We start from the raw sequence: 144,179 nt of genomic DNA, 5'->3' as shown, positions 1-144,179 counted from the left end.
AGCCCCCTGGAAGGGTGTGACACCAGGGTGTGGGAATGTCTGTGCACACACGTCTCACATCTGCTCGGCCATGTGAACAGGACTGTGCCAACGGCCCTGGACGTCAGTTGGCTGCAGAAATCATGCTTCTGAGATTTAGTTCCTGAGCAACTGTAACAGAGATTCCAGAGGGACAAATTCAAGAATGACTTAGAAATTATAGACCAGATCATACAACTGTCATAAAGCTATCATCAGTTAATAAAAAAAAGTTTTCTTAAAAAAAAAAAAAAAAGTTGGCTTTTTTTCCCTCTTTAAAAAATATTGGTGTTGGAGGCCTTTAGAACATTATCCGATCCTCTTTCTGCTTTTTCATTTCCTGTTTCTTTCCTTTTTTTTTTTTTTTTTTTTTTTGCAAATAGTGGAGATATCTAAAACAAGCTCCCAATGTGTTAAAAACAAATGTACATTCCTGAAAAATAGCTGAGCTTCAGCGTCCTCACTCTTAGAGCCCTGCTTCTGTGAACAAAATGCAGTGGCCCTTCTCTTCCCTTCCTCCCTCTGCTCCCACAGAAACTAGGCCATGGAGATATTTGTAGGAAGAAGAATTAACATGAGAATATTCTGAGTGAAAAGCAAATCTATAGTAAGGATAAATACAATAGTGTCTGTAAAATATTTCATCTTAATCGATGAGCTTGGTTTACATGCAAATCCATATATATATCTCCATGGTGGGAAATGAGGGCACAGATAAGCCAGAATAAAAAATCTGTCTCTGTCTGCCTGTTCTCTCTCTCTCTCACACACACACACAGCAGCTTTTCTGGGCAACATGTTACTTAGTAATAAGATGGCACTCTAGGGCCTTTGGTGAGGCCCTGAGAAGGTGCTATCAAGCAGCCAGACCCTACACTAACCACCATCAGCACCATCAGCACTTACAGACATCGAACAGGCATACAACACAGGGCTTTGCGCATGGCAGGTGAGGAAGGAGAGGTACAGGTGCTGCTGTGAGATCCCAGAACAAGAAGATCATAACTTGTCAGGATCAGGGCAGCCTCCCAAGGAATGTAGATTTTTAACCCAGACCTGGAATGTGCTAGCACAGAGCCAGATGGGGAGAGGGCCTGAGGAAGAGCATTCTAGACCCAGGACCAGTGTATTTGAGGACTCCAGGCCTGGTTTATGGAAGGCAGGGAGGACTGTCCAGGGTGTCAGGGAGAAGGGTATAACAGCAGCTGCAGAGGCTGGCAGGGATGATGTCATGGAAAGGCCCCCGAGACCATGAGAGACATCTGAACATGATCCCAAGGGCAATAGGAAGCAGTTAGGTACATGACACAAGCAGGTTTGCACACAGGGCCTGAGAGTATGTTGAAGTAGTAGTTTAGTTTTGTTTTTTCTTCCTAGCATTTTCTTCTTTATCTCTCCCCAAACAGGGAGCTGACTGTGCTTCCCATTGTTTCAGGGGACTTGTGTTACTTGTAGGGCAGTAAGAAGGCATACTCTGAAAGAGTCTCTAGCTTTTATTTACAAAAGCTTAAGCACTTAGGAGAGCTGGGAGATTTGCATAGGAAGTAGAAAGGGGCTGTAGGGAGAAGGAGGATAGAGATATTGGCTTCCCTCCATGTTAGGAAAATAGGTACCTTTGGAGATGGGGGAGAGAAGAAGTGTTAGCAGGTCCTGGGTGGTGGGTATATGGGGAGAAACTTTCAGCAGCAGTGAGGCCTTAGAGCTCCTAGAAGAGAAATACAGATATGGGTGATCGTCATCCCAGAGAACATCTGTTCTCCAAAACCTTGACCACACAAGACCCTGGAAAGCTTGGCAATTCCAGGGAGTCATAAAAACCTCAGGAATACTTGAGGATAAAGTTTCTATCAGCCTGGAAGGAGAGACCTTCGAAAGTCAGGAGAAAGTTGATCCATAAGAAATAAAGTGCTGATACTTCTTACACTGCTGATGTTGTGGCCCATGATTCATACTGTGGATCCATATTGAGAGGCTTAGTCTGGCTCCTGTGTGGAAAACAGATGGAGAATGGCCAGTGAAAGATAACAGTGGCCTGTACCAGAGTGATAGGATTGAGAATAAAAAGAAGTGAATGGATCTGCAAAATATTTAGAAAATAGAAGAGCAAGTACTTGGTGATCAGTCAGATGTGACAGTGAGTGAGATGGAGGACTCTGGGAAGACACCCCTGGTTTCGGGCCTGAGCCGCTGGGTGGGTGGTGGTATAATGTGTGAGTCCATTTCCTGCAGTGTCTAACTGCACAGTGGCATTGAAGAAGCTCACGTAGACATTTTACTGGGAGGCTGGACAGCAATCATATATGGAGCTGGAATATTTTACCAATAGTATATGAACAAAGAGGTAGTAAATGCTAACAAAGGCAGATACTGTAGTTATTAATGATGATAATCTCAGATGTCAACACATTGCTCAAGATTATCACCAATCAAAGTCTATTCTGTCTACTATCTCAAACTCAGAAATGAAATATCAGTGTGGAAAGAGGCCGCAGGAGTCCCATGGCTGGAAGGTTTCCCTAAAGCAGCAATCTTCTCTCACATCTCTCACAGGTGTGTGGCAGCAGCCCCTGCTTTTGCATGCCAGCCACCCCAGCACATGTGATCTTTAAAATGAAATTGCATGTGGGATTCGTTCTTAATTATCAGAAAGTTCTCCCTACCCTACATAGAAAACTGCCTCGCACTCACTGCTCCCTGTTTTTGCCCTCTGGAAAAGAGGCATGCAAAAGAAGTCCAAAAGCTCTTTCACATTACACTTGAGAGCTATTACCATGTTTTCTCTAAGCCTTTTTTACTCCAGGCTAAAACTCTTCATTCCCTTCATCTATTCTTTTCAACAGACGAGTAGGAACAGAAACAGCAACTTATGCGTATTGGGTGTTGTGAGCTTTGTAAGAAGAGGGGGATGTCCCCCCTGCCATAGTAGCATGTCTTTGCCCTCTGCCTGCTGAATGAAGAGGGCTCTGAAGACCAAGAGGTTGGTGGAGACAAAAAAGGCACTTGTAGCCTGGGCCCCTGTACAGGGACAGCCACCCCACTATGACACTTGTATCAGATTGTAATGTGAGCAAAAAATAACTTTCTTCTGTTAAGTCATTGAGAATTTGAAGTTTATGGCTTACAGCAACCCGTGTTGCCTTACCGATTACGGAAATTGGTAGTGGAAGTCAGATGAGGCCACAGCAGAAATCTAAAAGATGAGGCCACAGCAGAAATCTAAAATGTATGGCAATGGTTTAGCAGCCAGTCCTAGGAGTTTGAAAAGTGGCAGTTGTCAGAACAGGACTGCAGCTGGACTGCCCGCCCGGACTTGTTGTGTATGCAAATGAACCACACACAAATTAACACAGACCTAGCCCCTCCCATAGGAAATAAAAGTGGATTTTGCTCTTTCCCAGAAGAAATGTTGATGGACCTAGCATGATATATTGACTGGCCTGGTGAAGGGAAAGCAGGGAGATGTAAATAAACTGCTGAATGTGTTGATGGGTAAACTCACCTTAACCAAAATGTATGTTCAGAAAGGTGCGGTGACAATGCCTGCAGCCACACAGGCAAGCGATTTCTACTGGCCTGCATGGGTGACCTGGAATCTCCACTCCCCCTTTCTTCCCTCTTCCCCCTTCCTCATCCTCCCTTTCTCCTTACCCCTTCCTTTGCTCCTACGGGCCCTTGAGTTGGTCTGGGAGTTCTCTGTTACCTTCAACCCCCTTCCCCCTCTTCCCTCAATAAATCTGTTGTAAAATCCTAGACTGTTTTCCAGGTGGTTTCTCAGAGCAACGCTACCTTATAGTAGGAGGGGTCAGAGTGATGGTGGTACATGGTGGCTAGTAGCTGGCTTGAGCAAGATATTACAAGAAGGAAATGAGCTCAGGAAAGAACTGGCCAATTTGCAAGCAAGGTTGGAGGGAACAGAGAAAGTCAAGGGATGAAAGATATTATAAGGTTGGAAAGGTTATTTGCCTCTTGACCCCAAAGAGTAAGAGATGAAATTGAATGCTTTCGTGATAATGGTCCAATAAAACTTACCAGTTGACAAAAAGATTGAGTCCTGGGGAAAAAAACAAATTATCTTGACCTGAAAAAAGCTGCCATTTAATTGCAAGAGAGGGATGGAGACGAGAAAGCAAAGAAATATGAAGGTTTGAGAATAATATCTAAGAAAGAGTGTGGTTACAAGCACAAGTACCTAAATGAAACAAAGAGTTTAGACACCTCCTAAATTTCTGAGAACATTCTATTGCCAGAGAAACCTTGAGTCTGGACTAAGAAACAAAAATATGTTTGACTATTTAAACTTTTAAACGTCCTTCAGGCCCCCGAACTTATACCATCAGGAAGTGAAAGGGAGTACAATGGAGACTCCTCAATGCCTAATTTAGGTGAGTTAATTGAGGATAATGGACAAGGTACATTTCTCAGAGGGTGGGTCCAGAAACAATGGACAGAGGGTTTCTCATGGAGAGCAGACCGTGAGGAGCCTCTTCTAGACCTGGTAGAAAGGCTTATATATCACCCAGAGATCCTGGACGTTGAGCCAGATGCAGTAACTGGATAGGACTTGGAGTTATCTCCTTGGGAAAGAGGTGAGTGTGAAGGAAGAAGGAAGTGGGTAAACTGGCGATCAGAATGTGGACAATGGCAGAGACTGCTGCATGTTCACCAAATCTTGTCTCCTTTCCTCCTGTGTATACAGAGTATATCTCCCAGAATCCCTTGCATTTAGGTACAGCCATAGGATTGAATTCTTGACAACGGATTGTGAGTGGAAATGATTCATGCCATTTCCTTACTAAAGAGGTTAAGAAGAAAGTAGTCTCCCTCCTCATCTGTGGAGACAGCCAGAAGATAAAAGGATCTTGGGTCCCTGAATGACCTTACGGAAGGCCATCTGATGGCAGTACCTACAGGCAAGATATAAATTTTAATTGCATCAGATCCCTGAGACATTAGGAGGTCTTACCTCAGTAAACCTACTTGAATAGCAAATAGGCCTTACCTTAACAAACACAATGCATTACCTCACATAATATCCATTTTATAGATAAAAAAAATTAGAGAAGCTAAATAACTTGTTCAGGATGACTCATTAAGAGGGACTTCTCGTGCTAGAACCTAGGTCTACCTTGTTCCAAAGCCTGTGCTTTTAATCAGTATGCTATTCTGTTTCCTAGAAGAGTGGGTTTCTAGATGCTGCACTTCCTGGCTCATCCTCCTCAATATGTTCTTAGTTTGTCCACATGTTGTTCAGAACTGAACAAAATAATTTATGCAGTAATTCAGTGGGTGATGTGACCTAAATTACTTCTCTCTCTGAAATCATCATCTATGAAAACAGTCCAGTTACAATAGTGGCCAAGCTTCATCCAGGACCATCAGCTTCAATCAACCAGCACTTCCAGACCTTCTCAACATGGCAAAGCCCCTACCACCAATTGACACTTGAATTATTTTTAGTCTAAGGGCAGATTTTGCAATCAGTCCTGTTTAATTTCTTCTTGACAATTTCAGCCTAGTGTTCTAGCCTGTCCATTTTTCTTGAGCCCTCCAATGACTATCCCATCTGGGACTACCCCACACTGCGATGGGATCAGCTTTTTGGGAGAAGCACTATCATTGGATTCTTACTGTGACCTGTCACTGTGCGAAGAACTTCATGTACTCTCTTCAATTCAGCTTTTTCTCAGGCTCCCTTTACAGATGAGTAGAGTGAGTTTTAGGCAGGCTAAGGTTGCACAGTCAGTCAGTGAAGCCTATCATCAACCCTAATCACTAAGGGATCGGAATGGGTAGTTAATATAACGTGACCACTTTTTTCCTTAAAGTAGAGGAGAACTAATATTTACTAAGCCCATACTTTGTGCAAGGTACTTCACTCAACCCATTTCACTTTATGCTCACAGTCATCCCTTGGCATGGTGAAACTTGGAGAAAATAATTTTGAGATTTTAAACATGAAATAGTATTATTTTGGGAGGGTCTCTATGTAGTAAATAGTGGAAGCAGAAAGAAGTTATCAACAAGATACCTTGAGCCCAAACTAGCTAGACTGGGAGTCTATAAAAGCAAAGCGCTTTTCCCCTATGGACTCCACCTGGGACAGAGTAAGTACTCAATACTTCTTGTTAAACTGGGTAAATGAACATAAAACTCCACATGAGACAAAAGCTTTACTCATACAGATATTTATCAGGTGGCTACTAGATATGAGACACTTTCGGGGGGAGGGGCATGGCTTAGGGAAAGGATAATCCAAATAAACACATATACACATACCAGTAACATATGGGTTTTCTGTCCCATTAATTTCTTTGGGTGTTGTGTAGTTGAGATATACCCAGGCGAGCAGCATCATGGAATAGATATGCAGACTACAGTTCTAGAAGCCCTGCATTTAAACCCAATACAAATATCCAGACTTCGCACAGAGTTGGGTGTTGATCCTCTTAAATCAACATTGGCATTGTTCCTCCGGATTGGAATGATTTCAGCATAACCATACTAGGGGGTGGACAGAAAGATCATTCATCCAGCCTTTCTCAATTCCACAGAATTTGTGGGCTTTCCAATGTTCCCTGATAGGCACCAGGTAATGGATGCCACAGACACCAGGTGTAGGTAATGGATGCCATGTACCCTGTTTGACTTTCTTAGGGGGCAGCTCTTGTTCATAGGGGTTTTCCTCATTTCCGTTCCTACCTAAGTCCCTTTCTGTTCCTCTCCAGTCACCTCCTTCCCCTCTTTCCTACTTTCACTCTATTTTCTTCTTTCTAAGTCTCTGTTTCTCCTTCCTTCCTCCCTCCTTTCCCCCTTTCTTCTGTATATCTTCTTTTTTTAGTCTCTATTCTGTCCTGCTATTCTTTATTAGTCTCTCTCTAGAAGACAGGGGAATTTAGAGCCTGCAAAGAGGAGTTAAGTACCTCCTAGTCTTTACTTTGGAGGCTGAGATTAAAGCTGGCAGGGGACAATTAGAATGCAATTTTAGGAGCAGCCATTCATAGCCTACATCATACTTCCTGCTCACAAATCTACCAGCTGAGCTATTCACATGCTGTCATTTCAGGCAAAATTGTTTATACATCACATAATACTCGTCTATGTTGTGTCTGTTAGAGCCTGGCGAGGGCTCCATCCTGGATTGGACAGTTGGGCCCCGGCACATGGTCAACACAAAACACGAGAGACCCATATTTGGGCATGAGTATGCCTTACACGCTAATGGGGTTTGGCACAACTGTGGCTCTGGAAATCCAGCCCACAGATCAAGTCACACATCAGGGAAAATCAAAACAGAATTAAGTTGGCCACTTTTTCTTTGCATAGACACAGGAGGCATTCTGAGTTAGGTCTGTGAAACCTTGTTTTTCATGTTCACATCAGCATTTGGGCTTGGCCAAATGTTATCAGTGCTCTATTTTATACAACTTTTTCCCATGCTCAGATGGAGGCCCACATACAAACCCGAAGCATGGAGCACATGATCAAATGGTCCTTTTTTTTTTTCCTTAAGAACTTTGAGATCACTGGATAAACACCCATCTGCCTAGGACAGCTTGCATATGTTCCTGCTCAGTGGATGGGGAATAAACGGGGTCGGGCCCACGCTCCTCAGAAGCAGAAGGACAAAGCACTAATTCTCAGGAGAGAGCACGGATTACTGGCTCTCCGTTATCCTTGACCGGGACCCCCAAACTTGAACCTTCTCAGATGCACCCTCCATATTTCTTTTTATGAATTCAACATCTCAATATTTTTGGTTAACTCTTTGTTTGCCTAATTCTCTTTCCTTCTGGTCTTAGCTAGTGTGATCCTTTCTCTTTCACTGTCAACATTTTCAAATTGTACTCAGCCTTCAACTTCTAGGTTGCATGTTACTTCCAATGGAATCACTCAATCTTTGTAGCACTTTATGCCTCTTTAAAGATGCTTGTCATCGTTCCTGTGTGTCCACCTGTAACCTAAGAGAATTCTGGTGTCACTAGAGGGAGTGCTAGACAAAAAGAATGGAAAGTTTCAGGACCTGCTGGTGACTGATTCCGGAGATAAGAGTTTGTGTTTCTTGGTGCTCCTGATGCTACTGCCCCACTCCAGCACCCCCTCTTTCTAAAACATACACTTTTTGGGAAAAGGTAGAGGGCAAAGATACTGATCTGAACTGGAAAGGAAAGAGAAAAAAAGGAGCAGTCAGGATTGCAGTTACATGAGTTTTCTCCCTGCTATCTATCTGCTCAGCACCAGGGCTTGCCTAGTGGCCAACTTAGGAAATTCAATGACCAAGGCCACCCAAGGTGAGGGGGAGAGTAGATATCTCAGATGAGACTGAGATTGAGTCTTTGCATTCCAGGCAGCCTAGAAGATTGGGGGCATGGCTACCAACCACAAGCTGCAGTAAACACATCAGACGTCTTGAATGAGGACCCTAGACGGGAAGACCCCTCACCCTCTTCCCTCCCCAGAGATGGAGAATAATGCTGATGGACACAAACTTTGAGATCTCTGGCTTCTCATGTAACTCAAAGACTTGATATCTATCTATGCCTACACATATGCTCTGTCAGTTAAACCTGTTTCTTTTTCCAGCGCTAAAAGTACACTTTGGAGGTGAGGGCCTGGTGAAGGGAAGAAATGGTACGTAGGCAGAACCAGGGTAATAAGAAATTTGGCTTGCCTTTGTCTCTGGTTCCTGGGAGGGAGGCTCCAAATCCTTGGAGTTTCCCAAATGACAGGAGTATCTTTGTTGTTCATGGTGGGGTACCCCAGAACACACCCAAGTTTATGTCAATGAGGTGACTCAGGACGGGGCTGGGTGATACCAGAAATACCAACCATGTGGTTAAAGGGCTGGGGCTTTGAGCCACATGATATCAGCCCCATTGATGAGGACAGGGACTAGAAATTGAGCCATGAGGATAATTATTTATGTATTCGGTCATCCCTGCATAATGGAACACCAGTAAAAACTCTGGACTTGAAAGCTGGGGCAAGCTTCCCTGGTCATCATACCTCCATGTTCTGGAGAGTGATGCTCACTGAGAACACAGAAGCTTTGCATTTGGGAACCTCCCAGACCTCACCCTGGGTATCTTTTCTTTTGGTTGGTTCTGGTTTGTATCCTTGTACTACATAAAACGGTAATTCTTAGTAAAGCACTTTTCCTGAGTTCTGTGAGTCATTCTAGCAAATGATCAAATCTGAGGGAGTAGTGGGAACCCCTCCTAATTTGTAGCCAGTTGAGCAGACGTGCAGGTGGTTTGGGGCTCCCTGCGTTTGCAGCGTCTAAAGTGAGGGTGATCTCACGGAGGACTGTGCCCTCAGCTGTGAAGTCTAACTCCAGGGCGTTGGTGTCAGAATTCACTGTAGCAGGACAGTAGATATCCACAGGCTAAGATTTGGAACAGAATGATACTATTCCTAAATCTAGTGACCTGCGTTTCCCATAAAAGAATCAGGACCCAAATAACAACTCCATGTTTACATAAGCCAGAGGCAGGGCTGTGTCCGAAAGAGCATTATGGATCCCTATATAACCAGTATACAATCTTAAACTGCGTTTGTTTAATGAAGTCATATTACTGTCACAATTTTAATGTAATCAACATTTTATAAAAAGTAATATGCCTTCTATGCCCAACTTGAAAAGAGAGAATGAAAATATATGCATCAAAATATTAACTACTTATTTCTGAGAAGAGTTGGAATTTTCCAAAATATATATTACTTTTTGCTTGCTGGTTTATATTGTTTTCCTTTAATAACCTACCAAATAAGATGAGCTGTGGCTGGGTGTGGGGGGTGCTAGTGGCAAATGTCAGGGATTAGAAGAATGCTTTCCAAAGGCTAAATAAGTCATTGGGCTCTTCTAACACCTCTTATGTGTAACTTATGTAACAACAACTGTCTCCTGTTGGTGTCATTTTGGCTCTGTGATCTTGGACAAGTCATTTCACCTCAGTTTCACCATATGTTACATTGGAGCTTAACCAAGATGACTGCTAATATTTCCTTCCACTCTAAAATACTAAGTGCATATGTAAAGACTTGGGTTTATGTGCCCATATCTCCCAAACATCCACAGATGTTAGAGGTGATGCAGAGGAGTTCTTGAATAGGTGAGTCCCTCTAGGGGAATATTTGCATAAAGTTGATTTAGCAAGTGAAAAATAGACTGTGACAGATTAATGCTGGGATACTTGATCTGCTCAGTATCTGGCCCACACAGCCTGGTCTGATCAGATCTTCAAAGTCATATGGTCCCTATTTGGTTTTCCAATAAATAACTCAGACTTACGAGCTAGACATCAATTAATGAAATCATCTAGCCCAGAGGAGAGCAAGCCTCTGGGCAGTCATTTTGGAAGCACAGACCATCCACTAGGTTTGCCAAGCCTGGGGGTTGTAGTCCTGCCAGTGATAGAAATGGTAGGATTCCTCCCAGTTCCAGATAACCTTTGCTCCGAAATATACCAATATAGTTGCCATGGAGGTCAGGGAGGGATTGGCTCCCACAGACTTTACTGATGGCCACAGGCAATTCTAATACCAGTCCGAGGCTGGACTCAGTACTGGGATGTACTGTATGGGGTCCATCGGTAAAGGACAAGAAGCTGCTGATAAAACTATGCTTCCTTAAGTTGTTGGTTAGATCTAGCTTGGAAGGATATAGGAAGGACTCCAGGTAGAATTGTTTTGGAAACAATTAAAGCAGCATCTTGAAGCATCATGCTTCTGGTTGAGAAAGAAAATATTGACGTGTTCAGATATATTGAGAAGCAAACCCACCACGGGTCCTCAATAAATATCAAGCAATCAATCAATTCTCCAGCCACAGAGAAGCTTCCTGTTCCAAACATGTAGTCATGGAAGGAAGCTTGGCGCAAGACCCATCCCTCTTTTCCAAATGATGTGGCTCCAAACTCCAGGAAAAGTTCTGGGTGTTTTTTTCTCCATCCCACAATAACCGACGGCACAATCCTTGGCAGCGCTGGCAGCAGTGATTTCCAGATCAAGGCAGCACAGCAACGAGTTCTGCCATGCACTGGTCAAACTTTACAACTAATGCAAAGAGGGTCTTAAATTATCACCAGAAGCTGATTGGAAGTGGCTGGACCTGTTTTCAGAAATGCTCTCAGTAAAAATTGCTCTGATTTTGAAAATGGAAATCTATTTCTTTAGCAATGAAAGCATTTGCTAGAAGAAAGTCATAAACTGCATTTATCTGAGTCAATTTTACATCATTCAGTATGCTTCAAGGGCGACATTCTGCTTCTTTTTTTTTTTATTTAGTGATACATACATTATAAATTTTCACCTCTAAGTGTTGGGAAAGAGAACATTGAAAATCCACTGTAATGGTTGACAAGCTACCAACAATTTTTAAACATGACTATTGCAAAACGATTACCACTGAAATGTGAACATTTGGAGTTACCCACTCTTCAACTTATAATACTGAGGTTTCACCAAATGATGCATATTTTAATGGTACCTTGGGCACATGATTCGCAAGACTGTTTCAGTTGTAACTTTATAGACCTTTTGATGGACCATTTATCTTTGGCTTTGGAAATGGGAACTAAAGTTATGCGATCATATATGTTTTCTATTTAATAGTCATGTATCAAATCTCTATACACTTCTTAGCGTGGTGGGTAATAATTTGATATATTAACTGAGTTGCTTTTTTTTTTTTTTCTTTACATTTTTAGCCCTGCGATCCTGTGACCATCTCCCATTAGGACCATTAGCCATATGGCCTCCACTGGAGGGCAATTTTAGAGGAGACGGGTGAACAAAGGGGCAACTTATGAGTTTAAATTCAAAAGCTGCTTATGCTTGAGTGTGACCGAAGAAGTGATGGCAATCAAACTGAATGAATCTCTCTTGGGTTCTATCCCTCACCTCACCCAAGCATAGTGCTCCTTAGAGCTGGTGAGAGGAAAGAGCTAAGAGGTTCATGAGTAGCCCTAAGGTGGGGCTGGCTACTTTGCCAGACTGGAGGATGAGTAGTCAGGTATAGAGAATTGGGCCTGCTTTCCAATGTAGGTACTGAGAGGTGGCCAAACCCCACAGAATCCCTTTTGTCACCATGCCTCTGGAAAGCAAGCTCGATGGGAAGTAGCAGTCAGAGGGTTTGAGAGAGGGAGGAGAAAATTGTTTAGGAAGCCTTGAGACCAGGGCAAGCAGCCACTGCAGCAAGAACTATTTCCTGGGCCCTGGTCAGGTGGCTTAGCTGGTTGAAGCGTCAACCTGATGAGCCAAGGTTGTGGGTTTGATCCCCAGTCCGGGCCCATGCAAGAATCAACAAATGAATGCACGAATAAGTGAAACAACAAATCAATGCCTCTTTCTCTCTCAAATCAACTTTTTAAAAAAGTTATGTCCTGGGGTCTCCAGACAGAGGCCCTGATGACCCATCATTTATTGTAGCAGATGCCAACTTGAAGAGGTAAAGACAAGCTAACACCCAAAATACATGGCATATCTTAGCAGAAGCCAGAAAATATAATTAAAAGGGGCCCAAGCACCTCGAACCTCTTCAATGTTTCATCCTCTAAACCCATTGCAGATGCCATGCTAAGGAAGACTCTCTCAAATCAACCCAAATGCATTACTGCTAAGAAAACCCCCCTCAAACTACCCCAGACACTTTGTTGCTAAAAAGGGCCCCCTGATTCCAGAAGCCTCACAGATGTGGGTAGTAAGTATCCTCAAATTTGTAGTCAGTTGGTCAGGAGTGTAGGTGACCCGAGGACCCAAGTTTGCAGCTGGTCTGACCTTAAAATTACTGATCAAATGTTAGAATTGACTAGATTGTGTTTCGCCTGTCATATAAAGAGAAATAAAATCTAAGGAATGGAGCCAAGATTCTTACAGATTTGTAACCCGATTAACATACCTCCTCTACCACTGTAGTGTGAAACAAATATTTTCCTTATTGTCTGCACAAATATAAACAACATACCTAGCAGAAAACAGAGACAAAGTAAACCTTGACTTACTTAAGGTCGAAAATTAAAGGTTTTCCTGGTGAACATAAACGCCACTTGAAGGCTGGGGCTCCAGTCTCAGCCCTGTCATTCATTGGCCATGTAAACTTCAGTGAGTTGCCTGGGCTTTCTGAGACTTTGTTTTCTCATCTGTAAAGTGGGGATAATGCTACTGTACTTCACAATGACTTGCACAGAGTCAGGGTGAAGGTCAAATAAGAAAAAGTATGTGAATGTTCCTCTTGGCTCTTGGATGTTTTCTTTTTCTTTTTTTTTTTTTTTCAGCCACAGAAATATAGAGACATCAGTTCCAAGAGCCAACAAGAATACTGGGTGGCATGTACTTAGGTTATTCAAATGGTCTGTCCTTAAGATCTAAGAAGAAAAATAGATTTCAACTAATTCTTCTCAACTGACATATTAGGAGAATGACTGTTTTCAACATTATGATTTAAATCACATCTAAATCCAGTAAGTGTGGAAGACATAATATCTTCCTACCCCATCTTCCTCCAAAATGCCGGGAAAGCCCCTCAAAATTGGTGTTAATCTATTAGTAATTTCATGCAAACATGTGGTCATTTTTATTTTACAAGGCTGATTCCTGAGTCTTTTTCTCCTTTTTTCAAACTAGTCCTTCATATCAGAAGAATATATTTTTAAAAATGATGACTACTCTGAACAAAAGATGTCAATCCTCTTATATTTCATCTCACGGTGAGTAAATTAGAGGCCAAGAAGCAACAAGACACTGCAAAGAAAGAGGAGCATAAAAACTAGGACTGGTGATGGATCAACAAACTAGGGTAGTGGCAGTAGGCAAATACAGAATCATTCAGGACTGGCCCCAAAGCCTTTGTGGCCCACGCAGAGGTACGCCTGCAAGGGGAGGCCACATATACTCAGATGGAGTCTTTTTATACACTTAAGAGATACTACAAAATCGTTTCTTGCATATGTAATCTTCATAATATATTGTGTTTTTGATACATACATATTACTGTACTTTATATGCATGAGATGATTAGATTACACAGTTTCTGTCTTAAGTAATGCCTTTGAATCAAATCTCCAAATAAAATGGAATTTTATTATATATATTGTCAATTCTTGCTAAGTTGAACAAAATTTAAATATGAAAGAATCATGCAGCTCTCTAAGGCAGAATCATCTTATCCATACCTAGCTACTTTTGGAGAGGTATATGATTCCAAATTTATTTGGAAGTGATTATCCATACTAGATTTACAGACCTTTTGATATTTGTACCCCCTTTGCTAACCTGTTTATTTTCACTTACGGCTAACCCTATTCCAGGGCTAACACTGCACTTGCAAAGTCCACAGGAACTGGGCTTCCAGACGTGCAGGCTTCACAAATGGAACAGAAGATAAGGCCTGACTTGGGACAGAGGTATCTGAGCTGAAACCAATCCATTTAAATCGCATCCCAAATTAGGAAGTTAGACATGCCCACCAGCCTCAGGAAGAAATAATACATGCAGGAAGTCGAAATACAGTCTTAAATGTCCTCTTTGTCTTTGCTAACAGTCTCTGGAGACCCAAATGAAATTGTGGTGAGAACAATTCTGCAAGCACAATGAAGAAATTATTATTAACATTTTTAATATGCAAAATTGGGATGAGATTCAATTTTCTGATATCTTTAAGACTGCTACATTCTAAACAGCAACTTCTGGAGTACAGAGTGGCTGTAACAGGTATTCCCAGCCCAGGAGAGACTTGAGAAAATGGTATTGCCACATTTTTCATTCCACTGGGGTGTTGGTGCAGAGTAACTTTCCTATTAGAAGGGAGGCAAGTGGACAATGACAACTGGTGGCATTAATTTTGTTCCTAAAGTCATCATTCATGGCAAAACCAACCCCAGAGCCCCATCTCCAAAAATGCTTAGACTATAATCGTCACCAGCTATGTCCCTTGGGAACAGGTTTGTTGAGGATACCTGGTCCAATGCATCCACACTCCTTAGGTTTTAGAAATAGTTACTTAAGCCCTGACCGGCATGGCTCAGTTGTTTGGGTGTCCTCCTATAGAGGGAAGAGTCACCGGTTCAATTCCCAGTCAGGGCACATGAGAGAGGCAACCGATAGATGTGTTTCTCTTACACATGGATGCTTCTCTCCCTCTCTTCCTGCTCTCTAAAATTAAATAAGTAAAATCTCTTTAAAACATAGTTACATGTTTCAAGGCTTGCAGAGGAGGCCAGTGGATTCCTCTCTACAAAAACATTTCCACTTTTATCTGTTTTATACAGTGTTATTTTTGTTAAAGATTTCATGTTTTAAAAGTTCCACCATTTTAAGAAGTTTGAACATTACTGATCTAAACAGCAGTCCTGTTAATTTTTTTCACTTGGACCTAAATAATACCCCAGGCGATGAGTTTCAGAGGTTGATGATGCCTAGACTCCTTGAATCAATTTTCAATGGAAGCCTGTTCACTTAATTGAATACTGTCTGGGCCTTGAATTATGTGAGAACAAACCAGAAACACCTGTGTGACCAGGCATTCCTTCAATGTCTGTCATTTCTCCTCTGCCACATCTCCTTCTCTCCAAACACTATAAGCTGATGACTTCCAATTGGTCTTCTGCATCCTTTTCATATCTTTATGTTTGAGTTTCCTTCTAATAAGATAAGTCCTGATAAAATAAGAAGTTAGCCTCCTTCTGCTTTTTAGTCCAAGAACTTCCTAGCCTTCCCTCCTTGCTGGTTAGCCTTTCTGATTGGCAACCTTTTTCAGCCTATTTTGGACGGTGAATTAGAGATATGAGAGCTATCTTCACAAGTTTTCTAGCCCAGAGTAAAGCTCAAATGTCCCTCTAATTCAGAATAAAGCTCCCTGGTTTTGTATTTTCCCTGCAGCAGGGCACGATAAAGATCTTCTGTGCATGAACTCAACAGTCAGATAGTCAAGTGGTACAGCCCATCTATTGCTGGCCAGTGTTTACACCTTTTGGCTGTCAGCTTCAAATGCATAGCTCTGGGCACAAGAGGAGTCATGTTCAGTGTTGAGACTTACTGTTCTCCTGAGTGAGCCCTTGAGAGGCAGAAAACATGATACTGGTTTTAAGAGAAGAGCTTAATTCAGAGTAGACTCTTCACTAAGGAGATGCTCTCATGCTTTAGTGAGGGCCATCTGTATTGACCCTGGAGCTAGGTCACTTGTAGGATCCATCCACCATTGTCATTCAAGAATGTCCCATTCCAACTACTGATTACCTGGGAATAGAGGTCAGCATGCGTAACTTTCACTGCAGGTCATTCTGAAGAGGAAACTGTGGTCAGGCAGAGAAGGAGTGCCCTGTTATCACAAAGGCTCCTTTGAGGGAATCAAGCACACTTGACTGGCTGATGAACCCCAGGGCCACCCTCAGCACAGACAGGCACCAGTTCCTGCTCTCTGTGGAGCAGCTGTCTGAGAGCCGCACAGAGCCGAACTTACAGTGAACGTCCCAACAGAACATTCCTCAAGGACCCTGCCAGCTACAGCACTTCTGAGGGCCCCTGGCTCTGCAAGGGCCACAGAAGATGAGCCTCTACTATAGCAAAGCCCACGAGACACAGGCTCCTGACCTGGCAGAGATGGAGCTGACCGTGCTGTTTCCACCCACCATGCCAAACCCAGAAAAAGTGTTTGGCTGGGCATAGTATTGAGTTTTTCTGCTGGCCTCTCAGGTTGACCCACTGACCAAACACGATACCTCACCACTGCTTGGGATTTTGCAAGTTTATAATCCATACAGAAGAAACATTGTTATATAAACTTTGCCAAGACTATAGGCCTTTTAAATTCCCAACTAAGAAGCTGAAGAAATTTATGGCTGTGTTGCTAGATGGGGAGGCCAAGTAAACTCACAATGTTGATCTTAGGTCTGTTTAAGTTTCTCTTGCCTTCTGGCACTTTAAGCAGTAGTGGAAAGAAATCATTTACTCATAGGTGCATTAAGCATTTGGAAACACAAGGGTACCGGGGAAGATCATTAGAAACATGATTGATGGGACACGTGTGGTCCTGGCCTGTGGAGGGCAGGATTTCACGCCAACACTGCAGCCATTCCTGTCACGGGTGGCACGAAAACCTAACAGTACCTTCGTGCAATAAATACAGTGAATTATATGAAAGCTCAGTTTTCCTACCAGGGAAGTCTTGGTAATTAACAAGCCCATCCCCTTCGCCCCCATAAAAGGACACACAGCTTGGAAAAGGAGCTTGTCGTCATACAAGGAAGATCCAGTTTGCCCCAAAGTACAAGCATGTGGCTTTTTAATGCAGGTTTTCTCTGCTCCTTTGAAATTAGTTCTGGGTCTCCTGCTTTTTGTGTCTGTAATGATTGCAGGATTAGCAACAGGAGTCACTCAAGTTCAGATCCTTTTAGGACTGCAGTTGTTCAGAGATCAGTATTTAGCATATGATTCAGCCTTCATTTGCTCATTGCATGCTTTTGTGAGAGAATCTGAGATTCAATCAACAGAGAATACGTTCTGTGAAAGGTTGCAATTCTCTGGGCTTCCTGGAGATGTGTGAGGCAAAATGCTGTGGGAATCTACACTCTTGCCCAGACTTGGAAGTGAAATGAAGAAGCCTATTTTTACATGCCAGATTACCTTGATTTAATACAAGATGAAATGCAATCTGATATGAGAACTGGTAATGGACTAACAAATGACTCAAGTAAAAAGCCATTTTAATGTAAAGTCCTGGACATGATGTATAACCTTCCTGGGAAGGCTGCTAATTTTGTGCCCCTGAGGTTCATGGCTATAGGAATTTTCTGGATGTGACGCCTAGCCCTTATCTACCCTCCTCCAGCCGTCTCTACTTTAGTGCTCACTTGTGTGTAATCTGAGTATTTTATATAAGAAAAACTTGATAGAGTTGAGACTGGAGGAAAACATGCCTTCATAGAATTTATAATTTAACAACTGAATACTTCAGACTAGAATTTATTGGAATAACATCTCCTAAGAATCTTCCATATACCAACTACCACAGTGACTGAGATCTCTAAAAGAAAATGATGCCTTAGAAAAATTTTCAAGCTGAGAAAAGCTGAACTTACTTAAAGTGTATAGGGTTTTTATACATAAAGAATAGTGGAAAGAAGGAAGGAAAGAAGGATGGAAGAAGGAAGGGAGGGAGGGAAGGAAGGAAAGAAAGAAGGAAGGAAGGAAGGAAGGAAGGAAGGAAGGAAGGAAGGAAGGAAGGAAGGAAGGAAGGAAAGAAAGAAAGAGAAAGGCCTTGGTTTCTAATTTCCCTGTAGCAGGAATGACTTCCTTCTGCTTTCCATTCCTTTAGTCTCTACCCCACTCCCATTACATTTCTTGAATTTATGTATCTTTAGATGCAGACACTTTCTTCACTCAGGAAGTTATTCTCCTAACGCCTTGTGAGGTCTTGGAACAAAAATTAGTTGAGAAAGAAAAAACTGCTGCTTCTCTGTCCAGAAAAAAAAGATCACATTGCATCATGTAGCTCAAAAAAGTTTGTTTTGGAGGGGTGGGGGTGGCGATAGTGGAGGGGGCAGTTGTGGGGAGGAAGGCCTAGGGGAGGAGAATCTCATTTCCTACATGTATAATTTTTCTCCTTCGGGAAGTACACGAGCCAACAGTCACTGTCTGCAAACGGGGTTTGTAGGGAACAAGATGAACACAAACAGCATTTGACTGGGTGCAACTTCATAAATCAGAATGGTGTTTGTGCCCGTGAGGATTCTGAGTCTTGATTTTTTTGTTTAATTTCTTCATGTTATCTCTCATTCTTAGTCCCATTAGCCCCCATCCCCACCCCCAAGTACTAACTAAGGCTTTTCTCAATAGTCTACACACAAAACATTTTTATGAAAAGTAGCTTTTACACTGAGCAAGTTCATCACTCGCTCCACTGAAGGCAGGGAAACATGGTTTGGCAAGGCTCTGTTTATTGGTCTATAAATCATGGTCACTGTGCCTGACCCAGCCACCGGGGAGCCTAGGGTCAAGGGATCCTTTCCGAGCTTAAAGGCTCTGAAGCTTCCCTCTTTGCTAGGCTCTTAATCAACCCTCCAAAGGCAGAAAGAACACCAAAAACTAAGATGTCAGGGAAGGATTGGTGGCTTAAATGACACAGTCTCTGCTTGAGAGAAAGAATTTCTTGGACATTCTGCCCTATAGTAAGTGATTTTTCTAATTACTTGGAGGTAGATGAGGGACCAACAAGGGAGAAAGAAGAGATCATTCCAAATAATACAAATGATTTAAAACCAAGAGCAAAGATATAACTATAAGCCCTTCTGAGTTCTCTCCTCTTAAAAATAAAGATAATAACTGCTTCCTAGTGTCCCTGAGGACTCAGGGGAAGCAGCCCAGCATGCTGTGGGGTGTCTCATCTCCCAGCCAGTCTGCTCAGGTCAGATCCTGGCTCTTTGTGCTTCAATACTGCTCATCTGTAAAATGATCATTACAAAGGAAGGGCATGCAATGTGTTTGCAATAGCCACATAAGTGCTCAGTAAACGTTACCTATTATCACAACACATGTCAAATGGCTAGTATGATATCTAGGCACTCAATGAAGGCCCGTTTCCCTACCCATAGTTCTCAATTATCTAAAACAAATCAGTATGAAATAATTACAAGAACAGAACTTTTGACATTAGTCAGATCTAGGTTCAAACTCTAGCTTCTCGACTCGCTGATTTTGGACAAATTATTTTCTATATGTCTTGGTTTTCTTATCTCTAAACTATGCCTATCTCACAAGGTAATTTTGAGGACAAAATTAGCAACTCCATAGGAAAATATTTCATTAAATGGTGATGTCTGGCTTAGAAGCTGTCAGAAACCAAAGATACAGGCTCAGTGTCCACTGGTCTTATGAAATAAGCATGTACTGAACTCCCACTGTAGTCAGGTACTCCAGTGTTACAAACTGAATATACAAGGGTGAATGCCACACAGTACTGCCTCAAGTAACTTCAGGTCTAGGAAAGGAAACACATAGGAAATGTCATTTTAATTCTCTGTGGTTCTTGGTATTGTCAAAGCATATTTAGAAGACCAGGTAAGAGTTCAAAACATACTGTTCCCTTGCCTGATACATCTTTCTCCAAGTCTTCACCAAAGCAACTCCTCCTGTCCTTCAGCTTTTAGACTGGACTTCGCTTGGCCAAGGAAGGTTCTCTGAACTCTAAGCTCTTACACACTATGAAGGCACCACATGTTTCCCACTTCCTAACACTCATTAATATTAACTGGCCTAAAGAAGTGTATATATACATATATATATATATGTGTGTGTGTGTGTGTGTGTGTGTGTGTTTAATGTCCTGTTCATTATACTCCCTCCTATTTCAGCCCACTAGCATTTCAGGGATGTGTTAATGCATTCACTTAGGAAATACAGTGTAAATCTTTTATACTGGAAGAACTATCATGCCCTCAAAAGCTGCTCATGGGTAAATGATAGGACATCTTGGGGGCCTCAGTGTCTAGCCTCTGGTCTGTAGTGGCAGGAGGCAATTCTGTGATCACCAACACGATTTAATGAGTCAAGAATTACTTTGAGAGCCCAGAAATAAACCTTCCCATAGAAGATAAAATGATTTTCAGCAAAGGAACCATGACCATCAATGGCAAAGGAGCAGTCTTTTCAACAAATGGTGCTGGGAAAACTAGATATCCACATGCAAAAGAGTAAACTTGAACCCTTATAGCCATATATAAACATTAATTCAAAATGGATCAAAGACCTAAACATAGAAACTAAAACTATAAAACTCTTAGAAGAAAACATAAGAGAAAGCTTCATGACATTGAATTTGGCAATGATTTCTTGGATATGACACCAAAGGCACAGGCAACAAAAGGAAAAAAATAAATTAGAATGCATTAAAATTTTTTATTTTGTACATCAAAGGATACTATCAACAGAATGACAAGGCAACCCAAAGAATGGGAGAAAATATTTGCAAATCATATATCTGATAAATAGTTAATATTGAGAATGTATCAAACTCTTATAACTCAACAACAAAAAAACTAACCTTATTTTAAAATGGCTAAAGGACTTAAACAGACATGTCTCCAAAGAAGATATAACAAATGGCCAATAAGCACATGCAAAGGTGCTCAACAGCACTGATCATTAGGGAAATAAATGCAAATCAGAATCACAATAAGACTTCTGACCAAGACGGAGGCCTACACAGACACGCTGCATCTCCCTCCACGACTAAGAAGGAATACAACTACCTCAAAACTAGAGACAACCAGAAGTTCCAGAAAATCGAGCTACATGGAAGTGCAACAAACAAAGACATAAAGAAGAAATACTCATCCAGACAGGTAGGAGGGGTGGATCCAGGACAGAGAGGACGTGGTGTGGTGGAAGCAGAAGCGGTGGCAGCAGCAGAATGGCATAAAGAGCAGTCACACATTTTTAAAAGTTGGAAGAGACACCTGGGGAGTGTTCCCAGCTCCTGACCAGACCACACAGCTCACAGTCCCAGCGCTGGGGAAAATCAAGCCTCATTGCTTCTGACTATGAAAATGAGTAGGAGTTGGAGCAGAGGCAGAAACCGCTGGTCTCTCACAGAGTCTGCTTGTTTAAAGGGTCCCCCACGGTCCTAGAACATCCGCAGATCCACCCACTCTGGGAATGATGGCCAGGGCAACAGCTAGAGAGGTGCCAGTCCCATACAAAGTGGGAGAGGTGCCTGGAAAAGGGGCAAATGCTGAGCAGGCAGCATTGTTTCCTCTCAGACCCCACCCCCACATATAGCGCCACAATGTGGTGAAAAGGATCGCCCTGTATTGACAAATACCTAAGGCTCTGCCCCTTACAATGTAACAGGTGTGACAGCTCTACTTAAGACACAGAGGCAAACAAACACAGGAGCCTGTCAAGTTGAGGAGACAGAGAGATATGGCCCAAAAGGGGAACGGATCAAGGTTCCAGTGGGAGAACTAAGCGATGAGGAGATAACCAACCTAACAAACGAGGAGATAGCCAACCTAACAGACACAGAGTTCAAAACACTAGTGATAAAGATGCTCACAGACTTGACAGATATCCTTAAGTACAGCAAACACATAAGGGAAGAAGTGAAAGCCATACTAAATGAAACAAAGGAAAATCCACACAAAACCAATGGTGAAAGGAAGGAAACTGGGGCTCAAATCAATGATTTGGAACATAAGAAAGGAAAAAACAGTCAACAATTACCGAATGAGGAAACAAGAATTGTAAAAAATGAGGAGAGGCTTAGGAACCTCTGGGACAACTTTAAACATGCCAACATCCAAACCATAGGGGTGCCAGAAGGAGAAAAGGAAGAGCAAGAAATGGATAACTTATGTGAGAAAATAATGAAGGAAACCCCCCAAATTTGGTGAAGGAAATAGACATACAAGTCCAGGAAGCACAGAGAATCCCAAACAAGCTAGACCCAAAAAGGACCACACCAAGACACATCATAATTTAAATGCCGAGGTTAGAGATTAAGAGAGAATCTTAAAAGCAGCACGAGAAAAGCAGAGAGTTGCCAGCAAAGGGGTGCCTATAAGACTATCAGCTGATTTCTCAAAAGAAACTTTGCAGGTAAGAAGGGACTGGCAAGAAGTATTCAAGGTGATGAAAAGCAAGGACTTACAACCAAGATTACTCTATCCAGCAAAGCTATCATTTACAATGGAAGGGCAGATGAAGTGATTCCCAGACAAGGTAAAGCTTAAGGAACTCATCACCACCAAACTATTATTATATGAAATGTTAAAGGGACTTACTTAAGAAAAGAAGATCAAAATTATGAACATGAAAATGATAACAAACTCACAACTATCAACAACTGAATCTAAAAAATAAAAACAAAATCCAACTATGCAAATCAGAATAGGAACAGAATCATAGGTATGGGAATTATTTGGAGGGTTATCAGCTGGGAGGGGGAAGAGGGATAAATGGGGAAATGATGCAGGGATTTAGAAGCTTAATGGTTGGTACAAAATAGACGTAGAGAAGTTCAGAATAATATAGGAAAGGGTGAAGCCAAAGAACTTATATGCACAACGTATGGACATGAACTAAGGGGGGTGGGATTCCTGGAGGGAAGTGAGGTACTGGGCAGAAGGGACCAAAGGGGAAAAAATTGTGATACTGTAACAACATTATCAATAAAATATACTTTAAAAAAAGAATCACAATAAGATCTCACCTCACACCATTAAGATGGCTATTATTAAAATAAAATAAAATAAAATAAAACAAAAAATAATCAGTTTCAGAAAAAATGTGAAAATTTGTAACCCTTATGCACTGCTGGTGAGAGTCCAAAAGGATGCAGCCACTATGGAAAACAGCATGATAATTTTCCTCAAAAAATTAAAAATAGAATTGTTGTATGATCTGGCCATTCCACTTGTAGGTCTATAACCACAAGAATTCAAAGCAGGATCTCAAAGAGATGTCTGTATACCTATATTCATATCAGCATTTTTCACAATAGTCAAAAGACAGAAGCAACCCAAGTGTCCAACAGTATATCAATGGGTAAAGAAAATGTAATATGTACATACAATGGAATATTATTCAGCCTTAAAGAGGAAAGGAATTCTGACACATGCTACAACATGAATGAAACTGGAAGATATTACGATAAATGAAATAAACCAGTCACAAAAGGACAGATACTGTATGATTCCACTTATTTAAGGTACCTAGAGTTGTCAAATTCTTAAAGATGGAAAGTAGAGAAGTCATTGCCAGGGAGTAGGAGGATAGGGGAATGAGGAACTATTGGTTAATGGGTACAGAGTTGCAGTTTGAGAAGATAAAAAAAGAGTTCTAGGGACAGATGGTGGTGATGATTGCACAAAAATGTGAATTTCCTTAATGCTTAACTGGACACTCAAAACTGATTAAAATGGTAAATATTATATTGTGTATATTTTACCACAATTTAACAAATAAAATTAAAGATTTACTCTGAACTAAAAGCATTTTGGTAATGAAAAAAGTCTGAGAATCCCACCCAGGTTCAAAGTGTGAGATTATCCCATATGGGTTAAGTCAGGCTTCTTTGAAAGGCTGAATGTCAGTGTGAGTTCAAGTAGGCAGGTGAGGGGAGAAGGCAGGATACAGCTTGACAGTGTTGGGAACAAGGCTGGAGTTTGGAAAACCCAAAGACACTGGTCTGCAGGAGTTTCGCTTCCTGCTTCTTTAGATACTCTTGTCTTTTTCAGGGAAATACACTCCATCTGGTCTGAGTCAATAGCACTTTTTGAAATACTGCTTTGAAGCCCTTGCCGATGTGCAAGAAAACTTTAGCCTATTCTTATCTCCTTTGTTTTTAATGAAGGAGGCTTTTCGATTGGCCAGGAAATTGCAAAGCCATTAAGACTCAAATTCACATCCAAAGCTCAGGCCTGTGGAGTTTGAGCACTTTAAGTTCTTGGTCCAAAGGTAAAGAGCTGTAAAGAAATGCTGCTGAATGAAAGTTGCAGAATTCTGGGTACCAGAAAAGTGAGCTGCGATGAGCTCTAACTCCTTAAGGCTGCTCCTTTCAAAGGCAGGGGGAGTCAGGAGGCCAGGACCCAGGCTTTGCCTCTTGGTTGCCTGGCTCATGTTCACAGAGACAGAGCCTGTGGAGGAGTAACGTGCCCCACCAGGCTAGTGCCCAGTGTGCACATGAAGATGACTCAGTTCAGGAAAGCATCTTAAAAGGAAAACAAGCTACAAAGTGGGAGAAAGACCAGGATGCTGGGCAGATGCCCTTAACTGTGGGAAACGGTTTTTCACTCACAGACACAGTATGGTGATTACCAGAGGGAAGGGAGGTCGGGGTGGGGCAGTAAAGGGTAGAAAGAGCCAAATATACAGAGATTGAAGATGACTTCACTGTGGGCGGAGGGCACACGATGCTTTATACAGGCCACGTATCATAGTAATGTACACTTGAAACCTGTATAATCTCATTAACCACTGTCACTCCAATACATTTAATTTTTTAAAAAGGGGAACAAACTACAATGTGGGATGAAGATCAGGGTGCCGGAGGCATGCTCTTAACTGTGAGAAATGGTCTTTTAAAAGAGAGTAAACCAAACTCTTCATGATTCTTTGCACCTCAATTGGTGAGACTCACTGAATCCACACTGAATCCGGTTTATTTGCCCCCTTGAGGGACTAGTGGACTTTGGTTTTTTGGACCAAAGCAAACTCATCAAAGTTGCCCCCAGTAAACGGCAATAGAAGATACCAAATATACTTGTCCATAGACAATGTCAACTTTTAGAAAGCAAACTAGTTCTAAATGTAAAAAAACAGAATTCCCCCAGCTGTAGATTTTGGCCTGGTTTCATATGGATTCAGCTAAGAATAATTTCTTTTACAGAAGTGGCTTTCTGGCCTGTTTTATGTGGGTGCTGCCCTCATATTTGGGACTCAGGTCCCTTTCTGCTCCTAAAAAGGGAGCACTCAGCCAAGGGGCACTTTAATACTCAGAGCCAGGGAAACTCTTCACATAGGAGGTGCCTACTGAGGGGTGGGAGTCTGTGAGAGGGCACAACACAGAACATAGTGTGAAGAAGGAATTTTTCTCCATAGTTATGTCCAAAAGTCACCTGGAAAAGCAGTAGGGCCAAGAAGCAGCAGTTCATATCCCAAGCCTAAGGAGAGGCAAAGTTCAGGCGCTGCTGAGTCCATCTGAGGCTGTCCATGAAGGGAGCTATTTAAAGGCCTGTGGCTGCAGGACTAGCGAGTTCTCCAAGCCCTGCGTGAGAGGGGGTGAGTATTGCTGACAATGACGCAAGAAACTTTACAGGATTCTCTTCACTCTTTCAAAGTTGTAGCTGATTTTCAAGTTCTCTTTGTTCTGGCCCTGGGCTATTGCTATTTTGAAAGGCCCAGAATAAATCTCTGTCGATTACTCAAAAGTTAAAACATTTGACCTTTAAGAAAAAACAAAACAAAACAATAAAAACCTGGGACTGAATCATCTAGATATGCACAATGCAGAGGAATGTTTCTACAGATCTTTGGTAGTTACTGGAATTCTATCAAGTGGTCTCTGGTGGTTTAAAACCATGGCCGGCCCCAAAATTCTTTGACATTCCTTCCATCGAGAAGTCAATGGTCCATGTCCTCTCCCTTGGATCTGGGCAGGTTTGTACCAACTTCAATCTACAGAATATGGTGGAAGTGATGCTATGTAACTTCCAAGGCTGGTCCTTTCGGAACGCTCACTCTGGGGGAAGCCAGCCACCATGTGACATGTCATACTCCCCTAAGGCTGCCATGCTAGAGAGACCACGTCCAGGCTCTCTGGTCAACAGCACCAGCTGAGCTCACAGGTGACAGCCAGCACCCACTGCCTGCTAGCAGCCCAAGAGCCATCTTGAGCGTGCAGTCCAGTCACGCCTCAGAGTGCTGGCTGCAATTTCTTGAGAGATTGCAAACGAGAAGCACCTAGCTGAGCCCTTCCCAAATCCCTTACCCATAAAATTGTGAGCAAAGTAAAAAGGTCATTTTAAGCCACTAAGTTTTGGGGTAATTGGTTATGGAGAAGCAGTAGCCTGACAGTGATCCTTGGTAATTTGGTGATTTCAGCAGAAAAGGTAAGGAGACCACTCTGTTTATATACATGTCACAAATTTGCAATGTTAGGTTGATGATTATGGTTTAAAAAAAAATTCAATTCAGTTCTTAATAACCATTATACTCTTAAAAGTTACAAATGCACAATTAAAATTACATATAGTCAGTTAACGGGGTACAGTTCTTTATATTTACATGTTAATATTTACAGTAAATTTGTATTTCATCTTTGTTATACATATATTTTTGTTTGTTAGATGGCAAATATTTACAAAGCACTTGTCATATGCCAGATACTGTTTCAAATGAATACGTTTCATCTTCAGATTGATCCCAGGAGGTAAGTGTTATTATCTCTACCCCCATTTTATAAATGAGAAAACTGAGTTACAGAGAGATTAAGTATCTAGCTCATGGTCACATAATTCGTAAGTGTTGGATTTGAAATTTGAACCCAGGTAATCTGGCTTGAATCCATGAACTTTCCAACCTTCTGCTGTCTCTCAAATATGCATCATTTTATTCCCAGTTGATGTGCGTGCACACACACACTCCAATGTAGTATACTGAAGTATAAAAGAAGTAATAAAAATATACATTTTTGAGATAATGTCATAAATGTAAATGATCACCAGAACTCAAGTGCAAGTACAAAATATTATTATATGGTCTGGGATGAGTAAGAATCTGAGTCTGATATCTGAAAATTAGATTTTATAAGACCATCCATCCATTTATCCCTTGTCTCTAGTTATGAAACATTATGTTATAAAACTTTATCATATAGGGTTATGAAACAAGTCGAGACTTCCCTTTACTTTTAAACACAGCATAACAACTTTTCTGGAAAGCCAACAAATTTTTCTAGAACAACTGCAAAATAATACTTTCCATTAAGAAATTTCCAACCGTGCTGCTAAGGCATAGGAGAGACCAAGAGGACAGAGGCATCATTTAAAGTGCCACCCTCTACAGTAAAACAAGTCGCACTATTGCCAATAAACTTGTCAGTTTGTCTGTATTTACTGATCGATATCATGTTTGGCAAGAAAGCAGAACAAGCTATCGGAGAAGCTCCCTTTCAAATGGCACGATGGGTGTTACATCATAACAATGACACAAAGTGTGGAGAAACAATTACTATCACGTGTGGTGATTAAGAACATGGCCTCCAGACCTAGAAGGCTTGCATCTACATCCCAGCTTTGCTACTTGCTAGCAGTGTGATGTTGGGAATGGTACTGAGCCTCCCTGTGTCTCAGTTTCCTCATGTGTAACACAGTGACAATAGTACTGCAGCAGAGCTGCTAAAAGGATTAAGTAAATCAATAATGTAAAGGTCTTAGGACCGTGCCTGGCACAGAGCACCTGCTATATAAGTGTTTGTCAAATAAGTAAATAAACATATGCTAACAGATACTTCACCCTGAAGTTGGCTAACACCACTGATGTACAACATAATACATGCATGCACACATATGAGGGAGACATGTGTGACTTTTGTTCTAATTAACACTGAAAGCTAATACTACAGGAGAACAGACATTTTTTGTTAATAATTTTTTGAAAAACAATGGCATGAAGAGAAAAGGGAAGTTGCTTGAGGATTGATAGGGTGCTAAACTATGTGTACGTCAAGAATACGAGAGTAAAATAATTGTCAGTTATTAAATAAGTGTCAACCCATACCCAGCTTCATTCACCAAGAACAGCGAGTGGCCAAAAACATACCTCCAAATCGTAATTAAATGTTGAAGGAAATCACGAAAGTTGTAAATACTTGTATAATCGCCTCATAGCCACTGAATGTCTTTTCAGTGTGCTGTATGAAAAAGTAGTGAAATAGAAGCATTTCAGTTCTACACTGATCTATTGACACTGTTATTCCACATAACAAAGAATCACAAACATCTTTGTGGATGCAACAATACTTGTACTGCTCGCACTTAGCTTGGCAGCACTGTTAGAAGCTGGCAGGGCTCACACACATGCCTTGGGATTGGCTGGATATCAGTGAAAGCTACTGGGGCAATCTGGCTCAGTTTCAAGTGTCTCTCGCCCTCCCCAGGCCCATTCTCATGGCAATGAAAGAGGAACAAGAGAGCAAGCAGAAACACACAAAACCTCTGGAAGGCTGGGCTCAGAACTGGCACACAGTCACTTTACACACTCAGTTGACCAGCAAGCTCAATGCCGACCGATATTTTAGGTGTGGAGAAACAGACTCCACCTCTTGTGGCCAAAACTACAAGCTTCCGTGGCAGAGAGGATGAAAACAAAGAGAAGCAAAGTAAAAGACTATTCAATCATTCGAAATGTTTTCCCCAATATTTATTCTCTGAGGAATGCATTTTTGAAATGTACCTAAAACTGGTGGGCTGTATTTTTAATAACTGCTCGTAATGCACCCTGATTCTACAATATGTCCTATAGTATCATGAATCTTAAGTTAAAACCATAATTTCTTAATAAGACAAAACTGGAATGCACATGTTTAACTGCCAAGAGCTTTTCTGATATTGAATATTTTTGTCATTTGTTGGAGAAAAAAAATCAATGATGTAATAGCAGACAAATTTTAAAACCATAAACAAATACTATAGCAGAACAGGAAAAAATACCTTTCACAGCCATAGGCAATCAGAGTGGATTAGGAAACCAGCCTTTAACTCTCAAGTTGAAATTTCAAATTTCCAATTTTAAAACAGTTTATGTTCTTTAGGTTAGGTTCTGACACAATGCCAAAAGAAATTTTCAATGAAAAAATTCATAATTGCTGGATTTTGGTCTAACCTGCATGCCGAACAGACTCTGACAAAGCCATCAGCTACCTGCTGCCATTGCCAATAACTTATAATTGGAAATTAAGTGTTCCTAAATTAAAAGAAATAAAGAAAAAGAAAAGAAATTGATGAGATGTGGAAACAGACCTGTGACTTGAGCTATTCATTGTGGAGCCAAATGACAGGATTACCTTTCAGGAGAATAATTTGGGGAAAGATTAGAGACAGCATCATTCCTACAGTTTACATAAAAATAATTATGGTGAATTTTTAAATGTTCTATTTATTATTTAAAACTTATGACAACCCTTTTAAATATATACCTAAAATTGGCAGGCTACACATATACTCCTTGCCATTATATTGTCTGCATACAATGAAAGTTTGAAAAACAAGTAATAGTTAGCAAATGTCTGAAAAGGAGTCTGCCAACCCTGCGAGTTAGTAGATTACAGATTCTGTACAGGTCCAGGCATTTAACTGACTCAAGAACAGTTGTTAGGAATATAGTCATTTTGCATTGTAAAAGCCACATAAAAAGTCTTATTGACCAATGAGAGTAAGAGGAAATGAAATGATCTCAGTGGAGAGAATTCCCGCAAAGTAAATTTCATTGTCCACTCACTGTTTGCAAGAAGCTGGGTCATAAGCTATATGGTGTGTTAGTTTCCTACAGTTGCTGTAACAAATTACCACAAACTTGGTGGTTTAAAACAATAGAAATTTATTATCTCACAGATCCGGAGGCTCCAGCATTCTGAAATCAAGGTGTCAGCAGGGCCATGCTCCCTCCAAGGGCTCTAGGGGAGAATCTTTCTCTGCTTTTAGTTGCTGGTGGCTGCAGGCATTCCTTGGCTTGTGGCTACAGCCCTCAAATCCCTGCCTCTGTCTTCAGATGGCCATCCTCCCTTGTGTGTGTTATCCTCTTCTGTCTCTTATAAAAACACATCATTGGATTTAGGAGTTAACTAGATAATCCAGGATAACCTCGAGATCCTTAATTATATCCACAAAGATCCTTTTCCGAAATAAGGTCACATTCACAGGTTCTGAGTGAACATATGTTTTGGGGGAGGTACCATTCAACCCCTATAAAGGGGAAAGATGATGGTAAAAACTCAGAAGAGAATACAAACAGAAGCTTGAAATTTTTAAATTAAGGTTATAAAAGATAAAACAGATTATCCTGTATAAAATGTGTATGTGCTTATGTGTGCGTGTGTGGGTACTAATTACCTGAAGGCAGATAAAACTGAAGGAAAAGCCTTGGAAGAGCACTCCTCCCTCTACTATATGGTGAGTTTGTGACTAAAAATTGTTTTACTTGCTCTGATAGATACTAAATAATTAATTTTGGTTGTGACTGGGATTCCAAATAATTAGCATTCCCTTACATTTGCATGTATGTCATTCATAAATTCTATACACGTGTATCTGGTTTTAATTTGGGGATGGGAAAAGGAATAATTTGGAATAACAGGTAGAAGAACTTTCTGCCTGGCTGTGTTACCCTTTTAAATGATAACAAAATCACCTCTCTAACTTATTGATTTGGCCTGGCTTTCTTTCTAGGTCTCTGTGAGCCTCATACTGAGTCATAAACAGGAAGAGAAGCACCTATTACCCACTATGTCCCATTCATTTTTGTATATAAGCATCTTATCACTTAGACTTTTAAAAGTATTCGCTAAGTGGGAGAAACAAGATGGCGGAAGAGTAAGTGGAAGCTACACTAACCTCCTCCCAGAACTAGTCTGGATTTACAACTTAATTTTGGAAAAATCATCTGGAATAACCAACTGAACACTAGCTGGAGAGAAGTCTTATAACCACGGAGAGACAGAAAAGGCCGCTACATCACAATGTGACCGGTAGGGAGTGCGGAGACGCGGAAGGGCTGGCTGGGCTCCCACGGGTGGCAGCTGAAGGGACTGAGAAACGGCTCAGCAGCCGGGGGTTCACCTTGAGAAGGGCAGGGTCTAAACCCCCAGCCGGGCTCCCCAGCCTACAGCAACAGAGTGGAAAGTAAAATAGTATCCAGCTGTGAAAAGCAAAAAGCCACAGGGTTTCTTGCTAGCCGGAGAGAAACAGCTGGAGAAAAAGAGCTCTTAAGTGGATCACATACGAAAATATTTTGGCCCCCACTTACCCTGGGCTTGAGCGGAGGGAAGGCAGAGAGGACTAGAGACACTTGGGGAGAGTTTGGTGTGGTGGCTTTGAGGGGAGAGCTGGGGAAGCAGCCGACCGGGTCCCAGTGCTGACTCATCCCCACACTGCAGGCAGACCATTCCCGGCTAAGTGGCGTCAGCCTGAGGGGAAGCAAAAGCCCTGCCTACAGGAATTAAGCTGCCACACCCGCGGCCCTTAAGCCTGACAGCTAATCACAGATTGAATAGATTAACAACTAAAGAAGTCAGACAAAGGCAGTAGATCCCTGGAAGTCTCCAACAGGCTGCCTAGGCCCAGACTGGTACAGGATCTGACGCCACCAGGGGCAGATTCAGGAAGTGCAGATCATTCTAAGAAGCAGCAACATACAATAGGAGTCACAAAAATGGGGAGACAGAGAAACAACCCCCATCGAAAGGAAAGGTAGAATCCCCAGAAAGAGTGCTAAATGAAATAAAGGGGAGCCAAATATCAGATATGGAATTGAAAGCATGGATTATGGAGAAGCTCAATGAGCTCACTGGAAACTACAAAGAACTCCAGGGAAACTACAAGGAACTCCAGAAAAACTACAAGGAACTTACTGAGAATTATACCAGCATGAAAAAGGACATAGAAGCTATTAATAAGAGCCAGGAGGAAATGAAGAATACGATCTCTGAATTGAAGAACACAATAGAAGGAATTAAAAGCAGGCTAGAGGAAGCAGAAGATCGGATCAGAGAGCTGGAGGACAATGTAGACAAAAACTCCCAGACAGTGCAACAAAATGAAAAAAGACTGAATAAGACTGAAGAGGCTCTAAGACAGCTGCAGGACATCATGAAACATAATAATATCTGTATCATAGGAATTCCAGAGGGAGAAGAAGAGCAAGGGATAGAAAACCTCTTTGAAAAACTAATGACAGAAAACTTCCCTAACATGAGGAGAGAAAGAGTCACGCAAGTTCAGGAAGCACAAAGCATTCCAGTGAAGATGAACCCCAACAGGCCCACTTCAAGACACATCATAATTAAAATGGCAACATTCAAAGACAAAGAGAGAACCCTAAAAGCAGCAAGAGAGAAACAACTAATAACATACAAGGGAGCTCCAATAAGGCTATCATCAGATTTCTCAGCAGAAACACTACAAGCCAGAAGGGAACGGCAAAAAATATTCCAAGCAATGAAAAACAAAGGCCTACAACCAAGAATACTCTACCCAGTAAGGCTCTCATTCAAAATGGAAGGTGAAATAAGGAGTTTCCAAGACAAAGGAAGGCTAAAAGAATACATCTCCACCAAACCAGCATTGCAAGAGATGCTGAAGGGTCTGCTTTAAGAAGATGAAGAAACAGAGAGAGACAGAGAGGAACACGAGTCGTCGTCGGCAGCCGTCCGTCTCGAGAGACGATGGTGTAGCTTCTTAAGAGTCTATCTGCACCGCCGAGAATGGCTGTGCAGTCCGACTCGGGAGTGACATGGTATCTGTCTCCTCCCGTGTTGAATCGACATCATGCGATGACGCTGAAGCTACAGAGCCTGGGCAGGGTGATATGGAGGGTCTGCTGTTGCCCATGCAGCAGACCCCCCCTCTCTTCGCAGCTGAAGGGTCCAAGGGAAAGACGGAGTCGATACAGCTTGGGTTCAGGTGCGCCGCAGGAGTTGCCGGTGTTGACTACAACGTCAAACCGCCTTAGGGACTCCGGCTCCGGATTTTCTGTTGGGGTTTACTCCCTTAGCCTTTCCCCTGAAGAGGTATGCCGCAAGGCAGCGGAGGTTTTTTGGAGTCAGAGTTTTCCTTCTCTGATGTACCCTGACTGGAAGATCGAACCAGCGACACTTAGCTCGCAGGCCGACGCTCAATCCACTGAGCTAAACCAGCCAGGGTGGGAACACGAGTACAAAGGGGGAAAATGACAATGAATAAGTACTGAAAGAAAGAAGGAACTTCTACCATTTGCAACAACATGGATGGAACTAGAGAGAATTATGCTTAGCAAAATAAGCCAGGCAACGAAAGAAAAATACCTTATGCTATCACCTATTACAGGAAACTAATGAACAACACAAACAAATGAGCAAAATTGAACCAGAGGTATGTAAACGAGGAATAAACTAACAGTAACAAAGGGAGAGAAAGGGGTAAGAAGGGGAAGGGACTAGTCAAAGAACATGTATAAATGACCCATGGACATGAACAACTGGGTGGGGACTGAATGTGGGAGAAGAGGGGGCAGGGTGCAGGGTGCAGGGAAGCAAGAGGGGGAAAAAAGTGGGACAACTGTAATGGAAAAGCAAACAAAAAAATTGTTAGTGGGGGAAAAAATAAAAATATAAAGAATGGAAATGCAAGTTCAGTGAATATTAGAAGGACAAGGGTTTTCCTTCACACTGTATATTTTTCTCCCTATCCGATCCCTCCAGAGTTTGGCATTCTAAAGAAGTAAGTAATGACATAAGTTTCTTTGCATAAAACTAATAAGACCAGTTGTTAATAGAGGTTTTTTTTTTTGACTAAGACTTTGACTGGAATGTCATGCCTAAAGGAGACATGCTTGGGCTCTGGTCATTACCAAAAAGCACTGAGGAACTGGGATTGACTTTCAAAGGTAATAAAAGTCCACGAGATAAAAGGCCTGGTACCTTGGTTGGATGTGAGGTCCATGGCAATCTTTCCAGGGAAGGAATGAAGGTTGTTTTCCTGAAAGATGGCTAGAAGGGACCTTAAGGCACAATGGAAAAGCAGAAGGACTTGGAAAAGACAGGTGTTTACAGGCAAGGCTTAATGCCAAGTATGTAGTTCTGCTTCTGTGCCCTGAAGGGCAGACTGAAAGTCACCCTAAATGTTCCTTACATAAGTTCCAGCAAAGCAGAACTAAAGATCTTAAGTGATCATTTGCTGCTCTTGTTGTATTTATGCAAATGAACAGGATAAATTAAAAATGGACCGAATGCAGTCCCTTTAATGACAAGGAGGGTAATCTTAGGGAAAAAAATCATGATTCAAGGAAAATCACAATGCTCAGTGGTAGACTATAAAGTAGTGCAGCTAACCATCTTTAAAGTTTATCTTCATTTAAAGTTTGTTTTGATTTGAAAAACTATGCCTGTGGTATTATCAAAGATGTTTAATTTACAGGCAAGAAGAATGTCAAATGCCTTGCAACTGGATGTCTTTCTGATGACAGTCCTACAGATTTAGAGACTTGTATGTAAGTTATGTTACATAAATTAACATGTGTTTTCTGTTTTCAAAGGGCATAAGCCTATGATCTCATTACATGAGTGATTGTCTATACGTATAGGCCTCACTTAATCCTGTCTGCATCGCTGCCTCCTGAGACTCAATGGTTTGGCTGAACTAAGTGGCTGGGTTGGTGAAGAATGGGGTGGTCTGTGGGCTTCACTTTAAAACTGGTTTCTCTTTTCTGTCCTAATGGCTTGGACAGAAAGAGCCCAGAGGTCTGAGAGGGGGGAAACCTAAACTATTTCCCTCAGCCCAAACTAAGTATAATGGGCAAAAGGGTTTTGGACAGGTGAGATGTACCTGGCACACCTTCCTCTAAAGAAGCCCTTCTTTTCCCTAATGTGGGACATTGAAAAATTAATCCCTGCCTTTTGTCATCTAGTGGTTATGGATTGAATGATGTCTTTTAATCCTGTTGCCAAATCTGTTGCCTCCAGAATACAACAAGGATGCCAGCCTGTTAAATCAAGCATGCTGTTGTTCGGGGACAGCCAACCGACTAGAGTCTGCATGATCCTTCCCCATGTGGGAAGGCGACCCCCACCTCCACACCCCCACTCTTATTAGGGATTTCTTGACCCAAGGGTAGGTAGGATGACGACCATGTCCAGCTTGAAGCAGCTAGAGGAGCTCGAGACCTTCGCCCATTGTCCTTTATATGATTATAAAGGGTCTTAAGTCTGAGAGGGAGAGATTGTTATTTTTTATTGTTAAAATAATTACTTTTAAAAAGAAGAATAATATATGAAAGGGTGAAGCAGGAGAGCTTGTATGTATGACCCATGGGCATGGACTTTGTGGGGGGTTGTTGGGGGAAGGGGGTGCTGGGCAGAGGGGAGCAAAGGGGAAAAATTGGAAGTATTGTAACAATATAATCAATAAAATATACTTATAAAAAAGTAATAAAGAAAAAGCCATGTAAAATAAATAAATAAAATAAAAGTATTCGCTAAGTGAATGAATGAGTGGATAAACAGTGAACACAAGTTGTCTGAGGACTAGAAGTCACACTAAAACTATTAAGAACTATCCCAACCATGAGACTCGAAAACAGAATGACCCCTTACCAGGCCCTGCCCTCCCACTCCCAAGAGGCACTGAACAGAGCCTACATTCTGACCAGAGAAACTAGTGACACAGGAAAACAGTGCCATATTCCCAGAGCACCCTTTCCTTGAAGAATCTCCAGAATGAGACTCATATGTCCCATGGCTGCAGAGTTCCACTAATTTTGAAAGTAGATCCTTATTTCTGATGTAATCTTTTCTCAAAAAACTTTTGCATATCATTCCTGAGCAATGAACAATCCAAGTGGTGCCACAGAGGAAACAGGATAAAACTCCAGTTTTTGTTTTCAGATTGGGGCTGGCTGTTGAGCCTTGCCATGTGGGGAGTCAGCACCCTTGCCAGACAGCTGCACACTGTGCATGACCATTTTCCCATTTATTCTACTGGAATGACCCTGATGCTTACGGAAAGGATGGGCAACCCCCAAACCAAAAAATTCCATCTTCCAGCTTCTTAAGCCAAAACAAATTTGGAGTCATCTTGACTCCTCTAACACCCCACAGCCAATTCATGAGTAAATCCTGTCAATCTTTAAAATACACCCATAATTTAACCACTTCCTGCTGCCTGTACCACTATGACCCTGGCAGAAGACACGATCATCTCTCACCTGTGTTGAGATGCCCTCATAACCACCTTCCATCATCAGCCCATATTCCCCTACAGTCTATTCTCTACAAAGCAGCTGGAATGGTCCTTTTCAATCAGAGCATGTCCCACCTCTGCTCAAGCCAGTTTCCCCCACTCACCCAGAGGCAACAGCCACATTCTAACAGTGGCCTTCAAGGCTCTACTGGCCCAGCCCACCTTACCACCTACAATCTCCCCCTCTCTCAATCCACTCCAGCCTCAGTGTCCTCCTTGATGTTTCCTGAAGCTCGGATACTTTTTCTCCAAGTAAAGTGGAATGTTATTTTCTAACAGAACAAGAGATAAATCAAACAGTTGACTCTGATTTTCTGACTGAGAGTCTCATGGCCCTGAACATTCAGAAGGATCACAGACCCAGGCCATTCTTAGAGCAAGAGCTTGCTGCTCTTCTCCAAGTGTTAAGTGGGCCAGAGATCAAATATCAAGTTCATCCTGCTACAGAACTGTGGCTGGGCCTCTGCATGTAAGTTTCCTTGAGAATGGACCTGGCTCAGCTGAGCAAATGAGCAGGCAAGCACAGGAACGAGAAGGAGAATAAGCCTTTTCAAACACACCTGAATAAACCACGGGGCTGAATGTTAACAATTATTCTGTTAGCTGGTGCTACAAGCATTCTGTTTTCCAAGTTATGCTTTCTCAAGAAGAGTTTGTTGACATCCTACTACCTAAGCTTCAAGCTAGAATCAAACAATTAAAAAAGCAACCAACATGGGACTGAAAAGACAGATAACCATTGGCAGATCAAGTCAGCACAGGAATGTTTTATTAATCAAATATATTTACATTTCTGGGTCAATTATCGCTAAAAGTGTGCCTGTTTTTCATTTAAACATAATGTAATCCCAGTAGATTCTATCATAAGAGTACAGCTGCATGCATGATCTCATTGGTCCTTTGTAGTTTTTTTTAAAAGATGTGCGTTCAACTAAAGCTAAAAAACATAAGCAAATTGTTTACCATTCTAACTGCAGGATAATTATTGTCATCATATCAGAGGTCCTTACAGTCAATGCTCCTTGCCACCCACAGTGAGCTTCTCCTCATTCTCTTGACTGACTTGTTTAAGCATTCCAAACATCGAAAAACTGAAATTGAGCATTAACCCTAATCATTTTATTTGTTAGGAAGATGGAGAGAGACGTATTTCTATTTCAATGGGGATCATTTATAGTATATTCAATATTAGAATATTAAGGAAATTTATACAATGTCTTGATAGCATTTAAATATCATATTTCTATTAGCACCCTATTACAAAGCTAGATGCCTTCCCCTTAATACAACAAAATAAATGGATTTGGTGACATCAGGTTTCCAAAATTATTTGGCTTATTTGAGCCCAAGTTTTCCTTAGTGTCTGAGTCACCACCTTAGCCTTTTCATTTGTATTACGAGGAGGAAGCCTCTTTCAGAGAGTACTTATAACTTTCCGGGAAAAGAATTATGCTTCTATTTTTGCTGTTTCATTCTCTCCAAGTTGGGAGAAACTTGAGTATGTGTAGGAGATTGTTCAGAGAAAGTAAGTCTACAAAGGTTATATTTTCACATTAGATAATGCTTGAAAGAGGACCAAGAGGGACTGTGAGTCGGGGGACACTTGCTCTGAAATTGCTGCTCTCACCGACATGTGGTGATCACCTGCTGTGACAGGATTTTTTTTTTTTAACTCCAAAGAGTTCTGCTGTAGAAATAGATCTCCAACTTGCTGAAGTTTATATAGAGATTGTTTTCAGTTGGGAGTGATGTGCCAAGCTTTGGAGAGAAAGGCAGCAGTGGGGACGTTTCACAAGACAGGAAACAGGAAATACCAACTGGAGCCTACCGTGTTTGACTGACGGGGAAAGCGTGTTCACCATTTTCATAAACAAATGTGCCTGTTAGGATCTGCATTTTGGGAAAAAGTAGCATAGATTGTGGTTTCAATACCAGGGTTAAAATGGTGCCTTGTAATAAAGTTAGTTCATAAAATAATTTTGTAAACTGATTTTTTGAACACATGTTATAAATTGTCTCATCTGGGTTGTGCCTGAGATCTTGACCTGGTTCCTGGAGCACGTCATTCGTGGAAGTGCATTATTTGTGCCTTTGACAAACCAAGCCTGACTCCAGCCTTCCTACCTCACTGCTTTAAACCAACAGGCTAACCACATAAGCTCATATTCTTAATGGTTACAACTGCCTAATTACTCCACTGATGCCTGCTATGTAACTCATTTAGCATTCAGTAAGAACAAAGAAAGAAAACTACACTTCACTTAGCCGTGTTCAGGATGTGTTTCGATTGTCAATAGTACTCAAGCTGAGTTGCTTGTTTTTGGCCACTGCCCAGCATCACCTGCTTTCCTGCCTGATGCCATTTGTCCTAATGTGTATCATGTACTCGAGAGGATTTTTTTCCTTTTAATGTGAAATTTTAGTTGCATATTTTAAAAAATAAAAATGGGGTATTTGAAACTCTGTTGTCCAGCAGCACAAATTGGGAGATTACAAAGTCAGCAACTACAATGACATATATTTTTAGAGTATTTTAGCATTAATGATAGTATTGTTTCCACAAACACATTTTATAAATAAATTATATTTGTTTATTTTAAGAAGCCCTTGTTTTCAGGGGGAAAAATCCTGGGATAAGGAAGTATTTTCCCTTTAAAAAAGTTACTGTCATGTGTTTTTTTTTGGGGGGGGGGAGTAAAGAAGCAGCTAAGATTAAGTATATATATAAGGAAGGGATAATGATGGTATCTTTGTCATAGAGTAAATGAGGGTTAAATTAAATAACCCATGTGAAGCAGTTAAAACAGTGCCTGACAGTAATTGCACAGTATAAGTTACTATCACTATTATTATTCCCATCTACATCTCAGGGAATAAGCTCAAACTTTATTTTTCCATTAAAATCTACTCAATAGACTCTTTCATAATTCTAAATACAATGGTAGTTTCTCAATACATAGGGAAGACAATTCAATAGTTTTATGTCTTTGCTCTGTTTTCTGACTGACATTTTTAATCATTTTTCATATTGATCTGATGAAACAGCTGACATTCATTATTACTTAAAAGAAGAAATGAAATATTTTAAATGTTAAACACATCCATGGATTATAGGCTAAACATCTGTGGCAAAGCTTCCACAGATAAAGCAATATATTTTCCATTTGGCTTTCTCTGCTCAGTTGTACTCGACAGCTGATCACTAGGTCTGTAGAATTTAATCTTGAGAAGGTCTGAAATATGCAGCTCTTCCCGGGACTCCACTTGTGGTAGTTCAGATAAGCACCAGTGATGGGAAAACCTCAGACTCGTGGGTGGAGAAGTACCCAAACACCCAGTCACTTCGTAAAATGTCTCCAAACCTCTTTACCTTGAAAGCACTCTGACAAACAAATGACATTTCTGGAACCTACTGTTATCACTTAAAGAAGTATAGCTCTTAGTCTCTTTCAAGATTTGGTGTCAGGAATTAGTGAAGGCTGTGACAAATGAAATTAAATTCACAGGAAGAAAGTAGAAACTAACTTTGTTGAAAATGTGCTTCTTTAGTTTATTTGTTATTCCTGGCCTGGTTTCTGCAGGCATACGTAGTTTTAATACGAGAACAGTGGATTTGTTCCTGAACACAAGGCTGCTGGGCCAGCTCAGAGTGACCCGCTGACCCCGGGTCATTCCCTACTTTGTGCCATGTTCCCCACTTTAAACAATTCAACATACACTTGCATTTCATTTTTTAAATCCATGCAAAACAAATATAGTAATAAAGCTACTTCAAACACAAAAAGCAATTAAATATTAGTTTTTTTACATGAGCAACTCATAACCAATGACCAGCGATTAGTTTTGCAGTGATGTACCAGAGACCTGGAGCCTCCGAGGGTGATGATGTTCCTTCCCTGAGCAATTCCAGCCCTGTTCCCATTTGCTGCCTTATCACTGGAACAGGGTCATAAAACCCCTGCAACCCTGGCCCTGATTCTGGTATCTTGATATTGTTGCCAGGAACCAACAGCCCAGTGGGTCAACCAAAAGCAATCAAGTTGTGCATCTTAATTTGTTTTGAAATATGCTCCCTTCTAGTCCTCAGCTGAGTTTACATTCCTGTGATTCTCCCAAATGCAGCAATCCCTGTATCTTCACTGAGACAGTGGTCTTAGGACTAATATACCCAGGCTACTAGCCTGATACTGATGAGGAGAATATTATTTTCTCACCAATTGTCACTTATCACTTAAGTAATGCTTGACAGAAAACACCTAAAATGGGATCTTACACAAACAAGAGTTCAATAAATTCTTCTTGAGTAAATTATCAAACAATGAGCCAACTAATTGATGAAAAAATTTGGATGAGTTGGTACATGTTTGTAAATCTTTGCATATCTGGACTAGAATGAAATTTTCCCAAGTTATAATCCAATAAATTGTAAGCCTTGCGAGGACAGAAGTGGTATCATAATCTTTGTTATTTAAAAAAAAAAAAAAAAAAAAAGCTCCCCCCACAAGGTTACACTTGAATGGACATTTAGTAAATATTTACTAATTGAATCAAATTATATAAATTACACAAGATTTAGTTTTACAGCTTTAATTACCCACACAGGAACTCTATAAAAGCATAGGTACCCTGAAAAAAAAGTCATTTCTAAAAAAGACAATCAAAATGAAAAGTTTATCTTAAGAAAGCATGTGCATTTCCTGGGGAAAATCTTCAGGTTTTTGTAAGGTTATTGAGATATTTTTAGAAATGTGATGTCTGCAGCCCTACCCCTAATCCTCTGTACCTCGACTTTTAAGTGACATTTTCCTTTGGTTTAGACTCATAGATACACCAATGAACATGTATTGGGATGGTAAGTCTTTGTCAGGGGGCAGCGGGGGGGGCGGGGCGGGGGGGGAGGGGGTGGCGGCAGAATCTGTCTCCATTGACAGAGAAGGGCAAAGAGAGATTGCTTCCGGAGCCAAACACTGATTCAACTCTGATAGTCTCCCTTCTCACCTTGGCTATCTTCTCCTTTGCTCAATGATTCTGAGTTTTTATTCTCTTTATACCACGATGCATTAGGAAGTTGCTAGTAAAGAAGCCTGTTAAATCTTTATAACTGCAGTTTCTACAACCACTTACAGTGTTCCAAGGGAATATCTGTTGATTTTACATAGAAAAGGCAAAGCAATTTTTGGGAGGTTTTAAGGAAACACCCCCCCACCCCGCCCCCACCCCTGGAACATACTTGTAGGAAAAGTCTTTGGGACTCAAATGATCTCAGTACCTACTTTAAAGCTCCAAATCAATTTGCAGGTATAGGCCTGTCTTATGGACAGATGGCCTAGGCTGCTCTGCTAGAATCTGGCAATAGCTCAGCAATATGAAAATTCTGAAGGTTCCCAATTTTCTCTTTGTTAAGTAGAAAATATTTTTAAACAAATTTGATGGACAATACATGCCAAAAATCTCTCTCACTAATAAAGGAGAGAAACATATTTAAATGGATTAGAAGGTTAAAAGAATCTTTTGATACAATGGTTACTGCCATATTAAGTGAAAGTTCGGGATCAGCTGGCAAAGCCGTCAGAGAAGCAGAGACCACTGTTATGAAAACCTCTCCTGTGCCAGTTATCCAGAGCCAAGTGAGACCTCTGGCCAAGATGAGGCCTAGATAGACACTCAGCATCTCCCTCCACAGCTAAGAAGGAATACAACTACATCAAAACCAGAGACAACCAGAAGTTCCAGAAACTTGAACTGCACGGCAGTCCAACAAACAAAGATATAAAAAAGAAATACTCATCCAGACAGGTAGGAGGGGCGGAGAGGAAGCAGTGTAGCAGTGGCAGGCCAGTGGAAAGTGCAGTCACATATTTAAAAGTCAGGAGGAACATCTGCGGAGTGCTTCCAGCACCAGACCAGACCACACAGCTCACAGTTCTAGCACCTGGGAAAATAAAGCCTCATTGCTTCTGACTGTGCAAACCAGTGGGGGTTGGGGCAGAGGAGGAAACTGCCAGTCTCTCAGTAGAGTCTGCTTGTTTAAAGGGCTCCTATGGTCCTAGAATGTCTGCAGACCCACCCACTCTGGGAACAATGGCCAGAGCAACAGCCATTGCTGTGGGAGAAGTACCTGGAAAAGGGGCGAGTGCTGAGCAAGCAGCATTGTTTCTTCTCAGTCCCCTCCCCAATATACAGTGTCACAACGGATTGCCCTGTACTGATGAATACCTAAGGCTCTGTCCCTTACAATGTAACAGATGCAATAGATCTACCTAAGACACAGAGGTAAACACAGGAGCCTGTCACATTGAGAAGACAGAGAAGTATGACCCAAAAGAGGGAACAGATCAAGGTTCCAGTGGGAGAACTAAGCGATGAGGAGATAGCCAACCCAACAGACACAAAGTTCAAAACACTGGTGATAAAGATGCTTACAGACTTGACAGATATCCTTAAGTACGACAAACACATAAGGGAAGAAGTGAAGGCTATGCTAAATGAAACGAAGGAAAATCCACATGAAACCAATGGTGAAGGAAAGGAAACCAGGGTTCAAATCAATGATCTGGAACATAAGGAAGAAATTAACAGTCAACCAGTACAGAATGAAGAAACAAGAATTGAAAAAAAAAATGGGGAGAGACTTTGGAACCTCTGGGACAACTTTAAATGTGCCAACATTCGAATCATAGGGGTACCAGAAGGGGAAGAGGAAGAGCAAGAAATTGATAACTTATGTGAAAAAAATAATGAAGGAAAACCTCCCTAATTTGGCGAAGGAAATAGACAAACAAGTTCAGGAAGCACAGAGAGTCCCAAACAAGCTAGACCTAAAGAGGACCACACCAAGACACATCGTAATTAAAATGCCAAAGGTTGAAGATAAAGAGAGAACCTTAAAAGCAGCAAGAGAAAAGAAGAATGTTACCTATAAAGTGGTGCCTATGAGACTATCAGCTGATTTCTCAAAAGAAACTTTGCAGGCAAGAAGGGAGTGGCAAGAAGAATTTAAAGTGATGAAAAGCAAGGACCTACAACCAAGATTACTCTATCCAGCAAAGCTATCATTTAGAATGAAAAGGCAGATGAAGTGCTTCCCAGACAAGGTAAAGCTAAAGGAGTACATCATCACCAAGCCATTACTATATGAAATCTTAAAGGGACTTACTTAAGAAAAAGGAGATCAAAACTATGAACATTAAAATGACAACAAACTCACAACTATCAACAACAGAAGCTAAGAAATAAAAACAAAAACAAACTAAGCAAACCAGAATAGGAACAGAATCATAGGTATGGGGGTCATTTGGAGGGTTATCAGCTGGGAGGGGGCAAGGGGGAGAAATGGGGAAATGGTGCAGGGATTAAGAAAAAAGGGGTGGGATTGCTGGAGGGAAGGGGAGTACTGGGAGTATGGGAGCAAAGGGAAAAGAAACTGGGACAACTGTAACAACATAGTCAATAAAATATACTAAAAAGAGAGCAAGAAAGAGAGCCAAATGAAACTTTCTTTTTCTTGCATGGGGAGAAACTCATGAAAACTGAGTGAGGTGCATTGTGTTCAATTATGAAGTGAGGCAAATGACTGAACTAATTTTTCTCTCAGATAAAACAATGTATTAGAAACATTCAGTTAAGTCCCTTACTATCTTTCAAAAGTACAACCGAGTGTTTCAACCTTAGTAAATGGATCAGCTTGCTCATCTGTGTAGCCAATCCAGCATGGCTACATACTCTTTCCACCCTGCCCACTGCTACACATTGTTGGCAAATGTATCCATTACCTCGGGCAAGGAACAGTAAAATCAGAACACATTCCCTAACAGAAAGAATACTTTCAATCAGTGACACTACACAGCAGTATAGATAGCTTACTACTTGCATGACAAGAAGCCAACAAAAATTGGGAGAAATTTCTAGGTGAATGACTTGAGATTGGACAACAAAAGTCAGAATTAGCCAAGCTCCTCTTTGGGGCCTATAATCATATATATAAAAATTACAAACACAATTAGCAAAGCCCTGTTTTATTCCATTTTGAATGTGGCAGTGGCGCTAAAGGATGAGGAAGCCAAATTAGAAGGGGAGGAAGACTTTCTCAGAACCAAATAGATGAAAATCCATTAAACTGAACCAGGCAGTCTCCTTACTTTCAACGGTTAGCTCAGTGATGTGTCTCGGTTTTGTTGAGGGAAGACAATGGGAGGGCCAAAAGACAAGGAGTTCCTTAAAAGGCAATGCTCTGTTATCAGGAGACCAAAAAATCTTACAAAGAGAGATTTGCTGCTGTTAATCAAGCATTCTAGATAAAACAGTTTTATATACATTGGCCATCAAGGTAGACTCAGTCTCTGAGATGCTGCTGCGACCTAAGGGACAAGAGTGCAGAAGCCATTGTTTCTTCCTGAAGTTGAATCGTTTCATGTAATGTGACCCAATTTTATTGAGCATCATCGCTGAATTACCAACAGGCTCACTGAAGTTAAACTGACTTTCCTAGCAGTCAATCAAAGAACAGTGCAATTGTAAATGTCATTCTTTCTTTTAATGATTTGGTGGTGAGAGAAGAGTATTACCCAAGGCCACAAGAGATGAAAAGGTAATTCCTAGTGATAAAATTAGCTCTTTCTGGGCAGCCCGTTCTAACCACAACTGTTTCCGTGGCTCCTCTTCTCAACGTTTCCTTGTCTAGGTTACTTCCGCCTACTTCTGCAGAAATGCTCCCTGCATACTCAGCAGGGCCTCCTAGGCCTCTCCTATATGAGGGAGGAAAATGAAACTGCTTAAAAGGGACTTGACAATGGGGCCTTGCACTATTTTTGCTCACATATTCAACACTTTCACAGACACAACCAAAAAAAAAATTACTTGAAGCCTAATACCTTATATTTAGCCTCATACCGAAGAACTTTTATTTTTTTTAAGCTAAAATGTTATTGAAAACAAAATTTTCTCAACTAGCTGCTTCGGAACAATATAGTGTATTATGAAGCTCCGTACATTGTAAATGTTTCTGAAACAGGACAAAGTCAGTCCCCTTTTACTTTCCCCTTGAATTTTGAAATTTAATCCATTTTCTTCCACTTCCAGGCTCTTCTGCATCAAGACCAGACCACTGGATGGAAGGAGCCACGTGAAAAGTGCATGAGAACTGAGCATGGAAAACAGAAATGGGACGCCTGTGGGGCAGAGGATGGCAGCGGCCGAGTGCAGGCGCTCGCTTCTGCTTCCATGGTCTCCGCGGGGGCAGCCCGTGCCAGGTCACGCCCAACCGAAACAGCAGGAAGAAGGGCTGTACAATGGGTCCCCTTGAATCATGCTACTCAAAAAAGGTGCAACGAGAAACAAGTCCCTGTGCATTCTTAGTCACAACTGTGGGCAGAAGAACCCATATGATTCCTCCCTTTGGTATTAAATAACAGTTTAAAAAAAGCTTTTTAGAAACAAAGCAAATACATGGTGGTACTGGAAATGTCGGCCATCCCAGGTTAGTTGTCCACTGAAATAAGTCTAATCCCTAGTCATAAATAAATAATCTCTTTCCTGGTCTGACGTCCATGCCAGGATCAATATCTCTTAACATCTTACTTATTTTATTACTGCTTTTGGTTTTCTGGGACTGATTGAAAGTTGCTCAGAGGAAATCTTTGGTTTTGCTTAAGTGTCCGTGACATTTAATCATGACTTTCCTTGCAGTTTAATTCCAACCAGTCAATCAGTTAATCCACTTCGATTGATTCTGGGCTCTCGGTTATTGGCTTGCACTCATTGGGCATCCGCTGGTGTCGGCTCAGCTGGGTGGCCTGCGTGAAGCTCCTCTCACACCTCTCGCACCTGGTGGAGGCAAGAGAGAAAATTGAGACCAGGGAGCGGGGCCTGCAGGGTGATGGGCGTCCTCTCATCCTGCCTAATCGGAACAGACACTCCAAAGTGGCTTCAGATTTTCCCGGCTCAAGTGGTTTAATTGGTGGCTCCTTCCAAGGCCTGGATGCCTGTGATGGGACAAAGCCCGTCTGATGCAGAACAGAGGGATCTGTCAATAGGCAGGGGAAGGTGATTTCTCCAGAGAGCCCTGTCCTGCTGCAGCTCTGATCACTGTCAGTTCAAATAGATAAAGAACAAAAAGAGATTTTTAGGAGTGAGCCATCAAAGCAGCAGCTTGTCTGCAGTTTTCTGCTCCGTAACCCGAAAAAGAAATTGATGACAAATAGAATTTCACCTGCTGCTAATTTAAAATCAGGAATTCTACTCCCCTCCAAACAAGGAGCGATCATCCCCGAATTTGGAAACCAGAGGAAGCAATACATCAGTTTGCGGTGACTGTGCAGGGTGGGTGTGGGTAGTTGCTTTTGTGCAAGTTTGTTATGAATGTATTGCAGCCCAACCAAACTCAGGGTGAAAACAATGTTTGCGGTTGGGTAGGGGGGTCAAAAAATCTGAACTAAACCAGTGTTTGTGTGGTTCAAGAAGTTCACCCTTTCAGAAAGTATAGTGAGAAAACGTCCTTGTGGACTATAATTAAGGGTTAGTGTCTGAGGAGGAGAAAACTGGTTTCACACTTTTAAGACTATTTCCTCTCCTTAACTTAAAAAAAGAAACAGACTGTAATCTAGAAACACTGGGCCTCCCAGGCAATGCACATTTACTAACCTGATGGTTGCTCAATCTGTCATTCACACACACTCACACATATACATGCACACAATCTGTGGCAGCAAGCTGGGGACAGGGACTTTCCTGTCACTACCCTGCTTGTCTGGGCTGCCTGAAGCCCTGGCCAGTACCCTTTTAGGGCACGGTGACCATCGCACACATCCCCTTAATGTCCTCTCTTCAAACCTTTGAAGGGAACGATATTCAGGAGAGCTGCAGACCACAGTCTCTCTTATAAATAACACAATCTTTGGTCCTGGATCTCTGCACTATTGGGCATGTGGCAAATATCAACATGAGAAAGTCCATACTGCCCTATCACGTGCTCGTGTCTTGCTATCTAGTGGGCAGCCTTCTCTCCTTTTTCGTAAATTATGCGAAGTCCCTTGTCATGAAATAATTACCCATCAAAAGAGAACACACCCACCCACTCTGGATATTCTTGCACGTTTCTGAATGTTGGGAGGCTGGTGCTTGATGACCAGGTGTAGATTTTTCAGGGCTCTGTGCCAGCTGAGTGTGTCAGGGTGAAGAAGTTGTGTTTCTTTGATTGTCTTTCAAGAAATATTTTTAGCAGCCTGTCCCACTGTTAAAAACTGCACTGTGATCTTGACAAATGTATAATGTCAGCTTTAATGTATCAGACCTATCAGCTCAATGAAAATAACTCAGAAGTATTGATCAGCTAATGATTTTTGGTGTATTCATTAGTGTCCATGGGCTGCTCATCCCCTCTCCAGAGCTCCTGAAGTGCTGATGACATGTTAGTGAATTGCTGATTGTTTATTCGAAAACTGATTAGTTACTGGATTAGTGTCAAAATATACTACCTTTTGCACCTTGACAAACTTTCAAATTATTATATTCCTTTTTTAAATTTTTTTATTTTGAAGCCCTAGAATTAATTTCAATGAGAGCAGAACAGTTTGAATAATTATGATGATGATTTACCTTGGTCACATTTTTGCACTTCTAACCTTGTGTACTAGAATATAAGGAATTCAAAAGTAGGAAGTTTCGTGCTTCATAGAAAGCAAAGCATATGTGTATATGTAATATGTAAACATCCAGATTGGACAGAGACATTAAAAGAGAGTTACATTTTTTCTCAAGTGTTTGTCTAAATGCCTCACAGATATTTACTCATGGAAAAATTTGTTGTAATAGGACATTACTACGTCAGATCTAACTGTGGCATAAGATCATTACTGAAAACTCATCTTTAGTGCCATCTGCCCACAAGTGTGAGTAAGAACACATGCAGAACCAGGCAGCTAGAAACATCTATGTGGTCCGGAAATTAGAAGAATACAATTTGTATTAATGAGGAAGTAAAGAAAGCTACATATAAAAATATTTTTTAAATAAAAAAGGACCTCAGTTTTATGTATATCATTTTTAATTTTGTAAAATTTCCTTCACAAGTAATTTTCATAGCTTAATAGAACTCATCAGAAGGACAGACTCAATGCAAATACCTAGGTTCTAACAGGTCAGATTTGGACATCAGCTGGGTTGGCATTTGACCCTCAACTATGATCCCAGATGAAGGACTGCACATGGGCACCTCTAAGCCTGGACTTCATGCAGGGGAACAGAATAAGGAGAGAGAGATGCAGGTAATGAACGGGGAGCAAAGAAATACTCTTGCACACAGGGTCCTCTTCATGGTGGTGACATCACAGCCTTGAAGGGAACATCGCAGGAACAGTGAAGTGGAAAGTCGGCGAAATACTTCAGCAAAGAGAAAGTCCCCAACTTTCTACCAGTATGGGTATCTTAATTAGACTTGATTTCCTTTCAGATTTGAGATCATTCTTTACTTACTGTGATGGTTGACTGGATTATAGGACAGGGAGTTTAACAATTACCATCTGAAATTGACAGAGATGCAAAATAATGTCAAGTTCTGTTACTTTCTGTGCCTCTACAACCTGTCAAAAAATATTTGAGTGGAACTAAACTACACGGGCTTCATACATAGGATGCACTCAATGCATATTTACTGATGTGCTTTTTAAATTTGCTTTGATTTTGCCTAAATCTTATTGAAGTTTAGATGTTCTCTGGAATACCCTTTGATTTGTTTTTTTATACTGAGCCAAACTGTCTTTATTTAAGGCAAAAACGTAGTGATGAGTATTTTCCCCTGCCTCTAACACATGAAGAGAAGAACCTGCCCTGTTCTTCCCGGGCACAGAAGCCAGGCATGAAGCAGTTCACATGGGTCCTCCCAGGCAGAACAACCTCCCTAAAAATCTTGAAAGATGACATTTAGTAATAGAGAAGGAGAAGGGATTTCTCATTGCACAGAATAAGTTTCATACTGCCAATTTCCTTCTTCATTTCCTTCCCTCCTTCCTTCCTTCCCTTTCTTTTTTCAATAAAGTGCTTGGCAATTGCTGTTACATGAAATGATATCTTGCTTTTGATCCTCGTTCTCTGTGACATCCAATCTCACAGTACAATTGAAAGCCGAGACCTTAACTATGATCCTTGATGTGCATTTTTTCCCATGTGCTCCTTTACCTTGGAAATTCTAAGTCTACAGCCAAGTTAGTTACTGACAGGCCCAGTATCTGCCTAATGATTGGGAGATGGGACCATTCAGTGAGGATTCAGCCAATCGGACTGTGAGGCAAAGCCTGGAATCTAACTGATCTCTTAATGCCAAATCTTCTCCAGTCTTCTCTGGATGGAACAATCTTGATCTGCCTTCAAAAACCATGTTTCAGCAGAATATTTTAGAGACTGGAAAGATGTGGCAGGCTCAATCTCGTCTGGCCCCTGAGAATTTGGGGACTGAACCATTTGGGACATCTATCTGGAAACTGCCCAAGGCAGATAGTTTAGGATTGTACATCTTTTACAAGATTCTTTTCCTTGTTTGCGACATTGTTTAAGCCAATACCCATCAGTTGAAGCAGTAAAGTTAACTGTTGTGGTGAAACCCATTTTATCGACTAATTTGCAACAAAAGTTTTTTTCAATGTTTTTCTTATAATCTTGTAAAAGAGTATCTTCATAATATTTACAAATGTCCATGGGATGTAAATATATCCATGAGCTATGGTTGGAATATTCCCAAAACTCCCTTAGGACAGTTCAATCCTGACCAATCTGTTTGTATACACTGAAGGTTTGACTTTCCATTTCCTAGAAGATGTTAAAATCTTGCACTTACAAAATAAGTGTACACTCAGTTCCACCCCAAGAATATATATCTGATAAGTTAAAAAAAAAAATCCCTATTAGCATGTGGCTAATCTTAATAAAAGTAGAAGCAAAAGAAACTAAAATATTCACACAGAATCTAATCCAACCAACTCTAGTTGTTTGCTCATTTTTCCCCCACATGAAATTAGGTTATGATCACAAAAGCATACTTGTAGAAAAGAAAAGGAAAAAACTGCTAAAGCCCTTCAAAATAGTAATCTGATGAATTAAAAGTAAGTTAAAATGGCAACTCTATTGGAAACATGACAAAAACAGGGTGTTAAAGAAAAAAAATTCAGTGGAGTCAACAAGGTTACACATAAGTAACACCTTAACATTAATAGAAATCTATTTCCCATTTTGACCCTGAAACCTCTTCAATTAATTACTAAAATCTATTTACACAGCAACAAGATAAAAATCAATCTGATCCCTGGCACTGTGTCTGTCTGGCTGCCCTCTCTAATATAAGGGCCAGAAGGGTTGTCAGTCCTGCATCTCTTTTAAAAAGCTCTCTGGCTCAAATGCTCTCAGAGAAAGGTACCACTGTCATCTTCCGCTGAGAATCAGGCCTGAGGACAATGACAAAGTCCACCTTGCAGGACACAAACATGTGCAATAGGGAACTCCTGTGGTGTGCTTACTTATCTGGCCCTCAGGGTGAATTAAAAAACAATGGCCCCTTTGGGCTATCCAGACCCAGAGGTCACAGCTGGCTGGCATTAGTGCAGGCTCAATCTTAGAAGCCACCCAGTCTCCTTTGCCAGATGTCTTTAAGCAGAGAACAAGCTGCATGCATGTACAAAGATGAAAACAAAAACTATTGTTATTATTCATATCATAAATTAAACCACAATGTAAAACAGTTAAGAACAATGAATAAAGGTAACTAATTCACAGGGAGGCGAGTGAAGATGACAGCCTTTTATCAGCTCCCTGCTCTGCTGGCAGAACAGAGGTGGCAGGACCCAGACCAGCAGGACTCCGCGACGTGGAGCCGAGCCTGGCATCAGCCTGAGCACCAGGGCAACAACCAGACCTGGAGGTCCAAAGGGAAATTCATGGGTAATAAAAGTCTGGGAAGACTTGTTGGCTGATACTGAGCAAGGGGATTCATCTCCTACTGCCTGCATCATTTCCTTTCTTGCTTGATCTTCTCCTACAGAAGGTAAACAGGCTATAGATCTATGCCCTGTTTATTTTCCTTCTTAACTAGGGGAAAGCCAGTAGGGTAAATGAGTAAAGAGAAGTGTAAGAGGGTTGAACAGAAAAGAGTCCATTGCACAGGCAGCAGAAATGGTTTTGAGACGACCAACCAGCCACACACACTACCTCACACGTGCTGCCTGGGCAACCTGAAGGCCCTCTTTTCTTTGTATGCCTGGAAAACTCCTACTTATCCTTCAAAACACATCTTAGAAACAAAATAAAACAAACAAAACAGAAACAGACTCATAGACGAAGAGAACAAACTGATGGCTGCCAGAGTGGAAGGCGGGGTTGTGGAGCTAGGTAAAACATGTGAGGGGATTAAGAAGTGCAAAATGGTAGTTACAGAATAGTCACGGGGATGCAGAGTACAGCACAGGGAACAGAGTCGATGATATTGGAACAACTCTGTATGGCGCCAGGTGGGTACTAGAAATATGAGGTACATCACTTTGTAAAGTATGTGACTATCTAACCACTAGGCTGTACACCTAAAACTAAAAAAAAATAATACTGAATGTAAAATGTAACTGAAAAGTAAAATTTAAAGAAGAAAAAAAAGGACAATCTCCCCAGATGGCATTGACTACTCCACTTCTGTGATATCCTGAGATACTGAACATACCTGTCTCATTGCATTTCACTTCTACAGCTTTCACCCTGTGTGGTAATACTTGTTTATCGATTGGGCTTCTCCATAAACTATGAGGTTGTCAAAGGCTTGGGGGGGGGAGGAGCTAGTACAAAAGAAGGTGCTCAGTAAATATTTGCTGAATGGATGAACACAGACATAAACAAAGGCACGAGTGAGTGTGAGTGAATGAGTGAGTGAGAGGCCATCTTGAATGACTCCGTCATCCACTCCTTTCATGCTTATGCTATATCTAAAAACACACTCTCTCACTTAGCCAAAGCCCTTGGGATTCAGTTCCGCCTCTTTCCACAGTCCCTGAATCTTCAAGAACTCAGATGTGCCCTGTGTTTGTTTGTTTTTGTTTTTGTTTTTTTCACAAACATGGTAATTCTGAGATCCAAAAGGCACATAAAAAAGTTGCAAGTTCGCTGCTATAATAGACTCAAGCCTCTTTAACACATAGGAAAGAGGAGGGATGTAGTTTACCAGAATCCTACAGGATTCAAGTTCCTCAAGAGATGTCCTAAGCTCTGATAGTTATGGGCTTGCTGATGGCCATGAGATGGTACTCCAAAACTGAGCTCCCAGCTCCAATTCTAGAAGCATAGATCCCTCAGGAACCAGAAAGAATCTTAAAATGACTTACTCCTACTTCTTTATTTTACTGATGAGAAAACAGACCCAGAAAGATTGCCTCACGTCCAAGGTTGAACAGCTCGAGTGAGGATCGATGTATAGGTTTCCTGACCTCATTTTCCCAATGCCGGCCACTATACAAGTAGGTCCTTTTGCAGCCTGGACAGTGACCTTCCCGGCTGTGCTGGGCCGCAGCATCCACCCTGTCGGCCGGGCTGCGGGAAAAGCTAGGAGGCAGATGGGGGAAAGGTTAGCCACCACTTACTTGAAGGGCTTTTCTCCAGTGTGGGTTCGGATGTGGTTGTTGAGAGTGGTGGCCCCGGCAAAGGCACGACCACAGTAGCCACACTTGAAAGGCCGGTCACTGGAGTGAGTGACCACGTGGTTCCTCAGTTCTGAAGGCTGGGAAAAGGACTGGGAGCAGTGACCGCACTGGTAAGGTCTGAAACAAATGAAGAGACTGCCTGGTCATTATCTGCTGTATCAGTCGGTGGAAGTCAGCATGGTGAGGCAAAGGCCACCACATTTTGTTGATATTTTCCATTTTGCATAGTACTCTGGCCACTGGGTTCCTATTACCTTACTTGTTGTCACATTGATCCCCAAACAATTATTTTTTCTTTCTGGTATTAACTTTACCATCTCAAGAACCCCTGCTTTCTTGTTTCTATCTGCTCTCCCAGGCAAAGATTAACGCATTTGGTGGGGGCATGGAGAACACAGACCTGATTAACTGGAATGTTACAAGAGAAAATATATAATTGACATCCACAATTCCATAGCACTTGGAACTTTTCAAAGGGGTTTAAAAATCACTTATCTAGTTTAATCTTTACAATAATCCTTGGGGGCAGGGAAGTGGTCTTTATTATCTATGTCAGTTCAGAAAACTGAGGATAAACTTTCCTCACAGGAAATAAGCTCTCGATGCCAAGGTTACTCTGGGGCATTTGGGTCTTATTCTAAGTGCCAGGTAAACATGCAGGCAAGTCAGCAAGCTGTGTGTGTGATTTAATACATACTAAACTGTCTTGGGATCTGTCTACAACACAACCTCACCTTGGAGTGGCCTGATATTGCACAGATGAACACAGGTACACGCCCAGATTTATTTCTTTGTAAAATAAATGCTGACTTCTGCTTACTTTCCCCCCACCCCAAATAATATTTAACCATTGGATAAATTGGGCCTTCTTCTTGAACTTCAGATCCCCAGTCTAATCTGGTAGAAAGCGATGATTTATAGCAGCAGAGAAATGACGGGACATCACTGTGCTTGCAGAAGGATGGCTGCGATGCAAAAACAATGTAAGGAAGTTGTGACAAATACCTGTTAATTAGCAAGATTATCAGAGAACATTCTTCTCATCTCAGGAGAATTAAATCAATTTTTGGCTTTCATAAAATAGATTAAAATTCTATCTCCTCTACAGAACTTCTTCGGCTTACTTAAGCAAAGTCTGCTGAGTGATATAAAACCTGGGGAGTTTTCCCTATTTGAAGCTATCTCATGTCATTTTTTGACAGGGCTCTAATTTGTTGATCAAAATTTTTGTTAGGAAAATTAAGAATCTGTCATGAGGGATATTAACAGCAATCACAAAGCTCTGGTTTGTGGCCCAGACTTTCCTGGTTGCATTTAGAAAGCCAATGGTGAAAGCAGACTTAATTGCTCTACCTTTAACAAATACATAAACTCCAATGACCAGAAACCAAAATGTAGGGCCAGGAGACAATGGTGACCGAGCACATACAACAATTCAATTAAGTGCAAAATAAAGTGTACCCTCTCATTTATCAAGTGAAGTGCTTAATTGTGGCTACTTGCCTCACTGAACACAAATACTATTATTTTACCAGACTTCAGCACACTGAGCACTGATTGTAGAATTTTTTAGCTTGATTAATAGTCCGGGATTGATCAATAACTCAATACTATACAATTTTAATTACTTACATTTAGAAATCTATTTAACTGCTCTCAAACAGGTTTCAAAGAAATATATAAGAGTCCTAGATAAGGAGTTTATCAATCCTGACAAAGTGCAAATGCATTTTATTATAATTATAAAAATAATGCTTTGAAAGTCATTAAAATTATATGCAGATAAAAATGTCCCTCTGCAAAATCTGTTCTTTTTATAACTGTTAACCTTAACGAGTTTCTCAAGAAATCATTCTCCTAGGGATGAATTTTTAAAATGTTATTGAAGATTATGAATAAAATAATATATTAATACAAGCTATATCCACTGACAATTGATTTTTCTAATACTGAAGGGACCATTAACATTTATTAGCCTCTGGTTATCTATTTTTAATGGCTATCACAATAAACAATAAGCCACTAAATAAAACAGATTAATCTTTTCTTTTTTTCTAACTCTGCTGTCAAAAGTTGGGGTGATTTATTTCCTATAGTCAGAAGTCAATCCATCCTTTTTATGCTAACAGTCACAAAGATTTACACACAGAAGAGCAGAAATTACCACAGAGAAATTTAGGTTGAACTCTTATATCCGAGTAATAACAATGGAAGGCAAATAGGATGCTAATACATCACCCCTACCCAGCACCAGCCTGAGAGGTGTTTGCTAGGTATCCAGTGACCTATGGCACAGCTATTAAAATGTTGCAGAATTTACCTTGACTGAATGAAAAGGTCTAGAACAAGGAAAATAGGAGAGGTGAGTCCTACCTCAGTCTCTGACCTCAATCAGCTGTGGGACTTGGACAAGTCACTCAACTGCCCTGACTCTACTTTTTCACCTCTTCTCTCTCTGGTAAGGAGTATAGACTGAATTAGCTGCTCTACAGCATCCTGTCATGCTCTGTTCCTGCTTTCAGATGTGTGCTGCCTGAGATCTGCCCAACACACAGCCTCACAAGAGAGAGCACAAACAATATGACATATGGTTTTCACCTTCCATCACGTGTATTACCAGTCCCCTGTACATAGAGCTTTCTATGGTTGTGTGTGTGTGTGTGTGTGTCTGTGTGAGTGTGTGAATCATTTAAAACTTATCAGGTAAACAGTTGGGAATCAGAGCAACAAGAAAGCTTAGTACCGATGTATAGGATCAAATTTTATTGTAATTGATCTAAAAAAAAGTGATAGCTCTTTCTTCTTAGGTACCTTGAAGAATAAGAGTTTAGATTTTTCATCTTTACAGAAGCTGACTTTATATAGAATTTAAAACTAAAACGTGTATCCACTTGCCAGTATAAAATGAGATTGTGTTTCTCAGCCCAGAAATTTACTGAACTTATCCCTAAGAAACCACAGAAGTTACACAGTGAGTAGAAAAGATTCCTTCTTTTCCTAGATTGTCAATATTTCCTAAAAAGTCAATAAAAGCAAATGATCAAGAAGTAATTTTAGCCCCGACAGGTATGGCTCAGTTGGTTGGGCATTGTCCTGCAAAACAAAAGGTCTCTGGCTGGATTCCTGGTCAGGACACTTGCCTGGGTTGTGGGTGCAGTCCCCAGTTGGGGCATGTGCCAGAGGCAACAGATTGATGTTTCTCTCCCTTTCTTTCTCCCTCCTTCTCTCTAAAAGTAAATAAATAAACCCTTTTTTTAAAAAAAGTAATTTTAACATCGATTATGTTCTAGGGTTTCATCTAAGGACATAGGAATACATTCAAAACAGAATGAAATCCTCAAGGTCAAGAGCAGGGCCTAGAAAACATCATCACTACTGTGGACTTTCAGACATCACACCTTCTTTTGGGACAACTGGCCACGGGAGTTAAGACCCCGTATGCATGTTTCAATTAGCATACCCTGACACGTCACCTCTCAGTTTGCTGCTGGAGGGTTGGTGGGGACATAGGATTAATTGCCACTACTTGGCTTTTCATTCTGATGACTAACACTCCCCCTAACTGTTCAAAGGTCTAGCCAAAAGGTAAGACTTAATGTATTAAACTTCTGGATACCAGCAAGTTGACCCTCCAAAGTTCTGTCTCCCTTTGGTGAGCCATGCCAGAAGCAGAGGAAGATGGACAAGGTCAAGTGCTGTGCTCAGCTTCATTCCTTCTGAGACCTTGTGTCACTCAACAACTGAATGTGTATCTCCTTTCTAATGCCCTTTGATTCTCCCCACGCCATCATACACAAACGGCACTTTATTATTCTCAGAACAGATCTAATGAGTGGTCCTCACAACCAGAAGCAGCTCATGGCTCTTTTTTACTGGCGCTGTCTGGCAGTGTTGTCCAATGATATTAATGCTCTATATCTACGTTGTTTGTTGTGGGAGCCACTTGCCACTCGAAATGTGTCTAGGGTGATGGGGAAACTAAAGTTCTTATTTTATTTAACTTTGATTAATTTTCATTTGAACAGCCTCATGTGGCTTAGTTCCCACAGAAATATCTAGCTTCATGGAAAACTGCAAGGTGTCCCATACTCAATAGTGAAACAACTAAAGCACAGACGAAGCCTGGGTCAATTTAGTTAGCGTACAACAATGCTGTAAGATTTTAAGCAGAAAGCAGTGAGACAGTTCTGTACATCCCTGGCATTCTCTGTAACTGGCAGCTCCTCTGCCAAACATTAGTCCAGTAAAATGTGCAATTCATTTACTTTGAGTCTGTAATTGGTTTGGTGTACACACAGGATAAGAATGAAACACTTAACAAAACGAAGTGTGGTTTGGTTTAAAATATCATTAATACGTCTTTGATTTTTCTCATGGCATGAAAGCCTCCAGGACAAAAGTTGATCAGCTGGGGGCCACATTCTCTCCTTAGGTCACTGTTGGCTGTGTGGAGTGAGAAACGGCCTTAGTTCTGTGTAAGGAGAAAAAGACTTCATGAAAGCAGCAGAAGTGCAGAGCCAAAGGACTTGGAAAAGATGGAATGCTAGGAAGAAGATAACCTTCACACTTGGGGGAAGGGAACAGTGGAACATGGGAACACTGATACATTCCAAAGAAACTATTATGGTGATGGATTAGCTTCAGGCTCCTTCCACCAAACAGCACCTTCCAGAATCATCTTCCCCAGTGCATCCATATACAAACAATGATATGCAGAACAAATGTGAGCAGCTGAGGTACACCCCAGAGGCTAAAGGCAAACTTTCCCCAAGTGGCTCAACTGACCAAAAAAAGAGAAAAATCAAAGGAAAAAGGATGCAAAACGAAGATAAGCATTATAAAGACACTTTTCTGCAAAAAATAAAAAGAGAACATATTCATTGGAAAATAATCCACTGTGATTGAAGGCTTTGCTTACCCCTTCCTGGAGCCCCCCTCTCCCCCATGGGGCTGTTGAGAGTTTCTGCAGCAGAAAAACAGAAAAGAAAAGGGATTTCTAATTTCTGGTTCAAGCAAAAGTGAGTCAAGCTGCCCTGGCTTAGGTCATAAGCTTATGCAAAACCCCAAATGTTTATGAAGTCCCTAAATAAAATCTTGGTTGATCTGGGTTCCAACAGCTTCTTCCCTTTGAATTCACTTAAGAAAAAAGAGAGTCCGTTGACTGGGGAAAAGGAAGAGGAGATTTGGGGGTTGGTTTGTTTAATATTAACAGAACAAAATCAAGAAATACCAATTCCGTGACTCTTTGGACCCTCATGGGGGTGTTTTTATCTTTCACGTTAACTCCTACCTTACTAGGTCAAATGGAATCTTCTTTTTGTGTTCAATGTAAATAACATGATAGTTTAAAGAAAAAAAAAAAGGTGATGCTGGCAACCCTGGGTTTCCTTGGATCTCTTTTCTTTATATCAAGGCATAGATTTTTTGATGGTCCCTCACATGAAAAAGTTCACAAATATAGACACACAAAGTCTCTTTGATGAAGTTTCAAATGTCTTAGGTTTCATGGCCAAATATTCAGTCTGTTGAGTGAAAAATCTTTTGGACCCCAGATTCAGGGGCTGTTTCAGATTTGGATCTGTTTGAAACTCTAACCTGTTTACCTTCTGGCTTTGTCTTCTGTGTCTCCCTTTCTTGCCTTTGGTTCTAGCAAGATTTTCCTATCAAAATAAAAGTGCTTGCGTTTTTCAAAATCAAAGGGAAATGGTTTCTGACTGTGAGTTCTAAGCTTTTTCACAGTATATGCCTGACTAGGCACAAACTGCCAACGTCCTGAAAGCCACTTGATTTATGCTCCCTCACGAAAGAAAACATGTACATTCAGCAGTTGTGATTCTTCACCTGGGTAACAAGAGAAAGGCTCCAAATTTCACAACCATCACGCACAAATTTGATGTTCCATTTTAGTTTATATTTCTCTTATTTAGCACCCACGTGATTAAGAATTATGGAGCGTATCCTTCACTTTCAAACTTGCTGATACAAAGAGAACATTCCAGGTTCTGGAACTACAACAAATTATTCCAGTCCTATATGCTAAAAGCAAACTGTGTCTCTAGAATGACACTAGTGGGACGGGTGACTAGGCCTCTCCTATTTTCCCTTTATCTCCAATAATCAACTCAGATTGAGTGCAGTAATCCAAGCATCTCCTCATCGTTACTAAGAAACACTGTACTTTTTTTACTTTGCTGAAAAAGGGACTAACTTTTTAAGTCTTAATTTTAATTGATTGATGAATGATGGTGACTACCTCTCATAATACCAAAGAGACTAATTTTCTGAAGTCTTAATTTTAATTGGTTTATGAATGATGTGACCACCTCTCATATCAGCAACAAAGCACAGGAAAGGGAGAAGCAGGAACCCATGCTTGAGCAATCGAATCCCTCTCCGGCTATCTACATAGAAATCAAGCACCTGTTACATACCCTCACCTGGGAAGGGAAGGCCTGGCCACACTAAACTTGGACATGAGTCAGAGAAGCCCTTTGGCGTCTAGCACAGGGCAGGGGTCTTGTGCCACTTGGATTTTGCCAAGAACTCGAAATCAGCTTAGAATGAGCATTGATCTAACAGTCTCTGGTGGAAGTGTATTTTGTACACATAAGTTTCCTAACGTGTCGTGTCCTTTTCTGACAATTTATACAGATGTGCTACAAGTTAGGGCACTACTATTTGATAAGACGGACCTCCTAAGGACTTAAACCATAATACACATACGGTTTTCTCAGTGTGACTGGGGTCAGTCCAAACAGTCTGTTTTGGTATCTCCCTGTTTACTGTGATGTATTTGCATTGCTTTATGTGGCATTCAGTGTGGAATTATATCATACTCCAAGCTAAGCTCTGAAATCCAGAAGCTTTCAACTATCATTTCATTTTACCTTGCCTATTCAGTTATTATGACACCAACAAATCTATGTGAATAACAAATCTATACATTTGAACTCACTCAATTTAAAAAGTACATTTATAATAACAGGACTTAATGCATCTCGTTCCTACAAAACTAAAATGCTTTGCAAACTTTGAATAAGTATACCTCGAGGCTATACATATTCTTGCAAGGAAGGCAAACTTTCAGAAAAAAAATCCTTTCCGAGTGAAGGTAACATTTTCAAAGCTTTTGTGCCACCTCTAAAGCCAATAGTGCTAATTTTCACCGGGGTGGGGGTGGGGGCTTTTATATCGGAAGTAAAAGATTATAAAGACACAGCTGCCTTAACAGCCCCAAAGCAAACGTTTCAACATTAATTAGCTACAGTACTGCTTCTAAGATGGCACAAATAAAAACATGTACACTAGGTAAGTGTGTTTATGGGCCCTAAATTGGGTTATTATTATTTTAGGAAACATCCACCCCCTGTCTACCACACCCCATTCTCCCAGCTGCGTTTCCTAGCATATTATCATTGCCTACAGAGCTGGGAGGGAAGAGCGGGGTGTACATTATACGGCAAGCAGAGCCAAGCGGCTTAAGGTAAATCCAGTGGCCAAATTAAGAAAATAATTCAGGAGTCCTGCTTCCTAGTCTATTTTCCTACTTCCAAAAAGTATTTCCTGTTTTTATAGTCAAAGTGCTTTTTCAATGCTATTCTTAGATATTTGGGGTTTGATCAAATTTTCATAGGCCATGAAGAAGAGATAAAACACAACCCTTTCTTTTTGAATTAATTTGATTTTTGTCTTTGGAGCTCCCAGCTATCAAGGCTGTCCAATAAACCAGTTTTGATTCATAAATAATAGTTCCATTATATCTACTATGCCACTCGTCAGAGTACCTGAAATTTTAATTCACTTGTTCAGCTAAATTTCATCTTCAGTTCATGGTCATAAAATTCTTTATTGACAAACTTTCAAACCAACTTTGACTCTGAGGTATCTAGTCAACATTTTTCTTCTGTGTGGATATTAGTTTATTGAATAAGTGGCATCTGTTTTCCTCCACATCACTAGCAGAGTAGGTATTTCCTTTTGACAGCTTTGCAGGATTTATGGGTTCGCATGCTCTGAAGAAAAATAGTGCTAAGCAAAAAATTCCAATTCATTACCTCTGAGTACTTAATTAAGTTCATACCACGGCACACCGGAGGTGAACCCTGAAATGACCGTGACAGCAGCAGAGCAGCCAGATATAATATCTTTGGAAGACAGAGAGGATTCTAATTATCCTGACCTCATTTTCCCATCTCTGATATTCACAAGTATTTCTTCTACTTTGCTCCCTTTTAGAGCTGGACAGAACTGTTTGGAAAGCAAGCACAGATTCCTCTCAATAACCACTGTCCCTGCAGCCCTTCTCAACAATAAAGCCACGACTGTGACCTTCCAGAATGCAGACACCTCTGATCACAGGGTGTGCCCCAAGGGGTGGCTGGAGGAGGTGATGGAACCTGTCGGGAAGGCAAGCAGTGGACCTCGCTAGCGAGCAGGGAGAGTCGGGGTTACCTGTCGGGATTCTGCGTGCACACGTGCATCTGTAACAGGATCCTCTGCGTGAAAGTCTTAAAGCACTGCCCGCATTTCCAAAGATGCCAGTCACTGAACTCCGAGTGCAGCTGGCTCGTGGAAGTCGGGCTCGCAAGGACTCGCTGGTTTTTCACGCTGATTTGGTTATATCCTGATTCAATGGGCCCCGATTTATCCAGAAGAGAGAAGTTCCTGCTGCACGGAGTCTGTGGGAAAACGACGGAGCGCTGCTGAGTGGCTGGGGAGAGTTTGCTGCTCTTGCTGAAGGGCTGCAGGGCGTCCTGTCTACACATGGCTTCCATTACCGTGGAGGGGACATTTACTGGGAGAACAACAGAGTTTTAGAAGATCAGTTTTACTGGCCCTTAAAATAAACACAATAACATGCACTTTAAAAAATTTCTTGTAAGTCAACATTTTGAAACTTTGTTTTTCTGGACTCAGAATTAACGTATTAGGCAGACAATGTGATTTGAGGGGGAAGCACTGTTATCACAACTTAATGACTCATTCAATGCCTATTATTATGCAACTACTACATGCTAGAGGTTGTGCATACACAGCCTAGGCCCTCATGGAGTTCGCTTATGACTTCAGGCATAAGGACTCCGGAATAAGGCTGCACCCTGCCCCCCGGGTTTGGAGGGAGTTCAGATGGGAGGCATAGCCACAGAGGGCGAGAGGACAGCGGGGCTGCTCAGAGACGAGGGCCTTGAGCAGTGCAGGGGAGGTAGATTCAGGCCTTCCACCAGACCCTGCCAGCACAGGAGAGGTATTCAAAAAAAACTGGCTGAAGAGATGAAAGAAACTAAGAAAGATACCTGGAGACAGAAGTCTGGCATACCGGTGAGATGGTGGGAGAGACAGGCCGGCTAAGCAGGGCCCTGGGTTCTCGACGCTGTGGGAATAAGGCAGGGGTGGGGGAGGGCAAGACCTCAAAGGACCTTAAAAGTCCAAAGGAATAAATAAACAAAAGACTTCAGGCCTAGGAAATAGATGCAGACTGTTTCTGAGCAGAAATAGCAAGAAAAAAAAAATATCAGTGTTCAGTGAAGGCTTGAGTGAGGCATGATTTAGACAGGATGCCATGGATAAAGTCAGAATGGGAGGCAATGGATTACAGTGCTTGCAACTTCGGCTTTGCAATCATAAAGACTTAGGTTCAAATCCCGACTCTGCCTTTTAGTAACTGAATTCTCTTAGGAAAGTTAATTAATCTCTCTGTGCCTTAGTTTCCCCATCTGTAAAATGAAGACAGTGGTAATAATAATCCTAAAAGTAATCGCAGCATGGTTTTGTGGTTGAAGTGGCCTAGTTTTAACTCCTCTATTTACTAGCTGTGTGACCGTGGGCAAGTATGAAACATCCACATTTAGTAAAATGTAAAATGGTCACCCAAAGGGTGAGTGAGATAATGCATAGATAACATTTAGTAAATGCCATGGTTACCATTCAATAGATGTTGAGCTCTATGAGGCCTGATCTCCTCTTTGTTAAACCCTCTTTTATGAGGTTTAAATGAGATAATGAAAGCATTCATCACAGGGTCTACCATTAACAGGAGCCAAATCTTATTATTACAAAGGGAAAAGAGACCAGACTGAAGACAACCATGAACTGGGGCAGTGGCAGGGGGAGTGAGGAAAGAATTAGAAGAAACATTTCTGAGGAAGGAAACCTAATATACTTGAAATTTGTTTTTCTTTTTTTAAGTTATGTGTTAATTATGTGTAATATATATCACATATTCACTGGTCAACCCACAGGTTCAGAAGTGATTAGAACCTAATATGCTTAAAAACTATTATTCTCATTTTTAGAGTACCTACTGTGTCAATAAATGTATTTATTGATTATTTCAGGGGTCAAGAAGATTACAGACTATATGATGGACAAGAGAAGAAAATTAGAGACCAAAAAAATTTTGAAAACATTTGATTGGCAAAAAGATTAGTGATGGGAAGTAAACCATGGCTGCTGGCCATTAATTCAAGGCCACATGGAAAAAACCTCATGAACTGGGAACTCTTATCCTTTTCAGCCACAGACAACTGCTGAGGTTCCAATGCAGCATGAAAACTCAAGCATACTTAATGCTGAAGAGAGAATGGTAGAGGACATGACTGCAAGGAGGCCCTGTGCTTCAATGGACAAGTAGACACCAAGTGTGGGGACACAGAGGAGGTGATGTGCTGCCACTAAGGACACTTCAACTCAGAGCATTCTGTACAATCACACATAATTAGACAAACCCGACAAAAGAAATAGTTCAGTCTACAATACTCTGTTGACATGATCCATCCCATTCTGAGAAGAAAAAATAAAGCAAGAGACTCAGAGGCCTGGGAAGAGCCTAGAGTTTTCCTAGTTGGCAGTTCTTGACCCCGACTGCACCTGAGACTCATAGGGGAGATTTTTTAAAAATTAAATCAGGCCCTGACCAGGTGGCTTAGTTGGTTGGAGCATCATCCCATGCACCAAAAGGTAGCAGTTCAATTCCAGGTCAGGGCACATGCCTGGGTTGTGGGTTCAATCCATGGTTGGGGTGCATAAGGGAGGTAACCAGTCGATTGATATTTTTCTCACATTGATGTTTCTCTTTCTCTCTCTTTCTCCCCTCTCCCCCTTCCTCCCTCTAAAATCAATGAACATGTTCTTGGGTGAGGTAAAAAAATTAGATCAGAGTCACTGGTAGATTCTAGGGATCTTCATTTCTTTCAAGTTCTACAAGTGCCTTTAATGTATGATTGCGGTTGAGAATCAGTGATGTAATCCTACTCTTATAAATAAATAAAAACAGCTCAAGTCTAAGAAGGTCCAATAACTTGCAAGGGTTACACACAGATAAGCTAGAAGCTTTAGCTTTTTGACTTTCAGAGAATTTTTTCTGACCACACTCCTATACTGTCTCTGTTCACTAGCTATATTTCAAAAATGAAAAGGCCATTTTATAGCTAGTACATCTCACATGAATATATGTCATATATACATATACACATATACTTATACACACATACATATATGCAGGGTTATGTACATATAAATATTTATGTATAATTTCAAATTCTGGGGCAAAAGTGTATAATGAAGATGAAATTTGTCCACACATTTTAGACTTTCAAAAAACCTTTGATGGCACACAGACTGTTTATTTTTTTAAAGGGATTTATTGAAAGATAAGGTGGAACATCTTATCAGATTTTGGCATTTTTTAATAAAAAATAGAAACAGTAGTATCATCAGAAATCAAGGTAGAACTCATCTTGTTTTGCCCATTCATAACTAATCTGGAAAAGACAAAGCACAGGGAAACCCACAAGTTTTCAGGCAACACTAAGCTCTTGCAGACTGGGAAATGCCACACTAGCAGGAAGGCAGGCACAGTGGGAAGACTGTGGAATGAAGATGTCATCAACATGCATGAGTACAGGAAATCCAGCCAGAAACTTCACTGTGGGGAACAGGGTTAAGATGTCTTTGGGGGGAAATAATACTCTAAGAATAGATGATAAATTCTGACATTTCACTTAAGCTTCAGGAAAGTGATCTAATAAATTAATTTTCAAAAATTGTTATGGTCACAAAACCTTTATAGTAAACTGAAGAATTTGTGGGCCAATGAATTTTTGTTAAGTTTAATGATCAATGTCAAAATGGTAATAAAGAAAAAATTTAGACCAGTTTGTAAAATAATCTAGGATATATGAGATCTGAGTTAATGACAGTAATAGTAGTATTTAGGCAATAAGAGTTGGAATGGTTGGAATGAAATTCTTTTCTGTGTTATTATTTCTTCTCTGGGACACTTCAATATTAATGTAACTTTTTTTTTTTTTATATATATAGGTAGCAATGCCTGCACTCTGTAGTCTACTCTGGCATGATCCTTTAGTGTACTTGTGCATAAACTCAATCCTAATGAATAAAATAAGCATCTAATTTACAGAGAAGAAAAAGTAAGGATAGGAATAAATAATTTTATTTGCTCTATAAACTGTCCTGCAGAGGTCCAGCAAACTTCCATGGCACCCCAAAGGTCTACAAAGTATAATTTTTTAAAGCAGGACCTAAAGGACACAGAAGATTATTCTTTCTAAATACCAACTTGATTTATAACAACAATCAAAAGCAACAAAATGCAGGGAATTATCAGACAGAAAATAGGAAATGAATTCAGAAAACACTATTTCATCCCAACTCAAGACAATCCAGATAACTGTAAAGGTCGAAACATGACTAACTAAAATGATCAAAAAGATGAAGTGGTTTCTATCTGAAGACATACCGAGCTAGTAAAATCTCTTCAGTCTACAAAACAAAGATTAATGGGAAGAGGACAAACTCTTAAAGCCCTAAAAGATATAATAAGAATGAACATAAACTCATCAAATCTTGGACAATTAAAACATGGAGAGGCAAATTCAGGATCTATAAAACAAAGTTCTGCTTCACTCCCTTGCCCATTCCTCCAATCCACTAGTAGTTTCTGAGTGTCTACTACATGTCTGACACTGCCAAGTGCTGCAGATACAGAGGGGACAGGAAAGCCATAGCCCCTGTCCTTGTGCCGCTTAAACTCCAGTGAGAGAGACAGATGGTAAACAACTGCTTTTACAGATCAATATTTACTCAGTTTCGTCAAATCTAAAATTCCATTAATGGCAAGTCATATCATTAATTGTAAGTTATCATTCACAGTAAGACATCTTCCAGGTTCAGAAAGTGAAAAGTATATGAATTTTAGAATTGAGAATATGACAGTTGATACCAGCGTGAAAAGTGCGATGAGAGAAAAGGAACGGGTGCGAGGAAAACCTGCGTCCAGGATGGCAGACTCGGGGGGGTGGGGGGGTGGACAGCGCTTCCCTAAGCAGGGACCCTGCATGTGAGTCCCGAAGGGGATACGGAACAGACAGGGGTGTGAAAAGCGGAAAAGGCAACGCGTGGGAACACTGTGCCAGAGGGCCTGTGTGGCGTGCTGAAGAGAGAAGGCACTCAGAGCTCTGAAGAAACTGAGAGAGGGCTACGGTGGTCAGAGAAAGGAGGAGAGAGGGGCCGCGGCTACGGCTGGAGAAGAAGGCAGCGCAATCGTCCATGCCGTGGCAGCCTGGCAGGTGCCGGGAACAAAGGACAGGAGGCAAGTCGCTACAACTGAGGGCTTCGGGTCTGCAGCAAACTGAATAGGGCGTGGCCAGCTGAATGATGTTTCATTCTAATTCTGTAAAACATTATGTGAGCCATGCAAAATATTTCTAAAGACTCTATGTGCCCCAAAGGCTATCATATTAAAGAAATGAGATTTATTATGAGTAATTGCAAGCCGAAAAAAGAATTTAAGCTAGGGTGTGAGATCAGATTTATGTTTTAAATGTATCATCACTCTATATTGGTAAATGAAAAAGCGAGGTGCAGAACAATGTATATAGCATGCTACTGTTTGTATGAAAGGCAGAGGGGACAGAGGGAGAGCCAGAGAAAGAGTGGGAGATGATGCTTGATGCTTAACTGGGGGAAAAAAAAAATGTCTGGAAAGACATCCAAGACTCTGTCAACTGATTACCTCTTGGAAGGAGAATTATAGAAGCCCATGGTCCTTTCTGGGTTTTGATCTATGTAGCCAAACTACCCATTAACAAGTGAGAAAGCTGAAATAGCAAATCAATGCACCTTTACTTGGGCTACTGTGATACTGAAAGGGGGACAATGTGACTGACCTTCAGGAGGGTACTGCAGTGGTCCAGACCAAAACTCGTGATGATGCTGACCAGACTGGTGGCAGCAGAAGTGGCAAAGAACGCATTTAGGAATACACACCCAGCAGGACTGGGTAACTGATTGGCTAGAAGGGTGAGGAAGAGCAAGGTGTCTCGGTTTCTAGAAAGAGCAACTGGCTGAATGGGAGTGAGACTTACTGAACGGGGGAGAGGCAGGTGGCGGCAGTGGGCAGGTGGTTTCAGTTTTATACCTCTGAGGTGCCTGTGAGACATGCAAGAGAAGATGTGGAGCAGACAGATGGACGGGAGTCTCGGGCTCAGTGGAGAGGCCTGGCCTGGAACTATAAACCTGAGCGTGCCCGTCTTAAGTCAGGTTCCCTGGGAAACAGACTCTGAAATGAAGATTTGGAGTTTTGTATGCAGGAGGTTTCCTCAAAGTGTGCTCCTGAATCAACGCCTGCTGGGGAGTGAGGCAAGAGGATCTGCTGAGAAAGGAGATTGCTAGGTCTGGGGCTGGGGAGTTCCTTCAGAGTTGCCCTGCTCTGGGACAAGGGAACCAGTCCTTCCTACCCCCTCCACTGACCGTCAGCAGACACAGGGTCCAGGCGAACAGAGCATGGCCAAGGTAAAGAGGCTTTCAAGCTACAGGTAGTTTCTGGAGACAAACTCACCTGAGAGCTGTCAACCCTTGCTTTACCAGGAACTTGGGGCATGAGGGCCTCAACCTTGTGCCAAGGTTGAGATCTGGGCAGCATACCACAGCACCCAAGGGGTCAAATCTCTCAATGACAGTGGTGTCCCTGTGTCTTTGCCATTTCTTTGTGAATGCATTATCAGTGAGTGACCTTCTGTAGGAGTCCTGCACAGATACAGAGGCATCCCAATGGGTGATTTCTCCTTTGTTTCCAGGTTCTTACAGGTTTCTCCACTTCTGGACCAATTTTATATTAGTTTCCTGGCCCAAGGTTTCCATACCTGGTAGGCAGAACAAAATCAGGCCCACACCATTCCCTAGCAAGGGCTGCTTTATAGAGTGTGACATTCTGCGTTCACCCAATGGCTCAAGCAGGACAGTTCCTTCTTGAAGTTAGCATTTTGCCAGTTCTCATTCAGGGCCAAAATATAACTTCTGGGTCCTGGATTTATGTGAGGAGACCAATTCCAGCGTTAACACTGTACACAGGGGCCCAGAACCCTGACCGCTCCCAACTGTGTTGATCTTCAGCTTCACACCCCGGCCTCTGCTCTGCCCCGCTGCTACGGCCATCGCACACAGCACATGCATGGTGTTCTGCATTGCAGTCGTGGGCTTAGGTGCCTCCTCCTAGACCGGGTGCCTTGAGGACAGGGCCTGCGTGTCCGTACCCCCTCGCTATGCTTCCCATAGAGCCCTGCACACACATGTTCTTGTTGGATGAAACTGTGTGTAATCTCCTCAATGTTCATGAATATAAGGCTTCAGTAGGGCCGTTTTTATCCCTGGGCTGAATTTTTCATTATTGAAGGGAGAGTGAGGGAGAAGAGGACTACACAGAAGTGCCCCTTTATTAAAAGAAAAAGGCAGGCCTCCCAGAGGCAGAGTTCACTCTGGCACCACAAGTCCCGCACGGCCCTCACTTTCACATTCTGCTACCTCAGCTCCATAGGCCAAGGCAAAAAACGCAGCAGGAAGACTTGTTGGACATTTATTCCAAGGTTTTTTAAAAAAACATTTCCTCTGAAATGAATACGAATACACCATGGTCTTTACACTCTGCAGGAGCTAATCCCCCACTAGAAGCTTTGGGGAACTTGCTCCTTCTTGGGGATGCAATCTGTCGACAAGGGGCTCTTGTGAAAGAAGAGCTCTCTCTTTGGAGCTCTGTTACATTGAAAACTCTGGCTTTTTAAAAGAAAATAGGAATTGGGGAATTGGTTCCAGAACCCAAATGCCTGTGTGAAATGCTGCCTTCTCTTTGAGGCCACGGAGCTTCCAATGGCCTGTCTGGGCAGAGCAGGCAGAGCGGGCAGAGCGTGTGCCCCGCGGCTTCACGGCCACTGCCAGAGCGGGGTGATTTCTGGAGCCTGAACCCGCTGCACATGCTCAATAGGAAATGTGTACTTTCCATGTTGAAAGAACCATGGAAAGAAAATGGTATTTTTATAAATGAAAGTGTTTAGTAAGTATTATTCACTAAGTAAAATCATATTTTCCTTTAATATCTTTGGCCAAGTATCGATTTCATTAACAAAGAAAAGTCTGGCTGAAATATTTAATCCCCCAATGCTTAATGGCAATAAGATTCTCAATATTTTTCCAGTGGGCATTTATTAATTGTTTACTGTGTGCATAGAACTATAAGGAGGCTCTGTGGAGACACTTGTCAAGTAAGTCTTTGATTTCAAGGGGTTTCTTTTTAAGGTTCCCAATTTATTTTGTGGCTCACTCAGTAGGATAAAAAATTGTTTTAGAATTGCTAATCCAGTTGAAATTATTTAAATTACTTAGGACTGTGGAAGGCTTTCTGTTAAATTATCTGTCCATGCCCTTTCACACATTTGTACTTTTAAATCACACAGAGTATTTTCTCACTACAGAATAAGGAATCCTCATTATAAGCATCCCCAGGTCTCTCAGTGAATCATATGGAACAAGAATCCATCTTGGAGTCAAAGTCATATACCTATCTCCCCCACACCATCTGATGAAGCTTTCTACTGGTTTCTTGGGTGGCCAGTCACATGATAGATATATGACTTTGAGACAGGAACTGAAATAAAATTCCTATAATACCCTTAGAGGGAAGGCGGATTGTCACTGTTGAGCATTTGAGTCAGTGACTTAATTCTTTTAAACTTCCCTTCACCCTCAGTTAGAGCTCTGAACACAACCCAAAAGAGCTGCTTAGTTTACCGACTAAATTCATAATACTTCAAGCTGCTGTGGCTTTGTGAATTTTCTTCCAAGGATTTCAGGTGCTAAATGATGTAGCATATACCCTGGTAGAGTTTATTCAATACTCTAATCAGCTACACTTCAGGTGGGTTGGACTCTAGGAGAAGGACTGAAAAGTATACTTTTTGATGGCACTCTGGCACTGAATTTGAAGACCAGATGGTACCCTCTTAGACATCCATTTTCAGGTGGCTGTGAACAGCACACAGGAATCCTCCAGCCCAATCCCAAAACCCCTCTCATCCTATAACAACGCCACAAAGCTGAATGTTGTAGATGTATGACTTCCACCCCAAAGATCCATGTCAATGGTGAGAACCGCATTCCCTACGTCGTCATTCCAGGGCAGTTTCCCTTTCTGACTCACAACTCAGGAAATAGCCATTCCATCCTTCCAGGTGCTCCGACCAACACCTTGGAGTTATCTTTGACTCTTTCTCTCTCTCACTCAGCATGTAATGTGTCAGCCATTGCTGTGGGCTTTATTTTCAAAATATATCCAGGATCCAACTACTTCTTACCACCTCCACCACATCTACACTGGTCTGCACCAACATCCTTCTCCTGGATTCCTGCAAGAGCCTCTACCTGGATTCCCTGCTTCACCCTGACCCCTTACTGTCTCTACTCACTAGCCAGAGCCAACCTGCTACAACTTCAGTCAGATCATAGCACTCTTCTGCTCAAATCTCTGCACTAGCCCCCTTTCGCCCAGCCCTCACAGAGTGAAAGACAGGGTCCTGACAGTGGCCTCCTGGACCCTACAAGATCCTCCCTGCTCCCATATCTAAGGTAACTTCTTCCCACCTCACTCACTCCCAAACACCTATGCCAACCTCTGTGATACCCTTTCAATGAGCCAGGAACATTCGTATCTTGGGGCCTTTGCACTTCTAGACAGACAGTCAGATAACACATGACTAGTTCTTTCACCTCCTGACGTCTTATCCCAAAGGTGACACAGGTAGAAGCAACTACCCTGATCACTCTCTAAAACTGCGGTTCCCAACTCCTGGCATGCCTTACCTCTTCTCTGTTTTGTTATCTCTACAATACTTCCCACCACCTGACAAACTATTTGTCTATTAGTTTATTTGTTGATAATGTGTCTTCCTCCATAGGAAGGTAAGCTCCATGAGGCAGAAATTCATGTCTATTCTGTTCACTGCTGTATTTACAGCACCTAACAAAAACACTGGCCTACAGCAGGTATTCAATAAATATCTGAGCAATGGATAAATGAATGAGCGAATGAATGGCTAGTCTGACTATGTGCTATGTACTTTAGAACTCTAGACTTTGCTATGTTTATGCCCAGATAATCCTCAACACACACACCATAATGACATCTTCAGAGTTTGTAGCAGGTTTTATTAAAAGATTTCTGGAATCCTTTTGGATCAAAGTTCATACTTCAGAAGGTAAACTTATACCGAAGTTCTATGGACAGGCCCATATCAGCAGACAGGATTGGGGGTGAGTGCTCATACTGATGTTTTTCTGTCCGTGGACCTAGAGCTAGTTTTAGGGAAGCTGGAGCATGGAGCCATTCTGGGAAGAGAGAGCACACTGGCCTCCACGTCCACATCTGCCTTTAATACCAACCGCACAGTGTCCAACACTGAAATTTTCTCCTCTGCAAACAGACACTGCCTCAAACAGGAGTATCATTGCAGAAAAGAAACTTTCCAATGGGAAGTTGGAATTTGCTAAATGTCCAAAGATTCGTGTTTTGATTTGAGATTGGTTTTGGGTTAAAGTAGAAAAGGAAAGTTGATAGTAATATGCCTTCTGAGGATTTTATTTTTCACAAAGAAAATAAAAGCAATGTGGAAGAGAAATACCTGGTCATCAGCATTTTGTTCAGTAGTAACACGAACATTTTTTTTATTGGAGTGTGTGTGTGTGAGAAAGAAAGTTAAGTAGAAAAGGATAAAGTAACATAAATTTTTTTTTTTGAAATAAGGTTTCTTAAATAGATCTGTTCTCTGGGCTTCCTTTTCTGTTGCTTAATCCCAAATGATCAATTTGTAGATTAGTCAACTTTGTGATAAGAAAAAAGCAGCATCGAAACCAGTGTCTCTCACTGAAGCACAGTAGAATCCCCTAATTCTCTTCCAAATACTGAAAATCACCTTAAAATAGTCTCCAAAGAATTGATAAAACAAAAATATAAAGTTTAAGTGAAAAGCGTTGCAAGTCTGCATTTGCCTAGAAGTTAATTACCTTTTAGAAGATAATGGCGGCCATGGTAAGAAAGAGAGAAGAAAATTACAGGGTTCATTTAGACTAAGAAATGCAGAGAGACTCAAGTTCCTCTGTGATATGTCTACAGTTTTTACTACCATGTCTCGTGCAGTGACCTCTTAGGAGGAAGCCCACCCTGTGGACGGGAGGGGTTGCTCCTGATGAAAGGGCGCTGTTTTCTCATTCTGTTGCTTTTGCATGTGGTATGACTGCAGCAGGACTGCGCAGCCCTTCAGAGCAGAAGTTGCACCTTATGCTGCTCTTACATCGCTGTAAGGCGGCAAGCAGAGAACCAGACAGGCACTAGGCCCTCAGTAAACACCAGCTGCTTTAACATTGCTGCTGGCGATTGTTTAAAACTCTGAGAAAGGTTTTGACATTGTGAACAGGTGAGGAAGGACTGGCCTGTACAAGTCAAGATGCCCTGGGAAAAAGCAAAGGACACATACGGAAAAGAAAATGATGAAACAGACTTTAGCACATTTGTGTTTATGGCAGACTGAATGCATTTTAGGAGTTTCAAACAACACTCTTAAAAAGTTAGCTTTAAAATAGGGCTTTTGAGATGTAAATTCAGAGCTAAAATAAATTCTTACAGTTTTCATCCTGGGCAATGCATTGTAAGGGGATCCCAAAGAAAGACGTATAGCTGTCATTGTACCACACCAGAAGCTCGGTGCCCCTGGGAATATCTATACAGGCTCGGTAGAATATATTCGACCTATTCAAAACAAAAGAAAACCCAGCTTAGTAATACGTAGGACTCGCGTGCCCCCATCCACATTTTATTGCCCCCCAAAAGTTCTGCCCATCTCCAGCTAAACAGTTTCTGTTTGTAATAAAATCAACACCCACCTTATGGTTCCAAGCAACCAATTAGAGCCTGTGACCCAGTAGGATAAAGAGCTCACAGTTTATTTCCACAGTGTCCCTTCCTAGAGTGTCTTGGCTGCAGAGAAAGATATTTGGCCCAGGAGACAGCAGAAAGGAAGAGTTCATTAAAAAAAATTCCATCTCACACTGATGAGAAAACTCTCCCTCTTGGCAAACTGCAGACCCTGGTGCCTCAACCTTGTATATAAATTAATACTATTGATTTCTTATTTGAAGGAAAAGCATTACGTATCTTCTTGCAGCTTGGCATTGGAAGGTCTCAAATTTGTAATAAAATTAAACAGCTCTGTGATATAGGGATTGAGAAAAATAAAAATCTCCCCCATTGTCTTCCTTCTAAAGTTTGATACAGGAGAAGGGAAACCCCTTACGTGAAATAGATGGCAACTCAATAAATACAAGAGGAGCACTTTACTCCGGCTAAAAGATTACACTCTGCAATGATAGAGTGAAAGTACCAAGACATAAACCTTCTTCAATAACAGCTTTGGTACTGTAAAGAAAAATCCACAGATTAAAAAAAAAAAATGAGACAGCAACTGGTTTTCTCAATGAAGAATTGCTACAAATATTAGCCTCAAGTTCAAGATAAAAGTGTTTAGGGTTGGTGGGCCTTAAATTTAGCCTTTCTGTAAGGAATTGGCTGTAGCAGGGCCATTTGTTCCTTGTACAACACTGCAGACAGGAGGTGAATCCTTCACCACATTTTTCATGGCGGTGAGATATGCACTTGTCAACATATTTTGTCACCACAAAGTGGCTCTTGGCAATAGGATCATAAAGATCAATAAAAAAGTGCAGATTCTCAATATTTTACTTGCAGCTGCAAAAATTTCATTTATCTTGTTATTTTCCTTACTTGCTGCCATTCTGTCTCACGAGGGCACTGCTAGCTAAGCAGAATGTTTTTTTCCCAACATTCTATGAATATCTGACAAAAACTCCAGCCAGTTGTCCGGACCTCACTACCCTTCCTCGCTCTGCCTCTCTGAGAGCTATGCATTTTATTAATTCTTTCCACTGCTACGTAAAAAAAAAATCAAAATTGGAGCCGAACTATAAATCACTGGCATCTCCTAACTTGAGAAAAATTGAGTCTACTTTGTACTTCACCCTTGTAACATTTCATCTCTCGGTTTGGCTTCCCTTAATATAAACACAGCGCCCGGCAAATGAATGTGCTAAAACCAAATGACACACTTTGCCGCTGAAAGAGCAGAACTGTTTTCAAGCAATGGGTGGTCTTCTGAGGCGCAGAGTAGGCCGAGAGGGGAAAAAAAAGTGTAAGCGTACACCGTTCCTTACAAGCGGGCAAAGCTTCCAAAACTCGCAGAAATCTCTGCATGTTGAAGCACATCAAAGGGATTTTTCCCTTTTCAGATAATATTTCCTTTGCTGACATGTATTTAGTATTGTGGTTGGATGACTCATAAAGATAGCTTCATGGCGTCCCAACACAGTTGAAGCAGAACACATGCCAACAAACATTATTGTCAGCCTCAAAATAAAAACAAAACGTTCAGCTAAGGGTCAATCAATCAAGGGTGCTTTGAAGAAAATTCCATTTAGATATTACAAATCATAACAGAATGAATCTAAACCAGCTGACTTTTTGTGAAGAGGACATTCATGTACAATAAAAATTAGGCTGGCTCTTCAGGGTCCAACTTTTCTATTTTCTTACTCTTGGACGTGGTCACTGGTGATGGATGCCAGTTTTTTAAATTGTGTTTTTGTAGTTCATTTTATAAAGATCTCAACTAATCGAAAACAGATCGGCAGAGAGAACTTGAAGTTGAAGCGCCATCATGAAAGGGGAGCTATAAAATCCACTTAATATTGACAGATAGGTGAGGACTTACTCATGCCCACCTTCCTCTCAGGGGTTGCTTGTTTGCCCAGATTCAGACTGGGCCTCAAGTGCTCCCTGGGTGCTCGCTCACTCCAGAACCAGCCCAACTATCTCTTGCACAACCTTTACTAATTCTCTAGCTCCGAGTTTTATAAAAAACGTCATGGCAGACACGCAGATGCAATAAAGGTGAGTAAAGGCCTGGACACAGCAGTGTAACGAAACACTGTCGTGCACACGCTCATTTGAACCATTATTGCATGAAATATAACTGCACAGGAAACCAAGGCAGCGAAGTCACGTGCTGCCCAAATAAGCTCGAGTCGGAGACCTTCAGAGAGCAATCCAAATTTGTGCAGCCTTTAACCTATAAGGGGAATAAAGCTCTCTCTTTTTTTAAGGTTTCATTTAAAAAAATAAAATAAAAAAAAAGAAAAAGAGGAAAGGAAAATAAATAGCCACAGGCAGGATTCCAAGTTGCCGAGCACAGGGCCTCCCGCTTTGATGTGTCAATGGTGCCTAATAAAGCTAAACAGTTGCTTCTGATTCTAAAGGGAGCATGGCTGTTTATAACTGAGGTCATATATTTATATGGCACATGTTTTCGAGGGATTTTTGAGAAAAGAAGGCTTAGTGGTAGGGCTTTTTTCCCTATTTGATCTGTTTCTGCCCTCTTGTCTCCACTCCAGCCTTCTTTAGCACTAAATGGAAAAGCTTGACCAACAGGTGCACTGGGCAGATGTAGCTTAGGATCTGCTTCTTAGCCACCCTACCCCCACCCCCCGAGGCCCTATGCGACTCTGAGAAATGGGGGCGGCTCCATCTTGTCTTTGGGCTTTGGGCAAACATCTCAGGAAACCAGGGGCTTCCCCATGCTCTGGAACCACCTCATTTCCTGAAACATTCTGAATCGTCCAAGGGCCAAAGCCCAATGCATTGGCACCTTTCTAGGGATCAAGAGAGGTTACTCTGGCTCAGATATTGCTGCTGAGCATAATGGTTTTGGAAAAGTAGCCTAGGGAAGGCTGAGAGTCCTTGGTTTCCCGGCCTGTGTGCAAAGGAACTGTTCCTCCTGGGAGAAGGCCTGAAGATGATCTGGGCTGAAATCTCTGCACCTCTCTTTGCGGGGGCATACACTCCTGCTGGGGCACTCGGCCCAAGCCAGTGGGTTTGCTGGGCTCATTCAGGGGAGGACGTGGCAATAATTTTACCTTGTGCACTGAGCGAAAGAGGCCTTCTACTAGGATCTTTATTCCTGAATTCTCATGAAATTATGGTTGCGAGAACTAAGGAGATTTCAGAAACCTAGCAAAAACAGTTTCTGTCAGTCCTGGCAGAGTTCCTGCAACAATTCCTGCAGAATTGCTTCAAAGCTAGCATCAAGCCTGAATTAGTATATGCAGGCCCAAGGGCTTCAGCTCCATAAGCGGTAAATTGAGATATACTTTACCTGTACTGAACTACTGTTAGATTCTGTTCTCCGCAGTGCCTTGCACATCGGATATACCTCATCCAGCTCGACTTACTAGGTTCCCCACCATCAATAAAGTGCTGTAGTGTCCCATCTTGGTCATATATCTAGAGAAGAGGTCAGAAGGTCAAGTAGTTAGAATGAATCATCAGCAATCATTTTCCCTGCTTCCCTTGGTGTCTTTATGTGTCGGCTGCAAGAATTTATTGTTCTTAGGTTTTCTAGTGCTTATTGATGCTTGTGGAAACTCAACCGGAATAACAGGAAAATATTTTTTGGTGACGCAAGTCAATCACACTTTTCTTATCAAGCCAATCTTCCCTGTATTAAACATATTTGTGGTATCTCAAGGATGTGAGTGACCATGTTTCCCAAAGAATATTTAACCTATTTTGACAGGCTACTCTTAAGTAATGAGCTGCCGGATAAACAAAGCAAGCTGAAAGGAGAGGCCACACTGACATGGCTGGAACATCCACATTAAAGGCCCCCCGGTCTCAAACACATAACTGTTTAAAGGCATTCAGAGGCAGTAACCGTCTGCTCAGCAAGCTGGGTGACACCTAGCAGAAGGCAGTTGGAGAGTTATGGAGCTGTAAAGAACTGGCAAAATGCTCTGATTTGGGTGAAATAAATGGACTCTCACCTCACAGAAGATATGGGACTTCAGCTGTCCAGACCTGAAACTATTAGGAGAGGAGTCATCAAAAAATACAGACCCTCGAAAAGCAAAATTTAAAAAAAAAAAAAAAAAAAAAAAAAAAAAGTCTGTTTTCTATGGATTTAAATGTCTTGAGGTTGGCCTATTAACTATTGCCTTGGGTCATCTCAAACAGATTTTTTTTCATGATCGCATTCAAGGCAGTGACATCTGCTTCAAACCAGTCAATAAGCATGGGATAAAAAGTCTTGTGCAAAACAACTAGCCAGCTGGGCACAGGTGGGGTCCGTGCCGACAGCAGAGGCAACCAGCTCCCACTTCCAGAAAGCAGGTCAGCCCTGGGCAGCTGGGAGGATGTGGTCTCCAGAGGAGTGGGAGCTCACGGGTTACATTTATACAGCAATTCTAGAAGGTCATTCCCCGTCTAAGGGGCATCCAAGAAGCAAGTGGTACAGTTTTTAGAAGGACCATTGTGAAATTGGACCTTTGCAAATAAAATCAGCAGTGGGATCCGACAGCTGCTGGGGTGTTCCCAGAGCATCCTGAGAAATCATGTCTCTTACTCTTGCTAATCAGCTTTTCCACTTCTTTATAAATAGTCACGGAGAATCCACGGAGAGTAAGTCTTACAGAGAGTCTCATTGGTTACATTTAGGTTCTAAAATTAGTGCGGTCATTCACATAAATTTAGCTCAGTATTTCTATTCAGGGGGCCAAAGGGCTTAGCAACAACAGCCTCTGTTTTTTAATTACCATTTAAAACAGCTGATTTTTCTTTCTTTCTTGAATTCACTTGTCTCCACCCCCAACCTTCCCACTAACCCCCACAAATAAAAGCTAGACAGTAACCTAATAAATACAATTGTTTGAGAAGTTATGACTGCATAGCATGCCAGAGTGATCACAGCTGATAATCAACGTAGCCTGAGAAGAATGAATACATTCCTAAATTACATTCTATTTCAGATTAATGACTTCTTTAAATTCTCAGTTTGGGGATGATGGCAGAGAATGGAAACATTTCACGTGGTAGGTACATCTGCTACATGAGCAGTCAAATGACAGACTTGGTATTTAGGTTGGGTTACACTGTAGTTATTTTATTGTTGTTTTTGTTTTTGTTTTAAGAAGCTGGTTCAAAGATTGAAGGTCTCAACCCTGAGCCTGCTGTTGACAGCCCATGCAACAGTGAACAAGGCCACCCGTTCCTTAAATGCCACTGTTTATCTATAATGGAGCCAAAAATGTTGATGGCCCAGCCCTCTGCCCTGTCCTCTCCCCATGAACAAACAAACCTTCCATGAGGACCGCTGGTGAAAATAATTGTGAAGCATTTGGAGAAGTGCAATTCTCCTTTGTGCTTCTAGCCAAAGTCCCCAACAGCAAGAAAAACTCTAACATTTATATGCAGTGGGTGCTACCTTCTGTGTTAGCTCATTTGAAAACCAGACACTAGCCAGTCAGTCTTGCAATCATTTGAAAACCAGACACTAGCCAGTCAGTCTTGCAAATTAGTATAGTATAAAAAGTGTTTCCTTCTACACTCTGGTTTCTTCAACTAAGCATATTGGGACTACAGGACCTCTGCAATTTTTGCCTAATGAAAATGCTACTTGCCTTAAAAGTAAATGGCTACCTATCAGGCTTTTTCCAAGTATCACACAATGTAGAACATGGCATGAGGCTGAGCCTCCCTGCCTTCAGCTAATACCAATATTAAACTATTTCTTATGAACCTGTGATGAAAACCCCCCCAGCCCATAACCGTGCACCCAATCAGAGCTGAGGAAACTCATTCAACCACGACTGATCCTCTTCTCTCCCTCAGCCCCCAGAGCCCAGCTATCACTAAATCCAGTTGAATTTGCCTCCTAAACTTTTCACATGCACCCACTGCTCCCTCTCTAGTTACCTTCCTAGCCCAAATCAGCTTCCCTTCTCACTCGAAGTACTGCAATGGCTTCTTAACTGATCACCAACAGCATCTCTGGGTCTCCTGCAACCAGTTCTCAAAATGTAGCCAGAATGATCTTCCAAAACACAATCTGATTACCTCCACATCACCCAACTCTCCCCCAAAGAGAAAACTTCATATATGTCACAAAATGTCAAGTCATAACAATGTATGTTCACAGCATGTGGGGAGCTCATCATGCTCTCGATGGCCAGCACCTCCTTTCTGTTCCACAAGGAGGCCAAACATTTGTGCCTCTGCATTTGGCTCAGGAGAACCCTGAGCCCTTTCTGTTGAGTTAGCGTTTAAACTCAATGTTATTTAAAAGAGAAGCAATAGACCAAAAGGCACTGATGCCTATTTCTGTTCATTCCTCTAGTATTAATAAGAGGATAAAACTGGGAAAACACCCCTATGTATGTGAGTGCTAAATAGAAATTAAGACGACTTCTCAAAAAGGCTCTAGGTACTAATTTGGGTCCTGTCATTACTCTCCATCACTAGCTCAACTTTTTTTCCATTTAAGAGCTCCATTTAAAAAAAAAAAAAAAAGAGGGTCAAATTTCACATGTAACTAAACTATATACAAGAACACTGTGCCTGTCTGCATCCACCAACTGTGGCAGAAAGGGGCTGATGTTCTGCCGCCTAGGTGGGAAGGAACAAGTGGAAATGTTTCAACAGGTTCCAGTCTAGAGTAGCAGCAACAATTTCAAGTTCAGGAAACTGTTCCTGGAGGTTGCATTAATATCTATATTTGTGTGACAGTAAAAGGAAATTTTAAGTTAGATACCAACAAAATTTTAGGAATTTAAAGAGACAAATTAATGCCAAGAGAAAAGTTATTTTATTTTCATTACCTTTCAAAAGATTTAAAATAAGCAGAAAAATATTAAAAATCATGCACAAAGTGGTTAGACAATCCCCTTAGTACCTATGAAAATGTTGAAAAAGTGAGAAGTTTTATTTATTCAAATAGTATGAATAAAGACAAGAGAGTTAAATTTAGATTAGGTTCTGAACAATAGGTTCTGAAAGAACACTTGATTACAGCACAGTTTTTCTGAAAACTGTGGGATTTTATCCTAAATGAGCATGAACCACCAAAGTTTTGATATCTGCTCTGTTCTTTCTAAGGAAGCCTTAGAAAGAACAACGAACCCTCTGGAGGTAAAGAAGTACACAGGACACTTGATGGGAAAAGTGTTAAATTCTGCAATGGAAAACCCTCAATACTGTAGAAAGTATATTTGGCAAATTTGTTTTAGAAAGCTAGTTCCATCATTGCTGAAATGGAGTATAAAATGGCACAGTCACGTGAAGAACATTTAGGCAATATGAAATAAAGCTGACAATGTATACCCTATAACTCAGTTTCATGTCTAGGAAGTTACTCCAATGATACTCTGATACATGTGACTAAGGAAACAAGTTCAAGAGCATTCTTTGTGCATTGTTCATAATAATCAAAATCATTAGAAGAAAAATCGTAGTTTATTTATTCAACAAAATAGAATAAAGCACTTAAAATGACTGAACTAGATCTGTTTGTATTAAGATCCAGTTCACATAAATATCAAATACATATGTTGACTAAGAAAATCAGGTTGCAGATTGATGCATAAGATACCAAAATAGGGGGAATTAACACTATCTGAAATGCTTATTTTTTTCTAAAAAAATTGTGAATCAAATATGACAAAGTGTTAACACTTTTTTTGGTGGCCTGTACATTGGCATTTATATATTATACAATACTTGGTGCTTTTCTGATATTTTTTCCAAAGAAGCTCAAAGAGAGAAAAATAAAAAGAAAACCTAGCCATTTCTTTCTTTGTAGTTTAGTTCTTGCATGTGTTGTTAAAATAAAGAAGCTTACTATTTTACCCAAGGTTAAAAACAATACTGGTGTTAGCCTTCTGGGAAAAATAGTTCTAATATGTATCACTGCATTATCAACCACTGATTTCTTCTGTGATTGATGCAATTGCTATTCTAAAACCATTGTTTTTGGTCTATACTTTCTCTTTTATCTTATATCAGTGGGAGCAGAAACATAAGTAAGGGGAAGAGCTAATTTTTACCTTTTCAAGAGATTTTTTTAGTTTTCAATCCAATAACACTAACTGGGATACAGCTTATGTGGTAGAAATAATTACCACAAATTCTGCCTCATTACAAACCATGCATGGTATTAACTGAAAGCCACCATGCAAAAGGTGTGTTTCATTGCAATCTTGGATATTAGGAAGCACCAGTCTACCTTTCATTACCTTATTTTCCTAGAACAGAATCTACTTTAAATGAGAACAGCATGAGTAAAAAGATGCTGTTACGTTATATGTATGTTATAAACCCTGGTCATGAGTGGCTTGCTCATGTCTTTGTCATTTATGAATGCTGCCAACTTATATTAAAAATAATAATAATAATCAGAGAAACAATGTTAGCCAGGGACTGGTGTGGGCCCATTTTAACCAAATAGCAAGAAAACTGTATTGGTGATTCTGAGCAATCTGTTTCTCTAAAGTCAGATTTGCAGACTAGTGACTCTCAGGCTGAATTCAGGCAATTGACCAACATTGTTTTTCCTCCACATTGCTTTTAAAATTTGAAAAGTTTATGTATTTTCTCATTTTTCTTGAAAAAAAATCAAAATATCGGTCCCCATTCTCTGGCACTCATCCATTGAAGCTGAGAAAAAGAAGGTGACCCCTTTTAGATAGGCCATGTGCTTTTCTATTGGGTTGGCCAAAAAGTCCATATGGTTTTTTTCTGTAAAATAAAAAGACACGTTTTTCAGTTCGACCAGTAACTTTATTGATTTGGATATTCTGAGTATGTCAGCTACCCCTTAAGTGGTATAACATTCATTGTTCTCAATGAATGTCTCTATTTGATCACTATCAACTTCAAACTGGTCTACCTGAACATAGAGCATCATCCAACGAGAAATCCCCAGCATGAAACATCGCAAACCACTTTAGACATGTTCAATCAGTCACAGCATCTTCTCCATACACTGCACAAATCTTTTCGTGTGTGTGTTTTAGTTGCATGTTTACCTTTCTTGAAATAATAAAGCACAATATGCCGAAAATGTTGTGCATTTTCTTCCATCTTCAATATTAAAATGGCTGCACAAAAATTCACAAATTTTGATGTTTTTTTAATGCATGCTGATATGACAGCTGTCAATACAATCTAACAAAATTGTTTCAACTAAGCACTACTAGAGCCATCTTATGGAAAAAAACATGAATTTTTTTTGCCAACTCTATAGTTCTCCATAGTCACTACCACTCCCTATTGTCTTACAGGCTTCTTCGCTAGTTTACTTACCTGCCTAGCCTCTTCAAGCATCTACATGTGTAATCCCAGCTTTAAAAAAATTATGGCTTCCCTGAACATTAGGGTATTACAGTGGGGGCCACTTTCAAGGAAAACCATTTGAACTAATAGCCTAGAAACACAGCAAACAATCATTGCTCCTGTGCTGCCCAGAGACATCATCTGACTGAGGGTCTCCCGTCTGGGCTGTAGTTTTCCAGGATGTGGGAGAGCAGAGAAAAGCATTCACTTCTTCCATTTTTACCAGCAGAGGCTTTCCATAGCCTTTTAAAGCAAGGGATCCCCTTTAATTCAAAGAAGTCTTATATGTAATTCCACTATAAAAACAGATAAAAACTTGCCTTGGTCCACCAAAAAAATATTAATAAATTAAATTAAATTAAAAGAAAGTTTCCTGGTCCACTATACAAATGGATAAAAAGAAAGTCCATCAGGAACACCCCACCAGCTCAACGAGCCTCGGCTTGTTCTCTGAGGTGGTTCCTGGGATATCACCAAGGGCCGCAGGGAACTGCGGGGCCCTGTTTGAAAAACCACAGGCAGTGCACTTCCTGCAGTAGGTAGACCCCATGAAGAGGTCAGTCAGCAGTTCTGCTAGAACACTGAGTACCTCGGCCTAGGAATTTAGAACCTACAAAAATCAGATTTAGAAGAGACCTCAGACACCATCTGTTCCAACCTGATTCACTTACACATAAGGAAATGGGGTTTCCAAAAACTGGTCACTGAGACAAAGTAAGACGACTACTAGTCAGTGGCAGAATGAGGCCTCATCTCCAGGGTCCTCATCCCCCCATCCCTCCGCCTTCCTATTAGAAGTGTGCTGAGGTCTCCCTCATCTCATTTAATCCTGCAAATAAACCAGAAGAGAGTCTATGATCTTAACAACTGAGCAGCTGACATGAGGGAGCTTATTTTATGAGCAAACATCTAACACAGGGCCGAGCATGCAAGAGGAACTCAAAACATGCTGAAGGGAATGGGACTGAATTTTCACAATAATTCTTTAGCTTCTTAGAGATCTGAGATTTTATTCAAAGCTTAAGAAGAAATCCCACTAAATGCAACTAAAACTTCATTCTAAACCCTAATAGCAAGGGCTTTTTTTGGAAAATAAGACATCTACCTTGAACCTAACTTCTTTCAATTCTATGAACTGCAAGGGTGAATTTCATAGAATGATTAAAACGTGTTAAACAATTACCACTGTAGCAGGCTAAGGAAAGTGAGGTCTTTGGGAATTTCCGGTTTAGACCTCAGACCCGGGCACCGTTTTAGTTCCTTCCACAGCACGGGGAGGACCCAGGGATGAACAGATACAAAGATGGTTTTCTCAGATCTCCTTCAGCTTGTCTCTATCCAGTGTAAAATTCAGAAAGTTTGAGTTTCAATAATCAGGTGTATTAGTAATTTGAGCAACTCAATTGAAAAAATACACTGTCTGCCAAGTTGGATAAACATGTTTTACTGTGAGATTCTTCTGTGCCAGGAGGTGAAGGTGCAATATTTTGTGGCCTGTGGGTAGCTATGGGCTACAGCATTGTTTCGACCATGAAAAGTTAAAACCAGAATACCTCTGTTGCTAAATAAAAGATTTTACTTTTAACAGTGTGGTTGTTAGTGGAGACTTTCTTAAGTATTACCAGTGGAAACAAGCAATGAAAGAGAATGGAAAGAACAGAGTGCAGAAGTTAAGAGCATGTATGTGGGTATCAACTGTATCTCCACATCAGGTGGCCGTGTGACTTTGAGCAGTTACATAACTTCTTGAGGAAACTGAGGCCATCTTTAAAAAAAATGGTGCTAATGATGGTCCCTGTATCAAAGGACCAATAGGAAAATCAAATGAACTAGAGTATATGTAAAGGATTCAAGTGGGCACTGAGCACACAGTAAGAGTCCCAAGAGCATTAGCTATCCTTTAGGCCAACATTATAATTATATGGGAAGTGTCAGCCCAGGCATAACCTACTAACCTGCTTGGGGACACTGACCATAAGATAGTATATGCGGCAGAGGCAAACTCATTATTGCTAAAGTTAGCAGACCGTAAGCTCAATGAGGGCAGAAATACATTTCAAATATTTTTTAAATTTACCCACAACTACCTTGCATAAGGTTCTCTATGTATCAGGAAATCAACTTCTACTGAGAGAAGGAGAGGGAGAAGAGAAGAAAAAACTGGGGATCACATAAAGGAGGCATAGAAGTAAACCAGTCATTCAATTTATGTTTTTACTTCCCAGATAGGTCTATCAAAAAATAAAACAAACTATTTAAAATGCTGAATGAATGTGATTATCTAGAAAATAATAAAGAAGCATTTCTTCAGTCCTATATTCTCCATTTCCTAAATTTAATCAGTCTTCAGTTTAATACACTGTTATAAAAACATCATCCAAAAAGACACGGGCACCCACCACACCTTTAAGAGCATTCCTTAAATAAACAGGTAGTAATTACAAGTGTTTTAATTAATTATGACTTGAGGACCCCCACAGACCTCTCCCTGAACATCACCTACCATGTAGGATTGCTTGACCTCTGAGGCCACCAACATTTCTGGCCAGAGGAGGGCCCAGCTTACAGTACCTCATTTCCACAAGAACAATGGACATGTCCAAGGCAGGCAAGCAGTCTGTGTCACCCAAAGTGCCTGGATGGGGGCAGGGGACATTTGTGGATGGCAGCCTGGAGCATCAGGCCAACAGAGATACCTGTTAGCCAGGGTTTCCGGGCGCTGCTCCCCACGCCAGAGAGGAAGACAGCAAAAAAACCACTGTGGTCTCCCAACCTCTTTACTTTTAAACTTTCCAGTCAACCTAAATCAAGGCTTGGGAAGACAGATCCCCAAAACTATGTTTTAAAAATGAGTGCAACCCTTTGCCCCACCTTAACACAAAGAAAGAACAGTAGGTCATACACATCTGTATAGGATGTTAGTTTATAAATTACTTTCACAAGCTTATTTGTGCCTTATAACTGACCTCGAGGGTAGACTGGGACATTATTCTGTTTTACAGGTAAGAAACCTTGGGCTGTTGAGGTTAAATGGCAGTTGGTGGGTGTGACAAGGATAAAAACTTCCTGAATCACAAGCTACCATGTTATTGCTTTTTCCCCCTCATATCCCATTTGTCCTATCAGGGAGAAATAGTAGAGCTTTTTCTTTAAAAGCATCTGCAGTTCTCCAAATGAGAGCCATGAAAATGTTCATAATGATAAATAACGTCATTTATAAAACAAATCCCCATTTTCAGGATAAACGTCAATTTAGTGAGAATTATTCAATCTGTTAGTAGAATTTACACAAAGCAACCACGCCACAGAAAAAGACAACTCCCCAACAATGCACTGACCCACACTCCTCCCGCTGGCAATGTGCCTCAGTGACTGGGAACATCAGAAAACGGGGAAGGCATACATTTGTGGGTGAAGAGGCACATTTTACAAGGAAGGCTTCTTCATTAAAGTAAACACTAGCTACTGTGGCCATATTAATGTGTGTCCAGTTTTTCCACTTTTTTCTCAAGTATATAATTCTATAGGTTTTTTTTCTTCATTTCAATCATTTCTTCCTCCTCCCTCCGGTAGAATTAACGTTTTTTGTTGTTATTTCTCTTAAGAAAACTCCTTCTCACTTTGGTTTGGAGTGTTTGGCATGGCAAGATTTTGAGACGAGCTATCAAAGGCCAAGTAATAAACGCCCCATAAAATAAATGAGTAATGGTTATATACACCGTTGCCGTACTTTCAGTAATGCTGATATAAAGCTATATACTGTACTTTGTCAATTCACATTCATCAAGTCTCAGAAATATTAGAAAATCATTAGAGGTTTATGTTGAGCTTGCAGATAATACTAACATATAAGTCAAGACTGAAATATGGTGATCAGAAAAACCGTTGAAAAGTGTCAATAAACTGTAAAACACCCGCGGTGGGGTTTGTGAAGCCTGCATCAGCGAGCCGGCCATGGGAAGGAATGGAAACGGGTCCTTTGGTCACACGGTGGGTCAGCTGCTGTTATGTGTCAGGCCAGCAGAAGAGATGGGGTGACTCAGGATTCCAGCACAGAGACCTGGGGGCTCCCGAGGGCTGCGGAGCATTCGGTGAGTCACTCGCACTTATCTCCGAGGATGCCAGCGCCCATCAATACGAAGCCTGCCATCCATCAATCTGGAGTCCTCGTCAGACATCCTCTGTCTGTTGATCAGAAGACGACTTCGGAGAATTAGGCCTCCATTATCAGGATTTTTGTCTGTGATCTGAACAAGCCACTGAACCTTTAACTTTTCACTTGGCAGAAACACACATGCTGGAAAAGTCCTGACAGTTCATTCATTTTGCTCCGTCCTGGAGCCAGTTGATGCCTGACTGGTGAGACCCGCCCTCTTTGATGTTGTACTCTTTTGAGAGTGCCCTGCTGTGAAAAAAATTTTATCCATCCAAATTAAAGAGAAATATTTCTGTATCCAGCTGTTAGCTGTGACATGTTTGCCATTTTTCAGGGCACTGGCTTGGGGCCATCCACGGGCTCCGCTGCAAAGCTATCTTTTTCCCTCTCGTCTGCTGCAGCAATAATACCCACAGTGCACAACCGTCTCCAGGGTCCACACAACATCAACACAAAAAAGGAAAATACTGCTAATCCCGATTGCTAAGAACAGCCTCAGAAATATTTTCATGTGGCCGTTTCTTTTTTTCATTTCATTTCTTTCTTTTTTTAGTATCCTCATTAATGTCCTTCACAAACTGTAAAATTCTTTGACATCATTCGCCCATTTAAAAATTGCTTCCATTCCGTTTTCCAAAAATCTAGGTTTTAATGAAAATAACCAACAAGAAGTCCTGAGTTCTATCAAATATATTTACAAATGAAATGAATTTAGCTCCTGTGAAAACTTGTTTCATAGGGAGAGAAATCTGCGTAAATGAAGAAAAACTCTCATGAAAGCTTGTATAAACATTTAGATCTAAGTAATCAAAAAAGCCTGTGTCTTCTCGTATTTATTAAGTGTCATTGGTGGCTTATAAAGATTGCTGCCATGAACTGGGTGTATGATAAACAAAGGGCGGCTCACATTATTACCACGTTTCTCTCTGAACATTGAGATGCATGAGGAAAACACTGCAGGCTCCAGCGAGCCTCCCATTTCTGGCCCCTCTCTCTTCCCTCTCGTTTTCCCTTCTGCTGGGGTGGAAAGGGATCAGCGGAACTAGATCTCAGCACTTTGTGTCATAGAACCCTGCCTTGAGAATAATTTCAGACTCACTAGCACAAACGCAGTTACTCGCCGGCCTTTTTTCTCACATCAGTAAAGGCGAGTTGTGAAACAAATAAACCACAAAAATACACTGTAGGTGAGAAAGTATAAATTTTGGAAAAAATAAACCACAGGAAATTCTGAGCTAACACGCTCCTCCACTTGGGGGGGACAAAAAATATATATTCCCAGTATGAGCTGATGGGATCTGCACATTATTAATAATAGTATACCAAATAGATCTTCACTAGAGAACTATAAAATAACACATCAAAGTTACACACACACTGTGGCACACGCTTGAATTCTCTATATGGTTCATACAATATATCTTAGGGAGTACCATTTAACCCTTACTGTACTGGAAATTTCTGTTTTATAAATTCTAGTGGGTGTAACAGTATATAGACCTTGATGAAAACTATTACTGATTTTATACTTCAACATGGTAGCTAATGAAGAATACATTTCTAAGCAGTTTGAACCAAAGCCTTGGTGCAAACTGCTATGGTAAACAACAATCATATTAAATACTTACAAGGTAATAAGTAGGGCATATCCCTTAAAAATAAGATGGAGGCTATTTCCATGTATGTGTGGACACATTCTCCAGGCCTTAGAACTCAGCCACGTTTTTTTAGTAAGAACTTTCTGAAGACACAAAATATTTGTCCCCATGAAGTAATGGTTTCCTATGGTTTTACTTTCTTTTCAGAGCAGTCTACAGCTTTATTTCTCCACTGAAATGTGTCACTCTTTAAATTATGATGTTTTCTTAAGTCTACGACATTCTTTTCCTAACGACACCAATAAAGTGTGATTGTCAGACACACTTTATTAGAGGGAAAGTGACAACACCTTCCAGGGTTCAAAACACATTTTCAGATCTTAAATAATTTAAAGACATTCCTTATGTCAAGTGAGGACAGTACCGAGCATGCACACATTTCCCAATTTACACCATCCTGCCCTGGATCCCTGGACAATCCCAGAGACATTATCAACCCTTAGGTTCACAGTGCTCCAGAAAGTGCAAATGTGAGGGTCACGACTGGCACAGCCCAGGCATGGGTCCGAGGGAGAGCCCTCTGAAGTTGCTCTCCTCCCAAGATAACTGCTTACAGGAGAAACCTAATGAAATTCCAAGTTTGTCCCGGAACAAGAGATACAGGAGAAGGATGGACTTTGGCTTTTCTGAACCGTTTTCTTGAAGGAAGGGCTGCATAGTTGTACAGAGGACTGGACACACACACCTGCTTGCCATAGGTCTCCTCCCCATCAAGATCCCCATAAGAAGGTAGATGATGATGGCAGTAACGATGAGCCTTGAAGGTAGACTTCTGACCTTTTAGACAGCATTTTGTCAACAAACATTTAGTAAGAAGCTACTATGTGTCAGCCACTAGGCTTAATGCAGGGCATTAAAAACTTAAGACCCAGTCCCTACCCTCAAATAATTCATAGTTCAATAGGAGAGATACACACATAAACAAATCAGAAAATATTTATTCTGGCACCACAATCTGTAGACTCTTCCCATCTAAACTTTGGATATTTGATGTCCAAAGGTGTGGAAGGACTCATGCTTTACAACTCTACAAGAAGAACACCAGAACATAAAGAGTTAAAGCTAGTTATTAAAACAAGTTCTGGACTGTGAGGCAGCCTTTAACAAATGCTTGATTAAAATCTGCCCATCTATAACCTCAATGAGAGAAAGATAAAATCTGTCTTGTTTGCCATAGTGTCCCTAGTAATACAGAGCTTAGCTTATTGTAGTACAGTAGTCCCTCTCTATATCGCGATTCACTTATCGTGGCCTCACTCTATCATGGGATTATTTAAAATATTACATTTAATTACTTATCGTGGATTTTTTGCTATATCGCGGGATTTTGCGGTACTGTATACGTATGTTGTTAAAGTTACACAGGTTTAAGAATGTAAAATAAATGTAAGGCTCCTACTTTGCAGGGGGTTCTAGAACGTAATACCCGCGATAAGTGAGGGAATACTGCCTGGTTCAATAAATGTTTGTGGGTTGGTTGAGTGATTGGTTGGTTTGGCTGATTGGATGGGTGGATGGGTGGGTTGGTAGATGGATGGAGAGGTAGATAAAAGGATGGATAATCACAAGGATGCAAATAAAAGGATACGATAACTTCAGGGCACCCAAGCACTAAGGGGTGGCCCATGTCTCTCCATCCTCTAGGCACCCCAACACACCTAGGGCAGAGTTGAAAATCCAACTGGGAGATTTTAAAGGGATGCAACATTACCTGAAAAAGTGTGCTTTGCTTCACTGGCTAAAATGAATACTTCTTTTATTATCCACGTCCCTTAGTTCTTGGGTTTCTTTTTTCAGCTTTATTGAGGTATAACTGACAAATAAAATTAAGGTATTTGAAATATACATTGTGGTGATTTGATATGCATATACATTGTGAAAGGACCACACCCCATATTGTTATTAACACATCCATCACCTTCACATATTTATATTTTTTATGAGAACATTTAAGTTCCTTTAAAAATGCCCAACAGTCCCCTGTAGAAATGAAGCCACTGCAAAGCAAGCTGGATGGAGATTTTAGTCAATGGTGAGGCCAGAGGCTACTAAATGCCTGGCAAATGCCTGCCTCTCTGCCAGTGTTGGTCCCTCCTTCCACCCCAACCCCCCAAAAGTGTCCCTTGCGAGGGTTATTGTTACTACCCCTAGTCCCTCCCTGCTGGGTCCACTGCTCCCTAGCATCAGGATCCCAATAGCTGAGATTTACTCCGAGCCCTGAACCAAGGTCAAGGTACTACTCCTGGAAAGAGTTTTCATTTTGAACTTTACCTTCAAGTGAGGCTTGAGTGGGGGCATAACGCTCTTTGAAAGAAATCCAAAGAACTACAGCAAGTGCTGACGTCATCCTGGGACAAATGACCATTCCCGGGACCCTTCCTATTGCATAGATGGTCCATTTTGGTCCCCGTAGAGACCCAGGGTGAGGCTTCTGACTGTTCCTGCAGTTCTAGGGCAAGAGCACATGCTTTCTCAGAGGGCGGAGCTCAGGAGAAAAGGTGAGGGGCTCTGGTGACAGGGCAGCCCCAGCTCCTCCCGCACAAGAGCTTTCTGGGGGTCCTCTCCAGGGGATGTCAGCAGAGCCAGTCCATAAGGAACCTCAACTTGAGACCCTTGAAGTCATTTTCAAGTGAGGCTATACATACAACACACAGATAGACTGACAGGATTAAAAGGGGGCCTTCTTTGCACACTTAAACGTGGGTCCTTTGACTGGACCACACTGCCTGTAGTGAGCCATAAATTAACATTTTTATAAATCCTGTAATTAACTTATGAATAGCACAATTATATGTTTCTGGTATTAAAAGCATTAAATTGTTAAAGGTAAACATTTAAAATATACCCCTGTTTTTGTAACCCTGTTTTGGCATTTTTTTTTCTTTTAATTCTTCCATATATCAAGGGCCTCAGAAAATGGAAGTGGCTCAGGCCTCTAAACAGCCCTAGTTCAGGCTTGTTGATAAAGCTCCTTTCCACAGTGGGGACCGGGGGCTGGCAAGTGTGCCGCCGGCACTGGAACACGGTGCCTTCCCACAGAGAGACAGTCCTGAGTTCCTGGGTAGGCAGGCAAGTCCACAAGGCATGATTCCCCGGAAATCCAACCAAGAGATCCAGTAAACCTGAATGTCTGGGGCATGAGGTTTGCAAATCCTCTAGTTAGCAGAGGTATGACTAATGTCAACACCAAAGAAAAGCAGCCACCTAATTACCACATTGTTATAACCTGTATGCTTCCTAGTTCCTAATTAGGATTCACTTCTTTCCACAGGAAGTATCTATGGGTTGAAAGAAAAGAAAGGAAAGAGACCTCTTACACTGGGGTCCATAGAGAGGTTTCAGACAAGGCTACAAACACCCTGAAATCTCAAGAAAATAATATATGTATATCTAAGTAATATTCTGGGGAGACCATACACAGATTTTAATAGATTATGAAAGGAGGTGTCTACACACACATGCACACGCACACATACAAACGACTGCAAAATTCATGCATTCAGAAAGGACATTATTGAATGAAGAAAGGGAGATAAGAACATGTGTGGATGAGCCAGACTTCTCGAGGTGTTTTATGTATGTTTGAAGAGGTGCTCTTTAAAGACTGATAGGTTTCTTTGGTCTCTGAATTACTCGATCTCATTTTCATTTCCTCCTTACTGGAGCCCTGAGATTCCTATGTTCCTTTTACTGCATTTTCATTTTGTATTTGATTGCAACTGTTTTAATGGATTGGTTTTGCCTAAATCTCTGACCACATTTCCAGGACCACTAGAAAAGTAAACTGGAATAGAGTCCTTCGGTTGGATATTTTTAGGTTAGAAATCTTGTGAGTGGGCCAGATTACATCGTGCAATTCGGTGTTTCAGCTTTGTGGACATTAACCACTGTCTATTCTGAATCTAGTGAGTCAATGGTTATTAATATTCCAAAGCATTCCCTTCCATCTTTGATCAAACCCTTTGATGGCACCATTATTTTTCTACTAGAAACAAAGTATATAATCACATTAAGTCAGCCTATCGAATAGAACCACTTGCTTTGTAAAGTATAAAATGTTCTATAAATTAAAGCACTGTTTATCCTTCTCTGGCTTATGCCTTTATATTTCCTAGTTTATTCATTGGTTGATGAGCTACAAATTAGGAATCCTGAGTTCTAATTCTTACTTGATCAGTACTAACTTTATGACTTTGTAACTTTGTATTGACTCAGTGTGTAAAGTATGGATACTAAATAAGATGATCTTTGAGATCCTCAAACCCAAGTTTCATGATCCTATGAATTAATGACTACGTAAATGTGTCTTAAAGATAAGTTTGTAGCTGCTGAAACCCAGAAGGATAAAAGTCCTAACACAACCATTTCAAGCATAAATAAAAATATTCTGACACCCAATATGGGGGGGGGGTGAATAACACAACTATAAGTCACATACTTTTCATTAGACCTGTGCAAATTTAATTATAATTTATACCTTCCAAGCTGCAGACTATAACTAAGTCAAGAATAAACTCTTAAGCAGTTATATTTTTAAAATTCCACATAATTGAAAGTGAATTCAATTATACAAATGTGTAATGCATACACTTAGGACTTCAGGGAACTGGAGACACAGTAATGGAGCAGAATCAGACAGCAGGAGTCTCAATCTTGGATTCAGTGATCAGGACCTGTGTCATCCTAGGCAAAACACTTATCTCATTTGTACGATCAGAAAGACATTAATGCAACTTCAAAGCATTTTTGTGAGGATGAAATGAGATAATCCATGTAAGTGTCTGACACATAGTAAGTGTTCAATAAACAGCACCATTATTGTTGCTTTTTCCTGGTGGATGTGGGTTTTTCTGTCCAAGACAGATTTCCTTCTATTTCAATTTTCTGAAAAACTAAGTACAAAAGAAAATGACAAAGAATTTTCAATCCTTGGATGTTGTGTGTTAAGTGGAATTGGACAGAGGAGGAATCAAATCTCAGCTATGTGACTTTAAGCACATTACTTAGTATTTCCAGTTTGTTTTCTTATGTGTAAAAAGAGAATAATAACCCCAGAGGGTGTGCAAAGATTTGCAGAAATAAGGCATATAAAGGGCAGAGAATAGTGACTGAGACGCAGCTAGCTACAGAAGAGAATTCCTAGAAAATTAAAAACAAAAATATTCTGTAGTTCAGTGATCCCGTTATATTAAATACTGTCAAATAATAACATTTTAAAAACCTCTATACCATTGTTTTGAATTAAAATATATAAATGTCAAGGTATTAGATAATGTTTAAAAGCTTAATTGAGGCACATTCAAACCTGAAAATAAATTTCCAAATCATCTCAGTTTTATTTCATTGTAGCACACTGGATTTCATTTTAAGTTAAAATAATAGTTTGAAGGGAAAAATAATATTACTCCTATATCCTCAAAACAATCAGAATTGTGTGTGTGTGTGTGTGTATTTTTACAAAATAATTCTGAACTGGGGTTATAATTACTCAAAACTGGGTTATAAAACCAAGAAAATAAAATCATGAGAAGCTTCACAGAATTTATACTTTTCTCTGTCTCAGCAGAAATATTTAGTTTCTATAATCACCCTTGTAATAACTGACACAAGTAACCCTAAAAAAAGATAATTAAATCTATTTTTATAAAAATATTTAACTTAGAATCTGAGGTTCAATTTAAAGGGGGAGGGGCATATCTGATGAAAGATTAGGCCAATAAACAACTTTAGAAACAATAATACCTATAACTATAATTTATTTAAGAATTAACAACTTGACTTCTCTTGATCAGTAAATCATTTGAAATCAAAGTCCCAGCAGGAGTAAATACAATAACATTTTTATGCCATCAAAGGGAGGACTGAATACAAAGATTCTGTCTCATTCATAAAACCCATTTCTCAGACCTTTGCTTTCATTAGAAAACAAAATTATATAGCCTTACGAAGACATGGCATTTTTTATTAGGTAAGAGTATATTTTCTATAAACCATCTTTGCATTTCTTTTGCCATAAATTGAATACATGTCAAATTCTAAATAGCATAATTAAAACTCAGCAAATATCTCTTTATTTAAATTGAATACCTATGTCTTGCTTAGAACTTGCTGCATGAGTCTTGGCTAGTTTGTACATTTTTGCTTTCAAGGATCTAATGTAACCATAGAAGATGTTACATCATGTAAATTAATTTCAAAGATGGTATTAATATAAAAACTATATCACATAACCCTAAAAATTTAAGATAGCTGCCAGGGTAATAACCAGATCGTTTTTCCAAACAAATATATATTTCATCATGTCATTTTGAACTTTTTCTGAACTTTTTTTTTTTAAAGAAAGAAAACTACAATTGAGACCAAATGTTTTGTAAAAGAAAATACAGGAAAGCCTAGTTGGCCAAGCATAGATAATTTCAGGTTAAAGATGTTATTATATCTTAAAGCTTAACTCATTTTTTTCATAAGCCACAGTAATTATGCTATAATTGTGCTTTGAGCTTGCAATGGTGTTTAGAATATTTTTTGAATGGTTTGATATCAGCTATGACTACCAATTCCATAGTTCCTTTTGCCCCTCATTTTAAAATTTTATTGTTGTTCAATTATGGTTGTCCCTTTTTAAAAAAAAAATTGAATGTAGGGCTTAGCTGCAGTTTGCAGTAAAAGCTATAATTATGTCAGCATCTTTTCACAAACAAATTGCAAAAATGAAGTCAGTTCTTTTTAGTATTAATTCCAGTAGTTGTTACAAGGGTAATAATAAAAACTAAATATTGCTATTGAGCATCAGAGATCCTTCTCATGGCTTGACTGACTTCATTTTATAACCCAGCTTTGAGTTATTTATAGCAAATGAAGACCTTTCCTGCAGCATCCTTTTTTCCACCTATTCTTCCTCCTTCCAGGCCATCTTCCTCCATCACCCAGCTCAACCTTTGTGCTCCTCTCTCTTCTATTTAGTTCAACTCATATTGGTTCCAAAATATCTGTCTTCTTTCAATTCAACTCTTTATAATAACCCAAAGCCCCGAAATTCAACAAGGATTAGCTGGATCAGTCGATACAATCAAAACAGGAGATGCAATGACTCAATGGAATTAAGTCCCCATGGTCTGCACCGTGGGCGCACACTGAGTGAAGCCTATGCGGCCACAGATGGGTTCAGCATATGCCAATAAAGAATCAATCCTCCAAAGACCCTTTCAAGAACAGCAAAGACCCTATGGCCCACGCTGACCACATCAGCCTCTCTCTCAAGCTCATTATGCAAAAACAAAAAACAAAAATGGGGAGGATGCTAATTTAATAACACAATGGCAAGACCTAGCTTTCCCTAAATATTATCTGTAAATTTGAGCTGCACTCCTTCTAGATTGTCCCTTGAGGAGATCAGTTCACAGACCACCTAAAAAAAAAAAAAAAAAAAAAAAGTAGCTTTTAGAATCTACCAAAAGATTTTATGTTGTACTTTAAAATTGATTTGGGTCAGGTTCAATCCCCAGTTTGAGGGATAAAAATGACGACTCCTTTTTCTTATCAAAGAACTGCAAATTTAATTAGAATTTTTGTTCACTTAAAAAATGACCTAGTACACTTTAAAAAGCATGAGAAGGGGACATGGTGCTTAACAAGGGTCAGTAAGAGGACATTTCCAGCGGGGCTTCCCTCAATGCCTCCAAAAACAAACAATGAACAGCACAAACAACTGAAACAAAACCAAACACTTGTCTAATATGCCCAAATCTTGAACATTTTGATTATGTTTGCTAAGAAAACATGATATATAAAAATCCAAATTTACAAGGAGTAAAGCAGTGATTTTGCTTGACAAAAAGGTTTCCTATAGTTTTCCTAAAAGCATCCAACTTCCCCAAAGCCTTAAAGTATGACTTGAATAAAACAAATTCAAAGGATTTATAACATTTCAAAACTACAGCTACTGTTGAAGTAGGCTTTACCTGTGTGTACACACAGATAAAGAGAAGAGATGATACAGGCGCTTAACAGTCTGGGCTGAAAGGGAAAGAGTAAATGTTCATATGCATGTGATAAGATAACATGCCCACTATCAGAACCATTCCTGACATTTTGGTTTTCATATCTGCCTTTTCCTCCTAAAGTGCGTCTCACACTTCCCTCAACTTGGTGCAACTGCCAACAACTACTGCTCCTTTTTGCACTTAGGGATTCCAAAACAGCATGTCAGATGCTAACCAATATTCATTGGTGCTCTGATTTTTTTAAAGTTATTAGACTAGGAAAAACTCAGGTCTACAAAGCTTTTTATCTTTGGACATACAATCATGAATGAAACAAAAACTTAAATTAAAGAAAACCATGTGGGCTGTCACCCAGTTCTGGCCTCTATCAGCATTTGGAAGGGACAGGGTGAACCTGGAGTAGGCAGGATTTCCCTTACCTCAGCATTGGCATAAATGGTTTTTGCTTTATCTTTCCACTGTCTGTACCACTGTATATTGAATATTCTTCTTTAAATGACTTTAAATCAATTTTTCATGTTAGCCTCACCATAAGCAATAATATTCATAAAATTCTGGGCTTGATGTACTAAATACAAGTAATTTCAAGCTTTGTGGATCTCCGGCTTTGCTCATCTATAAACAAAATGCCAGAGTGATGTCACAAGTCTCTTCTAAACTCAGAAGTTTGATGATCCCAAGATTCCTGCAGTGAATCGCCCAGTCACTTTCCACAGTAAAACCACAGCAGAGCCAGATCCAGACCTCAGGTTTCCGGACTCCCAACCTAGTCCTCCTCCATCCTCATTCTGCCATGCACATCAATGCCCAAGTGACTGGGAAATGGCAGCAAATGAGTATCTAGTGATTACCTTGTGCCAGGGGTGTTTCCAAAGATGCACCATATGCTATATCCCTTAATCCTCACAACCATCCCTTCACCTATTTCACGGATAGGAAACTGAGGCTTGAAGAGAAGTAACATGCACGAGATTATAGGGTTATTTATAAAGCGATGTAGCTGGGAGCTGGGGCCCCAGGAGCCTGGCTGCAGAGTGTGGGCTTTTGTGACAACAACATACCATGGATCTGGGGCGCCTCTCAGCTGCTAAAACTCCCATGCACACTTTGCTGGCAGAACTCTGAACATGAGAGGAGAGCAGTAGGGATGGACAGAGAAAGAACACCGAAAAACAGTATCAAAGAGAAAGATGGCTGGAAAACATAAGGACACTGAACAAAGAAATACACTACACTGTGCAGTCTTTCGCTTAAATTTAGCATAAAATAAGATCATCAATATAAAACTTTTTAATAGCACCACAAGTAACTGAAAAAAATCAAAATAACATTATATTCCCAGCCTCTTCCCCACAAAAAGAAATTAAAATTAAAGAGAAAAATTGTGGCCAAAATGTCCCCAAATAGTCAAATATACTAAAAAATATACTATATTTGTGATGTGATATTTATTAGTGACTTAGTTTCTAACTAGGCTTTTTAAAAAACATTTTCATTCTTTCTACAAAAGAACAGAAAATAACAACAATTAGAAACACTTTGGCTTCCCAGATATCTACTCTGTAAAACAGTCTACTGGATTAGGTGAATAACGTGGTACATCTCACTGCCATTCTTGGCCAACAAGAACCCTATAAACACATTTAAATGGAGCAGAAATAAAGAGGTGTTGTGATTCAGTTTAGGCCTACATAGTTCATGCTACACCATACAACATGCCAAAAAATATATTCAGAGTTGCAGTCTTGTGATCATAGTCTTTAATCTTATAAATGGAATGATTCACAAAAGGAGATAAAAAGTCTGAATTCAGAGTGGAATGGGACTGGAAATACAGCTTTATAATTGAAGTCTTCCCTCAAACTCTCACAAGAAACCTATGCACGTCTAGCAGAACAGTGAGACTTGGCCAAAGAATAAAGCTTCATTTTTACTGTAAGATCTTAGATCATCTGAAATATAATTTTAATACTTTAATTTCCTTTACTTAGGGAGAGTGAAAAGTAATAAAAAAAAATTTTTTTAATCCCAAGGCAGCATGACAGTTAACAAAACAAACAAATGAAACTCTAAAATAATTATGTTGAGCTCTGCTGTCCAAATAGATTGGTCTGGTTATTTTAATATTTGTGTAACATGGATAAATATGTATGTGTTAGGGGGTGTAAATGTTCATGAATAGAGCCTTAGGAATTTAAGAATTCATCCAAAATTCAGCAGTTTGAGATGACTTAATGAGTTTGATAATGGGACACAGAAACTTTAATTCTTAAATCATTTGTTTTATTTCAAAGCAGTCATGGGTGATTAATCAGCATTAGTAATAGTTTAGTGGCTTAGAAATAGTTCCTGGGGCTCTGGTGTAGGGAGTTAAAGGTGGTTTGGGGTAACGCTGCATTACCAACATCCCGTCTATAGCAACCATTAATGGACACACCCTGATGTGTTATTAAATCCACAGATCTTTAATATAAAGCTGAATTGCAACCCTTGAACATGTGCGCACAGTGGAGCCACCTCAAGGGAGAAACCCCTGCATTCTCTCTTGCAGCCAGGGATGCCTTTTTTGTTTTGTTTTGTTTTGTTTTTGTTCGGGGGAATAGCCTCAGCTTTTCCAAGATGATGAGTTTCACAACTCTATATTGCCTAAAGACTTTCCACTACCACTTTTATCTGAGTCAATGATTTCTAAGCCTTCATTGGATAGGGTGAGAAAAACGTTTCACAGGCACATAGGCAAAGGTAGCTTCATTCATGTTCATATGACGACAATTTGTACTTGTGTAGGAACTGATTGTTCTCAAAATACTTTCATATATATTTAGTTCACTAAGGTTCCCAGCCTATGTAAATTATCTAACAATGGCTAATTCTGGGATGACCAAGATTCCTTAAACGAAGACAACCATAGAGATTTGCTTTCAGCAAAAGATTTTCATTAATCAAGAACAGAGATTGGGACTTTTTTTTCTTAAAGAATTTTTTTGCCCCTTTTAGGCATTTATTTTGATAAGATCTGGTTATCCTTATTGCCTGTGGAAGCTGAAAGTGTCAATTGCGGCAGGTTAAATGTTCCTGCAATGCGATTATCTTTTTAAAATACTATCTTATATAATGTTCTCTCACACATCGCTGCATGCTGAGTAGCAACTGTAGATGAACCAATTAATTGAAATACACTCAAATAATTAATTCCTGGGAGCTAAACCACATACTATTTAGCAAGCAGTCTTATACTAGAGATGACTGGTAGAGATATGAAGTTAATAATTTTTATGTCTGTTTACAGTTATTCTGACTTAATTTCATTTAATTAATCTATTTTATGACAAACATATGAAAAAGTTCAGTTCCTTTCACAAATGCATTCAAACATGCCCATAAATTAGCTTCCTGGTGTGTGCTACTGTAATTAAAAATATAAAAATTAGAAAACTTTCTAAACAAATTGCAGGGATATAACATCTAAATCCATCTAGTTATACCAATTCATATCTTGTTAACTGCTATACCAACCTTCTTCATTAAAGTAAGCTTAATCTATTATCTTCAAATTAACATGTAAAATTTTTATTCCATTTCTTCTAGATGCTAATTTGAAGTACTAAAATAAAGATCTTGACTGAAAAACTTAACTGACCTTGAATGCATCCACATTCTTTTAGAGCTAAAGTCTCCAATAATTAAAGTCAGTACAATCATTAAGAAAAGAGAACAAGGAACCAAAATGCAGTGGTAAGATCAGGCTAGGAAAAATATTATGTAAACGCCACATTTCTTTTTCAGATACATTTTGAGTTTATACAAGAAGAGAGAACTACGTCTTGGCTGACAATCTGAGAAAGATATCTGGTAATAGGACAGAGTGACTTTGAGTTGTTGGAACTATTTATACAGAAGTAACCCAAAAGTTTGTAAAGTGATCCTTAACTGGTTTGATTAAAAGAGGGTAATTAATAAATGACAAGACAGAATGAAAAGTTCATTGTGGCATTTGATAAACCACCCAAGAAGTTAAATCAATGCTTTTCTGCTTAATTTCACTATTTGTTTTTCCATATGAGCTGCCAATTTTTTAACATGCTATAGAAGGAAGAGAAACTTTTTTTTTTGACTGATAAACATCACATATTTTTGTTTCAATCAGTTGAACTTTTTCAAGATGATCCTCACATTTGCTGTCACACTCATGGTGAAGCCATTATTCCATCAAATAGCCTCCTTTCCTCTTTTTTTTTTTTTTTCTTTAACTACTTTGACAAGAATACCATAAACAGTTCACATCACCCCTGACCTTCAGGGTGTATATCATCTTGTCAACATATAAACAAACACACTATTGGTTGTATTTTAATAGATTCTGTAAATATCAAGATCCAATTTATCAAAAGGTTCACTCTAAGTGACAGCTCTGAAATTCTGGATTGTATTTGCAATGCTAATTCTGACTTTTAATGAAAAAGGATATTTGGGTTGTGTTATGTCCTTTTGTCTTTTTTTTCCAAGAAAGTGTAATAAACTACCAGATTTTGGGGGTTTTTTTTGGTCCTTTTCTGTGACAGAAGCTTTGATTCCATTTCAAAAAAAGACTACTAATATTATCAAATGTGGATATTTCAGAAGAGAAACACATGTCTGTACAGGAAAAATTTATACAAGATTCCTACTACTCTCTCCTTAGTTTGGCAAAATTCATAACCCCTGATAATAAAAATACTTTGTTTTAAATGGAAAAGAAGATTAGGAGAAAAAAGATAAACACTATTTCTGCAATCAAGCCATTTTCTTTTTAATTCCATATACACGGTGTTGTCACAGCAGGGGTTACTGACCTTGTATCTTCTTTTCAAAACATAAAATGTAGCATCAATATTAATGTGTCCTTTCTCCTTACAAGGTCTTACATTAAGGAGATAATTATAAGAACATAATCATTAATACACTTCATGGAGTAGGAGAATTGGATGGACAAAATGTCCTGTTCATCAGATATGGTCTTCTAGATAGTATTTTTTAAAGATAACATGTAAGAGTTTATCAAACTTCAACAACTGTAAAGATACAGATCTATATCTTAACAAAATAGAAAAAAAATAACAAAAACCTAATATTATATCTGGGAGCAAAATTTTTAAATTAAGAATTAAAACCTTTAAAATAATAAAATAGCATGAGTCTATAAGAGATACTGACTGTGTAAACATATATGTGTGCACAACTACAATTCTACCATTAAAAATCATTCTTGGAAACCATCTTGAGTAGGCACATTTCTCTGAGTCTGGGCCAACCACTCAGCCAAAAACTCTGATGCATTTAGAAACATTCAAAGCTTCCTGAAATGTCAACACACTTTGAGAGTGCTCAACCAGAGATATGGGGATGATATACCTACTCTTGTGAAAAACTAAACAAGGAAACCCATTAGAAGGTACTTACAGAACATCCATGATTTGGAAACTTCTCTTTGATATAAGTTAAGAAGAGGAAACAAACAAAGAAAAAAAACCCACATAATTCATTGTTACTCGGACAGAGGAATTTGTTTAGCCTTATGTGAAGGCTGAGCCAGCAACAGTTCTAATTCTGAAAGGCCTGAGGTGTTTCTCCACATTTATGCACCCCATGTGTTAAGAAATGGGATTTTTAGTGCTGAAAAGACCACAATGTAGGGAGTTAGCTTGAGTAATAAACAAAGGAAATTTGGATCTCTCTACGCGATCATTTTAAAGTAGGACATCAAGAAAGCTAATATGTATACATCATGACTGAACTGATACTGCACTGAACACTAGACATATGCTAAGAGAGTAGATTTCAGGTCTGCTCGTTACACACAAAAAAATGGTAACTGAGAGGAGATATGTAAATTAGTTTGGCTATAGTAATCATTTCACTGCATACATGTATATCAAATGATCACATTGTACATATTAAATATATGATTTTATTTTTAATAAAATAAAATGCAAACACATTTTTAAAAAGAAAGGGAATGAGACATGCCTAAGTTAGAAATAATAATGATAGTTAATATTTATAGACTGCTTGCTCTGTGCCAGGCACTGCCCTAAGTGTTTTAGCTGTATTAACTCATTTAGTCCTCAAAAACTATAGTATGATTATGCCCGTTTTGCCTTTGAGGCATCTGAGACACAGAAAGGCTAAGCAACTCACACAAGGCCACACTTCTATACAGACACGAAGCTGAGGTGGCAACCTAAGTTATCCTAGATGCGAAACATCTGACACTGTACCAGGTACTTAGTATCGATAAATAACTCCTATCATCATTGTTCATTCAGCAAATATTTATTGAGACTTGAGGATATACATTTAAGTCACACATGACCTTTGACCTTAGGTTGCTTTTATTCAATCTACAGAGAAAGACAGATATTAAAATTTACGACTATAATGCATCATGGTGTTTAATAGATTTAGCCTCTCAGGGCCTCAGTTTTTGATGTATAAAATGGAACTAATTAAAACTACCTTCAAATGGATGATTCAAGGATTAAGATGGATAATGTGTGCAAAGTGTACAGAACAATGCTTGGCACACAGTAAATGCTACTAATGTTAATAATGATAGTTTTTTAACAAAATGAACAGAGTGTAGTAGCAGGGAATACTCTATGTTATTAAGAATGAAAAAGTATGAGTGCAAACTATACAGCTGTAAAATTTCCCAGATGATCTCTTGAGAGAATTAGTAACTGCTTATTGACTATCATTTGGCTCAAATGCAATTCTTAATCTCTTAATACTATAAACACTTTAATGGAACACATGGACTTTATAGTTTAAAAAATATCCCCAAATAAATGAGAGAATTTAAGTAAAGCCCTTATAAAAAGAGACCCTCTGTGTCTGATGCTAATCCAACAACAATTTGCACACTGCCGCGTGTATTAAGAAATTAGTTATTCCCCATGCTTGATGGTTTCCTGATTCTTCAAGATGTGTTTCAGGGCTAAGTACTGGTGAGAAAGAGATAAAGAGAGAAGACAAGAGGAGGTGGGGGGAAAGGAGGGAGGGAGGAAAGGCGGGAGGGCTGCAAGCCAGTTCAGATGCTATTTTTATAAATTAGAATTGCTTAGGTTTAAAATACTAGATTTTCTGATTCGCTCTGGCTTAGATCCTAAGTGAAACAAAACTTCACACTCTAATACTTTTAATACAATAAAGGGAAGGATACATTTACAGAGAACCTACTATGTTACAATCAACATGCTATGAAATTTATATAACTTTGTCTTATTTAATTCTTATGAAAGTGTGATAAGATTGGTATTCCTCGCTTTACAAATGAGAAAATTGAAGCTAAGGAAAGTTAAAAGTGACTTTCCCAGTCACAGAAAGTGCTGTGAGGATTTGAAGCAACCTACATGATTGCTAAGGTCTTATTCACTGTATTATCTCACGCAGCTCCTTTCACATAATGGCTCATTCTTAGTGTCACTAGAAGAAAGAAAGATGCTTGGGAAGACCACACAATAACCTCTATTTAATGTCTTCAAACGTTGTCATCCTTGTCTGCAGTACAAGGTGTTTTCCAGACACCTTGATTCAGTGGCTGTAGAGTAGACCTACAGCTTCAGTGACCACCTCAGGAGATTCCTACTGCACTTGGAATTTAAAGATGCTGTTAATGACAATCCATATACCAAGTTGTGGACTTGATATGATCCTCAGTTGCTTCATAGTAACGCATTATCTGAGAAAACTTACAGAATATCATTTATCTAAATGTTCTGTCTTAGGATCAAAACCCTTTCTTTTCAACCATAGATTTAAAAGTTAACAAACCTTGAAAAGTATTAAGTCTCATAACCAATGATGTTTTCATTTTTTCAACCCCAAATAAGTAGTCACTTCTCCATTTACTCTCTCAATGATGCTGCAGACCAGATCTTTTACCCTCAAACTTACAGTTCTAAGAATTAGACATGAGAACTTTTTCTCATCCTCTTAGTTTTTTTCCTTTCTCCTCAGCTGTAAGATTTTTCCAGTGTTTCCAGTGAAAAGAGTAAAAGAAAGTAAGCTTTGAAAGTAGGGTGATGTCTTTGCGTAAATTTTTGAAATTTGAGTTTTCAGTTAAAGTTACTAAGTCATTTGTACCAGAACACCAAAAACAATAAACATTTGTCAATTCTCCTTACACCAACAGAAGAAACCACTTTGTGTCACATTATAAAACATAAAAAGTTTATTAACGATCCTGATCAATACAATAATGCTTGGGAGGCTAGGATCAGGTGAGTAGCTAAAAGATTCCTTTCTTGGCAACAAAGGTGGGGACAGTACAAAACCTTTGGAAATTCTTTGTTAGTGGCTAGAAATAGTCTCCTTAAAATTAATCATATTTCCTACATTCTACAAAAAATGTAGGAATATGTATCATCTGTTGTCTAGGAAGTATATCTTGCTTAAAAAGACAAAACTTGGTTAAAATGAAATCCAAGGACTGGTAACATCTTAAAAGAACTAGGCTGATTTCTGAGAGTGTGTCAAAACCCAGGCAAGGACATTTCCATAACTAATTAGCTAAGCCCAGGGAAAATGCTCTTCCAAACAGTCCTGGTCCACTGGTCACTGCCAGGGTTCTCAGCTCTTCATTACTACAGATATGCTACATTTGAAACTTTATCAGAAAAATCACACTCAATAAGGATTAACAACTCCCGCTTTTAGACTTTTAAGCAGTCACCCACCTCCCTTGACATTTTATGTCAAGCAAGAGATACAGTGATTGCCACAAATGTGATCTAATTCAAGGAATATTGGTCCCTCCTTTCTGCCTTTACTGATACTACTCGACACCCTCTCAGATTAATGAAGAACACTGGGCCTCGTTATGCACAAATAAGAGTGAAAAGCTGAAATGAATTTGTAAGAATTCCTTGCAGCTTGGTTCCTCATTCCCAGAACTTGTCTGCTGTGCCAATCTAGTTCCTACTTCCTAACTATTGAAATATAAGTCGTCATCGGCAGCCGTCCGTCTCAAGAGACGATGGTGTAGCTTCTTAAGAGTCTATCTGCACCGCCGAGAAATATAAGTAATTACAACATTAAAGTAGTAAATGGTCAGCTGTTCCTCCTCTCCCCCATCCACACATAAGAACAACAGAATAAACATACACGGGTAGGATGAGAACGCTATAGTCCTGAAAATGAGCACACGTATGCTATCCTCCAAGGTCTCAGAGAAAGGACATTCACCTGATCCCTGCACCTTGGGTCTCAATATCCTTCAAATGATGCAACCTCATCTCTCTTCAATAAGATCATTTTGGAAATCTGCCTCTTTTTCAGATGTCTGAAACAACAACAAAAAAAATTAACTTTCAAGTCATTCCTAGAGAAAATCATAAAAAATGACCAAAGAAACAGAGGAGGAAATGTTCCATTCTGAACATCAGATAACTTATTTCTGAAGCCAAATTACAATTTCCCCCAACCAAGAGTACCCATCTAGCTTACAATTTGCTTTAAATCTATTAAGCACATAGATGGAGTAAGACTGGAGGTGGGACCATGTCATGTCAAGTAGGCTTTGAATTTCTGGCAAATGGCTCACTGTGTATTTCATTTCAAAGCCCTAATTATGTCTGCATAAATAAACTGTGCTACACAGCTTGATGCATGGCCATTTGTCATATTAAAACAATGGCATCCAAAATAAATCCCCATTAACATTGTTTAACTTTAATGCTTTGGGGTGTTTGCTACTCAAATGATTAAAAAATGGAGTGATTTATGATACCACAATTTAAATGAGGCACCAAAACAAATAGACTGTGAGTCACCAAGACCTAAAATATACGACAAGTCCAGCTGGGTTAGCAGTGCAAAAGACACCTACAGCTGAAGAGTCCCTGGGTGTGTGTGTAACTTACAAGGATTGAGCAGGATACTGGGAGAGTCTTCAGGAAAATGCAATGCAAGGTTTAAAAAGAAATGTTTTATAAGTTTCCCGCACTCGGTCTCCAGGGAAATATTTGTAATGATGACGTTCTGGCATCAAACCTTTGAGGTACACAAAATTAGGAATACAGAAAAAAATTATTATTTTTTTGCAGATCTGGATGCAAAAGCATAGATTTATTTTCTTTATTTTACTTTTCTCTTTTAGAAAACTGTAAAAAGAATATCTATTTTATATGAAGAAAAAATACAGAGCTTGAAGACATATCCTTTCAGAGGTCATGGATCAGTCTTCAAAAGTAAAACATGTTGCACAGGCCAGGAAATTAATAAATGGCAGAGTTGTCTAACTGTCCAGTCTACCCTGGTCTTAACCATAAATTTCCCGGATGCGGCAATGTCTTGGTTTTTACTGCTGTCAGACTAGTCCACTCTCCTCCTGAGTAGAGCCGTTTTAATCCCTGATCTCTGCCCCACCTAAATCAAGGCGGGGTGATTGCCAAAAATAGCAGTTTCTGAATTAGACACTGTATCTGTGAAAGACCCAAATCACTGCATTTGATGCCAGATCTAAGGTGGTCTATTGTCTTCAAAAGCAGATTTGGATAAATCTATTCACCAAGGCAGTAATAATATTTTTGCCTTAGCCCTGGAGAAGCAAACTTCCTGTTAATACTTCCATAAAAATACTTGGAGGTCTTTTAAAACAAAGCACCATATGAAGTGTGTCTAAACAGCACAAAAGTAAATGGAAATTTGGCAACATTCATTCTAACAATGTGAATGGCTCAAGTGGACAATTGAAGATAAAATCATTTCCATTTAAGCCTGAAATATCCTGCTGGCCATCTACACCTAAATAACCAAATCGGCTCTTCTTGTTGTGCTGCATAAACAGTCACAAACGAAAAAAATTCTGGTGTGTGGTGTGCGCAGAATAACTGCAGCATGAAACAGAGATGCACAACCCAACTGGCCTTCAGCACATAGGGAGCAGCCACCCAGCCTGGCAGGTCAGTCTCCAAGGCTGGCCCACTCAGGGCCAGGCTGAAATTTGCCAGGGATCCCATCTTCCCTGACCTTGCTCATTCCACTCTGGTGAGCTTTGCTTCGTGGCTATAATCCACTCCACTTCTTCAGTTTTTCCAAATCTTCAAATATCCCAGCTCTCCCTTTCCCCACCCAAACCTCAGCTGTATCTCCCTTTCTTCTCCATGTATTACTTTTGCAGTTACCCTGTCATGAGAGTGCGTCTGAGACAGGAGACTAGACCAACAGCACCCAGAAAAGCCAGATGAGAAATAAGGGGGCATATCTTTGGGTCTGTATCAAATGGGCATAAAGTTCCAAAATTTATTAGAGTGGCATCAGAGTTTGCGTGGGAGGAGAAAGTGAACATATGCCTACTACAGCATCAATATAAATATGTGAAGAGAATGAAGGGCAATAAAAATGAAAATAATACACCCAATTGTAAAGTATTTTTTCTACAAACCTGGACCCCAAGGACCTTAAAGATAACTGGCAAGGTTTATTTATTTTGGATTCATTTTGCTTACCCATGAACTGCATCCACCTATAGAACCTGGACATTTCATTATCTCTGCTAAAATTCAATATCTGAAATCCTCAAAACTAGATGAAAAAACTGCAGTAGCCAGCTACATGGTTCTAGTCATCCTTTTCCAGGTAGTGGGAGCTGAGAGCTTCTGAACTGACCACACGTGGCTTCCCAAACCTCCAAAGTATGTTTTCCTAAAACTCAGAGTCAAAGAGCCAAATCATGAATCACGAGATGGGATGTGCCTCAGAAAGCATAACTGAGGCCCTATACTACAAACCACTAGATGAAAAAGGGAGGGAACACATAAATGGTTTATAATAGAAAAGACCACAGTGTAGACAAGGGATCAGGGAAACTCATCCACTCAGAGGAATGTAAACTGATAAAATCCTTCTGAAGGCAAATTAGGCAAAATAAAAGCTGTATAAACATTTTAACTAAGAAATATAGAAATTAAACCAGGAAAACAGTCACAGATATGAAAAAGAAAAAAAACCTACAAGGATTCTAATAGAGTATTATCCATGCCAGGGAACCATTTAAACAAGACAAACAGCAAAATTAGAGCCCACTCATATGCTGAAAAACTAGGTACTAGTACACTAAACCTATAGTAGAGAATATTTAGTCATTGAAAAAATTACAATATATTATGTTAGAAAGTTATCAAAATGTTCATAGTAGGATTTTAGACTTTATGTTTTAAAAACCCAAGACACTAATTCAAATAAACATAAGCACCCCTATGTTCATTGCAGCATTATTTACAATTGCCAAGATATAGAAGCAGCCCAAGTGCCCATCAGTAGATAAGTGGATAAAACAACTATGGGACATTTACACAATGGAATACTACTCAGTCATAAAAAATATCCAAAATTTTGCCTTTTGCAACAGGATGGATGGACCTGGAGAACATTATGCTAAGTGAAATAAGCCAGTCAGAGATAAATACCATATGATTTCACTCATATGTAAAATCTAATGAACAAAGGGAACTAACAAGCAAAACAGAGACAGACTTATAAAGAGCAGGCTGACAGCTAAGGATAGAGGGCAGAGTGGAGGAATTAAGCCAAAAGGAAAAAGGACTCAAGACATGGACGACAGCATGGTGGTTGCTGGGGGAGAGGGGTAATAAAGGGACTAAATGGTAATGGGAAAAAATAGAGTAAAAAATTTTTTCCTAAATAAAAAGTTTACTGCTACAGGAAAAGACTAGAATATAATACAATGAAAATACTAATAGTGAACAACTATAAGCAGAGAGATTATAGGTGATTTCTTCCTACTTCTCTATATATTCTAAGTTTAAAAAAATTTTATTTTTTGCCAAGAAAAGATAACTACAGATAAAAGACCAACAGACAGAGAAGTTTTAATATGGAATTCTCTACAGAAAGCAGTAAAAACACCCATGATAAGAAATAATCACTATTTACAACACACAGCTTAAGTGCCTTTCAGTGGATGAATGGATCAAAATACTGTGGTACATTTACACAATGGAGTACTATACAGCAGAGAGAAAGAAGGAACCCTTACCTTTTGTGACAGCATGGATGGAACTGCAGAGTATTATGCTTAGTGAAATAAGCCAGGTGGCAAAAAACAAATACCACATGATCTCACCTATAAGAGGCATCTAATGAACAAAACAAACAAAGGAGCAAAATAGGACCAAAGAACAGTGACCTTGGAAACAAGGAACAGACTGACAGTGATCAGAGGGGAGGAGAGAGGGTTTAGTCAAGAAATAGGTATAAATGACCCATGGACAAGGACAACAGGGTGGGGACTGACTGTGGGAGAGGGGATGAGGTTGGTGGGGCAGGGGAGAGCAATGGGGGGGGAGATGGGACAACTGTAATAGAACAACAATAAAAATAAAATAATAAAAGTAAATAAACAATCACTGGGAGAAAAAGAAGTAATTGTAGAAAAAAGCCTTATATCATCTTAATGATCATCCATACAAGAAGTGAGTCTCATTTTGAGGAATCAATAAATAAAGAGTTCACATTTATCAAACAAATAAACTAGGGAACTAGTGGGCGAAAATTTACATTTTAAACACTTTACTCCTCTACAAAATATTCATTCAAAAGGTGTCTTAAGTATGCTCCTTGGCAAAGGGTTTCTCAAAGCTGTCTGTCCATCAGAATCAGCAACAGAGCTTTTATTAAATGCAAGCCACAGACTACAGTATATCCCTGATGATTCTGATTCAGTAGGAAAGAGGTGAGACTCAAGAATTTCATTGGGAAAAAAAAAAAAAAAGCTCCCCAACTACTATAGATTTTAAAAGATCTAAGAGCTATTTCAACAAAATGCAATGCAAGGATCTTTATTTGCTTGTTATTCAAACAAATCAATTGTAAAAAGATTTGGACAGGGGAGTCAAGGAAATAAATTAGACATTACCATTATTAATATTACTGGGTATGATAATGGCATTCTGGTTATGTGCTTTTTAAAAATCTGTATCTTTTAATCCTACATATTTGTGGATAAAATGTTATAGTATCAAGAAATTACTTCAAAATAGTCCAACAAAAACTACAAAACAAAATAAAAACAAAGCAAAAAAAGGCAGTAAAGAACAAAAGAAACAAGAATGGAAAGAAAAATTATTCAAACTGCATGCTGGATACAAGAGGATTTATTATTTTTTCTCTACTTATTTTACTCTACTGCTTATATTTTACATTTTATAAAAAGTTTTTTAAAAGTATCCCACTAGTTTAGAAACCCTTGCCCTGGTGGTTTAAAGATATTCAGTTTGTAAAACTGGACCTGAAAAACAAGTTTCAGAACCTTCTCTCCTGTATAAAGTAAGGAATTTTGAATTTTTAGAATTTTCATTTTCAAACATCAGTACATTACCATTTTTAAACATCAACTTACAGATCCTTAAAATAGCCCCGTTAAGTCCGAAGGTTAAAAAGAGGGAAGGGCATTTTCAATAAGCACCTATTATTTATCATATATTAACTTATCCATTATTACCATAGCCCTATAGGAGAGAAATAATTCCCAATATATAGAAGTCTAAATTATGGCTCCAAAATATTAAATAACATGTATAAATATGTTTACTAAAAAAATGAAAAACTTTAACCAACATAAATGCTATATGTCTAAAAGTAAGAAAACAAACAGTTAAGCAAAATCTGACTCATTAATTTGGTGGACAATATATTAAATAGAATGATTACAAAAATATAAATGATGCTAGAACATGTATAGGTATTACTTTTAAGTAAAATAATTTTTCAGCATATCACACACACACATACACACACACAATTTTTTAGAAAAAATTCATTTAAAATTTTAGTTTGTCTCCAGGTAATGGGATATGAAATTTTAAATTTTTTTCTGTATATACTGAATTTCTGGTAATAAACACCGATGACTTGTTTACTAAGAAAAAAACGATTTAATAGAGAAAGTCAGCATTGCACAACAAGTCAGCTACACCGCACAGACCGAGGCTGGCCTGCCCGACTCTGTCCCTTGCACCACACTGCCTCCAGATACTGGAGCAAAAGATCACACCATGGCCCCATCACATCCATTCTACAAACAAGCATCAGAGAATCAAGTAACCATGACTAGACAACACTATCCGGACATAACACATTTCAGCATCAAAACAGTATCTAGAATAGTTTTAAATGATGTTCATTCGTTTCTATTGAGAATTTTCCATTTTCATCTTCTCAAAATATTTATTCATTTTTAAGACTTTCTAGGAGCCACTTTAAATCTTTTTTTTGGACCAAGGTGAATTGTGAATAAATAACCCCCTTTATAAAATGAAAGATATTAAAAACTAACCAATAACTCTTTACAAGATACCTAATGAGTATCGGTATGTAGAGGAAATGGTGAAGGAAAATCTTTAAAAATAAGTTTCAACTCAACTTAAAATTTTCAAATTAAATAAGTTTTGAACTATAAATTAAAATAAAAAATTTTTAACCTTCTATAAAGCTCTGAAATAAAACTGAACTGACTTAACTTGGCTAGTGTAACCATAGATATATTTTAATTTAAATATCTTTACTTAGCTTGCTCCCTTGAATTCCTTTCTGTTGTTTGATTTTCAAACAAGAGATATTGCTGCTAGTCTTAAATGGAAGAATCATCTGGGAAGAATCTGACGCTACTGACAACGTAGTTCTAAAAACAGAAAATTATAGCTTATCAGAGAAAGAAGTTTAGAAGTAGCAGTTCAGGGTCTGAAGCATGTCTTGGGAGGCCACCCAAGGACTCCAGCTTCCCTTGGAGTCCCCCAGCCCCAAACTCTAATCTTCAGCTCACAAACAGATGCATTCCTTTAATTCCAAGAGGGGGCAGGGCTAGGCATCACTGCAGGAGCCTGTGGTCACTGTAGCAGGAGTGGAGATGTTACAGCTGAGGAAGCAGCCCCGTGGCCCTGAAGGTGGCAGGACTGTAAACCCCACCTGTAATGTGCACCAGAGCGCCAGCTGCTCCAGCTGCTCCAGCTGCTCTCAGCGCCCCTCTCCCCCTTGCAGTTCTTTCTTCATCTGCTCATAGATAATCATCCTTTTGCCCAGGTCTTCTCGACTCCTAACCTTTTATCATCCATTTTCTCATTCCTTCATTTTTTTTTAACTCTCTCCTATTGTTTTTCCCTATGATAATGTGCACTCACTTGAAAATTTGCATTTCTTAGTGTTCTTGTTAGTTTAGGTTTTAAGTTGTTTTCTCTCTCCTGTTCCTTGATGTATGGGAAATAATAACAATTACTGCTACCCACTACATGAAAGCCCACCCCTGGCTGGTTTGGCTCAGTGGATTGAGCGTCGGCCTGCGAGCTAAGTGTCGCTGGTTCGATCTTCCAGTCAGGGCACATCAGAGAAGGAAAACTCTGACTCCAAAAAACCTCCGCTGCCTTGCGGCATACCTCTTCAAGGGAAAGGCTAAGGGAGTAAACCCCGACAGAAAATCCGGAGCCGGAGTCCCTAAGGCGGTTTGACGTTGTAGTCAACACCGGCAACTCCTGCGGCGCACCTGAAGCCAAGCTGTATTGACTCCGTCTTTCCCTTGGACCCTTCAGCTGCGAAGAGAGGGGGGGTCTGCTGCATGGGCAACAGCAGACCCTCCATAGCACCCTGCCCAGGCTCTGTAGCTTCAGCTTCACTGGAGAGGACACTCCAGTGTCATCGCAAGATGTTGATTCAACATGGGAGGAGACAGATACCGTGTCACTCCCGAGTCGGACTGCACAGCCATTCTCGGCGGTGCAGATAGACTCTTAAGAAGCTACACCATCGTCTCTCGAGACGGACGGCTGCCGACGACGACTACATGAAAGCCACTCAGTATACTATCCAAAGTTTTTGGAAGTATCATATGAACACCCCCGTTCTCATCTTTCAACTCTGTGCTCCTAGATAGCTGGGTTTTCTAGTTTTCTGTTTGTTTTTTCCTCTGTATTTGCACCGCTCGGTATTGTTTGCTGAAGGACTACATAAGGGCAAAGACGATTAGAACCTGACTCTAACACAATGCAATCATCTGTCATAAAGCATAAGATACTCCTCTATGTTCCAACAGAAGATCATACAACTGTGTTGGCCCTTCTGCAATCACCATCAGAAAAGAAAAAAAAAGGAAAAATGTTTCTAACACAAAGAATTCTTATCTACCTAAAGCAGTTCCTATTCCCCTTTTGAGCATCATTCTGTTCCTACATGTTCCCTCTCTACTCCCTTGTCTCTCTAATTAGATGTCACTCAGTGTTGCACACCAAATCTAAGATGTTACAACATCAAGTGTCCTAAAAGTGTTGTGCACCCTGACTGACGGCTCATGTATAAGATGCTTTAAGTCACTGACATTCTCTGGGGAGCAAGGATGTCTCTAGCTTTATCATAATCTTTATCAGTCTGAATGAAGGGAAGATCTCAGATGTCGGTGGAATGTCCATTACCTATAGTTATACCAGTTGAAATATTATCTGTTCAATCAAACCATGTCTTCTTCATCTGCCGCCAGCTTTCCGCAAGTCACCCTCCTAAAGACTATGTTGTAGTTTCCAGAGTCTTGGCACCTCAACTCTCGCCTGTCTAATTAGTGTTCAAGAAGCTTATTGATGTGCCTTCCTGTTCTTCAGCCTCATTTCTTCATATCACCCCACTGAGAGAGACCTTTTAAACAAAAATGACTTGCTTACTTCTCTTCTGGGCTTTTGCACTGCTATTCTTCCCATCTTAAATTCCAGCTCTCCTCTTTGCTACTTACTGTTCCACGCACTCTCATCCCTGAATAACTTGGTTGCAAATCTTCCTAGACGGGCTTTAGATGACTCTCCTCCCCACTACTCCTTTTTTCACTCTCCGCTTAGCCCTCTGGACTTTCACCGTCAAGTGCTCTATCGTATTCATCTTACCTTATTTGTGTCATTTCAATATCTTTCTCAGATGGTTGATGTCTTCCTTGCATATTGTAAGCTTCTCACAGGCACAGAATGTCTTTCTAACACGACACTAGCCTTCAACAACCCAGTATAGTACCTGACACATAAGAGAAATTTATCAAATCTATGTTGAGTGGATGAATGGCTCTCCTCAGTCACCCTGCAAACACCTGCAGAACTGGGACAGCCTCCGTTAATTCTTCCCACATCTCCACAATTTCTGGTCCAGCTCTCTGTCTGATAGTCACCATGTATGCAAAGCAATACTGCAGGGACTTTACGTTCACCCCTGTGCAACACACTCCACAGTTGCTTTGAACAAAACTCCTTGCTCTGGCAACTTCAGCAGGATTTAAATAGAATCTATCATTCGAGATTTTACATCAGCAGGGTGACTCTGAGAAAAATCCGTTGGTAACTCTAGCCAAAAGGAGAGGTGATGGGGCAACAGAAGGAAACCCACTTTATTTCCCACTAATTATCTGCTCCTTTCTAATGTGTCCCTAAAATGTCCATTTTAAACTTTCCAGACACAAACTTTCTGCCATTCAACATCAAGAGCATGAGAATTTCCATTGTGCCAGGCCACCAGAGTTTTCAGAAGTAGAAGTCACTGCTGCTCCTCTCCCTTGGCCAGGAAAAAAAATGCCAAGAACCCAAGATACCTTGAATGACCCACTGCCTTCTACGGCAGTCGCCCACTTTGGCTGTGACCACTGTAGCCATAGGGCCCTAGCGGAGGTTGCCTGGGTATGTTTACTGCTCTTCCAGTCCCCACCCTCCCCACTAGGAGCCCTAAGTCTGTTAAGTGTTGCATAACTTTAAAGTTACTCTGGACCCAGGTCCAAAAATAAATGAACTGTTGCGATACTGGGCATCTGGAGCCCCAGGGGTAAAGTCATCTGAAAGCCCAAACCCCTTTTGGGGATCCTGAGCTCCCTGGAGGGGTGGCGAAAACCAGCCTGTGCATAAAAGCCAGGGGCAAGACAAGAGTGTCACAACAGAACGTGGTAGCTGGGAAGCCAGTTTGCTTGAGGTACGGAACATAGGAATTTGCCAGCTCCACAGAAGTGAAATAAATTAGGAAGAACAAGGAAATTACTGGCTGGGAGACAGAGTTATTATGAAAAGCTGATTTCACTGTCCAAAAATGTTAGCCTGCATTTATTCTCAAAATTACCCAAATATTTCAGCAAATATCTATTTATATGCTTGTTTTCTGGATATTTCCTTACTGTTTTTCTCTCCAGTCTTTTATAAAGTGTGAAAGTGATTTGCTTTTGAAACCATTTCCTCACTTCCATCACAACCTGCAAGGCCTAATCTATGGGCCCCTCTAGATCCACAAAAGTCTGCCCTTGGAAAAGGGTTTCAGCTGGCCTGAAGCAAAATGTCCTGGAATAGAAGAAAAACATTTTTTTTTTCACTTTGCTACATAATTAAGTTTGATTTGCATATTTATCCCCTCCCAAGACCACCGTGGACAGTGGTACAAATGTACTTTAAAAGATACAGTATTCCTGTTTTCTTGCAGAACTCCTGACCTGGAATACAAGATGTGCTAATATCTGAAACAACTTTCTCACTTGGAACCCAGTTCGTTACCTTGGCTATGCACAGTTTGCAAACCAGCTTCTCTCTGTTTTGTACGCTTTAGAAAACAAAGCTCATAATAATGAGTGCAGGAGTCATTCCTGTGGAGGTGAGTTATACTTCAACCTGAATGAACTGGAAATGCAAGCAACTGGAAAAAAATTAAGGCCTTATGTTCAGTGTTGTCACTACATTTGTTAGGGATTTCATCACTGTGTGGAGGCGTTTAGTTCCAGGCTAACATTTGGACAGATGGAAAGCTCCCCTGGAGCAGATGGGTCAGAAGAGCCAGCTCTGGACCTTCCGAGGAAGAGCAGGCAGCCTCCCGGTTCCGGCTTCCCCATCTCCCTCGCGCCAGGCGTACGGAGTGCTCCCTGCATTTGAGAGGCCACAGCTACAGAATCAGTAAGCTGGTTGTGAAATCTCTTATAAATCATAAAGTGATGGACAGATGTTTGCTGTTGTTTTTAGTATTATTATTGTTAGTATAAAGGGTGTTTCTCTGTGTGTGTTTTTTCCTACAGGTATTTTGGCAAACATGATCCAATACAATCAGGATATCAAAGGATTAGTAATATTTTCAAAGTAAGAAGAGAGGGAGAAAGGGAGGATCAACACAAATGTTCAAAAATTGAATTTAACCATATTTAGAGTATATAGTTAATACATTTTATAGCCTATATACTCAAAGAATTTTCAATATGTGGAAAGTGCTTATAATTTTATGGAGTAAGGAGTGCGTTTTCATCTACATATTAAGAGAAAATACTAACTGCAATAAGAAAGACACCAAATTACAATAATTAGAGCTCAACTTTCTTTTTCCTTTAAAATATTTTTCTGCATATTCCAATTTCCTTCCATAAATATGTTTAGCCTGTTTAATCATAAAAAAATTAAGACTTCATAAGAAGCACTGTGAAAAATGCAAGAGAATATGAGAAATGTCCCACTCCGGGTAGAAGAGATAAATGAGATTTTCCAAAGAAGATTTAGGTGGGTCAGATTAAGTATCCCTCTCTTTGGGGAAGGATTCCAGTACAGACCTCAATCGGAATATATAATGACCTTATGATTAACAGATTCCAACACACTTAGGAGTGGCGACATTCTGAAGTCACTATAGTACCACCTCACTGTCATGTCAACCACACAGGAAAAAGTGAGGCCTGTTCCCATTAGGAGCAGAGGAGGGAAATGAGATGAGCCACCCAAACCATTCCTAACTACAGGGTGGGGCAAAAGTGGGTTTTCAGTCATGAGTGCGCAAAACAGAGAGTCTATTCTCGTATTATTATTCCCTATTTATTGTATTATTTTTCATATGAACAACTAAAAACCTACTTTTGCCCCACCCTGTATATTAATTTACGCTTGCCCTACAGATCCAATCCACAGAGATTTATGGAAATGGCGACATATTAGCCCTCTTCTAGTCAAAGCTCTGCCTACCCACACTCCCCTGCTGACCTCAAACGATGCCACAGGTTTACATTATAGCTATAGGCTCACGACTCCTAATTTATTTCTCCAGCCACCTCCTGTCCTTTGAATTGCGCTTAAGAGCATCCACCTTTGCCCTGCCACAGCCTGTTCTCCACATAGCACCCAGAGTGATCAGTGAGTGCTGCTCCTCGTTTAAGATCCGTTTCACTCAGAACAAAGGCAAGGGCTCTCCCACAGTCCAGTTTACCTGACCCCAGCTACCTCCAACCTCATCTCCCACCACACTCCTCTGAACTCACTCCTGGCACACTGGCCTCCCTCCCAGTCACAAGGTCTGTTCCTTTTCCCATCAGGTCTCTCCTTAATTGTCACCTTAATAAAATTGCCAAATTTAGCAAATATATATACAGGACACCCACTTAAAATTGAATTATAGAGAAATATCGAATAATTTTTAATCTAAGTATGTCCCAAGTATGAACTTACCAAACTAACCCAGGCTGCACTATCAGGTGACAAAACAAAACTTTTACAACTTTTAGGGTATTAGTTGAAAAGGGTAGTGAAAACCTAGAATTAGCCCAAAATGAATAACTGGGAGACGTGACTCTAAAAAGTAAAAGATATAGGCTGCTTTCTGGGCAAAAAAAACCCAGCTCAGCCTAAATCACAGCAGTGGGAGTAAAGAGCAGGAAGCAGCTTCCTTGGAGTGAACGGAGGACACAGGCATGAAGCTGGGCTTGGAGGGATGTGGGGCTTTACCCAGGAGGGGCTGATCTTCCCCCAGGAGCACCTTTCCTCCCAAGCCCTGGCTCCTGAGGTATTAACCATTTCTGTCCCCAGGTTAAATTCCTCCTCCTTCCCTGACCTTTCCAGCAAGAAGTCACCCCGTTCTCCTATGCACCAACAAAAGCAATTTTACGTAGTTTCCAAGTGGAATCACTCAAGGTCCTGCTACTCGACAGTCTTTGAGGGCAGCGTTGCTCTTGGCCACCTTTGTGACCTGCAAGACACCTCATACATGGGAGTTTCTCAATAAATGTGTGTATCTTAATGCTGGGGAGTTTAAATTTTCTGAGAGAGTAGATACGAAGCCCATAGTCCTGGAACACAAGGTGGACTAATCATGTCAAGGCCTGAGCTATGGGTGTCTCTGAAGCTCTGACTGGGCTGTGCCTGAGGAACCAAAGCCGTGTCCACCAGGAAGGAGAGCTCACAGCCAGGTCCAGAGGCCAAGTCGGCTGCATGGAGAAGTCTGTGACAGAGACCAGAATCCCATAATGTAATGGGAGTTCAGGTCTGATAGTGGGAGAGGGCAGGCAGCATAGCTACAGACTACTTAAGAGAAAAGACTCTGCCACCCCCCACAACACCTCCATGGAAATCCTACCTTTACGTCATTATCACCTTGGGCAAGTTACTTATCTTCTCTGCACCTCCATCTGAAAAGTTTCTTCAGCTGAAAAATGACTACAGGAGTCTTTACTTCATTGGATTATTCTGAAGATGAATTAAGATAACCCCTATGAAGCTCTTAGCAGAGTGCCTGACACATGGTCTCAGCTTAATTGCGTTAGCTCTCATTATTGCTATCATGCCAACAGTGTTTATTAAGTTCCTTTTGTGTACTAGACACCCTGTTTGTTGTTAGGATACAAAGATCTTAAAAATTTGTTGCAATAACTCCAAAATGTTGGACTCATTGGCCAAAAAGGACTATGAGGGTGCTATAAGTTAAGGACAAAGTGGCATCTATTTGACGAGATGTTCAGTGGGGACAGTTAGTGAACTCAACTTGAAACAATATCAGGATATCAAAATGCAGATGTCCCACAGACAACTGAGGATGTAGGATTTAAGAGAGGTCAGTGCAGGAAAAGGAGTCTGAGAGCCACCCCTCATAGGGAGCCAGTGAAATGATAAGAACAGGAGAGCTGTCCGAGTGTGAGACGTTAAGATCAGAACGCAGGCCGCAGCACGCCCATGAAGCACTTCCGTCAATGGCAGAAATGGGAGGCCAAGGAGGAAGACAGAAAAAGATCAGCAGATTTGCAGAGAAAGAATCAGAATCTTGAAGGGGCGAGCCCCCAGATTGAATTTTACTGACATCCCTGTGCCTGTATGTTAGAGTTTAAGAATTACTGAGCTAGAGGGGAAAAAAAAATCACTAAAAAAATAAATTATTCTTTTTGGAAATTGTGATAAAATACACCTAAACTTTACCATTTTAATCATCTTATGTGTATCATTTAGTAGTATTAAATATATTCACATTGTTGTGCAATCAATTTCCAGAACGCTTTCATTTCACAAAACTGAAACTCTGTATCAATTATAGATTACTATTATTAGACCCTTTATTCCTACTGTTTATTTGTTCAGTAGCTTTGCTAAAGCTCAACTAGCTATCCTAGATTTGGAGCTGACATGTTACCTGTGGAGTGCAGATACTACTGCAGGCATCTAGGTTTATGGAGCGGGGTATAAGCTGAATTGTTCATCAAATACTTTGAATATCACCACTGCTTAGATTACCATCTAAGTAAAAACTCCAGATACCATAACAGAAATGATTAAAATATGAAATAAATATATATTAAGAAAAGTATTAATTTTATTCTAAATTTTCCTCCTGTTTTGGTATTTGTTATTGTTGCATCTAAAATTTTCTAAATGCAGACTATCACTTGCTTTTCAGAATTTGTATGACGTACTGTCATATCTGTGCACACTAGGACACACACCTTTTTATGGACAGTGGCAAATATATCATTATGTTGATTTCTTGTCATTTAATATTTATTGACAAGCCACAATATGCTAGGTATTGAGATGTTTTTCTATTCAGAATTCAATACCAGTGTCAAATCCACCTAATGAATTGCTCCTGATTTGAGGTTCATGGTCAAAAGACCTTCAGGTTTAGGGTGTACTCATGATTTTTCTTGATGTTATTAGGTCAATCCCCTCATATTTTCATTTTGAAAATCAGTTCTCTATTGTGAGGATGAAGTGTGATTTCACTTATTGAAACTGTGTACATCTAGGAAATGTTTATGTGCCCAATATGTGTATTTGCCCTTATTGCCCTCCATTAGAAATATAGTTTTAGAACTTAAAGTCATCCAATGATTTTACATCCATGTTATGTGGTAGTCTTTAATACATAATTTTAAATTTATAAGTGGTGTTAAATATGCATTTAAATATCATTTAAGTCTCATTTTGTGTTAATTATATCCAAACTTGGTGTCATGGTCTACTGTAAATAGTATTTTAACAGACAAATAATGAGGTTCCTCATAAACTACATGCACAGTCCACTAAAAACTTAAAAACTACTATTAAAATCCCAATTGAAAAAGGGGAAGTCTCTTCTGTTACACAAAAGTCATAAATATTGTCTCTCTAATTTGCATAATGGTCCAATATTTCTCTCTTTTATACATGGAGAAATACAGAGGTACAAAGAAATTAAGAAGTTTCTCTGAAGTCTCACATACAGCTAGATAAATTAAGAATCTTCCTATAACAAAAGCATTTTTAAAAGATTTGATTCTCTTTTGCTAATACCTTCATGTGCAAAAAAGGAAAACAGAAATTTTCTCCTTCCTCTCTGAGGATCATTTAAATCTCTCTACAGACCCCAGAAAGACACTGGTCTTATTAAAGACATGTGCTATAAAACATACAAGAATATCGGTAGAAGTGTTTCTATAGTATCAGTAGGTTCTGCAGACTGTTAATGAAATTTCCCACCAGGGAAAGCTACCGAGAGGGGAGAACGGAACTAGACACAAAATCAAAATCTATTCATGGGTGAGCCAAATTTAAACATTTGCAGGAGATCCTATGAAAACAATCCCATTGGTTGCTGCTTTTAAAATGTTTTACAGTACCAAGGAGACAGTGCAAATCTCTTTTACCAAATTGTGACTCAATGAAATAAATGTGTATTATATTACTTAGTCATCTCTTTAAAGGCATAAATATCATCAACAATGGTACCACTGGTTTACACTTTTGTACAAAATTTCTTATAATGAGTATTAATTATTTTTAATAGAAAATTGCATTTGCCACCACTATAAAACTGAATAATTAGATTTTCCACTTTGTAGATTGTGCAGATCAAATTTTAAATTGCAATTAATTGCAATAAATTGATATTAAGTGCTTTCCTTAGTAGCCCAATATTTTCCAAGACTTTCTTTCCCAGAAACTATTTGTGCATTTTTATATCACAAATGAAGTTTAATATTAGTTTGGGACAAATACAACAGGTTCTGAAAGCACTGTACTCTAACCTAGAATTTTTTTTTTATGGGTTACCTACCATTTTGGAGTTTGTATGAATATCTGAGAATTTAATACTGTTACTTTTGTGATAAAAACTAATATTCCCAAGTGTGCCAACTTCACTTAGGTCTTGGTGCTTTACAAGACACTGAAAACATGTCTTGATTACATTTCACTTGATTTCCATTAAAAAGCACTTAAGAAGTTTCTACTGCATTAGATTACACTGAATGTTCCTATAGAAAACACTTCATTATCCGAGGCAGCTTTAATTTAAAATGATCGCAGAGAGTGAAAAACACTGTTCATTTTAATAAAATGGTCTTAATCCCATATCATTATTTCACAGTTGCATGCAGTAGATTTTGGTTTATTAAATACATGTACAAGGGCACTGGCAAAAACATCTATAATACTGAGTTCCTCACTCACAGTTTACCCAAGGCAAATCTAGTCACATGGCTTTTAATCTTAACAGAAACTAGAAATACAGGAAAAATAGAATCTTAATAAAAATGAGGAGATAATATTAAGATGAGTGAAAATAATGTCTTTTCACTGAATTTTTGATCAGTGAATTTTACGACTAATTAAAAATGAGAATGAACTTCTGAGCAACTACATTAACCAACCATAGTCAAATAAAAATGCAAGGTGCGACCGAACCACAGAACTTCCTGAAACAACATTGCCCCCTTTTAACCAAAAAACTATCTTGAGATCAAATTATTATAAAGTGTGTATAAAACAGGACAAACTAAAAATTCTGGCTTTCCCAAAAGTGTAAGCAATTTTCTAAAGTATTTTTATTTCCAAGCTCCAGTATGTGTTAAAGATCTAAAAATGGAAAATTATAATTAAAAACAAAATGATGATTAAAAGTAAATGCCTAAAGTCAGTTATTTTGTACTAAGCATAAACCTCATGGCTAGCTTTCATTGGATAGAACTCTATACATACGTTTGGCTGCCCATCTCTGATATTTCAGGAATAAAGGTAACTTTGTGGTTTGTGGTTAGTGATTAAGCACCAAGTGAACTTGTGTGTGTTCTTGCATAGGAAAACCTGCAACATTTTGAATGTTTCACATTTGTACCAATGTCTTTATTATGCTTTCCAGAATTAATTGACCTAAAATCCAGCAACTCCAAGATATATCTATTGGATAATTAGAACTCTAAGGACCAACAAATAAAACACATTATTGACTTTTAAATCTTCAATCAAAGAAATATTTACAGCTGCAATTTGCAAAACTTATTTCCTTTTAAGTTGGCATCATCTCAAAATCTGTGCTACTGATCTGAAGCATATCAAGATCATCAACGCCCGCCTCCAAAATTAAGATTAACATATAGAAACAACACTACAGCCTTTAGAACATCCTGCACCTACCCTCACAGCCTGAGTGGGTCTCCTCTGAAGACAAATGAAACATCATAATCATAAGCTTCTTTGAAAGTCTGCCTGACCTTGAGACCAAGAACAGCAGGGGGGATGAGGAGCAGTGACTTGGTTTAGTGACCAGTAGCTATAGATACCAGAGACTGTGCTTGTTGTCAATGACCGTTGCTGAAATCTGTCTATACCACACTGGAACAATCAATTTTGTAAATGATTGCAATAATCAAGGAAATTGCCTAATTTATAAATCCTTGCATACAGCATCTTAATGGATTCTTCCATTTTAATGCTGATGCCTTCAGAGCTAAATGAATTGTTGTCCAGGCTGTCATTACACAAAATGATAAAAACATTCCGTCTGGTGGGGAAACCACATCTCATGGATATTCAGACCCTCAACCCATAATCACTCATTAGTGTCTTCCATGAAATTTTTACACTGCTAAGCCGTAGGAAGAGCAAAAAAGAACGGGCTTATTTGTGCCTGCACTTTCCCTTAAACCCCTGCTTTAGTTTTGGAATTTGAACAAACTGTCTTTCACTGAACTGTAATGCACTGGATGTGTCCCTAGTTCTGACAGACCCATATTGTCATAGCTTTTCTTTTTTCCCTTTCTGTCTAAACTTGGGCTGTTTTCTGACCACCAAGCCTCAAAGTCATCAGCTTGGCCAATCTCAACTTTCAGATAGTGAAGCGCATCAACACAGATGATTCTGGATGCACTGAAGCAAATGGGTGATGCTCTGCCTCTGCTAACAGGTAAATCTACAGACTGTACATGGGAACGGAGGCTGCAAGCTTAGCTCCTTGCCTGCCACATGTAGATTGCTCTTCTCAGTTAAACCTTGGCCAATTGATTTCAGCCAATAGTGTGCTGTCAGTACTTTACTTACTGCTCAATCTCACTAACCTGACATTTATGGTGCACTGATTGGCCTCTGTCAGTGGTGCTGGTTGTAAATTCACTTTGAAAAGCTTTGTGTTAACAGCCTTCAACCAGGCTCCAAGAAGAGTACGAACAGGCAGCCTGACAATTGCTCGACCTCCTGCCCTTATTACAGTGAGTAAATCAGGGTTTGAGCCATTAGGCTGGAGCCTGGGGCCTACACAAAAAGGATTGACATGACGAAAGGTCAACCTCTGTCACACATGTGTAACAATTTGGATAATGGAATTCTGTAACTTATCTGAGTGAGGTGGCAAATGCTTACAAGGAAAAGTATACTCTGCTCTGGCTTCTCTGGCTTTTATGCTAAGTAGTTATACCAGAGTCTGTATTCCTTGTGTAAATACACAAGGAATGTCTAAACTCATGAAATCTTGGAGTATATACGGTTCTTAAAAAGAAAGAAAGAAAAAGACAGAGCAAGGCAGCATCAAAGTGGTTCTGTGCATGGCATTATTTAAAACTGCCAAACATTTTTCCCACACTATCAACATATCACATCCATCCTTTCAGAAAAGAGAATTTTGATATTGTGGACATGATTCCTCAGCTAAATAATAGGCATTTTCATATTCAATTTTTAAAATCCATGACACTATACTACAACTATAAGTGATTTCTGGATAACACGATAAATTTACTCCAATAATTAAAACTGCCTTAATTGACACTCTGCAAGATAAAGGCTCCCCTGCAGGTTTCTCGGGCCCCATGTTACCATAATCACATTGTCATCAGCTTGCTTGCTGCCAGGCAGTAATTGGGGGTGGTGGGGGGAATTTCATCTGATTCTGATTTGAATTTCTCTACCCCATTTTTAAGTCAGTGTGAAAAAATAAAAATAAAAAATTACATGATGTAAGAAAATATGCAGTTATGGGCCAAGAAATGCGTTGAATTATTGTCTTTACATGGACAAATGCTATCAATAAAAGAAGAGATCTGTAAACAATAGATAAACTAAACTGATTAATGAGAAAAATAGTCCTGCAGATACAGAGCACATCACTCTTTATAGAGTATTTGCAATGAAAGCACTGTAGCGTCACATGCATATCTGGATTAAACCTCACTAACACGAGAATTTCCAAATGGCTATTATAATTTTTTTAAAGCAGAGCCATCTTTGGACTTAGAAAATCAAGGTGGCACTGTCCAAGGGCATGCATAACTCAAAAAGACCAGGACTTTAAATGGACTTTTTCAAAGCCAATTTTAAGTACAAAGTTTTTATTTTTAACACAATGCTGGAAACGATTCCAAGAGGTGGCAGATGGTTTTACAGTTTATGTAAAACTACAAAATGCTCACACTCTATCAAATGGGCACCACTATAAAAGGCATCTTCAAATCAAATGAGGCAAAACCAAAGAGATACACCAGCTGTTACCCTACATAACTTAAAACATAATAATAACATTACTATGGTTTACTTTTTAGGAGAAATTATTTGGATTTCATGAACATGACATATTCAAAACCAAGCTGACAAGCAATCTAGTATATTAAATGATAAATTACTAAGAAACACAATTTTCACTTCAGTGTAACTGTGACAGCCACATAATTCTACCCCCTGATATTTTGATGAGTCAAGCCAAAATGAGCCAAAGCCTATAAAGCAAAATATGAAGTATATAATTAAAGTACTATCACTGAAACAATTTTTAAATGATTTTAATTTAATTTAAAATTTATTTTAATCTAAAATAATTAATTTTAAATGTTTTTCAACATGTAACTATATACAAATGGGTACAGTACTATAAATGGATTTGGTCATTTACAGAGACATATAAAATACATTTAACATATAAAATCAATTCATTTCCTTCTAGTACCAATTACCTATGATGGTTTCGAAATATAAACATGTAGCAACGAGTAATATATTTTTAATATTGGTTTTCATTAATGTCTTTTGACTTAAGCTAAATGGTAATGATGAAAAATAGACCATTTGCTTAAAAGCAAAACTCTTATTAAATCTAAAATATTATGGCACAAAATCAAACCACAAAAAGAACCATATTATGTTATTCCCCTTGATTTTCTGAAGGAAAATAATGGAAGTTTCCACATCATGCAAATGAAAACGAGACACTCAAATTTACTCAGGCAAAGGGAAGACGGGTTCTATAAAATTAAATCTCTTTCTAGTATCTTAGCTGTAATAGTAACAAGTCACTACATTATTTCAATTAGCAGAATAATTTTTTAGGGTGAAAATAAGTGTGATTTATTTTGTCATTGTTGCTAAAATTTCTTGTCAAATCAGACTTTGAGTTGAAAGGCATGAGTAATTCTAGCCTATCTTAAATTGTAACTTTATTTTAAACTTCCATGTTTTATTCCAGTAGAATTTTAAGTATATACTGTGTACATTCCTCAGGTCCAGTCATATTAAATTCTGATGTTAAGCAGAAAGGGGAAACCATGTGCAACTAGATTAATTTATCTCAAGGGAAAAGAGCACATTAATAATTGAGATAATGTTTTCATAAATGTTGGAATCAAATGTGCCTTTTCACTTCTTTATTAGAAAACGCATTAGGATAATATTATCTCACTCTCATCAATAAGACCTAATTGCTGAGAAAGACTATGTTTTCTTTGCAAAACATTCAAAAAGATTTTTCCCATTACGTCCAAGGAGCTAGAAATATATCATGCATTCAAGTCTTGCTGGAATAAATGTATGTAAGCAAGACAAGTGATTATTTAATCCACACTGTAATGTTTTTGTTTTAAACTATCTGAATTTATTATTTTTTTGTAGAACACATTAAAATTCTGGTTCTAAAAGAAATTGACCAAAAAGGGACTAAGAATTTCACTTTTAGCTTATTAATCTCCTTAAACTACAAAAAAATTACCTTTGCTTATTGCTAAGAACAAAAAACAAAAACAAAAGCAAAAACCTCAGAACTTCCCATAAACACCCAAAAGAATCAAAACATATTAAAGGTATTAGAATGATATTTAACTTTCTTTAAATTGCTGTATTTCTTAAGAACCAGGATTATACACAAAGAAAATATTACTAAAAGATGATAGCACATTTACAAACCAATCAAACAAGCTCTTCATAGCTGATGTATGTTAAATATTAAAAAGTCATTTCTCTACAAAGAAAAGAGCTTTTAATTATTAAACAAAAGAAGTAACTAAGGTGAATCTGATTTTTTCTATAATAAGCCTTCATGTGTATAATAAAGTACAATCACACTAAAAACAATGAACTGTAAACTGAAACAAAAATCCATCATCTACTTGGAAACAGTGACAGGAAAAGATTAGCAATCCATTTATTGTACTGAAATAAAGATAAGTAACCCTGGTAAGATCCATCAGGACTTGAGTATTGAACTCTAAATATAAAGACATTTCTTCATCAGCAAGTGACTTGGAAAAAAAAAATGTGAGGAAGAAAAACGATTCCAGTTGACTTTTAAAATAAAATACTCATGATTCAACTGCTTTTAATTTTTTTTAAAGATCTGCTTTATGTCAATCTGATATTCTGGAAGATATCTAAAAGAGTATGGTTTTAAAAGGGATAATTTTTACATGAGTCATTAAATAATTATTGCCAAGTTTCCTATATACGTACAGAGTATTCAAATTACTGATTCTTTCTAATATAAATAATTTAAATTTTTTTCACAATTGAATTTAGGTTTGAAAGAATAAAATTTAAGGAACAATCCAACATTTAGAATCTTCCATTATAAATATAACTTAATTCAAATAGTCACATTTCACAAAAATAATAAGTCATAATGCTTAAAAATAAACTCATATTCTATATCTTAAAAATAAGTATACTAATAAAAGCTGAAACCTATTAAAATAGTATTTTATCTCACAAATGGACATCAATTCTAAGCTACCTGGCCTCAGTTGGTTACATTTTACATGATCTCTCAGGAGACTGATACATTTTGCATCACTGCATATTAATATCCTTTCAATCTCCTAAACGTATGTTATTCTAACTGTTCTTACAGATGATAAAAAACAAACACAGTGTCCTGAATTAGAAGAAGGGACCCATAGATCATTCAAGCATATACCCAGCAACTTATTTTTATAACACAGAACCAATTCCATGCACTACCACCCCCAACACACTCAACTCACATATACAAACAACAGGTAAAACTCCCTTTATGTCTAGTGAAGTATCAGCAACAATAACAAAAACTGATTAAATTCCCCAGTCCCTTTACTACAACAGAATTTAAACATCAAGTACGAGTAAAGGTATCAAATAAAGGCTCCATGTTTTTAGTATTAATATGTATCAGTCATATTCTATATGTGTTGTAGCCCCCTAACAACATCCCAATCACTCAAAGCCATTTAGGAGAAAACAAAACAAAAAAACAAGCAAACAATAAACTATAGGATTTTCTTCATGTTTATGGTTTTGTCCCCTGGCACTCTAACCCCAAGTCATCAAAGGGCAATAGTCTTCAGTTTTAACAGTTTCAGGTAGAACAAATCTGTACCACTGAGTAATTGCTTTAATACTTCCTCAGAAAAGTATTGGCAGATCTTTAACTGTACGGTATTAGAGCTCCTACTAACACCGTGGAAATATGAAAACTGCCTAGAAGTATTTTATAAACTTTAAACCACATTGGAGGCTATAACTAATTAGTCAGAAACAAAATATTTCAAAACCAGATGCTTTATTTCCCACTTGCCTTTTTTTCTTCTACCCAAAAGCTCTAACTTGTAACCTGCCTCTATGTACTAATAAGCCATTTTCTCGTGCCCTCTTTTCCTATAACAATTTCTGTTAAAAAAAAAAAAAAAAAAAGGAAAAGTGCTATTTGGTAAAATAAATATGCCCAACTTTTTCTTCCTCATTCAAGAATCCTATCTTCTAGACTCAAAAGTATAATTTTCCAACAACAGTTTTGGAGTGAAATGGAATCCGGGAGCCAGGCACAGGGCACCAGTGATAACTGTAGGATCTATAGCCTATGCATACATTGTAGGGCATGTAGCCCATATACCACATGTGCGCTCATACATTTAGCTCCTCCCCAGTCAAAGGAAGCTTTGCAGACACAGGCCTCAACACCCCACTGCCAATAGTCATGTAAGGGTTCTGGAGACCTGGTCTGTTTTGCACAACACTATCTCCAGGGCCTAACATAGTGCTGGATAGAATGAGTGCTCAGCAAAAATATCAGTGGATTACTGAGTCCCATGAGTTTTAGTTAGTGAATATGAGGCAGCTCACAGTGAAAACGATCAACTTGACAGGCCACTGAGCCAAGTGTGAGGGGCAAGCTGCTATAGAAATGACCCATTAATAGAGCCCTAAGGTCTATGCCTACTTGGCTGCTGGCATTTCAGAAACTTTATTTTCTGGCTATTCCCACTCCATCATATTGCCTGGCCTCAGTCAGATTTACATATTGCCCTTAAAGGTTCTTGTATTTGATAAATAACTCCATGGGTGGAAGGTGGCTAATTAGAGGGTGAACTACCTATAGGCTAAGGGTCTGTCTTTTCAGGAGTGGATCTCAATAATCAACCATGAAACTTTGGGAGAAATCTTAGTTTAACATTTTTCAAATAGGTTGTTTATTTTTAAATAATAGTGTCAGCCTAATTGTGTTATTGAAGCATTTTCATCAATTGGGTTATACCAAAATGCTCAGTTTCCCTGTTTTGGTTTTCTATCTTCTTGAAGATTGCTTTGCTGAACTACAAAGTCCAACCAAAAAGAACCAGAATTTGTGATTTCTGAGTCACAACGCTGTAATTTGCTTACTCCAGGAACTTTGAAGGTTATGAATGAAACACGTTGCAGTCTCTCAGATTCAGTGTTTACAAAGTTGTTTTTATTTGACAAAAGTGAGTCTGACTCTTTCCTCCTATTTAGGCTTATGTTCCTTCTTGCCCAGTGCGCAGTAACATATTGGAAGAACTTAGAATGGAACACAAAGTTCACCTTGCTCACACCCCCAATGCCCAAGCTCCTCTGCTCCATCGACTCAGCTGGTTTCTCTCTCAAGATCCCGGGAAATTAAAGATCAAATCCATCCCAGCCCGAACTGAGTCTCTGTAGAGTGATTCCACCTTCAGAAACCTGCAGGCCCTATTTTCCTGGCTGGGTTGCTGTTGTGTCAGGTGGCGGGGCTCTGCACCTCTTGACTGCAAGTGGTGCAGACATCGGTATTTGCATGGCCAGAGAAGTCTATCTCCACTACTACGATCTAGGAAACAAAGGAGGCTCTCCCCGAAGTTGCCGCCCTCCAAGAGCCAGGCTGTTTCCTGGCCAAAGCTCTGGCTCTGGGGCAAGGTGCTAGGAGGCGGGCGACTTACCTCCCAGAGGTGCTGCGTGTTTCTCACGGCGCCGGCCTGCACCTTCTCTGGGGGCAGGAGTACGCCCTGGAAGGGCCCAATCCAGGTGCCCTGCTGGATCCTCTGCGCCGCGCAAATGCCGTAGGCCAGGCCCGGCACGGTGCTCGTGCACAGGCACACCTCCCGCGGCAGGTCTCGCAGCCACTCCGGCAGCTCCGGCGGGGGCGCGGCGGCCGCGGCGCTACCGGTGCTCACCAGCCGGCGCAGGGAGTGCAGCGGCCCGTGCATGGGGCACTCTCCGTGACGGTTGTCCGCGCACATATCGCAACCTGCCGGAGACACGCGGGAGGGAAGGGAGGAAGAGGTTAACTCCGCAGCTCCGGTGGCCCATTCTCGGGTAAACCCCCGAGACAGCAGCATCCCCGCCCTGGTAAGCCACCTGCAAGGGAGGTGACGCCGTGAGGGCGCCGAGGCTACTGGGAGTAAGGGGAGAGGTGAACCCGAACCGCTCCCTTGGAATTCGCCACACCCAAATCCGCCTAGCATAGGGTCGGGACCTGGGCGCCCCCAAAAGCCTTCCGAGCTGGGTAAGGATGACGCTGTAGTCTCCGCTGAACCGACGGCTCCAGGCTTCTCTTCCCAGTTTCTCTCTCTCCCTCTTCGCTCTGCCTCTAGTTCCCTCTGATCCTCTCCCCTGTTCCCGCGGGTTCTCTCTCCACCGGGTGTTTCAAAGGGTGTTTGTCCTTCTGCCACAAAGAAAGCCCGATTCTACACTGGTCGCCTGGATACAGTTGGTTTGCCTCTTTTTATAATTACAAGTCACTTTAAAAATCACCAGGGCAGGTGGGCGATCTGTCTGTTGGGGAGCGCCATTCCCAGTACCCTGGACCCACGTGTCTGAGCGCCCCCGAGCGCCCCAACCAGAGGGCAGAGCCAGAGCTCCAGACTCGCCACACAGGGGGCCCCGGGAGTCCCCTGAGCGTTCCCACAGTGCCTGCTCTGGGCAGTTCAGCCAAGTGGGAAAGGAGGGCTGTTCTGGCGGGTTACGGGTGTCTATGCTTCCGTGACAGCTCTTCCCGGAAGTCAAAAAGAAACGAATAGCAAATTTAGTGATCGGGGTAATAGTTCTTTAATGATCAGGATAATGGCTCAGTGGAGAGGGCTCCAACTCCTGCCCAGACCGATGGTTCCTCAAGCTAAATTCTATCATCTTGCGTTATAAAGTGAGAGGTGTGAAGTTGCCTCTCTCCGACGTTCCCCAGAGCACCCCGAGCTCGAAGAGACCCCACTCTCCCGGCCAGGCTGTAGACACCCTCCGTCCCTCTACTCAAATTCGAGGTAAGAGGCCAGGCAGCCGCCCTGTCGGATCGCAGCGCCCTCCGGGTTATTAATGGGCCTGGCGGAGCCGCCGCGTCTGCACCCGGGCCCTGCAAACCTGCTTGGGGAAAACGACCTCGGCGCCCGCCAGGGCAACCTGGCCTCCTGGCCCTGCCTCCTGGGGAGCAGTGGCGCCCCCCCACCCCCACCCCGCACCCAGCAACGGAGCTCTGTGGCACCGGGCCTGATAGTGAGCGAGACCCAACAGGAGGAGATGACCAGAGCTGGACACCAGGGGAAGGGCCAGTGCTGGGTAGGGATCACCCTTGGGGCCTCCTTGTGCCCAGCCTTGGTCAAGCCAGTCCTGGTGAATCACAAAGTGTACCCTCTTCATGCTGAGACAGACAAAATGCTCAAGGAACTTGTGACAAAGTGAGTCATTGAAGAATCTTCAACAAAGGAACACCTAATCAAAACCCAGCATGGTGAGCAAACCTTCATTTTGCCATTTGCTTCACAGAGAGCTGAGGGTTGACTAGGTGAGCATCCTGTCCCAGGGAAGGGTTCAAGTCAGCAGCGCCTGTACTGTGTCAGCCACTCCTCCACTCCTTCCAGGAGAACTCGGGGAATCAGGGGACCTTCTGACTGCAACTTCTTGGAGGTGTCCCCAGGCTTCTCAAGTGAAAAGTAGCAACCTGTTTCTGCAGGTAATCAAGTGTCAATGCCTCTGCACTCCATCATACAAAGGCACCCTCGTCCAGCAACACAAACCATTGTAAAAATTGGGCCAGACTCTACTTTTGAACTTAGGGCATAGATCGAAAGTATTCTCACCCTTTTCCACATATCAACCCTTCCAGAACACATACACTTCACACACCCTCTCAAGCTCTGGACTGTGAAAATAAAAACTTCAAGATAAGGAGGGAATGGAAAGAAAGACAAAACTCATAATTACCAAGTGCCAACTAAGTGCCAGGTAATTATCCTGACCCAATCACCATATTATCTAAGTGTAGTGATTCCCATTTTGCAGATGAGGGGATTGAGGCTTCATGAACAATGTAACATGACCATGGACCAGAAACCAGAAACTGGTAGAGAAATAGTCACAGTCAAGTCTGCCTGACTCCAAAGCCTCCAAACCTAGAGATCCAGGAAGACTAATACGAGCTGGGAGAATTTTATATCCATCGTAACTCAATCAATAGAATTGAAATATTTCACTGAAGTCACTATTTGGAGGCCACAAAAATTGCTGTAGCATGACTGAATTACAGAGATTTCTTTTGCTCTTTCCCACACTCTTGAGTTGGGGGTTAAAGTAAGAGAATAAATTGGAAAGTAAATAGATAATGTCCATAATTTTTGAATTATAGTGCCTTTCAGCACCTTAACAAAAATAGCTTAAAACAAATGACAATAAGCAAAGGCAATGTGCCCATAAAAATAAATCACCCCCTAGGTTTTTGATTGACTGTCCCTTTCTGGTTGGCTCAATGAAACAAAGAGTGAGACGCAAAAGCATATAGTATTCATTCCCCTAACTGTATGTACCAGAGATTCTGTCAAGTTTCAACATCTCTGTAACATGCACATCACACCAACTATGTCAGTAATAAAATAAGGAACAAAAGTACAATCCTCAGCCACCACCCCACAGCCAGCAAGCACATTTTGGGTATTTGTTATGCATGATAACACTATAGCTAGGTCTTTCCCTAAGAAGTTCTCTAAAGTTCTCTTCAACTTAAGTTTCATCTGTTTCCATGAGATGCTGAAAAAACCTAATAGCATCTTGCAGAGCAAAAAACTGAGGCTCTCCCAATATTTAAACTATGTGCATATTAGGTCCACAGCAGAGTAGGCAAAGCCAATCTGCTTTAATTAGTCCACCTAATATGAGTCTTCCTAATTTATAAACCACTTTGTGCTATAGCAAAATAGTCTGTCAGAAAAGTTGACCAATTACATCAAAATACACGTGATATCCTAACATTACTGTTTTTAATACACAAAGTTCCGCCACTGAAACCATCTGGCTCCTGACATATGTCTTGGAGTCCCAAAGAAGCTTGAGGATATTTAAAACAAGTAACTGATTACTTGGGGTTGACAAATGTGGCATAAGTAGACAAACATTCTAGCAGAATGTTTTCTAGACAGCACGCCATAAACACCTACACGAAAAGGTTTGAGGGAGAAGTGGGCTAGGTGCCCAAAGTGCACACACATATATATATAATACATATATTACACATAGCATTCCATGCAAGCAATACATAATACAAGTCTATTTGTATTCATAAAGAAGAGGCAAGTAAATTTACTCTTAAAATCAGGGTAAGTTTTTATACAAGTTCAAAATTATTATTCAAAAAGGGTTTTCTATATCTGTGAGAAAAATTATAGTATTATTTAAGCAAGATACTTTGAAATGCCATTTTAGCATTAGGGAATATAAGAAATCTGGACCCTTTTCTATCTTGAATAAATCTATTGATGCTCCTGTTTATGGCTCCCTCAATAAGGAAAGGGGGGTTCATTAAGTTATAGACTCAGTCACCTACTGACTTCACTAGGCCAGAGCAGACTTTCATTCTTCATTTCATAGCCTTTTGTTGTCTGCATGTTTGTACAAGTGCGTGTATTAATTTCATAACTGAAAATAGATCTATTTTAAGGTAAAGGGGACAAAACAGGCCATGGGTGGTTGTTGTTGTGTTTTTCCTTTCTGGTATTTTCATTTGTCCATCTAGGAAAGGTGAAATATAAAACGTTCCAGGGCGTTTTTGGTGTCTGCAGAGGCCAACAGTTACGTGTGAGCGCAGGCGGAGCTTGGACGCATGGGAAGTATTAGACTCTGGCCGGCCAGGCCTTGGTTCCCCAGGGCCTCTCCCAGCCATCACCAGCCCTCACTGTCCTCTGGTAAAGAAACCAAGGAGCAGCTGAAAAAGCCTGCCTCCTCGCCTAGGCAGAGGTAACCTCAGGGCTATAAATCCTACCCACTCACAGCTGAGGTCGCAGCCTTCCGACTCGCAGGCCTAGCCCTAGCCCGGAAGGCCAGGGCCCATCGATCTCGGCCGGCAGAGGCTGCCCCAGGAGTGCCGCCTGCTGGCAGCGCCTCGTGTGCTCTGTGCGTGGGCAACGCAGGTATGGGCTGCTGCACGGAACGGGGCTGACCACCGGGGCACAGGGCAGGCAGAGCTAGGTAGCTGGGAACCTCCCACACCAGTGTTCGCGCCCCCCACCCCTCCTCTTGCTTCAGCCGGCACTCTGACGGAGTGGCAAAACTGACCCGGCAGGCTGCTGGCTGGAGGCCCCCAACCTAGTCTTACTTTTGAAGGCCCCCTTCCTGCCAGCGTAGGGCTTTCTTGCAAGGCCAGATATAGATGCCACAGAAATCCAAAGACCCTCACTCCTCCCTTCCACCCACCAGGCCTTCTCCTTCCACCCAGCAGGGGACTTCTAGGCTCCCCGGGTCGGGTCTAGAAGCCGATCCGGATGTGGGTGAATTAGCCCAGTCACCTGGAAAGGGAGCCGATTGTGCTCGGAGCCCACTGGAGGCTGCTGGCGCAAAAGCTGCTACAGGGCTCTCCCTGGGCGGGTTTAAAGCTCCTGGTTAATCTCAGAGGCCTGGGTTTTCCACGCTCCTTCCTAGTGGCTGCCGGCTAGGCCCTGGGGCCAAGATGGAGAGACAACAGGGGGAGGCAAAGGAGGAGGAAGGGAGGAAATGTGGGTTTTATTTGCCTCCCGATGACTGTATTAATAAATTAAATGGGAGCACCCGGTGTGCGGGTGAGAGAATATTGCAAATAGCGTGGAGATAAACCTTGCTGGCTCTGCCCCTGTGAAGCCGCCATATACAATACAATGCGGAGATGATGAATAGGAGGCGCGGGAGAGATCGAGCGACTCTGGGCTGGCTCCACTCGCTCCTACAAAACTATAGGGCAATTAATTGTGACTTGTCCCCTCATCCTTCATCTCCTGGTGGCACATATTGACGGAGATTACTGCTGATGGACCATTTTATCACCTTAAATAAACAGTCGCCACCTCTTCTAACCTCAATCTAATATATGGCTCTATGTTCAGTTTCAGGGCGCTAGATAACGAATGATGTAAAATAACTAAATCATGTGTGCTATGGGATGGGGATGGGCCTGTGCACAAAAAGAGAGAAAAGGAAAAGAACAACACAAAAGCCCACACACTGATGCCCAGGCTCTTGCCCACCAAGGACCAGGTCTGAAGGTGAAGTCACTAGCTGGCCACTGAATGCCCCGATGCTGGGTGGGCAGCTAGTGGGCCTCTGTGGCAGGAGGCCTGCTGGTGGGTGACTGGGCTCCGGAGCTTCCCAAACAGACCTGTGTTTTCCAACTGGGTGGGAAGAGAGTAGAGAATGTCAGAACATACTCACTCTCCTTGATCTTTTTCAAAACAGTGTTGGGCCCAGATTTCTTTCTCTCCCCTGGTCTCTCTCCCCAAACTCTTGGAAAGGGTGGCGCCCCCAATGGGAAAGCTTTGGGGCCCTCACTGTTCCCAGTGCAGTGCGCAGGGCTCCCCTAATCCTGGAGGACACAGACACCTTCAGCTGGGAAAGCTGCAGAATGTCCTCACATTTGGCAGAGAGACAGGGTGAGGGCTTAGCTCTCCTTTACCTGCCAGGTACAGGGGAGGAAGAGCTTCACCAAAAGGTATGAAAAGCTAATTGGCTCAGCCCTTTGGGTACAATCACAAACACCAGGCATGCCCATAGCCATGGCTTACTACCTTCCAAAAGTAGTGACAGGGTCTCAAGCAACACATCAAAACCCAGAAAGGGCCACTGCCATGGAGCTTGATGGAATCACTGGCTTCAGGCAACCCAGCAGCAATAAGGGCAGTAATACAAGAAGAGAAAGAAAGGGCCCCATCCCCCCAATTATATTACACACTGACCCACCGGACTTTAAAAAGGTAAAAGGAGAGGCAGCTAAACATTCAGAACTTCAGTGAAAAGTGTATTTCAATCATAAAATAAATAGAATACATGGAGTTAGAGAACAGAAATACTGTATTGCAACAACTCACTCAGCGAGCTTGTATGGTTTCTGCTGTTTTTAAACGTTTTTGTGGGCAAGAGAGCTACAAGACCTTTCACTATGGCATTTGCCATAGATGCCAATAAAGTTTCAAGGTGAGACTACTGTTACTGATTCACAAGCATCACTTGGTTGCTGATTCCAGGCAAAAAGTTACTCTTCTGCAGGGAATAGAGAAGTGAGGAGGCCCCATTCTCTGCCTTGTAAGAAAAAGAGAAAATGACTCAATACAAACTAACAAAATGAAACAATGCCAAGTGGTCTCTTCACAGAGTTCTTTTAGAGGAAGATGGCAAAAGACTGAAAGGAAAACTAGAGAAATCTACTTGTTATAAATTAATAGGTGCTTCTCTTCTGCCTGCCTCTTGCCTCCCCCATCCCCCAAATACAACCTGGGAATGGGGAGAGCCCTGCCTAGGACAACAGTTTCCCATCCTTTACACTTCTGATTCCTTCTGAGCCCCTAGTTGGATTAAACTCAATCACTCCTCACTTCATCTTTGTAAAACACATCCCGTGGTTAAAAATGAGTGCCTGTGCTTGCTCAGAGAAGTTCCCGAAAGAATGGGAGACCCGGTCCCTCAGCATTACACAGAACTGCCACTGCTTTCTATTTTCTTTCTCAATCATCCTTTAATTAGGGAGCAACAAAAGTGTAACTCTAATAGGAAAATCTGACTTCCTCTCCCCTCTGTCTTTTCTCCTGTACTTTGCATGTTGAAGCAATCAGCTGGACTCAAAAGGAGACACCAAAAGACTAACATGATAGAAATAATTTAAATTAATCATACTTCATTTATTCCAGAGAAAAAAAGTTACCTAGGCAATAAACTGGTTGAAAGAGCTATATATGGATTAGGAATCTATCCCAATTCTTTCTCTGCTTAGTCTAGTTTTTTTCTGGTGAGAATATATTGAATCTCAAGACTGCATTGTAAACAGCGTAGGAAGCGCTACACACAGCCAGGGGTTTAGGGTAGAGCTCTCTTTCTGGCACTGATTTCATTCAGAAAGGAAACTATAAGCTTGATAAAGCACTCTCAGCTCACAGTGACTATTCTTATACTTAAAAGTAAATGTCTTTTTTCAAAACTTATCTCATGTTTTAAAGAACATCTTTGAAAGCAACACATTCAAGAAATTCAGTAAAATATAAATATTTTTTGAACTCTATTAAGACAATATAATTTTTAAAACTTTTCAGAAACTGAAATACAAGCGACTTCTCAATTGCAGAACAAATTTGAGTAGAAACCCTCATATTAAATCAATACTTTACCTTCAGGTTCTAGAAAGGAAAAAAGGTAAATTTAACTGCTCTTTTTGTTAGTAATAATTATTTCCATTAAAACAATTATTTTCCATCATTATGAAAAGATTAATACAACTTAACCACTACACTCATGCCAGTGTTTTTTCATCAAAGTAATGCCTTTGGGAGTCCTTCAAATAACTAAAACCTGTAAGTATTTTGCTTTTACAACGAATTAAAAGGTTCAGGAAGTGGTAGACATTCTGCAAGAAGGGACTTATTCAAGATAAAATAATAATAAATGTTTATGATCCTCACACAGAAACTAGATGAAGGCATGAGAGAAAGAAAGTGGTGAGTAAGTGATCTTTCAAATCCTGCATTGCTTTCACCCTGACTCTTTTAACCTGATTTAATGTTCTCTCAGAAGTCTCTGGAAGTATAGTTAGCACTTAACCCAACACATTAGGTGTAAACATAATTTTTGAAATTATCAAAAAGAATCAGATATAAAGCAATACACATTCATGGTCTTCATCGAGTCTTGCTTCAAAACCCTGTGATGAGTGAAATTATGACTATAGGAACCAAAGCTGGATGAGACCTGATGTTTAATTAGGCATTTACTATTTACTTGGGGGACAATGAGAATAGACTTCTTAAACTAAGTTACTGTTACCCAGTTTTTACAAATAATTAAGCCATCAAGCATGGCTACGGATTGCTAACATTTGCAGAGTCAAGGCTGCAAGGAGAACGTGGGATTCGCAAAGAACAACCCTATCCTGAACATGGAAAATTTCTCACTAACCAACTGGCATTTTTTTCCCCCTCTTCTAAATAAATGGTAAATCTAAGGAAAATGCCTGCCTGCAGGGAGAAACTGACCCAGTATCATCCAAAACTCCTACCTACTCCCGTGAGGCCAGGCTAGCCAGCAGCTCCCGCCCGTTACCCCAGACAACCCTGCGGACCGAAAATGAACTGACGAAGTTAACTCCAGAACTAAGGTAGAGAAGGAGAAACAAGCCCTGGACTCCGCGCTCCACAGATATTCTGATTCCCTATCTTGTCCCCGCTATGTCCAGGCCTGCCCGTTGTAGGGAGTCCCCATCGCGCGCTGCTAAGCAGCCGATGTTCCCCGGGCGCTGTCCCACGGGAGGGCGGAGATATGAAAGCCCCGGCCCGCGAGCGACTCAAGTCCAACATACTTGGGGCTACTAAGCAGAGGATGAGGGGGACTAACAGATGACCCCGAGGTGCCACACGGCCACCCTATCCGTTCTCCTTCCTTCTCTAACGCCAGAAAACTTTTGCCACTGTGTTCTGGGAGGTGCGGGGCCCGCTGTCTGGACCAGTCCACCACCCGGGGTCCCCCTCGTCCGATCCGCCTCCCAGACGGGCGTCCGCCCCGGACGGCGCCAGCGCCACAGGAGAGAGCGCGCGGGCTGCGGCTACGTACGGTTGTTGGGGTCGCTGGTGTGCTGGTTGAGGGGAATGATCTCCATGCGCTGCTGGCCGTACAGGTAATAGTCCAGCTCCTCCGCGCTGCAGCGGAAGCGCGGGGCACCCCGGCCATCCCCGCCGCCGATGCATTTGGAGGGCCCCGGGCCCGTGGCGGCGCCGAGGCACAGGTCCTTGGCGGGGAGCGGCTCCGCGGCGACGGCGGCGGCCAGGGGCGCGAACATCGGCAGCTGCGCCACGGGCAAGGCCGAGAGACCTGCCAGCGCGGCGGCAGCAGCGGCACAGGAGGAGGCGGAGGAGGCCGAAGTGGAGGAGGAAGCCGGTGTGGAGGAGGCGGAGGAGAGCGAGGCGGGCCGTGGGCGCAGGCTGTCCTGCGGAGGCTCAGCGCGCTCAGGGGGCGGCGGCGGCGGCGGCTGGAGAGGCTGCGGCGCGCCCAGGGGACCCGCGGCACCGCCGCCCTTGAGCGGGCCGCCGCCGCCGCCGCCGTGCGGGAAGAGTTGCTGCCAGTGCTGCAGATAGGCTGGGTCCACTTTGAGGAAGGCCGAACCGCCGGGATCTCCGGGCTTCAGCATGTCCGACGCCGCGCGCTGCGGGCAGAGGGCAGAGAGGAGGATGCGCGTGAGCCGGGCCCAGGGCCTGGTGCAAGAGGGGCCGGCAGGACGGCCGCCAAAACCCTGGAGAGGTAGCCACAGCCTGTGGCTTCGCCAGCGGCAGCCCGGTTCAGGGGCTCCTTCCTTTCAACTCCTCTGGGGCGCAAAGTTTACTCTGAAGCCGCCGCGCCGCGCAGCAGGAGCAGTGTACACGCGGCCTGGCCTCGCATCCCGAAGCGCCCAGCTCCCACCCTGCACTGTCGAAGCCCGGAGCAAAGGCGCTCCTCCGCAGAACTCTGCTGCACCACACAGCCCCCGCCCTCCGCCAGCGCCGGGAGCCGACCCCGGCCGGAGTGGCGCAGCGCGGAGTGGCGTTGGCCTCGGGCGCTAGGAGGCGGGTCAGTCTCGCCCCCCGCCCCCAGCCTGGGACCTCCAGCCTCCTATCCCCGGGGCCCAGGACATTCAGCCCCAGAGGAGCCTCGTCTTACCTGAAAACTCGGAGCCGCCCGGCGGCGGTGCGTGCGTGCGTATGTCTCGGGGAGCGTGCCGGAGCGGGGGCACCCCAGGTGCGCTACATGCCTCTGGCAGCACGGGACAAGAGACCTAGAGAACTGGCGAGGCTATGGAGGCCCGCGGAGGGCGGGAAAGCAGTGCGGCCAAGAGCGCGGGAGCGCGGGAGGACCGGGGCTTGGGATGGATTCTCGGTGGGTTGGTGCGCTCGCCCGCCGCCGCGTCCCGGCTCCTCGGCTCCACTCTCTGGCAGCCTCCAGGCTGGACACGTGGGTTTTACGACAGCACAAAATACAAGAGTGTGAGTGTGTGTGTGTGTGTGTGTGTGTGAGTGTGTGAGTGTGAGAGAGAGAGAGAGTTGGGGGGTGTGGGGAGAAGAGGCGGGAGGCAGGCCTGAAGAGCCAAGGGGAGGGGAGAGGGAAGAAGGAAGTTCTAACTTGGCTGGATCCACAAACTGCCCGTGCGGCTCTCCCGCACAAATACCCTCTCCACCGTCCCACCCTCGACTTTTTTTTTTTTTTTTTTTTTTTGGCGTGACGTCTCCCGCGTGCCTGTTGTCTCTTTCTGCCCATGATATGTCTTTTCTAGGTGCCGTCTCCTGCCCTGATCCCGAAAGCAGTGGAAATAGGAATGCATCTCCGCACACCCTCGGGTGATCGAATCCGGTCGGGCGCGTGCAGCCGGGCAAGAGGACCAAGTCCTGAAACCGGGTTTGAGATTTTGCCCAGCTCAGTTTTTTTCCGTACTGCAGGGTGCCAGAGTCGAGGAGCCCCTCCCCATGCAATTTCTAACAGAAATCTGGGGGGTGAGGGTGGGGGGTGGGAGGAGGTGGGCAGGGGGGGGCTATTGGGGGCGGGGCGGGTTGCGCCTGGAATGAAACTCAGTCCGCAGCGAAGGAGGCAGGCTTTGTCAAGCTGGGAGACACGAGACCAAGGGTTTCTAAGGGGCGGCAGCTCTTGGCAAGGCTGGAGCCTGGGTCTAGGTTAGAAGGCGGCTGCGAGGGAGTCTCACATTGCCCAGTACTTAGCCCACTCACTCTCGCGTTGTCTTCCCCGGATGCTCGCTGCTGCTGCTTGTTGACATCCAAGGCAAGTATCCAGAGCAACGTCTAGTAGCACAACTGCTCCGGGACACGGGCGAGGCTTGTCTGCCTTTGGCTACCCGGGACTACCCTGGGTGGGGGGTGGGAGGGTACTGTGTAGGTCTTTCGCCCCCAAACCTAGCATCGGAGGAGCAGGGTGGAAGCGCAGCCCAGCCCCACCTGCCACCTTGCCCCATACAGCGCCTTGGGCCACGCCCGCCCTTTCCTGCACTGCCTCATCCGCAAATTAGGCGCCCGCCTCCCAGCTCTTCCAGGCAGTGGAAGGACCCGGTGTATGCAACAGACCCTCTCAGGCGCTTTCCCCTCGTTGGAGTTCTCCTCACATCTCAAAGAGAAGAACTGGCACTTGTCTTTTCCCAAACAAACCAACTTATTTAGCAACCGCCACTCTGAACAATTCTTAGCCACACTTTCCTGATCTCTGCTTCTTCCTTTTTGTCGTCCCACCACTCATTTCTTCTGAGCCTGGGAAACACGCTGTTTATACTTTGCCCTGGTCTCATGCAGAATTCCTCGATGCTGTTTGGAACAGGGTTGGACCGAAAATGTTTTGACTGGCGTCATTGTGACAAGGTCATCAGTCACCCTGAGTAGATTGATAGTACCCAAGTTTAAGGCAGACACCATGAGGGAAAACCCATGGTGCTGCGAACACCGAGGCGAACCAGGCAGGCTTCGTCGGCTCTGAACAACTTCATCGGAAGGAGAGGATGAAGTTCCAGGCCTGTTGCAATTAATCTGCTCGCAGAACGGCCTAGCAGTGGCTGTCGGGCCACGAGGGAAGGGGCAATAGCTCTCTCTTCTCCAGGTTCAATGCTGAGAAACGAAGAGACTCTTCTGTTCTCAGGGCAAGACAGGCAGCACCGGGGATGGGAACTCATCCGCTGCCGAAGCTCCCTTCTTTCTTGTTTCTGACCAAGCGGATTGCTTACACGAACTAGGTCCCCAAGACTAGCCATCCTCCAAACAATTGAAAATCTCAGGAATTCGAGACACTGGTGACAGCAACTGCTCTCAAGGCTTCTGCCCCAGCCCCCCCCCCCCCCAACACACACCCAGGGTCCTTCCTAATAAGATTAGCGGACCGACTAGTGAGCGCTTTCCACATGTCAGGCGCGGGTAGGCGCTTCGAGTATATTTAGTCTGCTCAGCAACCATGCGGAGAAGACATTATCATGAACGCCAATACTACAGATGGGGACACTGACGCTCAGAAAGGTTAGTTAGGTTACCTAAAGTCACGCCACTAATGAGTGATAGAGACGGTGGGGTGCCAAGTGCATTTTCCTGCTCACCCTAGCTGAACCTCTACCCCTACCATCTTCACAGACGCCGGAGAGCTGTGGGGGCACCTCGGGGGGAGGTTTGGCTCCTCTTGTTGCCTGGGCCAGGGGAACAAAGAGAGACTGTAGTGGATCCTTCCTTTCCCACTATACGTGTGCGTGGTGTACCAAACCTGCCGGATTCGAGTACTTCCCAGCGGCCCCTGTCATAAACCAGCCTTCGCGACCAGACCCTAGGGCCCAGAGGCCTCGGGGAGCTGAGTGTAGGAGGTGGGCGAAAGTTCTAAGCGGGGCTTGAAAGGGCTGGGAGTCCAGAAACACAAGAATAAGGTCTTGAGGGGAGTGTGGCGGGGGTCCCAGCATCCCTAGCTCCTCCCCAGCGGGTCCACGACCCGGAGAGGGGCCCCTGCTCTGCCCTGGACCTCCAAGAGCAGGGCTTGGCTGGAAGGGAGATCACTCAGTCCTCCCTCTCTGGGCACTCCCGAGATCTGCTGAGGCCACTTCCCATTAACCCAGGCGATCCTGGGCACGCTTGGTCACCGCTGCCCTGGCACCTCTCAGGCTTTTGAAAGTGAGCCCACAGACCATCAGGAGATGCACCCTCAAATCTGCTCCCCCCCCCACTTCATTACTTGGAGGCCGCAGAAACAAATCACTTCGACCACTTAGGAAGCGATCAAACCTTTATAAAAATCCATCGCTCCCAGATCGATGGGTGAATATTTGCTGGGAATTTGTTCCAGAGGAATAAAAAAGGAGCGTGGGTGTATTAAATGAAACGGGGGGGACATGGTGGTGTTTTTCTTCATTGATTAATGGCCTCTAAAATAAAACAAGTGGGAAGAGTCTCCAGGATCGATAAATTAACTACCCAAATTTATCATTTTCTAGAGTAATTTCCCCCCCAAAAATTATCCTTAGGAAGCCCACTGTACCCTTAGCTAGGAGGGAAGAAGGGAGTGGGAGGCCAGAGCAGGGAGGGAGTGACAGGAAGGGGCAGGAAAGCAAGAAGAGATTTCTGTCCAGGAGACCCGCTATCTGATTTCGTTTGACATACAATTTTCAC

At 40.9% G+C, this 144,179-nt stretch overlaps 1 protein-coding gene across 1 annotated transcript; it reads right to left on the bottom strand.

Annotated features, from left to right (window-relative positions):
- Window positions 1–45,443: 45,443 nt before the first annotated feature.
- Window positions 45,444–140,430, bottom strand: PRDM6 (PR/SET domain 6). Its single transcript, XM_090279062.1, has 7 exons — window positions 139,627–140,430; window positions 130,530–130,837; window positions 76,723–76,850; window positions 73,123–73,247; window positions 61,610–61,952; window positions 53,099–53,275; window positions 45,444–46,319 (listed from the first exon to the last, which is right to left on the bottom strand). The coding sequence occupies exons 1-7, from the start codon at window positions 140,198–140,200 to the stop codon at window positions 46,205–46,207; spliced, it is 1,770 nt and encodes a 589-aa protein (XP_090135188.1). The 5' UTR covers window positions 140,201–140,430; the 3' UTR covers window positions 45,444–46,204.
- Window positions 140,431–144,179: the final 3,749 nt, after the last annotated feature.

Source organism: Furipterus horrens, unplaced genomic scaffold (assembly GCF_987537825.1).
Source record: "Furipterus horrens unplaced genomic scaffold, mFurHor1.1.pri manual_scaffold_5, whole genome shotgun sequence".
NCBI lineage: Eukaryota > Metazoa > Chordata > Mammalia > Chiroptera > Furipteridae > Furipterus > Furipterus horrens.
The sequence above is the reverse complement of the archived record's forward strand: the minus strand, read 5'-3'. Positions and strand labels throughout refer to the sequence as shown.

Excerpts from the sequence above, each read along its gene's own strand:
- PRDM6 (XM_090279062.1), bottom strand. The coding sequence starts at position 140,200 with ATGCTGAAGCCCGGAGATCCCGGCGGTTCGGCCTTCCTCAAAGTGGAC. Across the intron at positions 53,276-61,609 it reads TGCACGCAGAATCCCGACAG|ACCTTACCAGTGCGGTCACT; the intron begins GTAACCCCGACT and ends CATTTGTTTCAG. Across the intron at positions 46,320-53,098 it reads ACTGGAGAAAAGCCCTTCAA|GTGCGAGAGGTGTGAGAGGA; the intron begins GTAAGTGGTGGC and ends TGCCTCCACCAG.